Source organism: Symphalangus syndactylus, chromosome 17 (assembly GCF_028878055.3).
Source record: "Symphalangus syndactylus isolate Jambi chromosome 17, NHGRI_mSymSyn1-v2.1_pri, whole genome shotgun sequence".
Lineage (NCBI taxonomy): Eukaryota > Metazoa > Chordata > Mammalia > Primates > Hylobatidae > Symphalangus > Symphalangus syndactylus.
The window spans coordinates 12,930,837-13,054,603 of NC_072439.2; the positions used below are offsets into that span (position 1 = coordinate 12,930,837).

General features: G+C 52.9%; 1 protein-coding gene across 26 annotated transcripts; it reads left to right on the top strand.

The window, feature by feature from the left end:
* The first annotated feature begins 13,787 nt into the window (after nt 1-13,787).
* CELF5 (CUGBP Elav-like family member 5) lies at nt 13,788-87,484 on the top strand. Of its 26 annotated transcripts, none has more exons than XM_055248344.2 (14): nt 13,788-14,136; nt 39,977-40,059; nt 63,108-63,162; nt 63,299-63,308; nt 65,051-65,193; nt 67,641-67,720; nt 70,821-70,967; nt 71,768-71,909; nt 71,994-72,140; nt 74,723-74,801; nt 75,029-75,037; nt 75,777-75,847; nt 80,334-80,417; nt 83,719-87,484. In XM_055248344.2, the coding sequence occupies exons 1-14, from the start codon at nt 13,878-13,880 to the stop codon at nt 83,844-83,846; spliced, it is 1,437 nt and encodes a 478-aa protein (XP_055104319.2). In that variant the 5' UTR covers nt 13,788-13,877; the 3' UTR covers nt 83,847-87,484. The 26 variants fall into 26 exon arrangements, with proteins under 26 accessions (XP_055104319.2, XP_055104320.2, XP_055104317.2 ...); XM_055248345.2 differs by lacking the exon at nt 75,029-75,037 and adding an exon at nt 75,707-75,709 and having other exon boundaries at nt 74,723-74,785; nt 75,764-75,847; XM_055248342.2 differs by lacking the exon at nt 63,299-63,308 and having other exon boundaries at nt 63,108-63,156; nt 65,065-65,193.
* Nucleotides 87,485-123,767: the final 36,283 nt, after the last annotated feature.

A 123,767-nucleotide genomic window follows, 5' to 3' on the forward strand; every position in this document is an offset into this window, starting at 1 on the left:
GCTTCCAACCCCAACCCCAGGTTCAGAGAGGTCCCAGCAGGGCACCGTACTCGGCTAGCTTTGGTTTACTGAGAGCCTACACAGCAGGTGCAGAACTAGGGTTGGTCCCTCCTGGTCAGAAGCCCTGGGGACCCTCCCAGGTTCTGCCCGTTGCCCAGGCCCCTTCCTGGCCTGCCCAGTTGTCGGACTCAGTAAACGTTGGTGGAGCTGCCGTGTGTCCCTGGCCTGAGATCCCTGCTCTCGGGGAAGGAGGAGAGGCAGAGATGTGCCGGTGAGAAGATGAAGCAGGGAGCGGTGGGGGGGTGGGGAGGCCGGGGCAGCTGAGGAAGTGGCCCCGAGGGAGGCAGTATCCTGCAGACTGTGGCTGGAAGGGACGGTGCCTGAGCTGCGACCCGAATGATGAGGCAGCCGGGGTGAAACCTGGAGGAGGAGATTCCAAGCGGAGGCACAGCCCACCTGCGCAAAGGCCCTGGTGCAGGACGCCTGGCGTGTTGGAGGAACAGCAGGAAGGCCTGTGTGGCTCGAGCAGAGGGAGTGAGGGTGGGGAGGGGACACGGCAGGTTGTGCAGGGCCTGGTGGGCCATGGGGAGGACTTGGGCTTTGACTCCGAGGCAGGTGGGAGCCATGGAGGGCTGCGGGCAGAGGAGTGACAGGCCCTGACTCAGGTGCTCCCGGGCGCCCTCTGACGGCTGCTGCAGGGAGGACAGACGGGTGGCGAGGGTTTAGCCTAGGACCGGGTAGAGGTGACTGGGCTGGCGCAGGTGGACGATGCTGGGGCTGGGCCAGGTGGAGGCAGAGAAGGGTGGGCTCATCCTGTTCCCCCTCCACCGCTGTGTTCCTGGAGTGCAGAGGAGGGACTACAGAGATGCTTCCAGAACCAGTGTGTGGCCTGGACGGAGACCTGGACTGCTGGGGGCTTCCTGAGCAAGACCCACATCCCCGCAGTCAAAGCTGCCTCTTCTCAGACCAGGGAACTTCAGAAACCGGCAGGGGCCCCACCGCCCCCACCAGGGTCCTCTAGGAATCGGTGACAGAGCCTCAAACCCAGCACGGGGTCTCTGCCTCCCCAAAACACGTGGCAGCAGAAGCTTGTTCAGGAGGGAGGGGAGGGATGGGATGGACCCAGAGCCAAAGGCAGGCAGGGCACGGTTGCAGGAAAAGGAGGAGGCTCACCTGACCCCGGAGCAGGGGGCCGCCGGCCACTGGGGTTGGAATGGTGGGGGCAGTACTTACCTGACCCCGGAGCATGGGGCCGCTGGCCACTGGGGTTGGAATGGTGGGGGCAGTACTTACCTGACCCCAGAGCATGGGGCCGCTGGCCACTGGGGTTGGAATGGTGGGGGCAGTACTTACCTGACCCCAGAGCATGGGGCCGCTGGCCACTGGGGTTGGAATGGTGGGGGCAGTACTTACCTGACCCCGGAGCATGGGGCCGCTGGCCACTGGGGTTGGAATGGTGGGGGCAGTACTTACCTGACCCCAGAGCATGGGGGCCGCTGGCCACTGGGGTTGGAATGGTGGGGGCAGTACTTACCTGACCCCAGAGCATGGGGCCGCTGGCCACTGGGGTTGGAATGGTGGGGGCAGTACTTACCTGACCACAGAGCATGGGGCCGCTGGCCACTGGGGTTGGAATGGTGGGGGCAGTACTTACCTGACCCCAGAGCATGGGGGCCGCTGGCCACTGGGGTTGGAATGGTGGGGGCAGTACTTACCTGACCCCAGAGCATGGGGCCGCTGGCCACTGGGGTTGGAATGGTGGGGGCAGTACTTACCTGACCCCGGAGCATGGGGCCGCTGGCCACTGGGGTTGGAATGGTGGGGGCAGTACTTACCTGACCCCGGAGCATGGGGCCGCTGGCCACTGGGGTTGGAATGGTGGGGGCAGTACTTACCTGACCCCGGAGCATGGGGCCGCTGGCCACTGGGGTTGGAATGGTGGGGGCAGTACTTACCTGACCCCGGAGCATGGGGCCGCTGGCCACTGGGGTTGGAATGGTGGGGGCAGTACTTGGGCTTCCCTGGGCGGCGGGCGGAGGCCAGGCTTGGCCCCCACGTGCTGCATGGCCCTGGGGCATGGGGGCTGTGCCTTCCTGGACCAAATTTTACCAGTTCAGGGGGCCCTAGGGTCCAGGGCTTTGACCTTCTTGGGGTCCTGCGTGATTCTCCAGGGGCTCAACAGGGCTAAGAGTGGACAGTGGCTGCCCACCTCTGTGCAGGCGGAAGGTGGCTTTGGCCCCATTGTGGATCCAGGCAAACCCCATTTTAGAGGAAAAGCCAGCCCATCATCTTCCCTGTTAACATACACAGGTAATTCTTTTCCTTTTTTTTTTTTTAGAGACAGGGTCTCACGCCGGGCATGGTGGCTTCACGTCTGTAATCCCAGCACTCCGGGAGTCCAAGGCAGGAGGATCACTTGAGGTCAGAGTTTGAGACCAGCCTGGCCGACATGATGAAAACCCGTCTCTGCTAAAAATATAAAAATTAGCCAGGGGTGGTGGTACGCATCTGTAGTCCCAGCTACTCGGGAGGCCGAGGCAGGAGAATCACTTGAACCTGGGAGGCGGAGGTTGCAGTGAGCCGAGATCGCACCACTGCACTCCAGCCTGGGCGCCAGAGCGAGACTTTGACTCAAAAAACGTAAAACAGAGTCTTGCTGTGTCACCCAGGCTGGAGTGCAGTGGTGCAGTCATAGCTCACTGCAGCCTTGGCCTGGGCTCCAGTGATCCTCCTGCCACAGCCTCCCAAGTAGCTGGGACTGCAGGCAAATGCCACCATGCCCGGCTAAATTTTTAAAATATTTTTGTAGAGATCGGATCTTGCTATGTTGCCCAGGCTGGTCTTGAACTCCTGGCCTCAAGCAATCCTCTCACCTCAGCCTCTGAACGCACTAGGAGTACAGGCATGAACCACTGTGCCCGGCCGGATTCGTTTCATTCAACTATGGATTCAGTGAACACTTGAACTCTGCTCCGCCAGGTCCTGTGCTAGGCTCAGGGATACAGGCGTGTGCAAGAGATGCTGGCCTGGACGCCATGGGGCTCGCAGTCCACTGCGGGAGATGGATAATAGGTGGTCAAGCGGGTGGGCTGCCTTCAGATGGTGATCAGTGGATGGATGCTGTGTTAGAATTCAGTCCACACTGGAGGCTCCCTGAGGAGGGGCGTTTTGTTTTGTTTGTTTGTTTGTTTGAGACAGAGTCTTGCTCTGTCACCCAGGCTGGAGTGTAGAGGCCCTATCTTGACTCACTGCAACCTTCGTCTCCCAGGTCCAAGCGATTCTCCTGCTGCAGCCTCCCCGAGTAGCTGGGACTAGAGCGGTATGCCACCAAATTTTGTATTTTTAGTAGAAATCAGGTTTTGGCATATTGGCCGGGCTGATCTCGAACTCCTAACCTCAGGAAACCTGCCCGCCTCGGCCTCCCAAAGTGCTGGGATTACAGGTGTGACACTGCGCCTGGCCTGTTTGAGTCTCTTTCACCCAGGCTGGAGTGCAGTGACGTGTTCTTGGCTCACTGCAACTGCCTCCTCCTGGGTTCAAGCAATTCTCATGCCTCAGCCTCCCAAGTAGCCGGGACTACAGGCACCTGGCTAAATTTTAAAATAGACGGGCTTTCACCATGTTGGCCAGGCTTGCCTCGAACTCCTGACGTCCAGCGATTCCCCGTCTCAGCCTCCCAAAGTGTTGGAGTTATGGGCGTGAGCCACTGCGCCCGGCCTGGAGGGGGCTTTTGAGTGAAATTGGGATGACAAGGATTATTACGTCATGTGGAAGTATGGGGACAGTGATTAAGGCGGTGAGCACAGCCGGTGCAAAGGCCCTGGGGCAGGATCACGCCTGGCGTGTTGGAGGAACAGCAAGGAGGCCCGTGTGGCTGGAGCAGAGTGAGCTGAGGGAGAGAGTGAGGAGGGAGAGTGAGGGAGGAGGGGGAGAGAGGAAGGAAGGGGAGAGGGAGGAGAGAGAGGGAGGAAGTAGGGAGGTTTCAGACCATGCAGGGCCTCCTGGGGGAAGGGGAGGGTAAGGAGAGCAGAAATAGTGTCTGACCTTCACTGAATCTGGAAAGGTCACTGGCAGCCAGAGGACAGTTACGAAAATGAAATGAGGCCGGGCGCGGTGGCTCACGCCTGTAATCCCAGCACTTTGGGAGGCCGAGGCAGGCGGATTGGAAGGTCAAGAGATGAAGACCAGCCTGGCCAACATGGTGAAACCCCGTCTCTACCAAAAATACAAAAATTAGCTGGGCGTGGTAGCACGCCCCTGTAGTCCCAGCTACTCGGGAGGCTGAGGCAGGAGAATCCTGTGAACCCGGGAGGTGGAGGTTGCAATGAGCTTAGGTCATGCCGTTGCACCCCAGCCTGGGCGACAGAGCGTGACTCTGTCTCAAAAACAAACAAACAAAAAAAGGAAAATGGAATGACATCAAGCTGCCCGTGTTGAGCACATGTGAGGCCTCTTGTCTGGGGCTCCCTTGGTGCCCTCAGACCTCACCTTAGCCCCCATCAACCCTGGGCAGCAGTGAACGAGGAAGACAAAGACGTCCCCCCAACAAGGATATTGTACTCCCTCCCAACACCCCAAAGAGGCCAGGTCCAGGGCCCGTGATCTCTTCCTGGAGGTCTTTTAAGTGGATAAAATATCAGCTAATGTCCCTTGAAACCAGCACAGTTTCTCTCCAGAGGCGCTGTCCACTCTATGTATCTTTCTCATTTTTTATATTTTTTGTAGAGATGGGGTCTTGCTATTTGCACAGGCTGGCCTCGATCTCCTGGCCTCAAGTGATCCTCCCGCCTCAGCCTCTCAAAGTTGTGGGAATACAAGTGTGATCCACCACACCCAGGCCCCTGGGTAGATGCCTTTTTTTTTTTTTTCTTTTCTTACTTTTTGAGACGGAGTTTCGCTTTTGCTGCCCAGGCTGGAGTGCAATGGCGTGATCTCAACTCACTGCAACCTCCACCTCCCAGGTTCAAGCGATTCTCCTGCCTCAGCCTCCTGAGTAGCTGGGAGTACAGGCACCCACCACCATGCCCGGCTAATTTTTTTATTTTTATTTATTTATTGAGATGGAGTCTTGCTCTGTCACCCAGGCTGGAGTGCAGTGGTGCGATCTCGGCTCACTGCAACCTCTGCCTCCCGGGTTCAAGTGATTCTCCGGCCTCAGCCTCCTGAGTAGCTGGGATTACAGGTGCATGCCACCACACCCAGCTAATTTTTGTATTTTTAGTAGAGACAGGGTTTCACCATGTTGGTCAGCTGGTCTTGAACTCCTGACCCTGTGATCCACCTGCCTCGGCCTCCCAACGTGCTGGGATTACAGGCGTGAGCCACTGAGCCTGGCCAATTTTTTTATTTTTAGTAGACACGGGGTTTCACCATGTTGGCCAGGCTGGTCTCAAACCCCTGACCTCAGGTGATCCACCTGCTTCGGCCTCCCAAAGTGCCGGGATTACAGGTGTGAGCCACCGAGCCCAGACTTGGGTAATTGCTTTTAAGATGCTCATGTTACAGATGGTAACACGGAGGCCGAGCACAAGGGGTTCACACATGGATTGGACCAATCTGAGGGCCACGCCATTAGCCACGTACTGAGTGGAGTGGGCGAAAAGGGCTCAGGTTTAGGTCACTGGGATAACCAGGGTCCAGAGATGGACGGCACTTACCTGAGGCCACAGAGCAGGTCAGGATGGGCCCCAGCAGGAGCGAGTAACCAGGGAGCCGGCCTGCCTCCTGAGCTGGGGAGAAGACGGTGGAAGTGCCTGGGGACTTTGCCCAGCCTCACTGAGTTCCACGCTAGAATTTTAATTCCTTCTTTGTTTTTCTTTTGAGACAGAGTCTCGCCCTGTCACGCAGGCTGGAATGCAGTGGCGTGATCTTGGCTCTCTGCAGCTGCCGCCTCCTGGGTTCACGTGATTCTCCTGCCTCAACCTCCCGAGTAGCTGGAATTTGCAGGCACCCGCCACCACGCTTGGCTAATTTTTTTTTTTTTTTTTTTTTTAGCCAGTGGTTTAAATTTTCCTTTAAGAGATATAAAAGTGTTTCTGTCACCCAGGCTGGTGTATAGTGGCATAGTCATGGCTCACTGTAACCTAGACCTCCCAGGCTCAAGTGATCCTCTCACCTCAGCCTCCCAAGTAGCTGATACTGCTGGTATGTGCCACCATGCCCGGCTTATTTTTGTAATTTTGTAGAGATAGAGTTTCTCTTTGTTGCCCAGGCTGGTCTGGAACTCGTGGGCTCAAGCAATTCTCCTGCCTTGGCCTCCCAAAGTACTGGGATTACAGGCGTGAGCCACCACGCCAGCCACCTGGCCAAATTAAGCATTTTTTTTTTTTTTTTTTTTTTGAGATGGAGTCTGGCTTTATTGCCCAGGCTGGAGTGCAGTGGCACGATCTCGGCTCACTGCAAGCTCTGCCTCCCGGGTTCACGCCATTCTCCTGCTTCAGCCTCCCGAGTAGCTGGGACTACAGGCGCCCGCCACCACGCCTGGCTAATTTTTTGTACTTTTAGTAGAGACGGGGTTTCACCATGTTAGCCACGATGGTCTCGATCTCCTGACCTCGTGATCCACCTGCCTCAGCGTCCCAAAGTGCTGGGATTACAGACGTGAGCCACCACGCCCGGCCGCAAATTAAGCATTTTTAAAAGAGCTGATTAATATCAAGGAAAACATCAATTAGTACTGGTGCCCCTCACACCCATTAGGATGGCTAACATTAAAAAAAAATCGTGTATTCCCAGCACTTTGGGAGGCTGAGGCAGGTGAATCCCTTGAGGTCAGGAGTTCAAGACCAGTCTGACCAACATGGTGAAACCCCGTCTCTACTAAAAATACAAAAATTAGCCAGGTGTGGCGGCAGGTGCCTGTAATCCCAGCACTTTGAGAGGCCAAGGCTGGCGGATCACAAGGTCAGGAGATCAAGACCATCCTGGCCAACACGATGAAACCCTGTCTCTACTAAAAATACAAAAAATTAGCCGGGCGTGGAGGCAGGCACCTGTAGTCCCAGCTACTCGGAGAGGCTGAGGCAGGAGAATGACGTGAATCCGAGAGGCGGAGCTTGCAGTGAGCCAAGATCGCGCCATTGCACTCCAGCCTGGGTGACAGCGAGACTCTGTCTCAAAAAAAAAAAAAAAAAATTAGCCAGGTGTGGTGTTGCACCTCTAATTCCAGTTACTCGGGAGGCTGAGGCAGAAAAATCACTTGAACCTGGGAGGTGGAGGTTGCAGTGAGCCAAGATTGTGCCACTGCACTCCAGTCTGGGTGACAGAGCAAGACTCTGTCTCAAAAAAAAAATTACAAATAGAATTCCCATAGGAGCCAGCATTCCCACTCCTGGGTATATTCCCAACAAAACGGAAGGCATGAGCTGCATCCTGCAAAATTCCGGGTGCCTCGACTTGCCCCTCTGAGAAATGGGGATGGTAGTTCCTGCTGTGTACATGGAGGGCACCGTGCCTGTTACGTGGCAGATGAACACTCAGTGTCATCATGAGCTGGATGGGCGTGGGGGCCTGGGAGGGGGTCTGTGTGCTGGCCCGCAAGGCAGAGACGCCGTGATGCCGCATGGCGTGGGTTTGAGACCAGGCAGCCGGTGAGCCCAGTTGGCTTTGAGAAGCTCTGAATTCCTTTGAGCACCGAAGAGAAAAGAATAAGCTGTGTTGGCTTCGATACCCAAATCCTCCATCTGACAGCCGTGACTGCTAAATCGGCTCTGCTTCCCTTCCTGTTTTCAAGTTTTAGACTTTCTCGATTCCAAAGTGATTCACGGTCGTCGTGGGAAGACGAGAAAAATTCAAAAGAAGAAGAAAGAAAGGCCGGGCATGGTGGCTCACGCCTGTAATCCCAGCACTTTGGGAGGCCGAGGCGGGCGGATCACGAGGTCAGGAGATGGAGACGATCCTGGCTAACACGGTGAAACCGCGTCTCTACTAAAAATACAAAAAATTAGCCGGGCGTGGTGGCGGGCGCCTGTAGTCCCAGCTACTTGGGAGGCTGAGGCAGGAGAATGGCGTGAACCCGGGAGGCGGAGCTTGCAGTGAGCCGAGATCGCGCCACTGTACTCCAGCCTGGGCGACAGAGCGAGACTCTGTCTCAAAAAAAAAAAAGAAAAAAACCCAAGGAGAAGGAAGAAGAACAAAAGGCTTGCAGATTCCTTTTGTTTGTTTGTTTTTTGTTTTGAGACGGAGTCTCGCTCTGTCACCCAGGCTGGAGTGCGGTGGCTCCATCTGAGCTCATTGCAACCTCCGCTTCCCAGGTTCAAGCGATTCTCCTGCCTCAGCCTCCTGCGTAGCTGGGATTACAGGCACCCGCCACCACGCCCAACTAATTTTTGTATTTTTAGTGGAGACGGGGTTTCACCATGTTGGCCAGGCTCATCTCAAACTCCCGACCTCAGGTGATCCGCCTGCCTCAGCCTCCCAAAGTGCTGGGATTACAGGTGTGAGCTGCCATGCCCTGCCACTCCCATGCACTTTACTTCCTCAGTAACAGCCATGGCACAGGCATCCTGCAGTGACCAGTCCCCCCAGACTGCATCCACTAACAAGTCAGGGAGCCGGCCTGTGGTATCCAGATGTACCAAGGCTCACAGCTGTTCTCTGTGCTCACCCACCCCCTTAGCTGTGCAAGGGATGAAATTCAGGAGGCAGAGTGCTGGATTTAAGCGCCCAGAAGTCAGACCCGAATTCGACTGGGCTCTTGTTTTGGGTGGAAGAGGAGGAAGAGGCTGAAAAAAGTGCATCTTTGGCTCATAGGAGTTTGTGAGTTTCTCTTTTGATTTTCTTTTCTTTTTGAGACAGAGTTTTGCTCTTGTTGCCCAGGGTGGAGTGCGATGGTCCAGTCTTGGCTTACTGTAGCCTGGACCTCCCTGGGCTGAAGCGATCCTCCCACCTCAGCCTCCCAAGTAGCTGGAAGCACACGCGCCTGCCACCATACCCGGCTAATTTTTGTATTTTTTGTAGAGTTGGAGTCTTGCTATGTTACAGCTCAGGCTAGTCTGAAACTCCTGGGCTCAAGCAATCCTCCCAGCTTGGCCTCCCAAAGTGCTGGGATTACAGCCATTATTTTTCTTCTTTTTTTTTTTTTTGAGACGGTGTCTCGCTCTGTTGCCCAGGCTGGAGTGCAGTGGCACAATCTCGGCTCACTGCAATCTCTGCCTCCCAGGTTCAAGCATTTCTCCTGCCACAGCCTCCCGAGTAGCTGGGACTACTGGCACACACTACCACGCCCAACTTTTTGTATTTTCGGTAGGGATGGGGTTTTATCATGTTGGCCAAGATGGTCTCAATCTCTTGCCCTCGTGATCTGCCTGCCTCGGCCTCCCAAGGTGCTAGGATTACAGGTATGAGCCACTGCACCCGGCTAAATTTTTGTATTTTTAGTAGAGATGGGGTTTCACCATGTTGGCCAGGCTGGTCTTGAACTCCTGACCTCAAGTGATCCACCTGCCTTGGCTTCCCAAAGTGCTGGGATTACAGGTGTGAGCCACTGCGCCCGGCCAGGCGTGATTTTTAAAATTCTTATTAAGGACTCTCCCAGAACGCCAGAGGCTCATGGGGCTCTGAGCATCCTGCTTGAGTCTCCATGGAGACGAAGCCTGTGTCTCCTGGCCGACTCCACCAGCCCCAGTGCCACGCTGTGCCTGGCCAAGCCTCAGCTGAGTCTAAGCACCTGCGTCTGTGCTGGGCCGAGTGGCAGGATGTTGTGGGAGGACCCCTGACCCCTTGCCCAGTTCTGCTCCTCACCCAGTCCTGATGTTCTGTTCCATCTGGGGGCGGCCAGGAGGCTGCCAGTAACAGCAATGATAAATAGCCATTCACTGAGCAAAGCTCCCAGACACTCTGCTAAGCCCACGTTTTAGCTCATGAATCCACACCACACCAGGACCTTCACCATATCCTCTTTTTCTTTTTCTTTTTTTTTTTGAGATAGCGTCTCACTTGGTTGTCCAGGCTAGCGTGCAGTGGCGCGATCTCGGCTCACCGCAACCTCCGCCTCCCAGGTTCAAGCAATTCTCCTGCCTCAGCCTCCCAAGTAGCTGGGATTACAGGTGCGTGCCACCACGCCCGGCTAATTTTGTATTTTTAGTAGAGACGGGGTTTTGCCACGTTGGCCAGGATGGTCTCAAACTCCTGACCTCAGATCATCTGCCCGCCTCGGCCTCCCCAAGTGCTGGGATGACAGGCATGAGCCGCCGTGCCCGGCCCCTCTCCTCTCTCTTTAGTCCTGCTTGACAAATAAGGAAACTGAGGCTCAGCTGCCTGATGCGTGGGGAGATGGTATGGGATGGGGGAAAGTGTGTGTGCTCCAGAGTCTGGCCTCCTGGGTTCACATCCCAGCTCTCTTACTGTGTGGTCTCGCACCAGCCACTGGAGCTCTCTGGGCCTCAGTTCCCCCTCTAACGCGGGTGGACATTTCATACAAATGGCGTCACACACAGAAGAAGTGTAGTCTTCTGTGTTTGACATCTTTCACCAAGAATAATGTCCTCAAGGTATGGCCTGGATCAGAGCCCCATTGTTTTTTTTCATGGCTGAGTCGTGTTCCATTGGCTGGATGGAGCACAAGATGTCCTCTAAAGCCAGGCGTGGTGGCTCACACTTGTCATACCAGCACTTTGAGAGGCTGAGGCGGGAGGATCGCTTGAGCCCAGAAGTTTGAGGCCAGCCTGGACAACATAGCAAGACTCCATTTCTACAAAAAATTTAAAAATTAGCCAGGCATGGCGGCATGCACGTCTGTGGTCCCAGCTACTCCAGAGGCTGTATTTTTAGCAGGAGGATCGCTTGAGCCCAAGAGGTCAAGGCTGCAGCAAGCTATGATCATGCCACTGCACTCCAGCCTGGGTGACAGAGCAATACCCTGCCAGATAAGTAAATAAATAAATAGGTAAAATTGTAAATTAGCCAGGTGTGGTGATGAGTGCCTGTAATCCCAGCTACTAGGGAGGCTGAGGCATGAGAATCAGTTGAACCCAGGAGGCAGAGGTTGCAGTGAGCCGAGACTGCACCACTGCACTTCAGCCTGGGCAACAGAGCAAGAGTCTGTCTCAAAAAATAAATAAGAATTAAAAATTAAATTTTAGGCTGGGCGCAGTAGCTCATGCCCGTAATCCCAGCACTTTGGGAGGCTGAGGTGGGCAGATCACCTAAGGTCAGGAGTTCGAGACCAGCCTGGCCAACATGGTGAAACACATCTCTACTAAAAATACAAAAATTAGCCAGATGTGGTGGCACATGCCTGTAATTCCAGCTACACTGGAGACTGAGACAGGAGAATTGCTTGAACCCGGGAGGCAGAGGTTGCAGTGAGCCGAGATAATGCCACTGCACTCCAGCCTGGGTGACACAGCGAGACTCTGACTCAATAATAAATAAATAAATAAATAAGTACATTAATGAAATTTTACACTAGTTGGGTGTGGTGGGGTGCACCTGTAATCCCAGCTACTCAGGTGGCTGAGGCAGGAGAATCACTTGAACCTGGTAGGTGGAGGTTGCAGTGAGCCAAGATCACACCATTGCACTTCAGCCTGGGTGACAGAGAGAGAATCCATCTCGAAAAAAATAAAAATGAAAATAAAATTTTAAATGGGTGTAACTCTATGGAGGGAAAAAGAAGGCTGAGAAAGGAGGTAATGGTCACTGAGCGGTTTTAGGTAAGGTAGATGCAGAAGTTGATGGGAAATTAAGGAATGAGCCACACATCATCTGGGGAGAGGGCATCCCAGACAAAGGGTACAGCCCGTGCAAAGGCCCTGAGGCAGGACCGCACCTGACAAGTGAGAGGAACAGTGAGGAGGCCTGTGTAGCTGCAGCAGTGAGGAGGGGGAGAGAGGGAGCAGGGGAAGGTGGGGACGAGGCAGAACAGGATACGCAGAGCCTTGTGGGCCTCAAGGAGGACTTGGGCTTTAATTTTGGGACATCTTTGGGAAGTTTTTTTTTTTTTTTTGAGACAAAATTTCACTCTGTCACCTAGACCAGAGGCAGTGATGCGATCCTCGTTCACTGCAGCTTTAATATCCCAGGGCTCAACCGATGCTCCCACTGCAGCCTCTGAGTAGCTGGGACCAAAGGTGCACACCAACCACACCTGGCTAATTTTTTTTTTTTTTTTCTTCTCAGAGTTTCACTCTTGTTGCCCAGGCTGGAGTGCAATGGCGCAATCTCGGCTCACTGCAACCTCCGCCTCCCGGGTTCAAGCGATTCTCCTGCCTCAGCCTCCTGAGTAGCTGGGATTACAGGCATGCACAACCACGCCGGGCTAATTTTGTGTTTTTAGTAGAGACAGGATTTTCTCCATGTTGATCAGGCTGGTCTCGAACTCCTGACCTCAGGTGATCCACCCGCCTCAGCCTCCCAAAGTGCTGGGATTACAGGTGTGAGCTATCGTGCCCAGCCTGTTTTCTTATTTTTTACAGCAATGGCGTCTCACTATGTTGCCCAGGCTGGTCTCCAACTCCTGGGCTCAAGTGGTCCTCCTGACTCTGCTTCTCAAAGTGCTGGGATTACAGGTGTGAGCCACCACAGCCAGCACGTATTATTATTATTAATATTATTGATGAGTTTCATACATAAAGGATCACGGGCACTTTAGAGCTGGGAGATATTTTCAGTATGTCTCCTGTCATTATCAGTGAGAGCCAGCATCCCTTCTTGTTGATGACATTATTGATGAGTTACATACTTAAAAGGCCAAGGACACTTTCTATGTGTAAGCACCCTGTAGAACTGGAAGACACTGGCCGGGCGCGGTGGCTCACGCTTGTAATCCCAGCACTTTGGGAGGCCGAGGCGGGCAGATCACGAGGTCAGGAGATCGAGACCACAGTGAAACCCCGTCTCTACTAAAAATACAAAAAATTAGCCGGGCGTGGTGGCGGGCGCCTGTAGTCCCAGCTACTCGGAGAGGCTGAGGCAGGAGAATGGCGTGAACCCGGGAGGCGGAGCTTGCAGTGAGCCGAGACTGCGCCACTGCACTCCAGCCTGGGCGACAGAGCGAGACTCCGTCTCAAAAAAAAAAAAAAAAAAAAAAAAAGAACTGGAAGATACTTTTACCATTTCTCCTGTGCTGTCGTGATTAGTGGGAGCACTTTCTGTCTTGCTCTAGATTAATTATTATTAGTATTGTTATTATTAGTTTTTTTTTCTTCAAGACAGAGTTTCGCTCTTGTTGCCCAGCCTGGAGTACAATGGCACAATCTTGGCTCACTGCAACCTCCGCCTCCTGGGTTCAAGTGATTATCCTGCCTCAGCCCCCGAAGTAGCTGGGATTACAGGCGCCCGCCACCGAGCCCAGCTAATTTTTGTATTCTTTAGTAGAGACGGAGTTTCACCATGTTAGCCAGGCTGGCCTCGAACTCCTGACCTCAAGTGATCCACCCACCTCGGCCTCCCAAAGTGCTGAGATGACAGGCGTGAGCCACCGCGCCCAGCCATATTATTAGTGTTATTAATATTATTGAGAGTTACCTGCTTTAAGGATCACGGGCGCTTTCAACGACGAGCCCCCTACATTACCCCAGCAACTTTTGACATTCTTCCGGCCGTTGCCCTCCGCGGGAGCCGGCGGGGCCCCCTGGGAAGCCGGCTAAGGCCCGTCCCTCCCGCAGCTCCGCCCTCGCCCACCCGTAGGCGGGGCCCGGGGCCCGCCGGCCTCAGTTTCCCCCCACGGCCCGGGGATGCGGGGAGGCGCCGGCTGCCCCGCGCGGCGCGGCCGCCAGGGGCCGCTGCGGAGCTGCCTTTGTGGTCCCGATGCCGGGGCGGGCGCGGGCGGGAGGAGGGCGCGGGGGCCCGGGAGGGAGGCGGGAGGCGCGGCCGCCGCTCCAGCTGCGAGTCCGCCCGCCGCCCGCCGCCGCCGCCGGCTCGGTCCCGCGCCCGCCATGGCCCGCCTGACGGAGAGCGAGGCGCGCCGGCAGCAGCAGCAGCTCCTGCAGCCGCGGCCCTCGCCCGTGGGCAGCAGCGGGCCCGAGCCCCCCGGGGGGCAGCCCGACGGCATGAAGGACCTGGACGCCATCAAACTCTTCGTGGGCCAGATCCCGCGGCACCTGGACGAGAAGGACCTTAAGCCGCTCTTCGAACAGTTCGGCCGCATCTACGAGCTCACGGTGCTCAAAGACCCCTACACGGGGATGCACAAAGGTGGGCGCCCGGCCCCCTCCCCCCTCCCCCCTCCCTCCGCCTCCCACCCCACCTTCCGGCATCTTCTCTCCCCCCATCCCCATCCCTCCTCTGCTCACCTCCCTCCTCTGCTTGCCTCTGCCGGAGCATCGGTTCTTACCCCCTCCCTCCCACCCACCCCTCCTCCCCTCTCTGGGGGTGCAGCTGACAGATCCGAGCGGGCCCCCTCCCCTCCTCCGCCCCCTCTCCCTCCCTCTCCACCTTCCGGCATCTCCTCTCTCTCTCTCTCTCTCCCTCTCTCTCTCCTTTTCTCTTCTCTTCCATCTCCCTCGACCTCTCATCCTTCCCCCCACTGCACCCTCTCTCTCCCTCCCTCCCTCCCTCACCCTTCCATCCCCCAGACCCCCACCCCTTCCTCCCTCCCTCACCCCACTCTTTCCTGCCCGTTTGCCAGGGGAGCCTCGGGAACGCCGGCACCCCTCCCTGCCCCCCCACCCCCATTCATTCAGCCTCCCCAGGCCCCGTCGGGGAAGTTTGCACCTGCGGACTCCATTGCTTTGGTTATTTTCACAAAGCCAGGCCGGCGGGGCAGGTCCGGCCGCGGGGGACACGGATGCCCAGGACCCCAGGCTAATCGGTAACTACAAAGGAAGACGGGTTGGGGGCGCCCGGCTCGGGGGGACGCGCCCGCCTCGCCTGCCTCGGGTGGCGGAGGGGCTCCCGTCGCTGCCCACCCCCTGGCCCCACCACCTCCGCGTGGATCAGCATTCTCTCCTCCATTTCTCTGCCCTCCCCCTCCCCCGCCTCCACCTTGGGCTCAAGTTGAAACTGGCGGAGCCTCTTAGCAATGTGTTGGGGTCTCAGGCCCAAGACAATGAGCTTGGATGTGTCCATCTGGGCAGAGCCCAAATTCTGGGGTGGACAGGGAGGAGGAGGGAGGCGTGGGCGGCCTCAGGCCTGTCTGCCTCCCTCCCACCGGATTCTCCCTCCCATGGCATCCCGGGTGGGGGTGTCCAGCAATTGTATCCCCAGCCCTTCTTTCCCATCATGGGCCCAGCGTCTGAATTGGGGTGGCTTTGACAGCCTTCCTGTCAGGTGTTGGGGACTGGGGGTGCCACTTCAAAGGCTTTGTGCTGGACACCCCCAGCCCTCCCCCTCCCATCCTCCAGGAAGACCCTGGAGAGGCCTTGGGGAAGGACCGGGGCCCATGACCTATTTTAGACCCACTTTTTCCCCAGCGCTGCGTGCCCGGTAAGCATGAATGCATGTTTATTGAATGAATGAATGAATGAATGAATGAATGAATGAATGAATGAATGATGGGTTCAAGAAGGACCTAGGGAGGGTTTGGTGAGATGGGGCCCAGGCCTGTCACTTCAGCTAGACCCTCCAGCTGGTTATCTTGAGGGAGAGGAAAGAAACCCCTCCCCATTCCCCATCTCTTTTCAAAACCAACCATCACACACACACACACACACAAAATTGGGCCTGAAAAATCTAACTCCTCCGTGTGGCCTAGGAGGGCAGAGGGGCTCCCATGCGGCCCCCGTAAGTCAATCTCTGTAGTCCAGAGGTGATAGATGGGCTTTTCCCACACGCCCCCACCCCTGGGTACACCCAGAGCACCCATTTCTAGAAAGATTCCCCTGGGAATGGGAAAGTCCACGTGGCCCCCCAAACGGTTGCATTGAAAGGCCGCTGGTTGAGCTCTAGGTCGGAGAGACAGGTAGGGGTGCAGGGACTGGAGCATCCTGGTGACTCTTCTTCATGTTTTTTTTTTTCTTCTTCTTATTTTTAAATCTCTGGGAAACCTGGGCACAGGAGAAGTGAGGGGTGAAGGAGGGGCTGGGGCTGGGTTTTCACTTGGCCCTGAGCCTCAGTTTCCCTGCTGTCAACAGAGCAGGACCATGACGCATCCCCAGTTCTTTTTTTCCAGGTTGGAGAATGTTGGGGTCCCTGGGGTACCTCGGGGGTATTTCCCATCTGCGGGCTTTCCTTGGAGGGTGAGAATTGAGAAGCCGTGTGCACGACAGCCGGCAATCACCCTCCACTTTTTAGGGGTCCCACGTCCGTCTGTGTGTGAGATACAGGGGCTTCACCTCGTGTTGAAAATGGGTCCAGTACTCTCAGGGCAGTCAATCCCCACCTGTGTGGGGCCTGGCTGGACTTCACCTGGTCTTTGCCTGCAGGTGCTTGGCACGAAGGGGTGGGGGGGTGTCTTCAGAATCAGCATCTGTGATCCGGGTTTGCTTTTGGGGCTCAGCTGTGTGACTTCTGGCTAGTGACTGCCCCTCTCTGGACCTTGGCCGAAGGGAGGTGGAATGGTGAATGGGAAGCCAGGATTTTTGGGGAGAGGAGTGAGTTCAGACACCTGCCACCAACACGACTTTATTAGGGCTGTTTCTGGGAGCCCTGGCATGGTATAATGAACAGGCAGGGCCTTGGGGGTGTGGACCCCAGGCCTGGAGAGAAATCCCTTTCCCTGGACGCCCGGCGGGGCCCATGAGACTGGGCACAGGAGATCTGTAAGGAGTAGAGTGGGGTGGGATGAGAACGCCCTGGAGGTGCAGCCGGCTCCTGGCACAAGCCCGGAGGGGGTCAGCTGGTACCACCTCTAGCCCTTCCTTGGCGTCTAGGCGGCAGGGACTTGTTTGATTTCCCCATGGAAGCCATCGCCATGGAGGTGGGCTCTAGGTGACAGCGCATTTCTGGGAAACTGAGGGCTGGAGAGACATATCCTGGGTCCCACATTTACCAGAGCTAGGGCCCCATTACCCCCCCGCCTTCCTTCCAGGCCAGGAGAAGCAGCTGTGCCTATATCTATGTGACATAGGGGTGACAGGTTCCCCGAAGCCAAGAGTGAGGCCCCCAGAGATGGTGCTGGGGACGGAGGGGCCCGTGACAGCTGACAGCCACAGCTCGCCTGGCCGAAGGTGGCATGGGGGCAGCCAGATTCCTAGAGGCCGTGCTGAGACTCAGAGAAAGGCAGGAGGACTCATCCAGGAGTGGGGGCAGGGGTAGGGGGAGAGGGATGCGTTGAGGTGGTCCTCCGAAAGAGGGCAGGCCCTGGGGCGCTGGGTTTGTTTTCAAGAGAGGGAGAGAGATGAGGACACACACAGAGAGAGAGAGACATGCAGGGAAAGAGAGATGGAGAGACCCACAGAGAGACAGAGACAGAGAGGCATAGACAGGGAGGGGGCTGCAGAGAGATGGAGACCCACAGGAAGACCACAAGCCTGCTCCTGGCAGAACTCCTCAACCAGAGAGAGGGGACCTCCCCCAGGAAGGACCCCCACCTCAGGCCAGGGGCTCAGGCCATGAACTGGAGTCCGGGATTGGGGCTCCCACTGGCCCCCCTGCAGTTCCCTGCCCCGGGGACCCTCCCTCCAAGGCAGGCACCTCTGGAGCTGTGGCTGCCCCTGTCTACGGATGGTGGCTGCCTGGGTGCCCACCCTGCCAGGGGAAGGTGCCCACGGTGGTACTGGTCCACCGCTGCCACTGGGCCCCCGTTTATGGTAATCGCATATACATTTGCATGTTAATGACAATATTTGTCTTAAAGCGGAGGTTGCGCTGGGGGACGGTGCAGGTGGGGGGGGGCCGGCGGGGGCCCGGGTGGGGGCCCGCGGTTTCCATGGGAGCACCAGCTGCCGGCTCGACTCGGGAGGGGGGGGAGGAGGAGGCTGTAGCAGGCTGAGCTCTGAGGCGTGAGATTCCGCGTGTGACGCACCAGCCCCAGGGAGAAGGCGGGCTGGGCGGCCTGGCGGGGGGACCGCCGGAGCAGTTGGCACTCCTGGTGGTGGCGGGGACAGCGGCAGGGGGCTGGGGGCGGCTGGCAGGGTTGGCCGGCGTGTGTGTGTGTGTGTGTGTGTGTGTGTGTGCGCGCGCGCGCTCCTGGGAAGGACCCCTGCCGGGGTGCTGTGTGGCTTCAAGCTGGGCGCGCCCCTCTCTGTGCCTCGTTTTCCCCTGCTGCATATTTTCTCATTTATTTAACAGACTTTAATAAGGCCCCGGAGTCTCACACCTGTGACTGTGACATCGTTTCTGCACCTCCCTCCCCCCGCCCCCCGATTCAGGCAAAGAACATTTATTGAACGCCTACTGTTTTCCAGCATTTATGCAGAGCTGGGCATTTGGTGTGAACAGAATTCCTTATAGGATTCATGATGGAGTGGGCTAGATGTTAATCCGTCCACCTGTATGACCAACATTTATTGAGCACTTGCTGTGTACCAGGCCCTGTTCTAGACCCTGGCCTACTGGGTTGGGCAAAACAGATAAAATCTGCCATCCCTACCCCCTATCCAGACCTCCCCTCCCACGAGATTCCAGTTTAGGGGACAGAGACAGCTGAGGAACTGGGCTTACAAGGCACCAAGCTCAGGAATCTGATGGCAAAACACACACCAGCAGTGACAGCCCAGAGGGGGGCCCTGCCCCCACAGGAGTGGAGGCCAGGAGGGCTGCCTGGAGGAGGCAGTTAGTGTAGGAGAGTCGTTGAGAGCTTGGAGTTGAGATGAGTCTGGTTTCTCTGCATCTTGTGGCCTTGGGCAGATGTCTTCATCCCTCCAAGCTGCAGTGGGTCTTCCCGTTTCAGAGGAAATGAGGGAGGGGAGAGCAGAAGTGGCAGGAAGAGCAGAGAACAGAAGAGGCTCCTGGCATGGGGCCGGGCACAGAGTATGTGCTTGGTCAGTGGGAGCGGGCTTATTACATGACTACGCTGAGGCCCGAGGTGTGAGGAGGATGCACTGATGGGGAAAGGTGTTCCTGACAGTGTGCAAGGGCCCAGAGGGGCACTAACTCCAGGGAAGCTCGGGTGCAGGGAGGAGGGAGTTTTTGCCCTGGTAGGAAAGGAGCAGAGGGGCTTGGGAGCTCAGGGTCCCCTTCTTCTATGGAGTCACCTGTTGAGGCTCTTCCGAGGGGTCTTAGCTTGGGGCTGGACCCAGGAGGTTATCTCTGAAGTGGGCTTGTGTCTCTCTTTCACCTCTCAAATTGGCAAGTGAGGCCTTGGCCATTGGAAACACCTTTTAGGACCACGCTCATTCATTCATTCATTCATTTATTCATTCACACAACACTTCTTGAAAATCGTTTGTGGCCTTACCTTGTACTGAGCAAGAGGGGTCTGAGGCCTGAGCTAGGCATTGGCACCTATAGTCCAGTGGTCTGGGTTGGGTCAGAGGGAGGGATGCAGGGTTGAGGGAACTGGATAATGAAGTGGGAGCTCTGCCTGGAGGAGGGGCATTAGAATTGGGGCTTTGAAGGATCGATAGGAGCTTTCCAGGTGGAGAAAGTATTTTATTTATGCATTCACAGAAACACTTACTGTGTTTCAGGCCCTTTGATGGGCATGAAACACAGCAGTGAACAAGATAGGTACATGTCTTGACTTCCTGGATATAGGGAGAGGGAACTGGATCTATGAAGGCCTGGAGGCATGAAGAATTTGCACAGCTAGGGTAGAGGACGGATTAGGTGAGGCATGGGAGATGAGGCTGGAGAGTCAGCATGGGCTGGACCAGGAAGGCCTCTGATGCTGGACTGAGCTTGGACTCTTTCTTGAGGGCACTGGGGGGACATGGAAGAGTTTAGAGCAGGGAGGAACTCAGGCAGACCTGCATGGGAAGCAGGCTTCACATCCTGTTAACTCCCATTGCCACCACCAGCCTCTTCCCAACCTCCCAGCCTTGCTCAAAATATGCTCATTTCCTTCACACCTGGATGGACAAAATAGAAGCTTCCAGTTGGGGTGAGGCCCACAGTGTGGGAAGAGAGAAATACAAAGAAGCAGATGTGTGTTCCGATTACATTGGCTCTTAGAGAACCAAGTTCCCCTCCTCCATGTGAACCACAGGAGGAGATCGGAGCCGAGAGGGGCAACGCTCAGCCCAAGTCATACAGCAGTACAGCTGGGCTTCACGCCTCCCAGCCTGAGCTTTGACCCTCTCTGGAAGGAAAGAAAGAAACATGATTTTGGAAACATAGACCAGCCACCCAGGGAGGCTGGCTGTCCTTGAACTTAAGATGATCAGGGCCAAAGGGAGGGGCTGTTAGGTTTGGAAGACACTGGCCTAGCAGGAGTCCAGTTGGTCTGGGGTCATAGTCAACATCAGTGATATGTAAGCTCTAGGAGGGCAGAAACTGTGTCTTGTTTGCCATTTGGAAGTGAGCTTGCGGATGAACAAGGGCATGAGGAAATGAGAGGATCTGGGGATTGGAGAATGGATGGACTGGCTAACGGATGGAGAGATGGATATGTGAATCAATGGATACAGACATGGATGGATGGATGAATGGGTGACAGTGACTCTAGATATGAGTGGATTTGATGGATAGAAAAGTGGGTAGATCAGTGGAAGGTTTGAATGTATTGATGGATGGGTGAACGGATGGATGGGTGGATGGATGGATGGATGGATGGATGGGAGGGTGGATGGATGGATTTATGGATGGATGGATGAGTAGTGGATGGATGGGTTTGTAGATGGGTGGATGGATGGATGGATGGATGGGTGGGTGGGTGAATGGATGAGCAGGTGGGTGGATGGATGGATTGATTGGTGGGTGAATGGATGAGCAGGTGGGTGGATGGATGGATTGATTGGTGGGTGAATGGATGAGCAGGTGGGTGAATGGATGGATGGATTGGTGGGTGAATGGATGAGCAGATGGGTGGATGGATGGATGGATGGGCGGATGAATAGATTGGTGGATGATGGGGGGGTGATGGATGGGCAGATGGATGGATGGGTGGGTGGGCTGGTGGGTCAATGAGTGCATGGATGGATGGATGGGTAGGTGGGTGGATAGATGAGTGGATGGATGGATGGATGGGTGGATGGATGGATGCATGAATGAATTAGTGGATGAGTGAATGAATGGATGGATGATGGGTAGATGGAGAAATTAATGGTTGGATGGATGGATGAAAAGATGGAAGGGTAATTGGTGGATGGAATACTAGATAGATGGGTGGGTGCATGGATGAATGGATGGATGGATGATGGATAGAAGATGGGATAGACTGAAGGATGGAAGGATACTTCCTCAACCTTTACTACCTTCCTCCTCACCTGGTGAATACGAATGTTCATAACCTTTGCTCTCAGACAGACTTGGTTCCAATCCTGGCTCCATTTTTTAATTTCTGTGTAATCCTGAAAAAGTCACCTCATCTTTTCTGAACCTTAGTTACTTTGTAAAAGAGAAATAATACAGATAGCTAGTTCACAGAGCAGTTGTCAAAATTGGAACTAATTTATATGATGTGGCCAGGCGTGGTAGCTCACACCTGTAATCCCATTGTTTTGGGAGGTTGAGGTGGGAGGATCCCTTGAGCCCAGGAGTTCAAGACCAGCCTGAGCAACACAGCAAGACACTATCACTACAAAAAATAAAAACCGTATCCAGGTGTGGTGGTGTGCACCTGTAGCCCCGGCCACTCAGGAGGCTGAGGAGGGAGGATTGCTTGATCACAGGAGTTAGAGATTACAGTGAACTATGATCGCACCACTGCATTCCAGCCTGCGTGATAGAGTGAGACCCTTTACAGAGTGAGTCTGTAAAGAAAAAAAAAAAATGTGGTGTGATTCATGTAATTAACCTGAATAATGACCTGCATATTGTAGGTGTTCTCCATAAATGGTCAGGCAGTCAAAATAGTCAACAGGCTGGCTGCGGTATGTCACGCTTGTAATCCCAGCACTTTGGGAGGCTGAGGTGGAAGGATTGCTTGAGCCCAGGAGTTCCAGACCAGCCTGGGCAACATAGCAAGACCCCTTCTCTACAAAAAATAAATTTAGGCTGGGCGTGGTGGCTCACGCCTATAATCCCAGCACTTTGGGAGGCCGAGGTGGATGGATCACCGGAGGTCAGGAGTTCCAGACCAGCCTGACCAACTGGCCATGGAGAAACCCCATCTCTGCTAAAAATACAAAATTAGCCGGGTGTGATGGTGCTTGCCTGTAATCCCAGCTACTCGGGAGGCTGAGGCAGGAGAATCGCTTGAACCCAGGAGGCAGAGGTTGTGGTGAGCTGAGATCACGCCGTTGCACTCCAGCCTGGGCAACAAGAGCGAAACTCCGTCTCAAAAAAAAAATAAAAATTAAAAATAAATAAATAAATAAATAAATAAATAAATAAATAATTTTTTTAAAAAGCTGCACGTGGTGGCATGTGCCTATAGCCCTAGCTATACTTGGGAGGCTGAGGTGCGAGGATGGCTTGAGCCTGGGGAGGTGGAGGCTGCAATGAGCCATGATTATGCCACCGCACTCCAATCTGGAAGACAGATCTAAACCCTGTCTCAAAATTAAAAAGGCAACAACTTTATTAAGTCTGTATTGTGTGCTAGCCATTGAGTGAGGCTTGAGGACATAAGGCAATTCAGGGGGGCCGGGCGCGGTGGCTCGAGCCTGTAATCCCAGCACTTTGGGAGGCCGAGGTGGGCGGATCACGAGGTCAGGAGTTCGAGACCATCCTGGCCAACATAGTGAAACCCCGTCTCTACTAAAAATACAGAAAAAAATTAGCAGGGCTTGGTGGCGGGCACCTGTAGTCCCAGCTACTCGGGAGCCTGAGGCAGGAGAATGGCGCGAACCCGGGAGGCGGAGCTTGCAGTGAGCCGAGATGGTGCCACTGCACTCCAGCCTGGGCGACAGAGCCAGACTCTGTCTTAAAAAAAAAAAAAAAAAAAAAAAAAACAATTCAGGGGGTAGGAGAGAATGATGATAAACTAGGAAACGAAGTTGAGATAGGTGTGAGTTGCTGTGAACAAACTGAAGATGTGTGTTGGGAGATGACAGCTTTCCTTGGGGGCCAGAGATGGCCTTTCTAGGAGGTGACGTTTGAGATGAGACCTGAATGACAGATGGGAAGGCTGTTACTCTACAACCAAGGGAAAGGCGTTCCAGGCAGAGTGCAGAGGCCCTGAGGCAGGACCACCACATCTGGTGTGTTGGAGGAACAGCAAGGAGGCCCTTGTGTCTGGAGCAGAGTGAGGAGGGGGAGAGAGGGAGGAGGAGGGGGAGAGAGGGAGCGGGCCAGGGTGTTGAGCGGGTTCTGTATGTCTTGGACGGACTTTGGTTTTTTACCCCAGGAGAGGTGGAGCCCTGGAGACCTGTGGCAGGGGAGGGATAGGGTCTCTTAGGGGAATCTGGACAGTGTGGATTCTGGGTTCTCCATTTTTTAGATGGGGAAACTAAGGCACAGAAGGCCCTAGAATGTGTCAGAAAGCTTCCGCCACTAGCCTTATGCCTGGCTCTTCTGAGGAGCTCCTGAAAATGGCAGTGCCTGGAGGTAGCTGGAAGACAGTGGAGCAGGCCCCTCGATGCCCTCCCATTCTCCAGCAGCCTTTGAGGGTGAGGTCTTTATATCCAAGAGGATTTGCGTTCTTGTCCCTGACCCTCTGCTAGGGGGAAGGACCAGAGGGCGTGCCCCTAGCAGAGCTAGGAGCCACCAGAAGAACCTTGTACACATAGGGAAATGGAGGCCCAGGTAGAGGAGGGGAGGGGAGGTCAATTCACCAGCTCTTGGCAAGGGAGGTGAGGAAGAGGAAGGGATCTAGTGATGTGGTTCGTTCTCTCTCTCTCTCTCTCTCTCTCCCTCGCTCCCTCCCTCCCTCCCTCCCTCCCTCTTTCAAGAGATTGGCGTCTCACTATGTTGCTAAGGCTGGTCGCAAACTCCTGGGCTCAAGCAGTCTTCCCGCCTTGGCCTCCCGAAGCATTGAGATCGTAGGTGTGAGCCACCGCGCCCAGCCATGGTGTGGTTCTCAATGGGAGTTATTCTAGGACACTTGGCAATGTCTGGAGACATTTGTGGTTGTCATGATTTGGGGGTGCTTCTGGCTGCGAGTGGTGTCGAGTGGGCGGAGGCCAGGAATGCTGCTCAATACCCCACAGCACCCAGGGTGACAGATGATCCGGCCCCAAGCATCCACAGTGTGGAAGCTGAGAAACCCTGGTCCAGGGTACACCAGTGACCTGGCTTGGGCAGTTGGCGCTCAGTGCAGTGTCCTGGGGATGAGGCCTGAAGGTACCTAGGACAAAACCTGGGAATGCCCTTCACTTCCCTCTCTCACAACAACAATCCCACCTCCATCCCTTCATCAGCAGATTCTGATGGCTCTGCCTTCAAAACCTCTCCAGAATCTGCCCACTTCTCTCTCCTCTGCCTTCGCCTGGTCCAGCCCCCACATCCCTCACCTGGACCAGTGCAGTCCCTGTGCCCTTGTCCCTGGCTCCCAAATTCATGCCCCACAGTCTGTCCTCACCGCAGCGGCCACCAGAGAGCGCCTGTGAGCACGTGAGTCAGGACCCGTCCCTCCTCTGCCTGCAGACCTCCGTGAGGCCCACAACGTCCTGCGTGACCTGCCCCATCCTCTTCATACCATCCCCTGCCCCCTCTCTCCTCCTCATTCACTCTGCTCCAGCCACACTGGCCTCCTCGCTGTTTCTGCAACAGGCAAGTCACGGTCCTGCTCCAGAACCTTTGCGTGGGCTGTGCCCTCTGCATAAATTCTTCCCCCAGATACTCACATAGCTCCTTCCTTTCTCTTCTGTAAGCTTCACCTTTTTTTGTGAAACCGCTGTGATGGCAGGATTTGTAATCTAGTCACTCCCAGAACTTTAAGTTCCTTTTTCCTGCTTTCCTTTTTTTTTTTTTTCCTGTGCAAACGAAGACTTCTAACATACCATATATATCACTTTTAATTTTATTCACTTTTTCTCCTTCCTAATAGACTGTAAGCCTCATTAGCACAGAGATTTTCACCTTTGTGTGTACTGCTGTGTCACCAGTGCCTAAAAGAGTGCTTTGAACATCACGCGAGGATGGATGGGTGGGTGGGTGGATGGATGCATGGACTGGTGGATGGATGAACGTTTGGACAGATGCATGGGTGGATGGATGGAAGGGTTTGTGGATGAATGGGTGGATGGATGGATGGATGGGTGTGTGGATGGATGGACGGCTGGATGGATAGATAGAAGTGGGGGTAGGTGGATGAGTGGGTGGATGGATGGGTGTGTGGATGGATGGATAGATAGAAGTGGGGGTAGGTGGATGAGTGGATGGGTGGATGGGTGGATGGATGTGTGGACAGATGGATGGGTGGATGGGTGGATGTATGGGTGGGTGGATTGGTGAATGAATTGTGGGTGGATAGGTGGGTGGGTGGATGGGTGGATGCTGGGTGGTGGGTGAATGGGTGTATATTTGGGTGAGTGAGTGGGTGGATGGATGGATGGGTGGATGAATAGGTGGGTGGGTGGATGGGTGGATGAGCGGATGGATGGATGGATAAGTGGATGGGTGGGTGGATGGATGAATGAATGGATGGATGAATAGGTGGGAGGATGGTTGACTGGATGATGGACAAATGGATGGGTGGACAGTTGGGTGGGTGTATGGATGGGGAAATTCCTGGTGTAGTGATGGGGACTGAAGCCATAGGAGTCAAGATGCCTGGGCGAGAGATCGGAGTCCAGAATGAGCCCCAAGGAACCCACATATGTCAGGCTGTGCAGAGGAGCAGGCAGCATGGAGGCTGAGGAGCCACAGCCAGCAGGGCTGGACCTCATTTGGAAGCAGCATGGTTGACGTAGGGTCCAGGAGGAGGACACCAGGGCCTCAGAACAGGAATCAAGGCATTTATGCTTGCATTGAGGGACAGTAAAAAGGGAACAGAGCCTGTCTGGCTCGGTTTTCCTAGTGAATTTGGGGAGAACTTTGGGCTGGGAAGGTGGAGGAAGAAGTGGAGAGGATGAGCAGCAAAGCTGAGTAGGTGGAGAAGGGAGAGTCCTGTGTCTTTTTCAGTGCGGCCTCATGGTTCCCATTTGGTGGATGAGACTGTGAAGGCTCAGACAGGTTAAGTGGCTGGCCCAAGAGCACACAGCAGAAAGGTACTGAGCTGGCTTTGATTCTTATCTCTAATCACTAGATTACAGAACTGAGTTAAAGACTAAGAACTTGGGGACCCCTGCCATGCAGGAGGTTCAGGATCAAAGAGGTTGAGATGGGAGGGGGGATCCTGGCTGGGGAGAGAAGGAGAGGATGAACAGCAATGTATGCCTTGTGTCTGTTTCCCCAGCACCATCGGTGCATAGTAGGTGCTCAGAAATATTGAATGACTCTGAGCTAGACATGGCGGGGAGGGGAAGGACAAAAATGAATCTAGGCCAGGTGCGATGGCTCACGCCTACAATCCCAGCACTTTGGGAGGCCGAGGTGGGAGATCACCTGAGGCCAGGAGTTTGAGACCAGCCTGGTGAAACCCCATCTCTACTAAAAATACAAAAAACTAGCTGGGCATGGTGGCGGGCCTGCACCTGTAATCCCAGCTACTCGGGAGGCTGAAGTGGGAGAATCGCTTGAACCCGGGAGGCGGAGGTTGCAGTGAGCTGAGATCGCGCCACTGCACTCCAGCCTGGACGACAGAGCAAGACTCCATCTCAAAAAAAAAAAAAAAGTAAAGTAATAAAGAATGGCTACTCCGGCCAGGCGCGGTGGCTTACGCCTGTAATCCCAGCACTTTGGGAGGCCGAGACGGGTGGATCACAAAGTCAGGAGATGGAGACCATCCTGGCTAACACTGTGAAACCCCGTCTCTACTAAAAATACAAAAAATTAGCTAGGTTTGGTGGCAGGCGCCTGTAGTCCCAGCTACTCGGAAGGCTGAGGCAGGAGAATGGCGTGAACCTGGAAGGCGGAGCTTGCAGTGAGCCGAGATCACACCACTGCACTCCAGCCTGGGTGACAGAGCGAGACTCCATCTCAAAAAAAAAAAAAAAAAGGGAAAGTAATAAAGAATAGCTACTGCATAGAGCAGCCGCCTGGGCTGCTTGTTGGCAATTTTTATGGTTACTCCTTGATCATATGCTAAACAAGAGGTGGATTATTCATGAGTTTCCGGGGAAAGGGGTGGGCAGCTCCTGGAGCTGAAGGGTCCTCCACTTTTAGGATAATTTCCTGACGTTGCCATGGCGTTTGTAAACTGTCATGGTGCGGGTGGGAGTGTCTCTTAGCATGCTAATGCATTATAATTAGCGTGTAATGAGCAGTGAGGATGACCAGAGGTCACTTTTCACCCTCATCTTGGTTTGAGTGGGTTTTGGCAGCTTATTAACCACATCCTGTTTTATAAGCAGGGTCTTTATAACCTGTATCTTTTGATACCATTCTGCCAACCTCCTATCTCATCTCGTGATTAAGAATATCTAACTTGGCCGGGCACCGTGGCTCACGCCTGTAATCCCAGCACTTTGGGAGGCCGAGGCGGGTGGATCACGAGGTCAAGAGATCGAGACCATCCTGGCTAACACGGTGAAACCCCGTCTCTACTAAAAAAATACAAAAATTAGCCAGGCGCGGTGGCGGGCACCTGTAGTCCCAGCTACTCAGGAGGCTGAGGCAGGAGAATGGCGTGAACCCGGGAGGCGCAGCTTGCAGTGAGCTGAGATCCTGCCACTGCACTCCAGCCTGGGTGAAAGAGCGAGACGCTGTCTCAAAAATAAATAAATAAATAAATAAATAAATAAAAATAAAAAGAATATCTAACTTGGCCAGGCGCCGTGGGTCACGCCTCTAATCCCGGCACTTTGGGAGACCGAGGCAGATGGATCATTTGAGGTCAGGAGATCGAGACCCAGCCTGGCCAACATGGTGAAGCCCCCTCTCTACTAAAAATAAAAAAATTTGCCGGGCAGTAGCGGCACGAGTTGTAATCCCAGTTACTAAGCTCCTATTCAAGATAGAGTTGCTCTGGTTGAAACGCTTCTGACAGTACTTCCCTCTGATATCCCCCAAACCCTGAGATCCCACAGGGCCCAAACTAGGGTTCATGTCTTTCTTCCAAAGTGCACCTCCTCCTGGGTTCCTACCCGGGTTTGTTGTCCCAGGGCTTTCTTAACAAATGACCACAAACTGGGGGGCTTGGAACAGCTTCTCCCAGTCCTGGAGGCCAGAAATCAGCTATCAAGTTGTGGGTAGGGCCTCACTTTCTCCAAGGGGAGGGTCCTTCCTGCCTCTTTCAGCTTCTGGGGACTCGGGATGTCCTTGGCTGGTGGACGCATCACTGTGGTCTCTGCTCCATCATCTCTGCGTCTGCATCTCCTCTCCTCTGTGTTATAAGGACACTTGAGGCCGGGTGTGGTGGCTCATGCCTGTAATCCCAGCACTTTGGGAGGCCACGGCAGGTGGTTCACTTGAGGTCAGGAGTTCGAGACCAGCCTGGCCAACATGACGAAATCCTGTCTCTACTAAAAACACAAAATTAGCAGGGTGTGGCGGTGGGTGCCTGTAATCCCAGTACTCAGGAGGTTGAGGCAGAATTGCTTGAATCCAGGAGGCGGAGGTTGCAGTGAGCCAAGATCACACCATTGCACTCTAGCCTGGGCAACAGAGCGAGACTCCATCTCAAAAAAAAATAAAAAATAAAAATTAAGGACGCTTGTCCTTGTGTTTGGGGCCCACCTTCATCTAGCATGACTTCATCCCAAGTTCCTTATTGAAATCTGCAAAGCCTCTTTTTCCAAATCAGGTCACATTTCAGGTTCCAGACTGGCTATATCTTTTTAAAAATTTTATAAAATTAATTTTAAATTTTTTGAGGCAGGGTCTCACTCTGTCACCCAGGCTGGAGTGCAGTGGTGTGATCATAGTTTGCTGCAGCCTCAACCTCCCAGGCTCAAGGGATCCTCCCGCCTCAGCCTCTTTGGTAGCTGGAACTACAGGTGTGAACCACCACACCCAGCTAATTTTTTTTTTTTTTTTATTAGAGACAAGGTCTCACTACATCGCCCAGGCTGGTGCAAACTCCTGAGCTCAACCAATCTTCCCGCCTCAGCCTCCCGAGTAGCTGGGACTGCAAGTGTGCGCCACCATGCCCGGCTAATTGTTTTTAATTTTTACTAGAGATGGGGTCTCACTATGTTGCCCAGGCTCGTCTCAAACTCCTGGGCTCAAGCCATCCTCCCATCTCAGCCTCCCGAGTACCTGGGACTACAGATGTGAGCCACCATGCCCGACTAACTTTTTTTTTTTTCAGTAGAGTTGGGGTCTCACTCTGTTGCTCAGGTTCAGGATGGATGTAGCTCTTTTTCGGGGAGCCACCATTCAACCCATTACATCCTCACACCCCACCATCCAAGTGCATCCCAGACATCCTTGCCTCCTCCCTCCCCTCCCCTCGTCCCCTACCAAAGCCCTGCCTTAGATTTTCCTGTCTTTGTCCCCATGGCCCCCTGGTTCAGTCTTCACCTTCTCCCATCCTGACCTTGACTCTGCCCCCTCGCTGGCCTCCAGCCTTCTGTCCTGCACTCCAGTCCCTTCTTCGTGCTGGCCCCAGGAGGCTCTTTCCTGCACCTCTGACTGTGCCCAACCCCTGCTCAAACACCTTCCACGGCTCCCCACTGCCCTTGACATCAGTCCAACAGTTCTTTGCCTGTTTCACCCTCATCTGTCCCCTCCAATGGCATCCCCCATCTCCTGCAACACACTTTTTTTTTTTTTTTTTTTTTTTTGAGGCAAGAGTTTTGCTCTGTTGCTCAGGCTGGAGCGCAGTGGCGAGATCTTGGCTCACTGCAACCTCTGCCTCCCAAGCTCAAGTGATTCTCCTGCCTCAGCCTCCTGAGTAGCTGGAATTATAGGTGCACACCACCATGCCCAGTCAATTTTTGTATTTTTAGTAGAGACGGGGTTTCATCATGTTGGCCAGACTGGTCTTGAACTCCTTACCTCAAATGATCCACCCGCCTCTGCCTCCCAAAGTGCTGGGATTACAGGCATGAGCCACTGCACCTGGCCTTTCTTTTTCTTTCTTTCTTTTTTTTGAGATGGAGTCTCACTCTTTCACCCAGGCTGGAATGCAGTGGCATAATCTCGACTCACTGCAACCTCTGCCTCCCGGGTTCAAGAGTCATTCTCGTGCCTCTGCCTCCTGCGTAGCTGGGACTACAAGCATGCGCCACCACACCCAGCTAATTTTTGTATTTTTAGTAGAGAGGGGGTTTCACCATGTTGGCCAGGCTGCTCTTGAACTCCTGACCTTAGGTGATCCACCTGCCTTGGCCTCCCAAAGTTCTAGGATTACAGACGTGAGCCACTGCACCCGGCCCTACCACACACTTCTGAAAACCTATGTCCCACACACCAGGCAGGCTCTTCTTCTATGGCGCCAGCTCCAAGAAGCATCCTTCAGGAAGCCCTCTCCAAGCAGAACCAGCCTGCCTTCAGAGCGTCCCCAGCCTTGCCTTTCTCTTGGCCCGGGCTGACCACATAGGGTGTGGAGGGAAGAGGAGTGTCAGGCTCTGCCTCCTGCTAGCAGGAGGACCACAGAGAATCACTTCCCGAAAAAGAGCATTTTCCTGGGCTGGAGACTGGAGTGTCCTTTCGGGCTGAGGTCCCCAGCTGCCTGGGCTGGAGAAACTTTTCCATTGAGCATAACTCATGTTCCCCAAGGATCCCCCACCTTGGTCCCCGATATACCCTTGGGTCTTGAGAGATTTGGGTGCAGTGCATTGTCTACGAACTTGAAGATTAGTTTTTTTTTGTTTTTTTTTTTTTTTTTTTGAGACGGAGCCTTGCTCTGTCGCCAGGCTGGAGCGCAGTGGCACAATCTTGGCTCGCTGCAACCTCCAACTCCCTGGTTGAAGCAGTTCTTCTGCCTCAGGCTCCCGAGTAGCTGGGATTACAGGCACGAACCACCACGCATGAGCCACCATGCCCAGCTAATTTTTTTTTTTTTGTATTTTTACTAGAGATGGGGTTTCACTGTGTTGGCCAGGATAGTCTCGATCTCCTGACCTTGTGATCCATCTGCCTCAGCCTCCCAAAGTGCTGGGATTACAGGCGTGAGCCACCATGCCCGGCCTAAAGATCAGTTTTTGTCCAGGCTTTGAAAATAGGGTGGGTGCAGATTGCCAATCACTGAGCATTCTGAACCGTTGATCCCAGGTGGGCATTCCCTGTCTACCCGCTCCAGAACCCCAAGGCTCTCCAGGTGTGCAGGGAGGCTGCACACTTGGCTCTGGTGCCCTTGCCGTCTGGGGCAGGTGTGTGGGGTGGAAGTGGCTGGGGCTGGGACATGGTGAGAGGCTCACCTGGCGTGGGTGGGGGATAAGCTGTGGCTCAGGCTGAGGCTTCCTTCAGGGGGTCCCTCTGGGTCTAGGATGCAACCCACCAGAGCTCTCACAATTGAAATGGGATCCACAGGGCCCTCAGCATTTGCTCCAGCCCCATGTTTCTGAGAAAGATGGCACTAGTTTGTTGTTGTTGTGTGTTTGTTTGAGACAGAGTCTCCCTCTGTTGCCCAGGCTGGAGTGCAATGGCGCTACCTCGGTCCACTGCAACCTCATCTCCCGGGTTCAAGCAATTCTCCTGCCTCAACCTCCCGTGTAGCTGGGACCGGCTAATTTTTGTATTTTTAGTAGAGATGGGGTTTCACCATGTTAGGCAGGCTGGTCTCAAACTCCTGACCTCAGGTGATCCACCTGCCTTGGCCTCACAAAGTGCTGGGATTACAGGCATGAACCACCATGCCCGGCCCAAGGTGGCACTATTTGAAGATTATTTCTAGGGAAGCAGGTATGCCAAGAGGCTGTGTTCTTCCTCATATTCCTCGGGGGAGAATTTTGGAAAAGATGCAAACACCAGGCAGTGGATCTCAGTGGTTAGTGCATGGTCTGCGGAGCTAGACTACCTAGATTTAAGCCCTCGACATTTGGCCGGGCACAATGGCTCACACCTGTAATCCCAGTGCTTTGGGAGGCTGAGGCGGGTGGATTACTTGAGGTCAGGTGTTCAAGACCAGCCTGGCCAACATGGTGAGACCCCGTCTCTACTAAAAAATAAAAAAAAAAAATTGGCTGGGCGGAGTGGCTCATGCCTGTAATCCCAGTACTTTGGGAGGCCAAGGCGGGATCACCTGAGGTCAGCAGTTCGAGACCAGCCTGGCCAACATGGTGAAACTCCATCTCTACTAAAAATACAAAAAAATGGCTGGTGCAGTGACTCACACCTGTAATCCCAGCACTTTGGGAGGCTGAGGTGGGTGGATCATGAGGTCGGGAGTTCAAGATCAGCCTGGCTGAGATGGTGAAAATCCTGTCTCTACTAAAAATACAAAAATTAGACAGGCACAGTGGCAGGCGCCTATAATCCCAGCTACTTGGGAGGCTGAGGCAGGAGAATCGCTTGAACTCGGGAGGCGGAGGTTACAGTGAGCCGAGATTGTGCCATTGCACTCCAGCCTGGGCAACAGAGAAAGACTCCATCTAAAAAAAAAAATTAGCTGGGCTTGGTGGCAGGTACCTGTAATCCCAGCTACTCAGGAGGCTGATGCAAGAGAGTCATTTGAACTTGGGAGGTGGAGGTTGCAGTGAGTTGAGATGGTGCTGCTGCACTTCAGCCTGAGTGACAGAGCGAGACTCCATCTCTAATAATATAATAATAAAGCCTGGACATTCTACTTACCACCTGTGTGACCTTCGGCAAGCCACTTCCCCTCTCTGTGTCCCCGTCTCTCATCTGTAAAATGAGAACAACGCCAGCAGCTACTTCATAGGGGCTACTATGAGTATTAAATGAGTTACTATAGAGTATTAGCTTATTCTTTTCTTTTTCAGTTTTTTCTTTTTTTCTTTGGTTTTTAATTTTGTTTTGGGGTATTTGTGTATGTGTGTGTTTGTTTTTAAATTTTTTCTGAGTATAAGCTTATTAACATTAAATATCAATGGAGTTTTTTTGAGACAAGGTTTTGCTATGTTGCAAAACCTTGGCTGGAGCCAGGCTGGAGCACAGTGGTGCAATCATGCCTCACTGCATCATCGACTGTCCAGGCTCAAGTGATTCTCCTGTCTTGGCCTCCTGAGTAGCTGGGACCACAGGCACATGCCACAACACCCAGCTAATTTTTAAAATTATTTGTAGAGATGGAATTTCACTACGTTGCCCAGGCTGGTCTTGAACTCCTGGGCTCAAGCGATCCTTCTGCCTCGGCCTCCGAAGGTGCCAGGATTCCAGGTGTAAGCCACTACACCTGGCGCAATGGACTTCATTAACATCACTGCACGTCTGTGCTGATGGGGTACTGTACGAGTTTGTAGGCGCTGCCGTAACCACACACCAGAGACAGGGTGGCTTAAACAACAGAAATTTATTTTTGCTCAGTTCTAGAGGCCAGAAGTTCGAGATCAAGGTGTTGGCAGGGCTGGTTCCTTCTGAGGCTATGAGGGGGTGTTTATTCCAGGCCGTTCCCCTGTAGAGTTCCTTGTCTTGTAAAGGCATCGTCCCATCTCCGCCTCCATCTTCACGTCCCCCTGCCTGTGCGTGTCTCTGTGTCTATTTTTCCATTTTTTATAAGGCACCAGTCTTATTGGATCAGGGCCCACCCTGATGATCTCATGTTGACTAATTCCATCTGCAATGACCCCGTTTCCAAATAAAGTCACATTCGAAGGTCCTGGGGATTAGGACTGCAAATTATGAATTTGGAGAGGGGGAGAAGCACATTCATAACAGGAACTGTGAATCAAAGCTCTATTTATCCAGGGGTGGGTAAACATTACGCATTTTCACCAGCTAGAAACGACAAGCAAAGAGGCCAAGAAGAGCTTGGGCTAAGAGATCACGGAAGCCATAAGGAAGATTTTCAGCACCAGGGACAGCGACAAGGCGGGCTTTTGTGAGCATGCGTCTGTGTGTGGCGTGTGCATGGGCCTGTGCGTGCGAGTGTGTGTGTGTGTGTGTGTGTGTGGTATGCATGCAGTATGTGTGTGTGCGTGGTGTATGTGGTGTGCATGAATTATTGCACTGTATGTGTGTAGTGTGTGTGGTGTGCATGCATCTGTGTGTATGGTGTGCATGCGTCTTGTCTGCGTGTGTGTGTATGCATCTGTGTATGAGTGTGTATGTAGTGTGTTGTGCATGCATTGTGTGTGATGTGTGTGGTGTGTGCATGCATCTATGTGTGGTGCACATGTGTCTTGTCTCCGTGTGTGTGCGTGTGTGGTGTGTGTATGCATCTGTGTGCATAGTGTGAGTTGTGCATGCATTGTGTGTGTAGTGTGTGGTGTGTATGCATCTGTGCATGTGTGTGTGGTGTGTTATGCGTGATTTGTGTGTAGTGTGTGGTGTGTGCATGCATCTATGCTTGTGTGTGTGGTATTTGCATGCGTTTTGTCTGCATATATGTGTGCATATGTGGTGTGTGTATGCATCTGTGCGTGTGTGTGTGTAGTGTGTGGTGTGTGCATGTGTCTTGTCTGCATATATGTATGTGTGGTGTCTGCATACATCTGTACGTGTGTGTGTAGTGTGTGGTGTGTGCATGCGTCTTGTCTGCATGTTTGTGTTCGTGTGTGGTGTGTGTATGCATCTGTGCGTGTGTGTGTGTAGTGTGTGGTGTGTGCATACATCTGTGTGTGTTGTGCATGTGTCTTGTCTGCATGTGTGTGTGGTGTGTGCATCTGTGCATGTGTGTGTGTGATGTGTGTATGCATCTGTGCGTGTGTGTGGTATGTGTATGCATCTGTGTGCGTGTGTGCGTGTGTGCGTGTTTGTGTGTATGCATCTGTGCGTGTGTGTGTGTGCGTGTGTTTGCCTGTGTATGCATCTGTGCGTGTGTGCGTGTGTGGTGTGTGTGTGTGTGTGTGGTGTTTCTTTCCCTTTCACTGCAGAGCTCCCAGACCCTGGGGCTGACGGCCTTAAATGTTGCTCAGGGCACCTACCCACTCCCTACCCTCCTAGGGCCACCACCCTCCAAACCCTGCAGACAAGGAGTCCACAAGCAAAAAAAAAAAAAAAAAAGGAACCTAGGAAGAAGGTTTTTTACTCTTATTTTACATCTGCCTGCAGCCCAATTTCTTGTCGATCAAACCTGATTTCTCTCAGGTCTTAGGGCTCATTGTCTTAGTGCAGTTCTTTTGAAGAGCTTGGGGAATAAAATTCGGAAAACAAACATCAAGAATAGACCATCACATACAAGAACGACAACAGGAAAGATGAGCACATAGACTCTGTGAAGAGCTCCCCCAAAGTGACAAGGTGCCCAGCTTCGTTAATAGTTCTTGGAAGGTGCATTAAAATCTCAGTGAAATACAACTGCACGCCCACCTTAATGACTAACATTTAAAAGGTTGGCAAAAACCAAGCATTAGTGAAGATGAAGCACTGATAGAGCCCAACATAGGCACAACCCACTTCAGAAAACGATTTGAAGGAATCGATGAAAGTTAAACACACGCCTGTCTTATGCCCAGCACTTCTCTCCTGGGTATGCTTTTTGCATTAAAATATATAGACAAGGCCGGGCGCGGTGGCTCACGCCTATAATCCCAGCAATTTGGGAGGCCACGGCGGGTGGATCACTTGAGATCGGGAGATAGAGACCAGCCTGGCCAACATGGTGAAACCCTGTCTCTATTAAAAATACAAAAATTAGCCGGGCGTGGTGGCGGACACCTGTAATCCCAGCTACTTGGGAGGCTGAGACAGGAGAATCGCTTGAACCCAGGAGGGGAAGGTTGCAGTGAGCTGAGTTTGCACCACTGCACTCCATCCTGGGTGATAGATTGAGACTCAGTCTCTCTCTCTCTATGTATATATATATCTATATATATATAGATACAGATATAGATATATAGATATAGATATACATATCTATCTATCTATCTATCTATCTATCTATCTATCTATCTATCTATGGACAAGGCTGGGTGCAGTGGCTTATGCCTATAATCCCAGCACTTTGGGAAGCCAAGGCAGGAGGATCACTTGAGCCCAAGAGTTCAGGACCAGCCTGAGCAACATAGCAAGACCCCATCTCTAATAATAATAGTAATAATAATAGCTGGGTGTGGTGACATGCAACTGTGGTCCCAGCTACTTGGGAGGCTGAGGCCAGAGGATCACTTGAGCCCGAGAGGTGGAAGCTGCAGTGAGCTGTGATCACACCACTGCACTCCAGCCTGGGCAGCACATCAAGACCCTGTCTCAAAAAAAAAAAAAAAATTGGACAAGACTGTTGCAGAGCAACTTTATTCATAATTGCCCCAAATAGCAAACATCCCAAATGCCCACCCATGGGAGAATGGATAAGCAATTTGTAGTATATTCATAGGACACAATACTACCCAGAAACAAAAAGGAACTCACCCCTGATACACACAACCACATGCTGTTGACTGTATATTGAATGAAAGAAGCCGGACGCAAGGGTGGACCTGTGCTATGATTTCGTTTAAATAATTCCCAAAACAGGAAGCACTCAATCACATTGATATGTGATGTGCACATGGTGGGAACACCATTATGAAGGCAAACACAGAGCTGGGGTGGTTACCCCTGCAGGATGGAGGGGGTTGTGGTGGGGTGGGGGACACTAGTACTTCTGGTGGCTTCATGGTGGCTGCCACTTTCTACTTTTGTTGTTGAGACAGTCTGACTCTGTCACCCAGGCTGGAGTGCAGTGGCACAATCACAGCTCACTGCAACCTCCACACCCTGGGCTCAAGCGATCCTCCCACCTCAGCCTCCCAAAGTGCTGGGATTACAGGCATGAGCCACTGCGCCTGGTCTCACTTTCTATACATAGAGATGGTTGTAGGGCTTTATAATCATTTGTTACATTGCACGCTTACATGTTCTGCACTTTTCAGAGGGGTATGTTGGTAATATATCCCAATTACAATGTTTATTGCGGTGATATATACATAATGTGAAATGTACCCTCTTAACCATTGAAAACAATTTTTTTTTTAATTGAGATAGCACCTCGCTCTGTCACCCAGGCTGGAGTGCAGTGGCGTGATCTCGGCTCATTGCAACCTCTGCCGCCCGGGTTCAAACGATTCTCATGACTCAGCCTCCTGAGTAGCTAGAATAATAGGTGTCCACCACCACACCTGGCTATTTTTTTTGCGTTTTTAGTAGAGGTGGAGTTTCGCCTTGTTGGCCAGACTGGTCTCTAACTCCTGACCTCAGGTGATCCACTGGCCTCTGCCTCCCAAAGTGCTGGGATTACAGGTGTGAGCCACCGCACCCGGCCCATCTTAACCATTTTTAAGCATACAATTCAGTGGCATTAAGTACATTCGTACTGTTCTGCAATCATCACCACTATCTGGTCTTCAGAATTTTTATTTTATTTTAGAGACAGTGTCTCACTCTGTTGCCTAGGCTGGAGTGCAGTGGTGCAATCATAGCTCACTGCAGCCTCCAACTCCTGGGCTCAAGTGATCCTCCTGCCTTGGCCTCCTAAAGTGCTGGGATGACAGGCGAGAGTCACCTTGCCCGGCCTCTAGAATGTTCTCATCTTCCCAAACTGAAACTGTATCCCTGTGAAACACTCACTCCCCGTCCCCCTCCCCAGCCCCTGGCACCCCCCATCCTCCTTTCTGTCTCTGTGAATCTGACGGCTCTGTGGTCCTCCTCTGAAACCTCTGTCTGTCGTTTTGTGTCTGGTTTATTCCACTGAGCGTGGTGTTCTCAAGGTTCACCCGCGTTGTATCAGGTATCAGAATTTCCTTCCTTTTTGTGGCTGGATAATATTCCACTGTGTGGGTCGACCATATTGTATTGATCCATTCATCTGTGAATGGACGCCTAGGTTGCTTCCGCCTTTCGGCGACTGTGAATCTTACTGCTGTCAGCATTGTTATACAAATATCTCTGTTCGAGTACCTGCTTTCAATTCTTCTGAATATACACCCAGAATTGGAATTGCTGGGTTCCATGGTAATTTTGTGTTTCGTTTTTGGAGGAACTGTCAAATTGTTTTCTGCAGCAGCCGTACCATTTTACATTCCTACCACAAACTTTTTTTCTTTTCTTTTCTTTTTTAATGCTGGAAACCTTTGTCACCTCTGCCTGGTACCCCCAGGGTTCCAGGGGACTTTTCGGACATGGGGTGGGATTCCTTCGGATTCCCTACCCCCTCCCCACCACACACCGCAGGTGGTGGGAGCGACCAGCAGGTGGCCACTTTAATTAGCTCCTGCCTGGAGCAGAAGTGGACAACACGGAGCTCCGTACAATGTCCCTGGGAGACCAGGGACCATAGGGGGCGGGGTTTGAGGGGGAACCGAGGGTTTGACAACATCAGAGCAGCCAACGATGGTCTCATTTCACAGGTCCCCAAACAGGTCCACTCAGTCCCCTGTGTCCATCCCAGGACCCCTGACCTCCTGTGTGCAATCCCTACCCCACCTCGGGGAAACGTCTTTCAAAATACTTTTGATCTAATTAGGCTTTCAGGGCGAGGGCAGGTTCCCTTGACTTGCTTGTCTCCTGTCTCTGTCTCTGTCAACGTCTTTGGTCTCCCACCCCTAATGTCGCCCAATCACAGCCTCACTCTGGGCCACTGGAGGGCTAGCCCCGCCCCTCGCTTCCCACGCTCCGATCCCTAATGTTGCCCAATCACAGCCTCACTCTGGGCCACGCTATGGGCTGGCCACACCCCTTGCCTCCCATCCCTAATGTCATCCAATCACAGCCTCACGCTGGGCCACTCCAGGGACCGGCCCTGCCCCTCACCTCTCCTGATTGGTCCTGATTTCTGCCACCATGCCACACCCTCTCAAGCTCCACCCCCATCCATTGGCTGGTCCAACTTGTGGTCCTCTCAGACCATCCCCTCTCCCTCTGATAGGGGAAAGTGAGGCCCAGAGAGGGGGCGTGCATGATCCAAGGCTACAGTGCTGGTCAGTGGCAGAGCCCACTGCTTCCTATCCCAGGGCCAGGCCTTCTTCCATCTTTCTGGGACCACTAGTGCCCTCCCCATCCTCCCTGCTGGGCAGCCCCTCTGCTCACTGCCCTCACTCCACCTTGTCCAGGGCTCTCAGCCTCTCTTTTCTGAGCTCAGCCACTGACTTTGTTAATGGCTGGACCTCCTCTGCCTCTTCCTGGTCTCACCCTTTGCGGGGGTGCATGTGTGTGCAGGGGTGGAAGGGATGGAAAACACTGAGCTGCTTCGACTGTCCCCTCCCAAAACACGGTGGCTTCAGCATCCTCTTCTCTTTTTATCTTTTGAAATTGTAGTAAGATATACACAACTTAAAATGTACCATCTTAACCATTTTTAAATGCATAGCTCAGGCCGGGTGCGGTGGCTCACGCCTGTAATCCCAGCACTTTGGGAGGCCGAGGCGGGCAGATCACGAGGCCAGGAGATCGGGACCATCCTGGCTAACACGGTGAAACCCCGCCTCTACTAAAAGTACAAAAAATTAGCCAGGCATAGTGGCGGGCGCCTGTAGTCCCAGCTACTCGGGAGGCTGAGGCAGGAGAATGGCGTGAACCCGGGCGGCGGAGCTTGCAGTGAGCCGAGATCGCGCCACTGCACTCCAGCCTGGGTGACAGAGTGAGACTCCGTCTCAAAATAAATAAGTAAAAATAAAAATTGCACAGCTCAGTGGTATTAAGCACATTCACACGGTTGTGCAACCATCACCACCGTCATCTCCAGAACTTTCTCATCTTCCCAAACTGAAACTCTGTCCCCATGAAACAGTCCTCATTCCCCTCCCCAGCCCCCGGCACCTCCCCATTTTACTGTCTGTCTCTGTGAATCTGATGACTCTAGGGACCTCCTAGGAGTGGAATCACACAGAATTTGTCCTTCTGTGTCTGCCTTATTTCACTGAGAGTGACATTCTCAAGGTGCATCCATGTTGCAGCCTGTGTCAGAATTTCCTTCCTTTTCTTGGCTGAATAATATTCCGTTGCGTGGATGCACCAGGTTGTGTAAATCTATGCATCTGTGGATGGAAGCTTGGGTTGCTTCCACCTAGTGGCCACTGTGGGTGGTGCTGCTGTGACCATGGGTGTGCTTGTGTTCTCTTAACACCTCCGTTTCTCTCCCTTCCAGGCTGTGCCTTCCTCACCTACTGTGCCAGGGATTCCGCCATCAAAGCTCAGACTGCCCTGCACGAGCAGAAGACCTTGCCCGGAGTGAGTCCTGTGTGGTGTCTGGGGAGGAGGGGACAGGGGATGGCTCTCAGCCTGGGGTGGGAGCCAAGGCTCTTCCTGAGATTGGCTGTGAATTCTGTGTGTCTCTGGACTCAGAAAGAGGTATGAGGAGCAGAGGGATAGAAATGATCATAACAGTGTGCATTTATTGAGTGCCTACTGTGTGCCGTGCTCTATATTTTACACCAGAGTGGTTGTGTGTGGTTGTGCAGGTTGTATACTGCACAAGGGCACCTGGCCCAGTGTGTCCGTGTCTTTGGGTTGAGACCTGAAGGATAAGGAAGCATTAGCAGGCAGAGGGCACAGCACGTGCCAAGGTCCTGGGGCAGGACCATGCCTGGCATGTTGGAGGAACAGGGAGGAGGGCCGTGTGGCTGGAACAGAGTGAGGAGGTGGAGAAAGAAAGGTGGGAAGGGCAGGGGAGGTGACAGGGCTGGTCGCTGAGGGCTGTGTGGACCATGGGGAGAAGGTAGACCATGCTTGCTTCTCACTATAAAAAGGAAAAAGATTTTCCTCGCTTGTCTTTATGGTGCAAATGGAGCCACAGTTCCTTAACACAAGGGCTTCTTTTGTTGTTGTTGTTGAGATGGAGTCTCGCTCTGTTGCCCAGGCTGGAGTGCAGTGTTGTGATTTCGGCTCACTGCAACCTCCGCCTCCCAGGTTCAAGCGATTCTCCTGCCTCAACCTCCCAAGTAGCTGGGATTACAGGCACGCGCCACCATGCTTGGCTAATTTTTGTATTTTTAGTAGAGACGGGGTTTTGCCATATTGGCCAGGCTGGTCTCAAACTCTTGACCTCAAGTGATCTGCCCACCTCGGCCTCCCAAAGTGCTGGGATCACAGATGTGAGCCACTGGGCTCGGCCAACACAGGGGCTTCTTGATCATTATTTCTGTCTGCAGAGGAGGCTGGCCTGGGTGCTGTCTCTGATGAGTCTCTCCTTATTTTTATTTTTTGAGACAGAGTCTTGCTCTGTTGCCCAGGCTGGAGTACAATGGCTCACTACTGCAGCCTCCACCTCCTGGGGTCAAGTGATCCTCCTACCTCGGCCTCCTGAGTAGCTGGGACTATAGGTGCATGCCATCACACCTGGCTAATTTTTTAATTTTTGTAGAGACGGGGTCTCATTATATTGCCCGGGCTGATCTTGAACTCCTGGCTCAAGCGCTCCTCCTGCTTCGGACTCCCAAAGTGCTGGGATTACAGGTGTGAGCCAGCATGCCTAGCCTGACGAGTCTCTCCTTGTCAGCTTTGTCCTCTTTGAGTGGGCAGGAGGCCCCTGCCCCCAGTGAAGGATGAGTGGTCCCCCTGAGCCAGCCAATCCGGGTCCCTAGGCCATGCCTCTTGATGGAGACTGAAGGAAGCACAGTGAGCCATGGCACCCCATCTTGTGAGCTCTGGGGCAGGGAGCTCACCCTTCCCTCTGGAATTCTCAAGGACCTTTCAGCATCCAGGGACATCAGGGCATTCGTAGCCTTCGTGCTTGGCTGACTGTAGGAAATCTGACGTGCGCCTTTCAGGGACCCGAGGTCATGGCATGAGTTTGACTTGATTCTCCACGAGCATTGGAAGGCTCTGGGCCTGGGGGTGGCCTCTGCTTGGTCTTGAAGAATAGATAGCTCCTCTTTTGGGTGTTATGTGGTGCAAGTTAGAGCGTGGGGTCTGGTGGCCACATCTGTGGGCTCATTGCTCAGCTCCATCCTTGCTGTGTGACAGTGAGCCAGTGACGTAACCTTTCTGATCTTCAGCATTGGAAGAGAATAACAGGGCAGGGTGGGGCAGCAATCTACAGAGAAAGTGCTCAATGGAGGGCTTCACTGAGGATGTGACATTTGAGAAGAAACCTGAAAGGTGGCATGGAAGGGCACTCCAGGCAGAGTGAACAGCATGGGCAAAAGTGATCTAGAGTCTGTGGTAAATTCTCTGAATTCACTCTTCATCTTGGATCTTCTGCTGGTGCCTCCCCAAACCAACCAGAAGCAAAAAAAAAAAAAAAAAAAAAAAGAAAGAAAGAAAGAAAGAAAGAAAGAAAGAAAGAAAGAAAGAAACCCCACAACCAAACAAAAAATCAAACCAACCAGAAGCTGGAGGGCAGGTCAGTCCATACAAATTAGTGCCCAGGGGCACAGCAGAGTTCTAGGGACCATATTAGTTATTTATTGCTGCATAACAAATTATCCCCAAAATAAAGACTTCAAACAATAAGCACTTGTTATTTCACAGCTACCAGGGGTCAGGAATTTGGGACTGAGTTTGCTGCATGATCCTGGCTCAGGGAAGTTACAGTCAAGATATCAGCAGGAGTTTGTGGTTGAGGAATCTGCTTCCAAGCTGGCTCCCTCTAGTGACTGTTGCAGGAGGCCTCGGTTTCTCACCACGTGGGCTTCTCCACAGCACTGCTTGAGCTTCCTCATAACATGGCATCTTCCCCCAGAGCACATAACCAAAGAGTGATCAAGGAAGAAGCCACAGTCCCCTTTAAGCCCTAGCCTTACACACCATCATTTCCACCACATTCTAGCACCAGGAGCCCAGGGGTGCAGAGCAGGGTGGGAAAAGGTGGAGGGAGGAACTCAAGGAATAAACCAGCTCAATACTGGACTTGTCCAAGGTTAGGCAGCCTGCAAGCTGCAGAGTGGGGATTTGGACCTTATGGTCTGACTCCAGACCCTGTGCTGTTTCCTAATTCATCTAAGTTTAGTGAACCATGTTTTTGCATGGCATCAGGTGCTGGGTGGAAGCTCTGGTCCTTCTGTCTAGGGAAATCTGTACATACATGGAGACTTACAACACTTCTAAGGAGTCCCCCCAGCTAAGCACTTCTCCCCCATTCCTTTGTCCTCATTGCCCTGATGAAGGTAACTGAGACACAAACCCAGTCTCTATTCCACTGTCTGAGGCCTTAGGGACGTTGGAACTGGTTCTTTTCCTGTTGTGGGCCAAAATTGAGCTCTGCACTCTGTTGACAGCCAGGAGGGAAGGTGGAAGAGGGTGGAAGGACCAAGAGCCACGAAACCACATGCCCTTCTTGCCAGGCTGGTGTCCCGGATCTGAGTCCACTTTGAGATGAGGAGATGCTGCAATCACCAGCAGCTCCTTCTCTACATCTATCTTGAGGGGACTCTGTCCTTCTCTCTATGCCTACTCTCCCTGGGTCAGCCCATAAATTCATAGCTTCCATCCATCCATGCACACTTCCATCCACCCATCACCCATCTGCCCATGTGTCCACATGCCTGCCTACCTGTCACCCATCTACCTGCCTATCCATCCATTCATTCATCCATCTACTCATCCACCTATCCACCCACACATCCATCATCCACCCATCCTCTCCTCCAGCCACACATCCATCCATCTACCCATCCATCCATCCGTCCATCTATCCATCCACCCACCCATCTATCCATCCATCCACTGATCTACCCTTTCATCCATCCACTCACACACTCATCCATTCTTCTATCCATTCATCCACCCATCCATCCACCCATCCACCCATCAGTTCATCCATCCATCCATCCATCCATCCACGCATTCATTCACCCATCTACTCATTACCTACCCACCCACCCACACATCTATTATGCATCCCTCCATTCTCCCATCCAGCCACACACTCCTATCCCATCCATTCACCCACACATCCATCCATCGAGTCACTCACTCATCTATCCACCCACCCATCTATCTATCCATATGTTCACCCATTTGCCCTTTTATCCATCCACCCATTCACCCACCCATCCATCCATTCATCCATCCATCTATCCATTACTCATCCACCCACTTGTCTATCCATTCATCTGTCCATCTATCTACCCTTCCATCCATCCATGCATTCATCACTCACTCTTCCACCCATCCTTCTATTAATTCATGTATACATCCATCCACCTATCTATCCTCCCATCCACCCACACATCCATTCACCCATCTACACTTCTTTCCATCCATCCACCAAATTTTTATCAAGCACCTACGATTTACCCCACGCTATGCTAAACTCCCATCACCAGTTCTGCGACTGGTCACTTCCTGAGTGGCCATCCCCCAGTCCCCATCCCCCTAGACCCAATGGGGCTCAAACTGGCTATGGCACACTCCCCAATTTTTTTTGAGACAGTCTCACTCTGTCACCCAGGCTGGAGTGCAGTGGCTTGATCTCAGCTCACTGCAACTTCTGCCTCGCGGGTTCAAGTGATTCTCCTGCCTCAGCCTCCTGAGTAGCTGGGATTACAGGTATGAGCCACCACGCCTGGCTAATTTTTATATTTTTAGTAGAGTCGGGGTTTCACCACATTGACTAGGCTGGTTTTGAACTTCTGACCTCAAGTGATCCACCTGCCTCAGCCTCCCAAAGTGCTAGGATTACAGGCGTGAGCCATTGAGGCTGCTGCCCCCGACTGTTTTTTTTGAACCAGTTTCTCTCCCTCAGTCCCTGGGCATCTTCTCCTCCCTCCTCCTGCCCCCAGAGCGCATGGACCCCACATCCTGCCCTCTCATTTGTTGCCGCCTCTCTGCTTCCACCTCTGTGTTCTCCTGAGTTCAAATCTTAGCTTCCCCTCTCCCAAGCTGTGTAATCTTCAACAAGCGTCTTTCCCCTCAAACCTCAGTTTTCCTTATCTCCAATGTGGGTAGCACTTTCTCCACCTAACCAGGCTGCAGAGAAGATTTAAAGATGTGAAGGTGGGTCAGGCGCAGTGGCTCATGCATGTAATCCCAGCACTCTGGGAAGCCAAGGCGAACAGATCATCTGAGGTCAGGAGTTCGAGACCAGCCTGGCCAACATGGTGAAACCCCATCTCTGCTAAAAGTACAAAAATTAGCTGGGCATGGTGGCAGGGGTCTGCAATCCCAGCTACTCAGGAGGCTGAGGCAGGAGAATCACTTGAACCCAGGAGGCAGAGGTTGCAGTGAGCCAAGATCGCACCTCTGCACTCCAGCCTGGATGACAGAACAAGACCATCCTGTCTCAAAAAAAAAAAAAAAAAAAAAAAAAAGAAAGGCGCAAAGTGGATACTATTTTTGGAGTTGTTAAGCCCTTATATTCTGGTCCTTGGCCATCCTTAGTTTCTAAAAATTTCTCACTGCCCAAACACTGAAGACCCAGCCGGGGTACCCACCCCTAAAGTACTCGTGGGCAACTGCCTCTCCTGCCTGGAGAATTTCTACCCTACTTTCAAGGTAACACCCAACCGTCTCCTCCTTCTGCTCATCCCTGATCTCTCAGGGCTGGGGGTGTCTGTGTCTGGCTCTGACTTCCCCAGATTGGGAGCCCCTCGAGGGCAGTCCCTGGGCTGAGTCCTCCAAACCCCTTCGTTCATTCAGCATTTACTGAGCATCTGACTTATGGCAGAATGAGGATAGAGTACAAACAGAAAATAAGGAAGCCAGTGAGAACAACACTGAGATAAGAAATGGGGGGACTTTCAGAGCAATCATTCAGGGTGGAGGTTTCATTTATTATTATTATTATTATTATTAATTTTTTTTTGAGACGGAGCCTAACTCTGTCGCCTAGGCTGGAGTGCAGTGGCGTGATCTCGGCTCACTGCTGCCTCCACCTCCTGGGTTCAAGCGATTCTCCTGCCTCAGCCTCCCGAGTAGCTGGGATTACAGGCATGTGCCACCATGCCATGCTAGTTTTTGTATTTTTAGTAGAGATGGGGGTTCACCATGTTGACCAGGCTAGTCTCAAACTCCTGACCTCAAGTGATCCACCCTCCTTGGCCTCCTAAAGTGCTGGGATTACAGGCGTGAGCCACTGCACCTGGCCTCATTATTTTTTTTTCTGAGACAAAGTTTTGCTGTGTCGCCCAGGTTGTAGTGCAGTGGCACAATCATAGCTCATGGCACGATCATAGCTCGTGGCACGCCCCACTAATTTTTAAACTTTTTGCAGAGATGGGGGTCTCACTACGTAGCCCAGCCTGGTCTCGAACTCCTGGGATCAAGCGAGCCTCCCGACTCAGCCTCCCAAAGTGCTGGGATTACAAGCATGAGCCACCAGATTGTGCCTGGCCGGGAGTTCCATTTAGATAGGGTAGTCAGGGAAGGCCTCTCTGAAGAGATGGCCTGGAGAGGAGGGAGCCGTGCACTCTCTGCAGGAAGGGCGTTCCTGGCAGAGGGAACAGCCAGTGCAAAGGCCCTGAGGCTGGACCATGCCCAAAGCATGTGAGGATCACTGAGGTCAGAGGAGTGAAGAAGAGTGAGTGATGGGGAGTGAGGGGGAGAGTGGTTGGAGGAGAGGGGGAAGAGGAAGCAGAGACAGGACTGCCACAGTGAGCAGCTTGAATTTTATTCCAAGGGAGACTGGGACCAGGGGGGAGTAGCAAGCAGAGGAACGATCTGGTTTGTTTCCATTTTTATTATTATGTATTATTATTATTATTATTATTTTTGAGACCGAGTTTTGCTCTTGTTGCCCAGGCTGGAGTGCAATGGTGCAATTTCGGCTCACTGCAACCTCTGCCTCCTGGATTCAAGCGATTCTCCTGCCTCTGCCTCCCAAGTAGCTGGGATTACAGGCATGTGCCACCACGCCCAGCTAATTTTTGTATTTTTAGTAGAGACGGGGTTTCCCCATGTTGATCAGGCTGGTCTCGAACTCCCGAGCTCAGATGATCTGCCTGCCTCGGACTCCCAAAGTGCTGGGATTACAGGCATGAGCCACTGGGCCCGGCCTCCATTTTTATTTATTTATTTGAGACAGAATCTCACTCTGTTGCCTAGGCTGGAATGCAGTGGTATGATCATTGCCCACTGCAGCTTGGGCCTCCCACCTCAGCCTCCCAAGTAGCTAGGACCACAGGTGCACACCACCATACCTGGCTGATTTTTTTTTTGAAACAGAGTTTTGCTCTTGTTTTCCAGGCTAGAGTGCAATGGCACGATCTGTGCTCACTGTGGCCTCCACCTCCCAGGTTCAAGCAATTCTCCTGCCTCGGCCTCCCAAGTAGCTGGAATTACAGGTGCCCGCCACCAAGCCAGGATAATTTTTGTATTTTTAGTAGAGATGGCGTTTCGCCATGTTGGCTAGGCTGGTCTCCAACTCCTGACCTCAGGTGATCCGCTCGCCTTGGCCTCCCAATGTGCTGGGATTATGGGCATGAGCCACCATGCCCAGCTCTGTGATTTTTTAATTTTAAATTTTTGATTTAAATTTTTTTTTTTTTTTTTTTTTTTAGAGACAGTGGTTTTCCTATGTTGGCCAGGCTGGTCTCGAACTCCTGACCTCAAGCGATCCTCCCGCCTTGGCCTCCCAAAGTGCTGGGATTACAGGCGTGAGCCACTGCGCCCGGCCTGTGTCTGTGTCCCTTTGCTTTTCTCTTAGAAGGACACTTCTCATTGGATTTAGGGCTCAGCCTACATCCAGGATAATTTTATCTCAAGATCCTTCATTTAATTACATCTGCAAAAGACCTCTTTTCTAAATAAGGGCATATCCACAGGTCCCCAGGGCTAGGATTTGGGATATATATATATATATATATATACAAAATATAAAATAAATTATATATATATTATATATGCATATTTAATTTTTTTATTTTTAGTATTTTTTTTAGAGACAGGGTCTTGCTCTGTCGCCCAGGCTGGAGTGCAGTGTAGCAATCATAGCCCTTTACAGCCTTGACCTCCTAGGCTGAAGCGATCCTCCTGCCTCAGCCTCCTGAGTAGCTGGGACTACAGGCACACACCACCACGCCTGGCTAATTTTTTATTTTGTGTAGAGATGGAGTCTTGCTATGTTGCCCAGACTGGTCTTGAACTCCTGGGCTCAAGCGATCCTCCCACCTCGGCCTCCCAAAGTGCTGGGATGACAGACGTGAGCCACTGTGCCCAGCCTGGATTTATCTTTTGGGGAGCCACCATCTAACGCACTCCAGGGGTGACCACAGAACCAATGGCCAAATGTCAGGGTGACCCAGGGAGAGCACCCTGAGGGAGAAGCAGGCAGCCTGTGTGGACGATTTAGCGAAGGGCGGACAGGGTGGCTTCTTGAAGGAGGGAGTGCTTGGGATGAGTTGGGAGATGGAAGGATTTTGACAGATGGAGGTGGAGATGGGGGTGAGTGGGGACAAAACTTGCCAAGATGTGGAGGCCAGAACATGTCCAGCGTGCTGTTGAGTAGCAACTCACGGGAGTCTCTGTCAGCTAACGAAGGGGGTTAGGTTAGGTTGAGGAGGGGTCTCTACCAGGTGATCCTGCCCCCGCCCCAGGACATTGGCTGCTGTCTGTGGACATTTCCGGTTGTCACGACTTGGGGAGGAGATGCACCCGGCATGGAGTAGGTGGAGGCCAGGGACGCTACTCAGCACCCTGCAGTGCCCAGGACGGCCCCACCCCAGAGAGCAATTCAACCCCAATGTCCACAGTGCCCAGGGGGAGAGATTCTGTGTTCATTACTTTGGGGAAAAAGTTGAATCCTCTCCCTGCTCACATCAGACACCAGAATAAGCTCCCGATGGGGTAGACGGTGGAAACCAGGAGGACCCCAGCTCCTGGGACTCACATCCTCTCCCCCTCCCCACTCAGGGTGCAGATTTTAATGTGTGCAGCCTCCTGGGACCTCAGCAGGGGAGAGGGTCATGGGATGTAGAGTCTCTTGGGAGTCTGTGGAATCCCCTAACCTGGGGAGGGGAGTCTCAATCAGGGGTGATCCAGCCCCCAGGGGACACTGAGCAATGTCTGGGGACATTTGTGGTTGTCACGACTTGGGGGTGCTCCTGGCGTGGAGTGGGTGGAGGCCAGGGACGCTGCTCAGCACCCTGCAGGGCCCAGGATGGCCCCACTCCAGAGAACGATCTGGCCCCAATGTCCACCGTGCCTGGGTGGGAGAGACCTTGCCTAGGAAGGAGCAGGCGATGTTCTGGAACAGTGTTATCTAATAGAAACAGAATGTGAGCCACATATATAATTTAACATGTTCCAGGAGCAATATTTAAAAAGTAAAAAAGAAACAGGTGACATTAATTTTAATAATATATTTCATTTGAACCCTATATATCCCAATTCTTATCATTTTAACGTGCAGTCTATTTATTTATTATTTCCATTTATTTATTTATTTATTTATTTATTTATTTATTTATTGAGACAGAGTCTGTCTCCATCACCCAGGCTGGAGTGCAGGGGCGTGATCTTGGCTCACTGCAACCTCCGCGTCCCAGGTTCAAGCAATTCTCTTGCCTCAGCCTCCCAAGGAGCTGGGATCACAGGCACCCACCACCACGCCCGGCTAATTTTTGTGTTTTTAGTAGAGATGGGGTTTCGCCATGTTGGCCAGGCTGGTCTCGAATTCCTGACCTCAAATGATCCTCCCTACCTCAAATGATCCTCCTGCCTCAGCCTCCCGAAGTGCTGGGATTACAGGCGTCAGCCACCGAAGACTTGCTAAATATATATGTATTTTATTTTATTTTTAGACATAGGGTCTTGCTCTGTTGCCCAGGCTGGAGTGCAGTGGCAAGATCATTGCTCACTGCAGCCTCAAACTCCTGGGCTCAAGCAGTTCTCCTGCCTCAGCTTCCAAAGTAGCTGGGACCACAGGTGTGTGCCACGATACCTGGCTAATTTTTTTTTTTTTTTTGAGACGGAGTCTCGCTCTCTCGCCCAGGCTGGAGTGCAGTGGCGCGATGTCAGCTCACTGCAAGCTCCGCCTCCCGGGTTCCCGCCATTCTCCTGCCTCAGCCTCCCGAGTAGCTGGGACTACAGGTGCCCACCACCACGCCCGGCTAATTTTTTGTATTTTTAGTAGAGATGGGGTTTCACCGTGTTAGCCAGGATGGTCTCAATCTCCTGACCTCGTGATCTGCCCGCGTTGGCCTCCCAAAGTGCTGGGATTACAGGCGTGAGCCACCACGCCCGGCCACCTGGCTAATTTTTAATTTTTTTGTAGAGATAAGGTCTTGCTGCATTGACCAGGCTGGTCTCAAATTCTGGGGCTCAAGCGATCCTCCTGCCTCAGCCTCCCAAGTGTTGGGACTACAGGTGTGAGTCACTGTGCCTGGCCATGACTCTACTTTTTCATCAGTTTTACAAAATGCACCTAAAGATCAAGGGTTGCTGATAGAAATTAAATGTCCAGGTCGGGTGCAGTGGCTCATGCCTGTAATCCTACCACTTTAGAAGGCCGAGGCAGGCAGATCACGAGGTCAGGAGTTCAAGACCAGTCTGGCCAACATAATGAAACCCCTTGTCTACTAAAAATATGAAAATTTTTAGTAGACGGGCATGGTGGTGGTGCGCCTGTAATCCCAGCTATTCAGGAGGCTGAGGCAGGAGAATTGCTTGAACCTGGGAGGGGGAGGTTGCAGTGAGCCGAGATCGCACCACTGCACTCCAGCATAGGCGACAGAGCAAGACTCCATCTCAGAAAAAAAAAGAAATTAAATGTCCAAATCTGTGAGAGAACAATATACACCAGATTTTGAACATTTAGTATGGAAAAATTGGATGTGAAATAGCTCCTTAATAATTTTCAAGACCAGGCCTGGTGGTTCTCACACCTGTAATCCCAGTGTTTTGGGAGGCTGAGGCAGGAGGATTGCTTGAGCCCAGGAGTTCGAGACCCACTTGGGCAACATAGAGAGACCCCATCTCTACAAAAAATTTAAAAAACTACCTGGGCATGGTGGCGTGTACCTGTAGTCCCAACTACTTGGGAGGCTGAGACAGGAGGATCACTTGAGCCCAGGAGGTTGAGGCTGTAGTGAGCTAGGATTGCACCACTGTACTCCAGCCTGGGCAATGGAGTGAGACCCTGTTTCAGACAAAAGTAAAAACAAAAACGGGAGGGGCCCAGGATGGACTGAAGTTTGCTGAAGCCTGTTCTAGGTCAGCTCTATCCATGGAACATTTGCAATGGTGGATACGTTCTCTGCCTGTGTTGTGCAGTGAGCTGGTCACTAGCTCCATGTGGCTGTGGAGACTTTGAATTGGGACAAGTGTACTCAGAAACTGATTCTTAAAATTCATTTATTTTATTTTTTTGAGACGGAGTCTTGCTCTGTACCCCAGGCTGGAGTGCAGTGGCACGATCTCGGCTCACTGCAACCTCCGCCTCCTTGATTCAAGCAATTCTCCTGCCTCAGTTTCCCGAGTAGCTGGGATTACAGGCACGTATGCCTGGCTAATTTTTGTATTTTTAATAGACATGGCGTTTCTCCATGTTGGCCGGGCTGGTCTCAAACTCCTGACCTCAGGTGATCTGCCCATCTTGGCCCCCCAAGATGCTGGGATTACAGGCATGAGCCACCGCGCCTGGCCAAGAAACTGATTTTTAATGTTACTTAGTTTTAGTAATTTGAAATTTAAACTTAAACCACCACATGTGGCTAATGGCTACAGTATTAGACAGTGCAATCCAGCATGTTCTAGACCGGGGGCAGCTGCTGGGTTACAGAGCACAGATCCAGAGTGCTCTAGACTGGAGCCCAGCTACCATATGGGATGTAGACTGTTCTAGACCAGAGAGGTCAACTACTGTATCATGGACAGCATAGGTCTAGAATATTCTAGACCCAGGGTCTGGATCATATCGGACAGCACAGATCTAGAGTCTAGAATCTAAAGCAAGAGAAAAGCAAGATTTAAATTTACACTTAAGGGCAGGACGCAGTGGCTCACACCTGTAATCCCAGCACTTTGGGAGGCCGAGGAGGGTGGATCACCTGAGGTCAGGAGCCTGGCCAACATGATGAAACCCATCTCTACTAAAAATACAAAAATTAGCCGGGCGCGGTGGCGCATGCCTGTAATCCCAGCTACTTGGGAGGCTGAGACAGGAGAGTCACTTGAACCCAGGAGGTGGAGGTTGCAGTGAGCCAAGATCACGCCATTGCACTCCAGAGCGAGACTCTGTTTCAAAAAATTTTTAAAAATTAAAAAAATAGATAAATTTGTGGCTCACGCCTGTGGTCCCAGCACTTTGGGAGGCCAAGGTGGGCAGATCACTTGAGATCAGGAGTTTGAGACCAGTCTGGCCAACATGGTGAAACTCCGTCTCTACTAAACATACAAAAAATTAGCTGGGCATGGTGGCAGACGCCTATAATCCTAGCTACTTGGGAGGCTGAGGCCCGAGATTGGCTTGGATCAGGGAGGCGAAGATTGCGGTGAGCCGAGATTGCGCCACTGCACTCCAGCCTGGGTGACAGAGCGAGACTCCGTCTTAAAAAAAAAAAAAAAAATGGGAGGGGAGACCAGGCTGGGCGCTGTGGCTCATGCCTGTAACCCTAGCACTTTGGAAGGCAGAGGCGGGATTACCTAAGGTCAGGAGATCGAGACCAGGCTGACCAACATGGTGAAACCCCGACTCTACTCAAAATACAAAAAATTAGCCAGGCATAGTGTCACGTGCCTGTAATCCCAGCTACTCGGGAGGCTGAGGCACAAGAATCACTCGAACCCTGGAGACGGAGGTTGCAGTGAGCAGAGATTGCGCCACTGCACTCCAGCCTGGGCAACAGAACAAGGCACTGTTTCTAAAAACAAACAAACAAACAGACAAACAAATATTTCTTAAACTATTTGAAAGTACTACACATGGCCGGGCATGGTGGCTCACGCCTGTAATCCCCGCACTTTGGGAGGCTGAGGCAGGCGGATCACCTGAGGTCAGGAGTTCAAAACCAGCCTGGCCAACATAGTGAAACCCCGTCTCTACTAAAAATACAAAAATGAGCCGGGCGTGGTGGTGGGCGCCTGTGATTCCAGCTACTCAGGAGGCTGAAGAAGGAGAATCGCTTGAACCTGGGAGGTGGAGGTTGCAGTGAGTCGAGATTGTGCCACTGCACTCCAGACTGGGCGATACAGTGAGACTCAGTCTCGAAAATAAATAAATAAATAAATAAATAAATAAATAAATAAAGCAGTACACACACTTACAGAAAAGTGCATGAAACACAAATACTTACAAAACAAACACCCTGATTACTACCCAGCCGGTCCTCTAGAATCCACCCCATGCCGTATTACTAAGTCCAACTCTTTTCTTTCTGCTGAAGGAGCCACTATCTGGTTGTTGGTAACACGCCTTTGCTTCTCTTCATGGTTTTACTGGGCACAGTGGTGTGCCCTTGGAATTACAGCTACGCAGCAGGCTGAGGCAGGAGGATCGCTTGAGCCCAGGAGCTTGCGACCAGCCTGGGCAACGTAGTGACACTCCATCAGAAAAAAAAAAAAAAAAAAATTCTCCATGGTTTTGCCATTTATAAATATGTCCCTAAAGCACTAGGTGTTTTTTTTTTTTCTGCCTGTTTTCCTTTTAACCTAACATAAATGGGATTATAGTCTGTCATCTTTTATGTGTGCCTTCATGTTTCACTTTTTTTTCTTTTTTCTTCTTTTTTTTTTTTTAAGAGATGGAGTCTCACTCTGTCGCCCAGGCTGGAGTGCAGTGGCACGATCTCAGATCGCTGCAAGCTCCGCCTTCCGGGTTCACGCCATTCTCCTGCCTCAGCCTCCAGAGTAGCTGGGACTACAGGCGTCCGCCACCACGCCCGGCTAATTTTTTTGTATTTCTAGTAGAGACGGGGTTCCACCATGTTAGCCAGGATGGTCTCGAGCTCCTGACCTCATGATCCGCCCGTCTCGGCCTCCCAAAGTGCTGGGATTACAGGCGTGAGCCACCGTGCCTGGCCTCTTTTTTTTTTTTTTGAGACAGACTCTCACTCTGTCACCCAGGCTGGATGGCAGTAGCGTGATCTGGGCTCACTGCAACCTCTGCCTCCCTGATTCAAAATCTCGTGCCTCAGCCTCCCAAGTAGCTGGGATTATAGGTGTCTGCCACCACACCCAGCTAATTCTTTGTATTTTTAATAGAGATAGGGTTTCACCATGTTAGCCAGGTTGGTCTCGAACTCCTGACCTCAAGTGATCTGCCTGCCTCGGCCTCCCAAAGTGCTGGGATTACAGGCACAAGCCACCGGGCCTGGCCTGTTTTACTTAATTTAATGATGATGAGATTTATCTAAGGAAGGCTGGGTGCAGTGGCTCACACCTGTAATCCCGGCACTTTGGGAGGCTGAGACCAGAGGATTGCTTGAGCCCAGGACTTTGAGACCAGCCTGGGCAACATAGCAAGACCCCATCTCTACGAAAAAATAAGAAAACTAGCCAGGTGTGGTGGCTTGTGCCTGGAGTCCCAGCTACTGAAGAGGCTGAGGTGGGAGGAGCATCTGAGCCCAGGAGGTTGAGGCTGCAGTGAGCTATTGATGCAGAGCAGAAAAGGGCTTAGCCTGGGAGGGTTCTTGGCTTCACCCAGGAAAGAATTCAAGGGCAAGCTGGTGATGTTAGCAGCTTTTATTGCAGAGGCAGTGGAAACGGCAGTGGAGGTCCTGCTGTCTGCAGAGCAGGGTCACCCCACAGGCAGTGAGCCCCGGGCAGCAGTTCAGAGGCGGTTCTGCAGGTATATTTGTACCCACTTGGTTTTGTTTTTTGTTTATTTTTTGAGACAGAGTCTCACTGTTTTTTGAGACAGTAGCTTGAGACACTCCCACCCACGCCATGACAGTTTACAAACGCCATGGCAATGTCAGGAAATTATCCTAAAAGTGGAGGACCCTTCAGCTCCAGGAACTGCCCACCGCTTTCCCGGAAAGCTCGTGAATCATCCATCCCTTGTTTAGCATATGATCAAGGAGTAACCATAAAAATAGCCAACAAGCAGCCCAGGCAGCTGCTCTATGCAGTAGCCATTCTTGATTACTTTCTTTTCTTTTTCTTTTTTCTTTCTTTCTTTTCTTTTCTTTTTTTTTTTTTTTTGAGATGGAGTCTCACTCTGTCATCCAGGCTGGAGTGTGATGGCGTGATCTCAGCTCACTGCAACCTCTGCCTCCCGGGTTCAAGCGATTCTCCTGCCTCAGCCTCCCGAGTAGCTGGGATTACAGGTGCCCACCACCATACCCAGCTAATTTTTGTATTTTTAGTAGAGATGAGGTTTCACTATGTTGGTAAGTCTGGTCTCAAACTCCTGACCTCAGGTGATCTGCCCTTCTTGGCCTCTGAAAAGCGCTGGAATTACAGGCATGAGCGCACCACGCCCAGCCCCCACTTTGAATTACATTTAAATTAAGGGACAGATTATGCAGAAATTTCTAAGAAAAGAGTGGGAAGTTTCGGGTCATTGGGTCGTTGCCATGGAAAGGGCGGTAACTTCTAGATGTTGCCGTGGCAACAGTAAACGGACATGGCACCCTGGTGGGCATGTCTCAGGGAGAGCTGCTTCGACTCCATCCCTGTTTTAGCTAGTCTTCAATTTGGTCCCGTATCTCAGCTCTGCCTCCTGAGTCGAGTCTCACCTCCTACCTCACTATGATCGCACCACTGCACTGCAGCCTGGGTGACACAGCAAGACCCAGTACAAAAAAAAAAAAAAAAGAGAAGAAGAAGAAAGAAAGAATCACACATGTCGCTGTGTGTATCAGCACCTTGGGCTTTTTCATTGCTGTCTAGTATTCCAGGATGCAAATACGTCATTTACTCATCCGTTCCCCTGTTGGGGGACACTTGGGTTGTTTCCAGTGTCTGCTGAGACAAATAGAGATCCTCAAGGGTGTTTTTTGGTGGACACACATCACACTTCTCTCAAGTGTATCCCCAGGATCATCAGCCTCTGTGGCTAACACCCACCTGCTTAGCAAAGGCGAGACCTGTGGGGTGTGTCACCTTTTCCCGGGAATGCCTGCAGAAATGGAGCCAGCCTTTTGGAGTGAGAATGGGAGGCTGGTGAGGGGCAGATGGGGGCTGCTGGGGAGGAAGATCCCCCTGGCCTGCCAGCCATGTCTGAGCACGCTCGCTCATCTGAGCTCTTGCTGACGGCTCCTCTGCAGGGAGCTGGAGCACGAGGTTCGCCCCGTGCTGGAAAAGCCCACCCAGGCGGCTCACGTGCCTGCACACGCCCTCACGAGCACAGCCTGGGAGTCGGGGAGGAGCTGGGTCACATGAGACACCAAGACAGCCACCATCTCTCCTGTGCCCTGCTTCCCCCACCCAAGAAAACACATCTGCGTGTGCATGTGCGTGTGTGTGTGTGCGCGTGTGCGTGTGTGTTGGGGGGACAGTATGAGTGGACCCTTCTGTCTCTTTATAAGCCAGGAGGGGAGCGACCCAGGTCATTTGCTTAACTTTCCGCTTCTACCCCCTCCTCCTGGCACAGGGGAGCCCCCCCACCAACCGCCCAGCCCGATGCTGCTGCTTTCTGAGGCGAGGGCGGCCCCCCTTTCCGGTTCCCGCATGAGTGTGACAGCAGTGTCCATGGGGGACGTAGTTTAATCAACTCTCAGCATTCTGGAATAGGATCCGAAATTGAATAACAGAATCCCAGAATAGATCCTGGAATGGACCGTGGGACCCTGGAATCGAGGCTCAGATTCCAGGGGAAGCTGCTGGCTGGGCCATCACAGCCCCGGACGCCACCTCCCATCCCCAAAGCCAGAGCCTGGGGTTCCTGGAGACAGAGAGCCCCCCTACACTGGGACAGTGAGGGGAGGGGCAGAGGGTCCAGCTTCCGTCCCTTGGCCAGTGAGGGAGGGGCCAGGACCTTTGGGACTTTGCTGTCTCTTTCTTCACAAGAGTCTTGGGGGCTGAGGGACATCCCAGCACCCTCGGCCACCCTACTGCTCATCTGATTGCCCTGGAAAAAGATGAATTTGTCCGTCTGCGTGTCCTTCACTGCTCAGATGTGGCAGCTGCCTTGAGTAATGTTGCCCTCCTGAAACCCCTCTCTGTGCACCCAGGGGTCACGGAGGTGGTCCCCTGGCAGGACCTCTACCTCCCCTGCTTACCTCCATGCTGCAGGACTTGGCCCAGAGTCAAACCAAACCTGAGAATGGGCAAGGGGCCTTAAGATGCCCAGTGTGACAGTTTCACCTCCCTGGACCTCAGTTTCGTCATCTATAAAATGGGGCCCTAGAAGTAGATTTTTGTTTTGTTTTGTTTGAGATGGAGTCTCGCTCTGTCCCCCAGGCTGGAGGGCAGTGGTTTGATCTCGGCTCACTGCAACCTCCGCCTCCTGGGTTCAAGCGATTCTTCTGCCTCAGCCTCCCGAGTAGCTGGGATTACAGGCACCCGCCACCACGCCCAGCTACTTTTTGTATTTTTAGTAGAGATGGGTTTTACCGTGTTGGCCAGGCTGGTCTCGAACTCCTGACCTCAGGTGATCCGCCCGGCTCAGCCTCCCAAAGTGCTGAAGTGCTGGGGTTACAGGTGTGAGCCACCACTCCCGGCCCCTAGAAGTGTTTGGAGGACTTTGTAAGGTGAGGCCTGTCAGGTGCTGAACACAGACCTTGAGCTCAGCACACAGGCACAGAATAAATGAATGAATAATGAATAAATGAATGAACGATCCTGAGCACGTCAAGCTGTGAGACTCAGGGTGTTGTGTCATCTTTCTGGGCCTGTGCAGACACCAAATTGTAAGACACTGCCTGGCACCAGCTCTTGGGTGACTTCCCGTGCCAGGCACTGTGCCTGGCATGCTCTTGGCTGATGGGGATGGAGCCTGGGTTTTGCTTTCCCAGGAGTCTACAAACCCGTGCATCATTTCCGCTGTCATTTGTGGACCCTGGGCTAAGGCTCTTGGTGGGGAAAGGAGGGTCACAAAGCCCAGTGCCCTTCTGCCCCTGCCTCCCACCAGAGCTCCCCCGAGTGAGGGGCAGTGTGTGTGTTTAGTGGGGAGGGGTCGTAATCGAGGTAACACCTGGGCAAGGCAATGGAAGCAGATGGAGAGAGCGCACAGAAGACTTCAGGGAGGAGGTGGCATTTAAGGGGTAAGGATGGGGTGCAGCAGGGGTGCGTTCTGTCACCAGCCATATTCTGGGGGCCATGGCAGGAGGAGTGGGGAGGAATGACTGGGGCTGAGCAGCAAAGGGCCCTCAAATGCCAGGATGAAGGGCTGAGCCTCCTCCCAGAGGGCAATAGGAAGCCACAGCAGCATTTAGAGCAGGGGAGGGGCTTGGCCTGGGTGTTTCAGAGAGGCTGGACTGGGGCCTAGGTGGGAGCGGAGGAAGGTGAATGGGTGTCTGGGGCAGCCCAGATAAGGGGTCCACCTTCCTTCCTTCTCTCCACACCACTTGGAAATAACCCGTCTGGGGCTTCCACTGAATCTGTTTTTTGAGACGGAGTTTCACTCTTGTTGCTCACTGCACCCTCTGATTCTCCTGTCTCAGCCTCCCAAGTAGCTGGGATTACAGGCGTGCACTACCACACCCAGCTAATTATTTTGCATTTTTAGTAGAGTCAGGGTTTCACCACGTTGGCCAGGCTGGTCTCGAACTCCTGACCTCAGGTGATCCACCTGCCTCGACCTCTCAGACTGCTGGGATCACAGGCGTGAGCCACCGCGCCCGGCCCCTCCTCTGAATCTACTCTTCTAAAGGCACAACTTTGCAGATCCCAGAGACTCCTTGGCTGCTCCAGCTTCACTGCGAGACACTCCTCCTGCAGTCGTTCCCATTCCCCGCCCCCCCAAGGGGCCTCAGTTTCCCCATCTGTAGCATACACAGGTCAGACAGAAAGGAGTGTTTCTCGGCCACCCAGTGCAAGCCCACCCATGCCCACAGTGCCAAAATGCTCCCCAGCCCACAGGACCCCTTGGTTGGAGGGATGTGGTCCTTAGGACACCGCTCCCTTCTCCCTCTCCCTTTTTTAGAGATAGGGTCTGGCTCTGTCGTCCACGCCGGAGCGCAATGGAAGCGATCATAGCTCACTGTGGCCTCAAACTCCTTGGGTTCAAACGATCCTCCCTCCTCAGCCTCCCGACCTCTCCCTTCTTTCTGGTCTTGGTTTGCCTATCTGTAAAATGGAAATGCATGTTTTCATCTCATCAAGTTGTCTTAAGACTAAACGGGTCTGGCCGGGCGCGGTGGCTCACGCTTGTAATCCCAGCACTTTAGGAGGCCGAGGCGGGCGGATCACAAGGTCAGGAGATCGAGACCACGGTGAAACCCCGTCTCTACTAAAAATACAAAAAAATTAGCCGGGCGTGGTGGCGGGCGCCTATAGTCCCAGCTACTCGGAGAGGCTGAGGCAGGAGAATGGCGTGAACCCGGGAGGCGGAGCTTTCAGTGAGCCGAGATTGCGCCACTGCACTCCAGCCTGGGCGACAGAGCGAGACTCCGTCTCAAAAAAAAAAAAAAAAAAAAAGACTAAACGGGTCAGCAGATGTGGGTACTGCTCCAACATGAGAAATTGTTTCCAACGCTCCAGACTCTGACTCCTCCAAAATTCACGGGGAATTTCCCATCTTCAATGCAGGCCCAGGACAGCCTTTGGCTCTTCACTCTCCTCTACCCTCAGCTCTCGCAGCTCCAACCCTGACCCCATGGGAGAGTTTGTGTCTCCCTCTCCGCCAGGCTGGTGAAGGGTCCTTCCTGGAGTTCCAAAATTGAACTCAGCCTTGGGGGCCCCAGAACCAGAGAGGCATGGGGCACAGCAGGAATGTCGCTGAAGACAGGGACAGGAAGGGAAGTGTCAGGGAAGGGACGCGGCCATGGGGAGCCAGAGAAGGTGGAGGAGGGAGGGAGTGCACTCGGCAGAGACCTCGGTGGGACAGATGGAGAGAGGGAGCCGGGAGGAGGTGGGCAGAGCCAGATGGACGGGCAGGGGCGACAGGAGGGGTGGGGTGTGGGGAGACCCAGATCCCCGCCTGGCACGCCTCCTCCCGGCTCGGGCGGGCAGCGCGGGCAGGGCCCGCCTGGGCGTCGGGCGCAGGGCGCGCGGCGCGGGGCCCGAGCGTGCAGTGCGGCGGGTGCGCGCCTGTGCGCCCGGGGCGGCCGGGCGGGCGGGCGGCGGCACGTGGATGCCAGCCTGGCGCGCGTCTCCAGGCCGGTGGGTAAGGCGGGCGCCGGGCCGCGGGGTGGGGACGGCCGGGCCGCGCAGCTCGGCTTTAGAGTGGAGGCCTGGAGAGGAGGGGGCTACCCAACTGGCTTCTCTGGACCAGACCAGGACCCCCTCTCCACGGCCGACCCTCTCCCCGAGCTGACCCAGCGGTGGGGGGAAGGGACCTCCCAGTAGGAGGCGGAAGGTCCCAGGCTCTGTGGCGGGTGGGGGAGATGGGGAGCAGGTACACCAGCCCCCCAACCCCAGAACACGGTGGGGGTGGAGGGTTCGGTGATGGGGGCAGCTTCTCTCCCCGCGGCCGCCCCTCCCTCCCTCCCTCGTCCATCTCCAGAAGATTATATTTAAATATCTCTTTTGTGCAAGGCAGGAGCTGGGCTCGCCCCTAAGAGGCGGTTTCCATGGCAACAACAATTGCCAGCTTCCGTGTGGTGAATCAGCGTTGCCATGGCAACCCCATCCTCATCTGCCCAAGGTGCTGGGAGGGGGGAGGAGGTGAGGGCCAACGGAGGTGGGGTGGGAGGGGTGGGGGGAGCAGGAGTCTGGAGCTCCTGCAGGTGCCCCCCATCTCTCCCCACCTCCCCTGGCACCCCCTCTTCCAGCCCAGAAGCTGGTCCCATCTGGTTGAAACCATCTCCCCTCCTGCCTCCAGCCTAGCAGGGTGTGGTACCCAGGTGGAAAGGGCCCCGGTGTGTATGCATGGGGGACGTGAGGTGGGAAGGGGGTCCAGCTGGCTGGGTGTGGGAAGAGCATGGAGGTTTTCCTCTCCCAAGTGGTCAGGGTCCCTCTGAGGGTGCGGCTGGGCGGCAGGAAGGTTGGGCTGGGAGGATTGGGGCACAAGCTCAGGGAGGCAGGGGCCTCTCAGGTTCTGGGGCCCCAAAGGCTGAGTTCAAATTGAGGAAAGCATATGTGCCCGGGACATACACTCAGGAAGGAGGGTGTCAGAATGGGAGAGGGTCTTAGAGAGGGGAGGGGACACAGAGATGAGGAAGGGCCTCTGAAGCAGGAGGGGCTCAGCGAGAAGAGGGAAGCTGAGGGGATGGGAGGTGGAAATCCAGAGGGGTCTCTGAGGAAGGGAGTGCAAAATGAGGGGTTGCTCAAGGTGGAAGAGTGAGCACAGAGCTGGGATGGGTCTTAGAGAAGGGGTCAGATCACGAGGGACAGAGCTCAGTGGGGAGACTTCGGGGGTCTGAAGATGGGGAGGAGGCCTTATTTATGGAAGTGAGTGGACAGATCACTGAATCTGGAGTCCAGAAACTCTTCACTCACCGTGACCTTACACAAATAACTTCTCTCTTAGATAAATAACAGAAATCTCAATGTTGACATCTGTAGAATGGGGTGAAAACTGCACCTCTCTCTGAAGCTTGTTGGGCAGCTATGCTGTGATTAGAAAACCTGGCATTTGGCCGGGCGCAGTGGCTCATGCCTGTAATCCCAGCAATTTGGGAGGCCGAGGCGGGCAGATCACGAACTCAGCAGATCAAGACCATCCTGGCCAACATGGTGAAATCCCATCTCTACTAAAAATACAAAAAAATTAGCTGGGCGTATTGGCACGTGCCTGTAGTCCCAGCTACTCGGGAGGCTGAGGCTGGAGAATTGCTTGAACCCAGGAGGCAGCGCCTGCAGTGAGCCGAGATCGCGTCACTGCACTCCAGCCTGGCAACAGAGTGAGACTCCGTCCCCCAAAAAAAGAAAGAAAAGAAAAAAATAGAAAACCTGGCACTTTTTCAAGTGCATTCTCTGCTGAAACTCAAAAGTCAGAAGACCAGAAAGAGCACTTTGGAACCCATAGGGCTCAGTGGATGTGAGAATCTATTTCAAGTTTGTCTGACTTGGAAAAAGGTCTGAGAGTAGCACTCATTCCCATTCCAGACGGCTTTCTGTGTTGGTGGAAGTTGGCCACTTCCTTCTGGCCTGTTCTGTTCAGCAGGTTTCTCCAGTTCCTCCATGTGGCCTTCCCCATGTGGGGAGATGCTGTGGTTCCCTGTCTGGAGAGAGACAGAGCAAGACATAGACACTTCCAGCCTGAGGGAGAGGGAGGAAGGAGACCAGAAGAGTGGGGAGAGTCCCTGCATGGGGGCTTTTAAATTGGGTTTTGAAGGTTGAGTAGGAGTTTGCCACAGACATCAAGTTGGGAGAAGGATTGTGTCCCAGGACTAGTGGAGATGCAAATGCCTCCCCAACTCTCACATCCCTGGAGCCTGTTCTCAAATATCCAAAATAGCTCATACCTAGGACTTGGTATGTTGTGAGAGTTGGTGCAAGGGAGAATTTTTTTTTTCATTAAATATCATTTTCAATGCCTGGGGTGGGGGACAAATGTGTCTAGAACAATCAATCCAGATGGCAGGCTGGTCCACTCAGGTATATCCCCACCCAAAGCTCCTGGCATGACCCCACCCAAAGCTCCTGGGAGATGTGGCTAAATGTAGCTACTTTGGTGTATCAGTCAGCACTGCTGAGTAACAAACTATTCCAGTCATTGTATTTGTTCTTGATTCTGCAAAGCTTGGTCTGGGCTCAGCTGGACGGTTCTTCTGTTGGGCTCTCTTGGGGTCACTCAAGCAGCTGCAGTCAGCAGAGACTTGACTGGGCTTAGCTGGGTCAGGATGGCCTCACTCCCGTGAGCTGGCTGTCAGAGAGGCCTCTGTCTCCATGAGGCCCCTCCTCCTCCCCTACTGAGGAGGAGGGGCCTCCTCCTGGGCTTATCCACCTGGCAGTCTCAGGGTTCCAAGAGTGGAAGCTACAAGGTCTCCTGAGGCCTAGGCTCAGAACTCTCACAACTTAACTTCCACCACATTCTATGGGTCACAGCAAGTCACTTGGCCAAGTTCAGGTGCCAGGAGTGGGAAAATAGACTCTAGTTCTTGATGGTAGGAACTGCAAAGTCACATCATATAAAGGGACTGGAGGAATTGGGCCTATCACATTTGGGGAAGCAAAGACGCTTCCTGGAGGAAGGGATATTGTTGTTGGGTTTTGAGGGCTAAGAGTTTGCCACACAGTCTCCGCTGTAGGTGGGACCGTTATTTCTTTGACTGGGGTGTTAGTGGGGTGGTGGGGTGCTGAGGGCTGGTGGTGGGAAGTGGGCAGGGCTGCCCCGCAGGGCTCAGGCAAAACCCCCGCCTACGACATCCCCACTGCTGAGCTTGACTTTTCCCTTCCCCCTCTCTCTGCAGATGGCGCGGCCAATCCAGGTGAAGCCTGCGGACAGCGAAAGCCGCGGAGGTAGTTGTCATCTCTCCGTGGCTGCCAGGCTGGGGGTTGGCGGAGGAATGGGAGAAGAAGGAAAATCTCTTCCTTCGTCTCTCCCCCAAAACGGGCAGTGGCAGAGGCCTGTGGATCTGGAACTGGCCTCCCTGCCCCAAAGCATGCAGTAGTCGCATGCCTGCTCACACACCTCTTGGTGGGGGGAGAGGCAGGTTCCAGAGAGCAGAAGGGGCTATGTCCATAGGCCCCAAGGGAGATGGGGAGGTCTAGCCAGGTCCAGCTGCCTTCCCCTGAGTTTGAAATACCCTACTCCCTTCAGGGTGCAATAATTGGGGGCTTCAGACACAGACAATGGGGCCCTGAAGGGCTGTGGATTGCTCTCTGGGGTCTCCGTGTGAAAATGTGTTTGTGTGTTCCTGTGTGCATGCTTAAATGTGTGTGTATATGAGTGTGCACACCTGGCATGCCTGTGTGCAGATGTGAGTACGTGCACATGTGGATTTGTGTTTCTGCAGCTGGTGCACATAAACACACACGTGTGGTATGCGGTGGGGATGCCTTCCTGCCTGTGTGCCCAGCCTGCGCATGGGTGTGTGTGTTTGCAACATGTGTGCTTGACTGTTGGAGGCTGGGCATGTAGGCAGACATGCAGGCTGGAGCCAGTGGTGTCTGTGTGGGGCTGGACCTTGGTGTCAGGGCGTGCCCATGGCGGGGGCATACTCGGCTGTTCCATGGGACCCAAATCTAGTCATTCTTGGAAATTTGTATATTTCCTCTCATCTCAAGCGGAGACCAAAGGAGGGCAGCCAGATTTGGTTGAGTGGAGGCGTGGGGCAGGAGTGTTAGGACGCCTAGGTATATGTAGGAGTCCGGTAAAGGCCCTCTGGGATGGGAGCCCCTTTCACACTCTCCACCCTGGCTGCCAGCGTGGGATGGAAGTAGCGAGGTGGGGTCTGTATGTCTCCATCTTTGTCTCTATTTCTCTGTCTCTCTCTCCATCTCCCTCTGTATCTCCTCCTTTTTCTCATCTCTGTCTCCTCATCCCTCTTATTCTCTCTCTGTCTCTCACAGTCTGTTTCACGTGCGCTCTCTCTGATCTGTCTCTGTCTCTCCCTGATTCTCAATCTCTCTGCTGGTTTTTCTCTCTCCCTCCCACCCCCATGAGTGACAACTGCCGAGAGCGGTTTCCATAGTAACCCAGCTCACCGTCCCTAGGAGATGAAGCCACCATGTTCCCCATTAACAGGAGGCATGCAGTTACCCAAGGGGGCAGAGCTCACACAGGAGAGGCTGGCCCAGCTCCGTCCTCAGACCAGGTTCCAGCCCAGCCCCACCCAGCAGGCGGTCCAGCCTGCCAAGGCCCCTGGTCCACTGAGCACGTGAACCCACACTCCATTCCACAGATGGTGACTGCCTGGCCCCTCTTGATCCCGACAAAGTTGGGCAGGGGCCTCTGCTGGGCACCATGAAAGTGCGGGGACCATCAGTGCCCACCTCTGCCTGGCAGGTCCGGGGAGCAGACAGAAAGACAGACAGACAGACAGGGACCCAGGCCCGGCGAGGCAGCTTCTAGCCCTAGTACTCGGTGCGGGCTGAGTGCACCAGAGGGAAAGGTCATCTCCGCCTGGAGGGGGAGCAGTGGAGCAGAGACCCTAAAAAACTGCAGGGAGGGCATTCCAGGCGGGGGCGCCGCCTGGGCAAAGGCTGGGAGATGGGAGCGTGCGGGGCCCGTGGGAGGGTGGAGAGATCCGGGGCAGGGAAAGGGCGCGGCTGGGTCCTCCCTCGCACGCGCAGAACCGGAGCTGGCAGGGCCCGGGCGCCGCGTCTTCCTGCCCTGCCTCCTCCACTCTGCTGGAGGGAGGGAGGAATCCCGGAGGCCCTCCCGGAGGCCGGGGACTCGGCTGAGGTGGGTGTCGCCGCCCACAGGGGACCGGAAGCTGTTCGTGGGGATGCTGAACAAGCAGCAGTCGGAGGAGGACGTGCTGCGGCTGTTCCAGCCCTTCGGGGTCATTGACGAGTGCACCGTGCTCCGGGGGCCTGACGGCAGCAGCAAAGGTGACTGGCGGGGGCCAGGGCGGGACTGCGAGAGGGGCGGGGCTAGCTCTGGGGGCGGGGCCTGTGGGGAGGGTGGGGCCTGCAGCATGGGGAGGAGCTGGCTCTGGGGTGGGACTCTGGGGAGGAGCGGGGCTTCTCCAGGGGTGGAGTCTGTGGGTGAGGCTGCAGGGGCGGGGCCTTGGAGAGGGGCGGAATTGCAGGGGCGGGGCCTGGGGAGGGGGTGGGGCTGCAGGGTGGGGAGGAGCTGGCTCTGAGGGCGGGGCCTGTGGGGCAGGGCCCTGGGGAGGGGAGGGGCTTCTCCAAGGGTGGGCCCTTGGGGAGAGGTGTGGCTGCAGGGTGGGGAGGAGCTGGCTCTGAGGATGTAGCCCTGGAGAGGCCCGAGGCTTCTCCAGAGGTGAAGTCTGTAGGTGAGGCTGCAAGGGTGGGGTCTTGGGTAGGGGAGGGGCTGCGGGGGTGGGTTAAAATACTTAGGGTTAGGAGGGACTGGCTCCAGGGGGAGGGGCCCTGGGAAGGGTCGGGCTGAGCATATAGGGGGTGGGGCTGGCCAGGTGGGGCGGGGCCAGGCCCATAGGAGGCTGGGGCTGGCTGGGAGGGGCTGGTTCACAGGGGTTGGGTGGAGCAGCGACTGGTCCCGCTTGATCCTACCTGCATGCTCTCTCTGCATGCTGGCTGTGGGGACGGGCCGTGAAGAGGGGCGGGGCTGCGGTGGGGTGGGCGGAGATGCAGGGGCGTGGCCTAGGGATGGGGCGGGGTCTTGGGGAAGGGCAAGGCTTCTCCAGGGGCTGCTTGTGGATGGGTATGCAGGGGCGTGGCCTTGGGATGAGGCGGTCTCTGGGGGAGGGGGAGTGGGGCTTCTCCAGGTGCTGCCTATGAGTAGGGATGCAGGGGCGTGGCCTTGTGATGGGGCGGGGTCTGGGGAGGGGCGGGGCTTCTCCACGGACAGAGTTACCTGTGCCCTGTGGTCTCAGATTCCTCCACCTGACTATTCGTAAAACTGTTTCCTCCTGGTTCTGTCTATGTGATTCGTCCATATGACTGACTGGTGGTCTCTGGTTGTGTCTGCCTGTCTGGCTATCTTCCTGCCTGAGAGTCCAAATGACGGTGTCTGGCGGTCTCTGTCCACAGATCTCATCATCTGGGACCGACTCCACTCTGGTCTTTCTTACCTTACTAGAACTGAATGTGTCCGATGGTTTCAGACCATTGCCTGGTTCTTCCTTTTTAAAATTGAGGGCTGGGCGCGGTGGCTCACACCTGTAATCCCAGCACTTTGGGAGGCTGAAGCGGGTGGATCACGAGGTCAGGAGTTCAAGACCAGCCTGGCCGAGATGGTGAAACGCGTCTCTACAAAAAATACAAAAATTAGCTGGGCGTGGTGGCAGGCGCCTGTAATCCCAGCTACTCGGGAGGCTGAGGCAGAGAATTGCTTGAACCCGGGAGGCAGAGGTTGCAGTGAGCTGAGATCACGCCACTACACTCTAGCCTGGGCGACGGAGCAAGACTCCGACTCAAAAAAAAAAAAAAAATTTGAGATGTCTTCCACATCCCACCAAATTCACCCTTTAAAAATGTACAGTGAAGTTTTTTTTTTTTCCTATTCATAAAGCCGTGCAACCATCACCACTATGTAATTCCAGAACATTCCACCCCCTCCCCCCACAATATGGCTGGCCCTTCCATAGTACTCTACCAGTCTGGTGCCAGGTCCAGTGGCTTCTGTCTGTTCTATGGACTTTGTCCGTGGGACTGTGTTCGCATTCACCTGTGTCTGGTGGTCTCTGTGTGTTGGCTGGCTGTCTGCATTAGCCTGTGTCTGGTGGTCTCTGGTGGTCTGTCTGCTTGTGTGGCTCTGTCTGGGTCCGCTCCGGTCTGGAGGTTGATAATTTCCGTCTGTCTGGCTCTGGTTGGAAGGGTCTGTCTGTCTGGACCTGCGCGTGTCCCTGCTGACTCTGCCCATACGACTGTGTGTCCGGCGGTCTGTCACTTTAACTCTGCATATCTGATCATAACTTTCTGGACCTTGGTCCCTGTCATTTGTTCTGATGGAGGGGACCTCCTCCCTGACGGTTCCCAGCCTTGCACCGTCCATCTGGTTGTGTGCTTCACAAACTCTGTGAGTGACCGTCTAACCAGCTGTCCAGATGGCTGACTGACTTTCTGCTGGACTGAAGAGATGGCGGGCTGGCTGGCTGTGTGGGTGACCGGCTTTTTGTCTAACTCTGTGGCTGTCTGTCTGTGTGATTCTCCTCCATTCTGACCCTTGATCTAGCTGATTGTCCAGCTGTCTGTCTGAGCAGACGGCTGGCTGTCTTTCTGTTATCAATTCTCTCTGGCTGCATGTGTCTGACACTGGCCATGTAGGTCTCTCTGTCCCCTCTCCTGTGGCCCCCGCTCAGCCAGTCCTGTGACCCCATCACCCTCTACCTCTTCTTCTTCTCTTGGAGCAGGCTGTGCTTTCGTGAAATTCTCCTCCCACACGGAGGCGCAGGCGGCCATCCACGCCTTGCACGGGAGCCAGACCATGCCGGTGAGTTGGAGCTGCCCTTGGCCGTGGGGGTGCGGGTGGGGGTGGAAAAGGGGTGAGGGGGACAGGGATGAAACAGGCCATATTCCTACCGTCGCTGTCATCCAGTAGCCCCTGGCTGTCCTTAAGAGGGGGCACAGGTGGAGAAAGAGGCACAGTCCCTGGCTGTGGTCCCTGGAGTGGGTATACACGTGTGAGTGTGTGCAGATATGGAGGTGAGTATGCAAGCGAAGTGTATGTGTGTGCATGGATGTATTACAAGTGTGTACGTGTGGGTGAGTGTGCATGTCTGGGTGTGAGTGTGCCTGAGACTGCATGCATGTGTGAGTGTGTGTTTGAGTGTGTCATTACTAGTAGGCGAGTGTTATGTGAGTGCTATGTGCACGAGGGGTTTGCGTAAATATGTATGGACAAGTGTGCCATTGTGTGCTAGTGTAGAGATACTAGTGCATGTGCGTGTATGTGAGTGTACATGTGTGTTTCTACTTGTGTGAGCGTGTGTGTCAGTATGCCTGGGCCATGGGGGAGAAGCGCATGTGTGTGCATCTGCAGGTGTGTTTGCGGGCAGGTGTGTGTGTGTGTGCATGACTGTGAGTGTGTCAGGATTGTGACTGATTGTGTACACGTTTGTGAGTATATGCAGGTCTGTGTGAGTATGGGTTGTGAATGTGTGTGTATGTGTGTACACGTAAGGGTGTCCTGGAGGGGATGACACCTGGGTTAGCTTTGCTGAGGCCAGGAGAGGCCCTGACAAGAAGAAAGGCTGGGAGGTGGCAACAGGCAGCCCGGAAGAGCCACAGAAGATGGGGCCGCAATGCGAGGCTGAGAAGCCTGGACTTTCTCCTAGGGCAGTGGGGAGCCACAGACAGTTTAGAGCAAGGGAGGAGACAGGCCAGGTTGGTTGCAAATATCCCTTTGGGGCTAATGTAGAGGATGGGCAGGGTGCAAGACTGGAGGCTGGGAGGCCAAGGAGGAGGCTAGGCCACGGTGCAGCTGAGGGAGGAGGAGGCCTGAGCTGGGGCCAGGTGGACAGGGAGGAGGGCTGATCAGAAAACAGACATTAGGGTGAGAATGGATGGGGGGCCTGTTGACTCACTGGTTGAGGGAGGGGTGGGGATTGGGGATAAGTCCCAGGGTCTGCAGCAGTGAGAGGCTGGGGGGGACCAAGGAGGCACTGGGGACGGCCCTTCCCCTGAGGAAGGAGGAGTCCCCAGGAGCCATCGTTCCTGCACACACATCTCCAAATCTGCTACAAGGAAGATGGGACCTGAGAGGAACAAGCCACCTCTCTCAGCTCTTAAAACCCAGGGGAGGGGCTTAGTTCTGCACAAGGGCAAGTGTTCCCAAGCTCAGAGATGTCCCAAGACAGGGCTGGTAGGTGTCTGGAGGAATGAGTTCTCTATCAAAGGGGACATGTCAGCGAAGACAGGGAGGCTACAGGGTGCATCCTGCTGGGAGCCAGCTCACCAGGGAGGAGCTGGTCAAAGGGGAAGATATTTTCCTTCTTGAGCCCCAAAGTCAGGGTGTGGGCTGGTTTGTGAGGGGTGGGAATGGCTTCCTAGGCCCCTGACCCCAAGGCTCTCTTTTTTTTTTTTTTTTTTGTTGAGACAGAGTCTCGCTCTGTCACCCAGGTTGGAGTACAATGGCACAATCTCGGCTCACTGCAACCTCTGCCTCCTGGGTTCAGGCGATTCTCCTGCCTCAGCCTCCCAAGTAGCTGGGATTACAGGCACGCGCCACAATACCTGGCTAAATTTTGTATTTGTAGTAGAGATGGGGTTTCACCATGTTGTTCGGGCTGGTCTCGAACTCCTGACCTCAGGTGATCTGCCCACCTTGGCCTCCCAAAGTGCTGGGATTACAGGCATGAGCCACTGTGCCCGGCCACCAGGCTTCTCTTGTTACCGATATCAGGACCTGTTGCAGCGTCCTGACTGCACAGACACTCCCTCGCTCACCACTGCTTCGACTGCCCAGGGCTGCCTGTTGGTGGATTTCAGCCTAGCCCTGTGGCACCTGGACAGCCATGGAGTGGGACGGCAGTCACATGGGTTTCTGTCTGTGCTCCAGCAAAGCAGGGCCCCAATCCCCACCAGTGACTACTGTCCGCTGTCCACTGGGTAGATGGGCCACAGGTTCATCTGACTGCAAAGGGCACAAAAATCTGGGGCTGGGGACGGGCACGGTGGCTCACGCCTGTAATCCCAGCACTTTGGGAGGCCGAGGCGGGTGGATCACTTGAGGTCAGGAGTTAGAGACCAGCCTGGCCAACATAGTGAAACCCCGTCTCTACTAAAAATAAAAAAAATTAGCTGGGCGTGGTGGTGGGCGCCTGTAATCCCAGCTACTCGAGAGGCTGAGGCAGGAGAATCACTTGAACCTGGGAGGAGGAGGTTGCAGTGAGCAGAGATCGCACCATTGCACTCCAGCCTGGGCAACAAGAGCGAAACTCCGTCTCCAAAAAAAAAAAAAAAAAAAAAAAAAAAAAAAAAAAATCTGGGTCTGAACTGCCTGCTAGCTCCAGGGCATGGGGGACAGAGTCAGGATTATCTACTTGTCCCGCCTTGTTCCTCTCCTGTGGCTGGAATCTCACCTGTTCTCAGGTGTGAGTGAGAGTTGGAGGGTCACCCGTCTGTGCCCCAGTTGTTCCTTTCTGGAGATTGGAGTTTCAGGTGTGGGGTGACAATGGCAGGTTCGTCCATCTGAGCCCACTGTTTTCCTTTGGAAGCTGGTTTCTCACCTGTTCTCAGGTGAGCAGAAGTCATAGTTGCCTCCACCTGTGCCTCCCTGTTCTTCTCCAGCGGCGGGATTCTCCATCTGTTTTGAGTGTGTGGCTGACAGTCAGGGCTACTACCTGTGCCCCATCACAGCCTCCTGGGCCTGGGCGCTGCACCTGTGCAGATGCTGCTGGGCCCAGGATGCTGATCTCCATGCGGTCCTCGCTGTGGCCCTGGCTCCTGGGGTGGGGGCCTGTGGACATGGCCGACAGCCACTGGCATTACACCCTTCACCCAGGAGGCCTGAGCTAACATGAATCCAGGGACCCCAGAGTCCTGGCTACCTCCCAGCCTGTTTCCCTCCCCGCTCGCCGCTGCCCCTGCAGGGAGCCTCCTCCAGCCTGGTGGTCAAGTTCGCCGACACAGACAAGGAGCGGACACTCCGGCGCATGCAGCAGATGGTGGGCCAGCTGGGCATCCTGACGCCGTCCCTCACACTGCCCTTCAGCCCCTACAGTGCCTACGCCCAGGCTGTGAGTGACCCAGTGACAGCTTCGGGGGTCTGGCTCCGTCTCTCTCAGTCTCCGTCTACTCTCTTTCGGGGGCTCCTGCCTCTTGGCCCATCTCCCGCCTCTCCCTCCATCTCCCTGACTCAGGGTCCTCTCCTGGCGTGGCTGAACCCCAATTCCAAATTAAGACCAAGCTCAGACCAAGCCCCTAAATCCAGAAGACTGAGCCCTAATCTCACATTAACACCCAATCTTGGACCAAGCCCCAGAACCTGGCTATGCCCCACATCTAAATTAGGCCCAATTCTGGCTGAACCCCAAAATCCAGACTGACCCCAAACTGAGACCTGACCTGATCAAGCTCCACCCTGGCTTAGACCTGGTCCCAAGTTGAGCCCCAGCTCCTGACTGAACCTTGATCCCAGGCTGAGCCTCAATTTCTAACTAAACCCTCATCCTAGATGGAGCCTTGATCTCAGTCTGAGCCTCACTTTGTAACTGAGCCTTGATCCTAGATTGAGCCTTAGGCCCAGGCTGAGCCCCAACTCCTGACTAGATTCAGCCCTGATCTCAGCCCAAGCCTCACTTCCTAACTGATCCCTGCTCCCAGGCTGAGCCTTAATCCCAGGCTGTGTTCCGATTCCTAACTGATACCTGCTCCCACGCTGAGCCTTGATCCCAGTCTGAGCTCCAATTCTGATCTCAGCCTGAGCCAAAATACCCAGCCTGACCTCCTCACTAGTAACTGGGGGACCAAGCCTCCCCTCATAAGCCATGATCTCAGGGCAGATGTCACCCCAACTGTGACATCTCTTCACCCCCAGCTCATGCAACAGCAGACAACAGTCCTGTCCACCTCGGGCAGCTACCTGAGTCCCGGCGTGGCCTTCTCACCCTGTCACATCCAGCAGATAGGCGCCGTCAGCCTCAATGGGCTGCCCACCACACCCATCGCTCCTGCCTCTGGTGAGCCTCCTCCAGGCGCCCAAGGATGGGTGGGCAGGGCCGGAGTCAGAACCGGCCTCCTCATGACCCTCTTCCACTCTGCAGGGCTGCACTCACCCCCGCTGCTGGGCACCACTGCCGTGCCTGGCCTCGTGGCTCCCATCACCAATGGCTTTGCAGGTGTTGTGCCCTTTCCAGGTGGGCACCCCGCCCTGGAAACCGTCTATGCCAATGGCCTTGTGCCCTACCCAGGTAAATCGGGGTGGTCCTCTGGGGCCTAGGAGAGTGGCGGGGAATAAAGGTGGTGTTTCCGGAACAAGTATGAGTCCCTACGTCACAGTGCCCAGGGAACAGAAAGGCAGGAAAAAGGGTGTCTCAGCTGAGCAGATAAGAGCTGTGGACACAGGAAGGGAGGCCGTGGCAGGGTAGTAACACATTAAAACGGTGCATCTGGATGTTTCTGGGCTTAAATTCCAGTTCAGTGATCCTGGATGGGCTCTTTACATCCCTGAGTCTCAGTTTGCTCATCTGGGAAATGGGGCGGATAACATCAATAGCCTCAGGGGGTTGCATTGACAATTTAATCCGTGTGCAAAAGGCTTCACACAGGGTCTCACTTTGTCGCCCAGGCTGCAGTGCAGTGGCACAATCTTGGCTGACTGTAACCTCCACTTCCCAGGTTCAAGTGATTCTCCTGCCTTAGCCTCCCAAGTAGCTGGGATTACAGGCACGTGCCACCACGCCCGGCTAATTTTTGTATTTTTAGTAGAGACGGGGTTTCACCATGTTGGCCAGGCTGGTCTCGAACTCCTGACCTCAGGTGATCCACCTACTGCGCCCAGCCCATAAATCTTAATTATTCATCTATATCATTTGGGGAGATATCAATGCCTGGATTCATTCATTTATTCATTCAATACAGAATGAATGGCCCACTGATCTAGGCAGCACCTGCTTTCATGAAGCAGAGGTCCTTCCTTTCTCTGTGCTACACCTACAATTTTAGGGCAAACATCTTCCAACATCTAATTTATGTGAAGTAAGTTATCTGTCTTTCCACCGTGTAGGATAATTTGTTTCTAACTTTTTATTTTTTTAATTATTTTTATTTATTTAGTTTTAGAGACAGTGTCTCACTGTGTCACTCAGGCTGGAGTGCAGTGGTGTCGTCACAGCTTGCTGCAGCCTCCATCTCTGGGGCTTAAGCAATCCTCCCACCTCGGCCTTCCTCGTAGCTGGGACTACAAGCATGCACCATCACGCCCGGCTAATTTTTAAATTTTTGTACAGACGGGATCTTGCTATGTTGCCCAGGCTGGCCTCAAATTCCTGGGCTCAAGCAATCCACCCACCTCGGCCTCCCAAAGTGCTGGGATCATAGGTGTGAGCCACTGCGACTGGCCTTAACATTTTATTTTGAAATGATTGGAGGTTCACAGGAAGTTACCAAAATACCACAGAGCAATCCCAGGTACCCTTCACACAGCTTCCCTGATGGCAACAGCTTATCTAATCACAGGTCACTGTCAAACCCAGGAAACTAACACTGGCACCATACAATTCATTCAACTCCAGACGGTATTCAAATTTCACCATTTATTTATTTAGCAACAGAGTCTCACTCTGTCGCCCAGGCTGGAGTGCAGTGGCGTGATCATAGCTCACTGCAGCCTTGAACTCTTGAACTCCTGGGCTGAAGCGATCCTCTCACCTCTCACCTCAGCCTCCCGAGTCACTGGGACTACAGGCACGTGCCATTGTGTTTGGCTAATTTTTGATTTTTTTTTTTTTTTTTTTTTTTTTTTAAGAAATGAGGGTCTTAGCTGGGCGTGGTGGCTCACGCCTGTAATCCCAGCACTTTGGGAGGCCGAGGTGGGCGGATCACGAGGTCAGGAGATCGAGACTATCCTGGCTAACACAGTGAAACCCCATCTCTACTAAAAAATACAAAAAAAAAAAAATTAAAGAAATGAGGGTCTTGCTATATTGCCCAGGCTGGTCTCAAACTCCTGTGCTCAAGCGATCCTTCTGCCTCGGCATCCCAAAGTGTTGGGATCACAAGTGTGAGCTACCGCACCCAGCTGATTTCACGACTTTTTGCATGCACTCTGTGCATGTGTATGTGTGTGTGTGCAGGGGCGGTTAATTGCCATTTTGTCACAGATGCAGACTTGTGTATCTCCCACAGTGAAGATACAGAACTGCTTCTTGCCCACAAAGTGAACTTCCTGTCACCCCTTTGGAGTCACAGTCACCACCACTATCCACTGCCCTCTAGCACACTCTCCATTCGAGCAGAATTGTTTGGTTGAATTTTTCCCCAGAATCATCAGCTTTGGTGGCCTGGACAACCTCTTCCCTCCCCCTACCCCTTTCCCTAGCGGTAGCAGGAAGGCTACAGCTGGATGGGGGAGCCACAGAGTGTCTGATGAGCAAACTCATGTGGAGAGGGAGACGGGGCAGGGGATGGGGGCAGGTGGTGATGTGAGGGGGAGGCTGAAGTCCTGGTGAATCCAGGGAGTAGAGAGGAGTGAAGGGTTCCCTTGGGAGGCAAAGGGGTCGGGATAGGGAGAGGGAGATGGGGACGATGGTGAACTCTCTCTGGAGTCCGAGAAACCCGGATTCCAGTTCAGCTTCTGCCATTTGCTATCTGAGTGGCCCTGTGCAAGTGGCTTCACCTTCCTCGGCCTCAGCTTCCTGGTCCTACAGAGGGTTTAGCACAGAGGAGAAGCTGGGCGGGGTGTTTGTTGCTGTCTTTCCGGCTCTTAAGGATCGGGGGTGGATGGAAGACTTCTGCTGCTCCCGCCCCACTCAGCCCCTCTGTCTGCCCGCAGCTCAGAGCCCGACTGTGGCCGAGACACTGCATCCTGCCTTCTCCGGAGTCCAGCAGTACACAGGTAGGAGGCAGCCTGCGTGCCCGCGCTGGGTCCTGGCCCCGCCCCCGCCTAGGGCCCCGCCCCCAGGGCCCGCCCCGGACTTGTCGTTCTTCTGTGCCTAGCCACGCCTCCTACCTCCGGCCCCGCCCCTCAGGGCCCGCCCTTAGCCCCTTGTCCTATATTCAACCCCTGGCCCTGTTAATCGCCCCACTCCACCACCACCTATACCCGCAGACAGGACCCTCCCTTGTTCTTTAAGGACAGCGCTTACCCATGGCCTCACCCTCTTATGTTCTGTGTTGGGAGAGGGAATTCCCCTTGACCACGTCTCTAGCTCTGACCCAACACCAGCTCTCGGCCCTGCCCCTTACCCTCTCTCCTGCAGCTCCTAGCCCCGCCCCTCACGTCCTGCCTTTACGCTAACCACGCCTCTCTGATAAAGCCCCGCCCCTACCTCTGGCTCTACTTCTTAAGGCCTGGCTGTGACCCCGCCCTCTGCTGCGGCCCCGCCCCTCAACTCATGGTCCTGCCCGCATAGCCCTCCATCAAGTCATGGCCCCGCCCCACTCATGCCCTTCATCCCGGTCTTGCCCCCGCCCTCCACTGTGACTCCACCCCTCAAGCAATGGTCCCACCCACTCTGGACTGTCCTGTAGCCTTGGCCCCGCCCTCTGCTGTGGCCCAACCCCTATACCCATCCCCTCACTCCATGGGGTCCGCCCCCACCCCCCGATCCCCGCCCCGTCTCGGTATTGGCCCTGCCCTCCACCATGGCTCCGCCCCTCAGGCAATAGCCCCGCCCCATTTCTTCTGTGATCTTGGCCCCGCCCTCTGACCTGGCCCCGCCCCCAAACCCTCCCCACAAAGGCCATGATCACAGCCACTCCTGCCTTGGCCCCACCCTCTCTTATGGCCCCGCCCCCTCCCCGCCCAGCCGCCCAGGCCGCCCACGTGGCCTCACGCCCCTCCTCGCCCTGTGTCTCGCTCCGGTCTCCGCAGCCATGTACCCCACCGCGGCCATCACGCCCATCGCGCACAGCGTCCCCCAGCCGCCGCCCCTCCTGCAGCAGCAGCAGCGAGAAGGTGAGGCGGCCGCGACCTCCCCTGGGCGCCAGCCCCACCCTCTGCCCGCCCTGTCCACCTGCAGGCTCCGTGCCTGGCCCGGGCCTCTGGGACCCGCGGGGCTGAGAGTGCGGCCTGGGGGCTGGACAGGCCAGAGTTGAGTCCCGGTGCAGCTGCTGACCCCTGGGAATCTCCCTCTCTGTTTCCTCCTCCCAAAAGAGAACCATGCTCGCCCCGACCCCGTAGGAATAGCAGTGACTTCCTACCAGCCCTCTCCAGAACCAAGAGTGATTCTCTGGATTTTTTGGAAAGGAAACCCTTTTTGAGGCTGGGGCATGGCACGATGAGGTATCAGGTAATGAGGCCTCCCCAGTAAAGCCAAGGCTGTCGAAGGAGGGAGGGATTCGATTCTGGAGTCTGACAGTCAGGGTTCAAATCCACACAGTTCTTGCCATGTGCGGTAGCTCCCGCCTGTAATTACATAGCGTTTTGGGGGCCAAGATGGGAGGATCACTTGAGCCCAGGAGTCCAAGACCAGCCTGGCTTAGCAAGACCTCATATCTACAAAAAAATAAAAATTGGCCAGGTACAGTGGTGTGCACCTGTAGTCCCAGCTACTCAGGAGGCTGGGGCAGGAGGATCACTGAGCCCAGGAGGTCAAGGCTTCAGTGAGCTACTGTCTCCCCACTGGACTCCAGCCTGGGTGAGAGAGCAAGACTACATCTCAAAAAAAAAAAAAAAAAAAAAAAAAAAAATGCCGGGCGCGGTGGCTCACTCCTGTAATCCTAGCACTTTGGGAGGCCGAGGTGGGCGGATCACGAGGTCAGGAGATCGAGACCATCCTGGCTAGCACAGGGAAACCCTGTCTCTACTAAAAAATGGAAAAAATTAGCCGGGCGTGGTGGCGGGCGCCTGTATTCCCAGCTACTCGGGAGGCTGAGGCAGGAGAATGGCGTGAACCCGGGAGGCGGAGCTTGCAGTGAGCTGAGATTGGGCCACTGCACTGCAGCCTGGGCGACAGAGCAAGACTCCGTCTCAAAAAAAAAAAGAAAAAGATCCCAAGCTGGTAATAACCCAAGTGTTCATTAGCAGGAGGTAAATGGATAAATAAATTAGGATGGAGCTGCACGATGGAACACTATACAGCAGTGAAAAAGGATAAGTAGCCAATACTCACAACAACATGGAGTGACTTCACAGGCAGAATATTGAGTGAAAGAAGCCAGATACAAAAGAATTCACTTAAATGAAGTTTTAAAACAGTAGGCCAATCAAGGTGGCTCACGCCTGTAATCCAAGCATTTTGGGAGGCTGAGGCAGGTGAATTGCCTGAGCTCAGGAGTTCGAGACCAGCCTGGCAAACGTGACGAAACCCTGTTTCTACTAAAAATTCAAAAAATTAGCCAAACATGGTGGTGTGCGCCTGTAACCCCAATTATTGGGGAAGCTAAGGCACAAGAATTGGTTGAACCTGGGAGGCAGAGTTTGCAGTGAGTCAAGATTGTGCCACTTCATTCCAGTGTGGGTGACAGAGCAAGACTCTGTCTCGAAAAAAATAATAAAAATAAAAATTAAAAAAATATGGTCAAGTGCAGTGGCTCACACCTGTAACCCCAGCACTTTGGGAGACTGAGGTGGGTGGATCACCTGAGGTCAAGAGTTCAAGACCAGCCTGGCCAACATGGTGAAACCCTGTCTCTACTAAAAATACAAAAATTAGCCAATCATGGTGGCGTGTGTCTGTAATCCCAGCTATTGGGGAGGCTGAGGCAGGAGAATCTCTTGAACCAGGAGGCGGAGGTTGCAGCGAGCCAAGATTGTGCCACTGCACTCCAGCCTGGGCATCAGAGCGAGACTCCATCTCAAACATAAATAAATAAAATTTAAAAAATAAAAACAGGGGAAAGCTGGCTGGGTGCGGCGGCTCGCTCCTGTAATCCAACACTTTGGGAGGCCAAGGCAGGAGGGTCACTTGAGCCCAGGAGGTCAAGGCTGCAGTGAGCCAAGATCATGCCACTGCACTGCAGCCTGGGCAACAGAGGGAGACCCTGTCTCAAAACAACAACAACAAAATCAAAAACCTTTATCAGTGACATGTTAAGAGAAAAGAAAGATGGGAACCTAGTAGAAATGGTAGCACTGTTTTCTACATGTTATGTGGTTTAGAAATGCATGAGAGTACAATAAATACCATGCTTGGCCTTGGAGAAGACCTAGAATGTGCACGTGGAAACGGCATCGAAAGGGTTGTTGCATGTGACTGTGAAACGGTGGAGGGAGGGTTGTCTGAAATCAGACAGATAGCATGACCCCGGATGGGGAAGGCGCAGCTCACAGCACACTGGGGGAGCTGTCGGAGGGTGTGTGGCATGCAGCGTGTATTTTCTTCTGAAGGTCAGTGCAGCTGGATGCGGTTTCCAGCGGTCGCCGACAGTTTTTGGTGGGGATGAAGCAGTGCACGAACAAATGCAAAATGCGGGTTATGCTCAAAATTGTTCAGTCACATTGGAACAAACTTGCATTTCAAGAACAAGCATTGGCTGGATGCAGTGGCTGACACCTGTAATCCCAGCACTTTGGGAGGCTGAGGCAGGCAGATCGCCTGAGGTTGGGAGTTCAAGACCAGCCTGGACAACATGGCGAAACCCTGTCTCTACCAAAAATACAAAAATTAGCTGGGCGTGGTGACGCATGCTTGTAATCCCAACTACTCAGGAGGCTGAGGCAGGAGAATCTCTTGAACCTGGGAAGCGGAGGTTGCGATGAGCCAAGATCACACCATTGCACTCCAGCCTGGGCAACAAGAGCAAAACGCCATCTCAAAACAAACAAACAAAACAAAAGAAAACAAGCATTGGCCAGGTTCAGTGGCTGACACCTGTAATCCCAGCACTTTGGCAGGGCAAGGCAGAAGGATCGCTTGAGGCCAGGAGTTCAAGACCAGCCTGGGCAACATAGTGAGACCCCATCTCTACAAAAAAATTAAAAGTTAGCCAGGCATGGTGGTGCGTGCCTGTGGTCCCAGCTACTTGGGAGGCCAAAGTGGGGGGATTGCTTGAATCTAGGAGTTAGAGGCTGCACCGAGCTATGATTGTGCCACTGCAATCCAGCCTGGGTAACAAAGAGACCCTGTCTCTTAAAAAAAATATCCATTGCTGGCGAGGGCAGGGATTCCTCTTGTTGCGGGGTGGGAATGGAAGAAGGTCATTTAGCTTTGGGATTAGTAGCAGATTTGAGGGACCGTTTAAGGCTTCAGATGAACAAGGTTTTAAATGCTATTGTTATTTATAGTTTTTATATTAGCCATCCATCAGGGATTTGGAGAGGGGACAATTTAGAGGATTATTTGTAACTTAAAAATAATTATTTATGGTTGGTATATTATGTTGTAGTTTAATTATCTGTAGTTTTAGGGTATCTGGGACTGGGGACCAGAGAATTATCTTTTTATTTCACCTGATTTTCTTTCTGCATCATCTGAGTTTTGAAAATTATCCAAGGTCTGAGGAGTTATCCCTAGCTGGGGTTTGAGAAAGGGAAATCTAAAAAAAAATTTTTTTTTGCCTAGACGCAGTGGCTCACCCCTGTAATCCCAGCACCTTGGGAGTCTGAGGAAGGAGGATTGCTTGAGCCCAGGAGTTCCGGACTAGCCTGGGCAACATAGCAAAACCTCTACAAAAATTAGCCAGGCTGGGTGCAGTGGCTCACGCCTGTAATCCCAGCACTTTGGGAGGCCAAGGGGGACAGATCACTTGAGGTCAGGAGTTCGAGACCAGCCTGGCCAACATGGTCAAACCCTGTCTCTACTAAAAATACAAAAATTATCCGGGCATGGTGGCGGGCACCTGTAGTCCCAGCTACTTGGGAGTCTCAGGCAGGAAAATTGCTTGAACCCAGGAGGCGGAGGTTGCAGTGAGCCAAGATCACACCACTGCACTCCAGCCTGGGCAAGAGAGTGAGACTCCATCTCAAAAATAAAAAAAAAAAAAAATTAGCAAGGCATGGTGGCTGAACACCAGAGTTTTAGAAATGAGTTTTATTTTAGAGACTTTATTATTATTATTATTGCAAAGATATTACCAAGTTTCCTTATTCTCCACACCCAGCTCATCTGACTTTTGTAAATGATCCGGAGTTTGAAGTTTAGGGAGGGATTTTCTGAAGGGTGGCCTTCCTTGGGGTTTTCAGGTATCTGGGGTCAGAGATCGAGGGTTGATCTGGGCTTTGGGGAGCAGGGGATCCCCAGGTCTCCAGGTCTTGTCAGTTGCCTGGAGTCTGAGGACCATTTTGGTGCGGGGTAGCCCAGTGTGAGATCGTACTGTGCAGGGTGGGTGTGTCCTGTCTCCCTCCCCAGCCCGTGCCCAGGCCCCTTCTTTCTGGGTGTCTGAGGCACCCCTCTCCCGACAGCTGGAGAAGCCAGATGCGGGCTCCAGACCTGTGCCCCTCCCCTGGGGGGGTTCGCCTCCTCTCCTTGGGGGCTTTATGTCTTTCTCTCCCCCACCTGCAGGTCCCGAGGGCTGTAACCTGTTTATCTACCACCTCCCCCAGGAGTTTGGAGACACGGAGCTGACGCAGATGTTCCTACCCTTCGGCAATATCATTTCCTCCAAGGTGTTTATGGATCGAGCTACCAACCAGAGCAAGTGTTTCGGTGAGTGGCCGCCGACGCCACCCCTCCCTATCCACCTCCCTCGCCTGCCCCCTGACAGGGAATGGGAGGGTTTTGGTCAGCCTCGGGACAGGGCTGTGCTGAAATAATCACATTCAACATCAGAACCAGCATGTGGCTGGGCACAGTGGATCACGCCTGTGATCCCAGCACTTTCTTTGTTTTGGTTTTTTTTTGACAGAGTCTTGCTCTGTCGCCCAGGCTGGAGTGCAGTGGTGCAATCTCGGCTCACTGTAAGCTCTGCCTCCCGTGTTCACGCCATTCTCCTGCGTCAGCCTCCCGAGTAGCTGGGACTACAGGCGCCCACCACCACGCCCAGCTAATTTTTTTTATTTTTATTTTTATTTTTGTATTTTTAGTAGAGACGGGGTTTCACAGTGTTAGCCAGGAAGGTCTCCATCTCCTGACCTCGTGATCTGCCCGCCTCGGCCTCCCAAAGTGCTGGGATTACAGGCGTGAGCCACTGCTCCCGGCCAATCCCAGCACTTTGAGAGGCTGAGGTGGGCAGATAGCTTGAGTCCAGGAGTTCAAGACCAGCCTGGGCAACATAATGAGACCCTGTGTTTACAAAAGACAATGTTTTTTGTTTTTTTTTTGAGGCGGAGTCTCGCTCTGCCGCCCAGGCTGGAGTGCAGTGGCGCGATCTCGGCTCACTGCAAGCTCCGCCTCCCGGGTTCACGCCATTCTCCTGCCTCAGCCTCTCCGAGTAGCTGGGACTACAGGCGCCTGCCACCACGCCCGGCTAATTTTTTGTATTTTTTAGTAGAGATGGGGTTTCACCGTGGTCTCGATCTCCTGACCTCGTGATCCGCCCGCCTCGGCCTCCCAAAGTGCTGGGATTACAAGCGTGAGCCACCGCGCCCGGCCAAGACAATGTTTTTAATTAGCTGAGCTTAGTGGCGTGTGCCTGTAGTCCCAGCTACTCAGGAGGCTGAGGTGTGAGGATCGCTTGAACCCAGGAGTTCAAGACCAGCCTGGGCAACATAGCAAGACCCCACTTCTACAAAAAATACAAAAAAAAAAATTAGCCAGGCTTGGTGGTGCACACTTGTAGTCTCAGCTACTCAGGAGATGGAGGTGGGACCATCCCTTGAGTCCGTGAGGTCGAAGCTGCAGTGAGCCATGATCACAGCACTGCATTCCAGCCCAGACAACACAGCAAGACCCTGTCTCATACAAAAAACAAAAACGGCCAGGCGCGGTGGCTCACGCCTGTAGTCCCAGCACTTTGGGAGGCTGAGGTGGGTGGATCACGAGGTCAGAAGATCGAGACCATCCTGGCTAACACAGTGAAACCCCATCTCTACTAAAAATACAAAAAAATTAGCCAGGCGTGGTGGTGGGCGCCTGTAATCCCAGCTACTTAGGAGATTGCAGCAGGAGAATCACTAGAACCCAGGAGGTGGAGGTGGAGGTTGCAGTGAGCCGAGATCGCGCCATTGCACTCCAGCCTGGGCGATAAAGCAAGACTCCGACTAAAAAAAAAAAAAGGACTGAGGCCTGAATGAGGAGCGCCAGGCGTGAGAAATCTGGGGGAAGAGTGTCCCAGGCAGAGGGAACAGCCCATGCAAAGGCCCCAAGGCAGGGCCACGCCTGACGTGTTGGAGGAGCAGTGAGGAGGCCCATGTGGCTGGAGCAGAGTGAGGAGGGGGAGAGAGGGAGGAGGGGGAACATGGAGACGGGACAGAGGAGGGTGTCCAGGGCCTTGTGGGCCTCAGGGAGGACTTCCTTGTACCCAAAGACAGATAAGGCTCTGAAAAGGGCTGTAATTTGTCCAAAGTCACACAGCAGGAAAGAGGTAGAAGAACCTAGAGTAGAACCAGACTGTTTTTTGTTTTGTTTTGTTTTTTTTTTTTTTTTTTTTTTTTGAGACAGAGCTTCGCTCTTGTTGCCCAGGCTGGAGTGTAATTGCCCAATCTCAGCCCACCGCAATCTCTGCCTCTCGGGTTCAAGTGATTCTCCTGCCTCAGCATCCTGAGTAGCTGGGGTTACAGGCACCCGCCACCATGTCTGGCTAATTTTTGTATTTTTAGTAGAAATGGGGTTTCACTATGTTGGCCAGGCTGGTCCCAAACTCCCGACCTCAGGTGATCCACCCGCCTCGGCCTCCCAAAGTTCTGGAATTACAAACATGAGCCTAGCCAAAGGCCAGACTCTTAACTTCACACTGTCCTGTTTAAAGGGTCAGCCCTTGACTTTTTTTTTTTTTTTTGAAATGGAGTCTTGTGCCGTCAGTGCGATCTCGGCTCACGCAAGCTCCATCTCCCAGGCTCAAGCGATTCTCCTGCCTCAGCCTCATGAGTAGATGGGATTACAGGTGGACACTACCATGCCCAGCTAATTTTTGTATTTTTAGTAGAGACGGAGTTTGACCATGTTGGCCAGGCTGGTCTCAAACTCCTGACCTCAGGTGATCTGCCCGTCTTGGCCTCCCAAGGTGCTGGGATTACAGGCGTGAGCCACCGCACCTGGCCATGAGGTGGAGTATTTCTGGTGGCCTCTGGACAGAGACTGGAGCAGAGGCACTGACAGAGATGGAAAGAAAGAGACAGACAGAGATGAGACAGAAGGAGAGGGAGAGGAAGAAAAGACTGAAGACAGATAGAGAATGAGAGGGAGAGAGAGAGACAGGGAGAGAAACAGAGACAGTTGGCTGGGCATGGTGGTATGGGCCTGTGGTCCCAGCTACTCAGGAGGCTGAGGCAGGAGGATCTCTTGAGCCAAGGAGGTCAAGGCTGCAGTGAGCTGAGATTGCGCCACTGCACTGCAGCCTGGGTGACAGAGTGAGACCCTGTCCCCTCTCCCTTCTGCAAAAAAAAGAGAGAGACAAGGATGCAGACACACAGAGTCAGCTGGAGACACAGATCCTGGCTGGACAGAGGGCTTGGAAGGAGGAAGGCATCCTCCTGAGGGAAGGTGGGGAGAAGGTGGCCCTCCAGGACCCTTGGAAGCCCCACCTGGCCCCTATACCAGCTGGGAAGTCTCAGCACAGCCGACCCCAAGATAAGGAGTGAGTGCCCCGTCCACAGAGGTATACAAGTCCAGAGGTGTCAGAACAAAGCCAGGGCTGCTGTGTGTCCTCTGCCACACACACCCTGGCCTGTGCAGGTGTGCACGCAGGCCTGCTCAGGACCCCGTGAGCCGGCAAGCCAGGGCCACAGCATAGGAACAAGCCGAGGACACCCGCAGCGCCAACCATGGAGGTCCACCCTGGTTTCTGCAGGCTTCGTGAGCTTTGATAACCCGGCCAGCGCCCAGGCAGCCATCCAGGCCATGAACGGCTTCCAGATCGGCATGAAGAGGCTCAAAGTCCAGCTGAAGCGGCCCAAAGACCCAGGACACCCCTACTGACCGCGCCCACAGCCGCCCTGAGGCTGTAGGCATGGCCCAGGTGAGCCGCCAGGCGGCCCCACCCCCGCCCAAGCCCCCGTCTTGTCTGAAACCCCCTCCCGCGGCCCACTTCATGCTCCAAACCCTCCCCAGGTGGGGTGATGCTTCGAGAGGCTACAAGAAACCTCCGGGTTGGGTTGGCGGGGACAGAGCTGGATGTAGACACCCCCAATCCCCCTGTGGTTGGGGCTGGAGCAGAGGGTGGGAGTGGGGTAGGGACTGAGGTGAGCCAGGGCCCAGTGAGGTCGGTCAGGGAATCCTTCCCGAAGAAGGCTTTGAGGGATGAATAGAAGTTCACCTGAGAGGCCAGGTTTGCTCTGGGGGTGGGGGTGCGGTGGGGAGGGGGTTCTGTCCTGTCCTATGAATCTGTTTTCCCTGCTGAAAAACCCAACACCAGACGGAAATGCCAAGTGCCCACCCCAGATCCCAAACCCTAAGGTTGGGCCCCAGCTCGGAACCAGGACTGGAGCGTGGAAGGTGGGGACAGTACTCACAGCCCAGTCCTGTTGGCATTGACAGCTTCCAGTGTCCCTGCTCCATTTCCACCAGTTCCCCTGGGACAAGCGGCCCCTCACTGGGTGTCATTCCTACCCAATGAGTTGATGGAAAAGTGAGATTCCTGCCCCACCCCCATCACTCAAGAAAAACAAGCAAAACAAAACCCAAAGTGTATTTTGCCATCAGGGCAAACCACTTTCTCAACATTTTTTTGTGGGGGGATGAATAGTAAACCTCGTGGGGCTACTGTGGAAACTTAACCGTGGGTCTCAAACCTTGATGAGCCTCATCTGTAAAATGGGTTCAAGAAAGTCATCTCCCCAGAGACGGCGGAAACGGTCTACCTAGGGAACGGAGTGGGGCATCTTTTCACATCCGAGCCCAGAACCCACCACCTAAAGAGTTCTGGATGATTTGTTGTGATTTTTTCTTCTTTTTATTTTTATTTTTTTAAATCACTATCGCCGTCGTCATCAAAGAGCCTCGCCTAGGGCCTGGCACAGAGTAGGCGCTCAGTTAGAAGCTGTCTGGCCTTGTCACATTCTCCCGGGTCAGCACACACAGATTTGGGAGTATTTAACTGCACAGAACGCACCTTCAGGAACTGCCAGCCAGAAGCAAAATCCAAAGCTGCTCTCTGCGATCCCTTCACTTTTAACTCTCAGTCTGCACTTTTTTTTTTTTTTTAACTGAGCATCTACTATGTGCTAGGCACTGTCCCAGTGCTCGGGGACGCAGCTGTGAATGAACAGAAACGGGGGATGGGAGACAGGGGAGAAACCCCCTTCACGGGCCTTAGATGGCAGGGGGTGGGGAAGGAGAGACAGAAAATAAACAGAAATATCTGTCCCCAGCTGCCAGAGGAGGAGGAAACGGGCTTGGTGATGGTGACATTAAGTTCTTTGAAAGCTGGGTTTGTTGGCCTCTGAACTCTGGCCTTTGTGGAATCTGTTCTTTTGGAAAAGATGGGAGCCCCTGGGTTCCTAGATCCCAGCCTGGCCGGGTGGAGTAGGGTGGGGAGGTGGCGTCCACCTGTGTGGCCCCGTTATCACTCCCTAACGCCCGTCCCTTCTCCCCCAGGTGAGGGGCCTTCCCATCCCAGGAGGGTTTTCTGCTTCCAACCGATCCAGGACTTTCCCATAAATTCCAACCGTTCTTTGGACACCAGCCCTTTCCTCCTCTCTTCTCCCCTTGCCCCGCCCCTCTACTGGAGGCCACCCGGAGTAGTGAGGGGCCTTTGGGGTCTGTCCTGGGGCAGGGGCAGGGGTGGGGGGAGGCTCCTGAATCGGGGACAGAAGTGTTCACACGCCCCCTGCTTTGGGAAACGCTCTCGCTTCTTCCCCACAAAACTTGGTGACTTCCCCAAACTAAATCACACCTTTTCCTATATATATATATATGCATATATATATAGATCTATAGACAGTATATATATATTTTGAGTATGGATCATGGGACCAAACTTTTCCGACTTCCTTCCATCCGAGTAGAGTGACCCTGGGCCGGTCACTCAGTGGGGACACAGGAAGGGCTGAGGTTGGCAGGACCCCAGGCAACATGTACCAGGTGCCCCACCCCCACCCTCACCACCTCCCGGCTGGCACATCCCACCAGGAACCCGCCAACACAATATACCTCCAGGACTTTTGGCACCCCCCACCACCGGTTCTCCAGGGCCATTGGACTCTGCCAGCTTCAGTGTCCCTGGTCCCAGCCACAGCCTCCAGACCCCCCCTCGCCCCTTCGTCCCAGAGCCCTGCCCTCCCGGATGGATATAGGTACAACAGAGACGCTCTGGCCTGCCTCAGCCCTTCTCTGCTCCCTTGCCCGAGTCATAGCCTTACTCATGTGACCAATTGCCCTTAGCTTTCCGTCGGAGGGGGGGGGCGGACAGGGTTGGGGGGAGCCCCTCTGCCCCTCACCACCCCCTCCCAAGGCCAGGCAGCCATCGTCCCTGCCTTCGAATCACCAGCCTCGAATTTAAGGTCTTGTAACCAGGATTGCCAAGCATAGCGGAAGACCCTACCCGCACCGGCCAAGCACCCCTTTAACTGGAGACGAACTTGATAATGACCTTCATACCTCTACAGAGATTTTTTTTCTTTTTTTCTGGTCTTTCTGAGCAGGTACAAGGAAGAAAAGAGAAGAAAAAGATGGGGGGAAAAATCAAACCACACTGGATTTTTGTTTCCTAGTTGGGAGTGGGGTGGGGTGGGGGGTCTTCGTGGGGATGCCTCTGTACAGCTGCCCAATCCGCGACACCCACGTCAAAGCACAGAATCAAGTTCGTTTGGGTATCCGGCAAGGCCTCTTACCAAATGAGGTGCCAGATAACTTAATAAGCTCAAAAGAAAAAAACATTTAAAAAGAAAAAAAAAAAAAAAAACAAGCATTTCCTTTTCTTTCTACCAAAATGTGTTGACTGACCCGGAGGGGGGGTGGTGGGGTGGGGGAAACCACACAGAAAAAAAAAAAAAAGAAAAAAGAAAAAAAATAGAAAAGAAAAAAAAAATCTTCTGAACCAACTTGTTTCGATATTCCAGAGTTCGCTAATTGTTTCGAGCCTCCCCTCTAGCGTGCCTGTGTTCCGTGTGTCCCCGTGTGCAAGTGTGTGCCAATCTGCCTCGAGGGGGCCCCACCCGTGTCCGCGGCACCCGCCGAGGCCCCCGAGGGCCTGCTTGGGAGTGCGTGCTGGTGTGCAGTTGTACGTGTCTTTCTGGTCCATGTTTACTGGCTGTAAATACCATTTTTATACTCCACATCGCAGACCTGCGTGATTTGTACAATGTTCTTTATTTCTGCTACGAGTAATTTCATGAAGTTTCAACTTGCAAACTGACTTTTGGGACAAACCAACACACACACAGAAAAGAAAGCAAAGAACTTGGAACTTTGGGTTGACTTGGTTTGAGTTTTGTGTCAAAGAAGATTTCCCGTGGCTGGAGAGGTTGGTGTTCCTGTTACGTGTTTCAGGTGAGAAGCAGCAAAGCGTCTTAATGTCCAAAACGCCTCTCTTTGGTCTGGAAAAAAAAAAAAAAAAAAACAAAAAAAAAAAACAAAAACAACTAAAAATTTATTTAATAAAAGTTTTACTTGCTAAAGGGCTGACTCTCTTCTTTCTTTCCTCTCTGTCATCCACACAGACCAAGCGTATCTGGCCCCATCCAGCGCCTGGGCTGGAGAGAAATTCAGGTTTAGGGTGAGGGGTTGAAGGAGGGGATATTCAGAGAAACCAAATATAGATATAGATACCAGGGTCCGGGCGTGGTGGCTCAAACCTGTAATTCTAGCACTTTGGGAGGCCGAGGCAGGTGGATCACCAGAGGTTGAGAGTTCAAGACCAGCCTGACCAACATGGTGAAACCCCACCTCTACTAAAAATACAAAAAAAAAAAAAAAAAATAACAAAAAAATTAGCCAGGCTTGGTGGCACATACCTGTAATCCCAGCTACTCGGGAGGCTGAGGTATGAGAATCACTTGAACCCGGGAGTCAGAGGTTGCAGTGAGCTAATATTGCGCCCCCTGCACTCCAGCCTGGGTGACAGAGTGAGACTGTCTCAAAAAAAAAAAAAAAAAAAAAAAGATACCAGCTCTAATGATTGGGTATCTGGGATCTGTCTGCTGAAGCCAGATGCATTTATTGATCATATTACAGCCATTTTGTTTGTTTGTTTGTTTGTTTTTTTGAGATGGAGTGTTGCTCTGTCGCCCAGGCTGGAGTGCAGTGGCATGATCTCGGCTCACTGCAGCCTCAACCTCCCGGGATCAAGCAGTTCTCCTGTCTCAGCCTCCCGAGTAGCTGGGACTACAGGCACACACCACCACAGCCGACTAATTTTTATATTTTTTGTAGAAATGGAGTCTCACTATGGTGCCCAAGCTGGTCTCTAACTTCTGGGCTCAAGTAATCTTCTGGCCTCTGCCTCCCAAAGCACTGGAATTACAGATGTGAGCCACCGCCCACAGCCAGCAGTTGTTTAACTGAGATCACTCTGGTCTCTGTCCTCATGGAGACAGTCCAGTGGGGCAGAGAGATACTATAGAATAAACTATGCAATTTTGAAAAAATGCAGGTGAAGTTCACATAACAGAATTTACCATTTTATTTATTGTTTTGTTTTGTTTTGTTTTGTTTAAACAGGGTCTCACTCTGTTGCCCGGGCTGGAGTGCAGTGGTGCCATCTTGGCTCACTGCAATCTCCGCCTCCTGGATTCAAGCGATTCTCTTACATCAGCCTCCCAAGAAGCTGGGATTAAAGGTGAGTGCCACCACACTTGACTAATTTTTGTATTTTTAGTAGACGTGGGGTTTCACCATGTTGGCCAGGCTGGTCTTGAACTCCTGGCCTCAAGTGATCCACCCACCTTGGCCTTCCAAAGTGCTGAGGTTACAGGCTTGACCCACTGTGCCCAGCCAGCATTTACCATTTTACCCATTTAAAAGTGTACACTTCAGTGGTTTTTAGTGCATTCACAATGTGGTGCCACTACCACCTCTAATTCCAGAACAGCCTATCACCCCAAAAGACATCCTGTCCCCATCAGCCGTCACTCCCTACCCCCTTCCCCACCCCCTTCCCCACCCCCCCCGGGCACCTACGCATCCCCTTCCTATCTCTATGGGTCCACCTGTCCTGGACATTTCATAGAAATGGGATCACACGACAGGCGTTACCTCATGCCTGTAACCCCAGCACTTTGGGAGGCCGAGGCGGGTGGATCACCTGAGGTCGGGAGTTCAAGACCAGCCTGACCAACATGGGGAAACCCCATCTCTACTAAAAATATAAAATTAGCCGGATGTGGTGGTGCATGCCTGTAATCTCAGCTACTCGGGAGACTGAGGCAGGAGAATCGCTTGAACCTGGGAGGCGGAGGTTGCGGTGAGCCGAGATCACGCCATTGCACTCCAGCCCGGGCAAGAAGAGTGAAACTGTGTAACTCCATCTCAAAAAGAGAGAGAAAGAAAGAAATAGAGAAGGAAGGAAGGAAGGAAAGAAAGGAAAGGAAAGGAAAGGAAGAAAGGAAAGAAAAAAATAGAGAAGGAAGGAAGGAAGGAAAGGAAGAAAAGGAAAGGAAAGGAAGAAAGGAAAGAGAGAAAGAAGAAAGAAAAAGAAAGAAGAAAGAAAGGAAAAGAAAGAGAAAAAAGAAAGAAGAAAGAAAGAAAGATGGGATCACACACTGCATGGCCTTTCGTGTCTGGCTTCTCTCACTGAGCATGAGGTCCTCAGGGTTCATCCACACTGTGGCCTGGGTCAGAGGCTCCTTCCTTTTCATGGCTAAGTAATATTCCAGTGTGTGGATGGGCCACACTGTCCTGATCTATCCTTCGGTAGATACGTGGGTTGCCTCTATGTCTTGGCTATTATGAGCCTGCTGCTCTGAGCTTCATGGACAGGTCCCTGCATGGACGTGTGTTTTTAGTTTTCCTGGGTAGACACTTAGGCGTGGAATTCCTGGGTCAAATGGTGGCTCCATGTTTGACCTTTGTGAGGAATTGCCAAATTGTTTTTCTTCTTCTTCTTCTTCTCCTTCTTCTTCTTCTTCTTCTTCTTCTTCTTCTTCTTCTTCTTCTTCTTCTTCTTCTTCTTCTTCTTCTTCTTCTTTCTTCTTCTTCTTCTCCTTCTCCTTCTCCTCCTCCTCCTTCTCCTCCTTCTTCTCCTTCTCCTTCTCCTCTTTCTCCTTCTTTCTTCTTCTTCTTTTTTTTTTTTTTTTGAGATGGAGTCTTGCTCTGTCGCCCAGGCTTGAGTCCAGGGGCACGATCTCAGCTCACTGCAACCTCCGCCTCCCGGGTTCAAGTGATTCTCCTGCCTCAGCCTCCTGAGTAGCTGGGATTACAGGCACATGCCACCACACCCAGCTAATTTTTGTATTTAGTAGAGACTGGGTTTCGCCATGTTGGCCAGGCTGGTCTTGAACTCCTGACCTCAGGTGATCTGCCTGCCTTGGCCTCCCGAAGTGCTGGGATTACAGGCGTGAGCCTCTGAGCCCAGCCACTGACTGTTTTTCGCAGCGGCATTTTCACCATTTTACATTCCCACCCACTGTTCATGAGGGTTCCAATTGGTCCACACCTTCACCCACAGTTGCTACACAATAGATTGATTGATTGATTGATTGATTGATTAGAGAAGGGGTCTTGCTCTACTGCCCAGGCTGGAGTGCAGTGGCACAATCATAGGTCTCTGCAGCCTCGAACTCCTGGGGCTTAAGTGATCTCCCTGCTTCAGTCTCCCAAGTAGCTGGGACTACAGGCATGCGCCACCATACTCCGCAACATTTTCTGGATTTTTTTGTAAAGACGGGGTCTTGCTGTGTTGCATGTTGAACCAGGCTGGGCGCCGAGGCTCATGCCTGTAATCCCAGCCCTTTGGGAGGCTGAGGCGGGAGGATTGCCTGAACCCAGGAGTTCAAGACCATATGGGCAACAAAGAGAGACCCTGTCTCTACAAAAAAAAAAAAAAATCAGACTGGGCGCGGTGGCTCATGCCTGTAATCTCGCAGTTTGGGAGGCTGAGGCGGGCAGATCGTGAGGTCAGGAGTTTGAGACCAGCCTGGCCAACATGGTGAAACCCTGTCTCTGCTAAAAAAAATACAAAAATTAGCTGGGCATGGTGTCAGGCACCTGTAATCCCAGCTACCTGGGAGGCTGAGGAAGGAGAATTGTTTGAACCCGGGAGGCGGAGGTTGCAGTGAGCCGAGATTGCATCATTGCACTCCAGCCTGGGCAACAGGGCAAGGCTCCATCTCACAAAAAAAAAAAAAAAAAAAAAAAATCAAACAATTAACCAGGTGTGATGGTGCATGCCTGTGGTCCCAGCTTTTCAGAAGGCTGAGGCAGGAGGATCGCTTGAGCCCAGGAGGTCAAGGCTGCAGTGAGCTATGATCGCGCTACTGTACTCCAGCCTGGGCAACACAGCAAGACCCTGTCAAAAAAAAAAAAAGGAATGTTCAATCATATAACACCGGTGTAAGCATTTTGTTTTTTATTTTTTGGGTTTTTAAAAATTTATTTATTTATTTATTTTTTTGAGATGGAGTCTCACTCTGTCACCCAGGCTGGAGTGCAGTGGCGTGTGATCTTGGCTCACTGCAAGCTCCGCCTCCTAGGTTCATGCCATTCTCTTGCCTCAGCCTCTCGAGTAGCTGGGACTACAGTTGCCCGCCACCATGCCCGGCTAATTTTTTTTGTATTTTTAGTACAGATGGGGTTTCACTTTATTAGCCAGGATGGTCTCGATCTCCTGACCTCGTGATCCACTCGCCTTGGCCTCCCAAAGTGCTGGGATTACAGGCGTGAGCCACTGCGCCTGGCCGGGTTTTTTTGTTTGTTTGTTTGTTTTTAAGACAGAGTCTCGCTCTGTCGCCCAGGCTAGAGTGCAGTGATACAATCTTGACTCTCTGCAACCTCCGCCTCCCGGGTTCAAGCAACCCTCCTGCCTCAGCTTCCTGAGTAGCTGGGATTACAGGCGCCTGCCCCCACACCTGGCTAATTTTTGTATTTTTAGTAGAGACGGGGTTTCATCATGTTGGCGAGGCTGGTCTCAAACTCCTGACCTCAGGTGATCCGTTGGCCTTGGTCACTGAGTGCTGGGATTACAGGCATGAGCCACCATACTCAGCTTGTTTTAAGCATTTTATATGACTCAACTCACTTAACCCGCCCCAACTCCCTGAGGTATGTCCCGTTAATAATAACCCCACTTTACAAGTTAATGAAAGCCCAGAAGGGTTAAGGGACCCGCCTGAGGCTGCACAGCAGTACTTGAACCCTGGCTGTCTGGCATTCTCTTAGCTGCTGTGTAGTGGCCCAGAATCAAATGTATTAGATTAGAATTCAGGTTATTGTTTGAAATAGGCCAATTTAAGCTTTTAAAATTTAACCCAATGTTGTTAAACATTTAGAATGTGCACCCTTAAAATACACCAATTCTGGGCACAGTGGCTCACGCCTGTAATCCCAGCACTTTGGGAGGCCAAGGCAGGCAGATCACTTGAGGTCAGGAGGTTCGAGACCAGTCTGGCCAACACGGTGAAACCCCATCTCTATTAAAAATATAAAAATTAGTTGGGCATGGTGGCTCACATCTGTAATCCCAGCACTTTGGGAGGCTGATGCGGGTGGATCACGAGGTCAGGAGATCGTGACCATCCTGGCTAACACGGTGAAACCCCATCTCTACCAAAAATACAAAAATTGGCCGGGCGTGGTGGCGGGTGCCTGTAGTCCCAGCTACTTGGGAGGCTGAGGCGGGAGAATGGCGTGAACCTGGGAGGCGGAGCTTGCAGTGAGCTGAGATCGTGCCACTGCACTTCAGCCTGGGCGACACAGCAAGACTCCATCTCAAAAAATAAATAAATAAATAAGCCAGGCGTGGTGGTGGGCACCTGTAATCCCAGCTACTTGGGAGGCTGAGGCAGGAGAATCGCTTGAACCTGTGAGGTAGAAGTTGCATTGAGCCGAGATCGTGCCATTGCACTCCAGCCTGGACAACAGAACAAGACTCTGTCTCAAATAAATAAATATATATTAAAAAATTAAAATAAAATAAAATACACCAATTCTACCACTGAGTGTCTCCTTAAGAAAGAGCAAGGATGTGCTTAGGATAGAGGAACACTAGCTATGCTATAAGTGCTCATCTGAGGCATAGGCTGAGTGACATACAGGGTGCATTAGTTAGCTGTTGCTGCACAACAATTTACCCACCCCCCCAGTCCGTCAGCTTAAAACATACGTTATTATCTGACCTACACCATTTCTGTCGATCAGGAGTCCAGGACTGATTTAGCTGGGTGGTTCTGGCTCAGGGTCTCTCATGAGATTGCAAACTGTCAGCAGCCGAGGCTGTCACATCTGAAGGTTCGACTGGGGCTGGAGGAGCCACTCCCACTCTGGTTCCCTCACCTGGCTGTTGGTGGGAGGCCTCAGCTCTTTGCCATGTGTGAACCCCCATAGTGCTACTTGAGCATCCTCACAACATGGTGGCTGGTTTTTCCTGGAGTGTGATCCAAAAGAGAGAGAGAGAGAGAAAGAGAGACTGCATTGACTTTTTGTTTGTTTGTTTGTTTGTTTTGAGACAGGGTCTCGCTCTGTCACCCAGGCTGGAGTGCAGTGGCACCATCCTAGCTCAGTCCAGTCTTGAAATCCTGGGCTCAAGAGATCCCTCTGAGTAGCTGGGACTACAAATGTGTGCGTCACCACACCCAGTTTATTATTTTATTTTTTTGTAGTGACGAGGTCTCACTCTATTGCCCAGGCTGGTCTCGAACTCCTGGGCCCAAGCAAGCCTCCCGCCTGGGCTTCCCAAAGTGCTGGGATTACAGATGTGAGCCACTGTGCCCGCTGCAAACATTTACTCTTTACAACTCTGGTGGCTTCCTTTCCCCCAAAGCATGCTACAGCCACACAGTAAAGCCTTACATCTATTGAGCACCTGCTATGTGCAGCTTGTGATCAACTCTTTTTCTCCTCACCGCAACCAACCAACAACATAGGTTTCGATTATATTTCTCACTTTACCCATGAGAAAACGGAGGGGCAGTTTTGTGGAGAGGAAAACCCAAGGCCACACAGTTGGTAAGTGGTGGAGCCAGGATTTGAACCTGTGACCCGTTCACCCCTGCCTCGGTTCCCCTCCCTTCTCATTCACTGCAGGGATCACAGTTATAACCCCTTGCTTATGTAAGCTCTGGCTTGATGTCTGTCTACCCAACACAACCTGGCGGGTTTCATGACGGGGTGGTATGAGTGCACAGTAAGTGTGTTTGGCTTTGTTTTAATGTTGTGGGTTTTTTTTTTTTTTCAAAATTATTTATTTATTTTGAAAGAGAGTCTCACTCTGTCTCCCAGGCTGGAGTGCAGTGGTGCGGTATCAGTTCACTGCCACCTCCACCTGTTGGGTTCAAGCAATTCTCCTGCCTAAGCCTCCTGAGTAGCTGAAAATACAGGCATGGGTCACCATGCCCAGCTAATTTTTGTGTGTGTCTGTGTGTGTGTGTGTGTGTGTATTTTTTTAGTAGAGATGGCGTTTCACCATGTTGGCCAGATTGGTCTCCCACCCCTGACCTCAGCTGATCCACCCGCCTCAGCCTCCCAAATCCTGGAATTATAGGCTTGAGCCACCGTGCCCAGCCTGTTTTTATGTTGAGACAGGGTCTCCCTCTGTTACCCAGGCTGGAATGCAGTGGCACAATCATAGCTCACTGAAGCCTCCAACTCCGAGGCTCAAGCAATCTTCCTGCTTCAGCCTCCCAAGTATCTGGGACTACAGATGCATGCCATCACACCTGGCTAAATTTTTTCAGTATTTTTTGTAGAGACAGGGTCTCGTTATGTTGCCCAGGCTGGTCTCGAACTCCTGGGCTCAAGCAATCCTCCTGCCTTGGCCTCCCAAAGTGTTAGGATTACAGGCATGAGCCCTTACACCTGGCTGAGTTTTGTTTTTCTGTTCCCTGTTGCCTAGCACATGATACCTGCTCACTATTAATACATGCACTAAAAGCATAATGGTTGAGTTTAGAACCAGACTGTCCCAGGTTTGAAACCGGATTATAACATTTAATGGCTGTGTGTCCTTGAGCCAGCAACTGAATCCTCTGGGGATCAGTTTTTCTCTCTCTCTGGAAAACGAGGCCAATCCAGTCCACAAAGAGTTAATATGTATAAAGTCCTTCCTGGCCCGGAGAAAGCACTGCAGAAGTTTTAAAATAAATCAACCCTTAAAAATTCACTTTCCGGCCAGGTGCGGTGGCTCACGCCTGTAATCCCAGCACTTTGGGAGGCCGAGGCGGGCGGATCACTTGAGATTATGAGTTCGAGACCAGCCTGGACAATATGGCAAACCCCCATCTCTACTAAAAATGCAAAAATTAGCCAGGTGTGGTGGTGCGCACCTGTAATCCCAGCTACTCGAGAGGCTGAGGCAGGAGAATCGCTTGAACCCGGGAGGCGGCGGTTGCAGTGAGCCGAGTTCCTGCCACTGCACTCCAGCCTGGGCGACAGAACGAGACTCTTCTTAAAAAAAAAAAACAAAAAAAACCAAAAACACTTTCTAGATGCTTTCGCCCCAGCGACCAGCAGGGGGCAGCAGAAACCCATGCCTTCGTTTAGGCTCTGTGCCTTGGCTTGAAACGTGCAAGATGTATTGAGCTTGGAGGCAGACGGTGAGGGGACTCCCTGGCTTCTCTCCTGGGACGCAAAAGTTGCCCCGTGCAAACTTTCTAGCCTGTAAGGTCGGCCCCGCGCCTCCTCCCCTTTTCTCTCCAGTAACTGAATGTGGTTCGGCTGCCAGGCCTTTGCACGTGCGGTTTCCCCAGCCTGGAACACTCCATTCCCATCCTGGAGGTGGGAGATGCTGGGTTGGGATGGAGACACCCGTGACCTGCTAGGCACAGGGCATGGCGTTAGCAAAGGTGAGTGTAGAAGTAGGAATTACTGGCCAGGCGCGGTGGCTCACGCCTGTAATCCCAGCACTTTGGGAGGCCGAGGTGAGCTGATCACCTGAGGTCGGGAGTTCGAGACTAGCCAGACCAACATGGAGAAACCCCATCTCTACTGAAAATACAAAATTAGCCGGGCGTGGTGGCGCATGCCTGTAATCCCAGCTACTAGGGAGGCTGGGGCAGGAGAATTGCTTGAACCTGGGAGGCAGAGGTTGTGGTGAGCCGAGATTGCACCACTGCACTCCAGCCTGGGCGACAAGAGCGAAACGCCGTCTAAAACAGAAAAAAAGGAAGTAGGAATTACCTAGGTCCGAGTAAGAAAACGGAGAGCCCCTCAACTGTGGCCTCGAAACCACACAGAGGACTGAAGCAGGGTGTGTGGGGGTAAAACTGAAGGCCAAATAGGAGCTGAGTCCCACGACCAAGGGAGCTGGAGTTGCTCACCTCTGGGTCCTCAATATTTGCTGATTGACCTAGGACGTGCATGCCCTTAAGCTTTGCATTCTCTCTCCAAGCTTCAGTTTCCTTATCTGTAAGACGGGGCTCATGATATCTATATACACACACACACATATATACACACATATGTATATATGTGTGTGTGTGTATATAATGTATATGTGTGTATATATGTATATATACGTGTGTGTGTGTATATATATAAATATACACATAATTTTTGGTTGGTTGGTTGTTTGAGACGGAGTCTCACTCTGTCACCCAGGCTGGAGTGCAGTGGTGCGATCTCGGTTCACTGCAACATCCGCCTCCCAGGTTCAAGAGATTCTCCTGCCTCAGCCTCCCGAGTAGCTGGGATTACAGGCGCCCGCCACCACACCCGGCTAATTTTTGTATTTTTAGTAGAGACAGGGTTTCACCATATTGGTCAGGCTGGTCTCGAATCCCTGACCTCGTGATCCGCCCGCCTCAGCCTTCCTGATCCGCCCGCCTCGGCCTCCCAAAGTGCTGGGATTACAGGCGTGAGCCACCGCGCCCAGCCTGGGCTCAGGTTATTAGGCAAACATCTAGAAGTGGGCAGATCAAGATGAATGATACCAATGATACTATCACATTATAGGCAAAATATGACCTCCTCCCTGGTCAGAAGAGTGAACTCTCAGTCATCACTCCTACTGGATTCCAGAGTCGATAAACATTTATGAAGCACCTACTGGGTACTAGGAGCTGTTGTAGAAAGGTACTGGGGAGAAGGCAGGGAACAAATGTACAAAAATTCTGACCACGTCCACAGTGCGTCTCCCTGCCCCACTACTTGCCCCAACCCTCACAGGAACAGTTTCCAGCCCCGCCCCAGCCCCGCCCCCTCTCCGCCCCCTCACTTTTCTGAACCTACCAGAGCGAAGTGAAGTTGAGGGTAATCTACATATTCATGAGGGATCAGCCAATCCACAGCCTGAACTCGGATTTGTCTTCAGAGCCTGGTTGATTGTGACGTCAAGAGTGATGCATTACGTAGCCGGCCGCGGTGGCTCCCGCCTGTAATCCCAGCACTTTGGGAAGCTGAGGCGGGTGGATCACCTGAGGTCAGGAGTTCAAGATCAGCCTGGCCAACATGGTGAAACCCTGTCTCTACTAAAAACACAAAAATTAGCTGGGTGTGGTGGCGGGCGCTGTGGTGGCGGGCGCCTGTAATCCCAACTATTCAGGAGGCTGAGGCAGGAGGATCACTTGAATCCAGGAGGCAGAGCCGAGATCGTGCCATTGCACTCCAGCCTGGGCCACAGAGCCAGACTCTGTCTCAAAAAAAAAAAAAATAATAATAATAATAATAATAAAGTGATGCATTGCGTGATTTTTAAAGGTGCAGCAACCTCTCATGGTCTCAGCTTGCATATCCGTAAAATGCAGGTTGGGGCGTGTGGGACATAGAAACAAGCAAAGAACAATGACGCTAAAATCGCTTTGCCACCCTGGGTGAAATTTAGGGATACGTTTTGAGCATTCACTCCATGCCAGACACTTTATTCCAGCGGGGGCTCCGGAGTTCCTGTTTAGAATGGGAGCTTCAGCACCGGGGGTCGCGGACAGCTCCGGGCTCTGGTCGCAGGGGCTCCCATGCAGGATCACTGGGGACAAGGGTCTGAGCTTTCTCTGCCTGTCTGTCCTCCATCAAAGCCTCAAATGAACCCAGCCCTAATCTCTGACAGCTAAGGAGTTGCTAGTCAGGACAAAACTCTGTCCTTGGTCGCCAATCCTGCTCCTCCCTCGTTGTCTGCATCTCAGCTGATGGCAGTTCCGTTCTTTTTTTTTTTAGACGGAGTCTCACTCTGTCACCCAGGCCAGAGTCCAGTGGCGCAATCTCAGCTCACTGCAAGCTCCGCCTCCTGGGTTCACGCCATTCTCCTGCCTCAGCCTCTCGAGTAGCTGGGACTAGAGGTGCCCACCACCACACCTCGCTAATTTTTTGTATTTTTAGTAGAGACGGGGTTTCACCGTGTCAGCCAGGATGGTCTCGATCTCCTGACCTTGTGATCCGCCTGTCTTGGCCTCCCAAAGTGCTGGGATTACAGGCGTGAGCCACCGCACTCAGCCAATTTTCTGCATTTTGAATATATGTCTGGGTATGTCTCTTAGAGGATATTTATTCTGTTTGGTGTTTTCTGAGCCTCCTGGATCTGTGAAAATTATTGGCTATTCTCTGTGAAAACATTCAGCTGCCCTATTCTTCCTTCTCATCTGGGATTCCAATTACACCTATGTTAGATCACTTGCTCTTCACCTGCAGCTCTTGGATGTTCCTAACCTGCCTTTAACACCTCTCTAATTCTTGCTTATCTTTTTTACAAACAGAGCAGGCTTTGGGCTTGGTGTTTGGTTAGAGTATGATAAGGCTGAGGAGGTTTTTATTGCATTTATCTTTGGACCTGCCCTCAACTCACGGCAGACTATAGTGCAGGGGAGGCGTTATTCTTTTCTCTTTAAACATATCTAAGTCTTTTAAAACAAACAGTTTGATCCAAAGAAAAATCTTCACTAATACTTGGACACAGATGAAATGAGAAGGGTGGTCTGTGAGTGACAGCACTGAGAGGCTGCCCTAATCTGGCTCGTTGGTTTTTCAGCTAGGGAAACTGAGGCATGGAGTGAGTAAAGACTTGTAGACCAGGCCAGGTGTGGTGGCTCATGCCTGTAATCCCAGCACTCTGAGAGGCTGAGGCAGGCGGATCACCTGAGGTCAGGAGTTTGAGACCAGCCTGGCCAACATGGAGAAACCCAGTCTCTACTAAAAATACAAAATTAGCCAGGCGTGGCAGCAGGTGCCTGTAATCCCAGCTACTCGGGAGGCTGAGGCAGGAGAATCGTTTGAACCTGGGAGGTGGAGGTTGCAGTGAGCCGAGATCGTGCCATTGCACTCCAGCCTGGGCAACAAGAGTGAAACTCCACCTTAAAAAACAAAAAAAGATGTGTAGACCAGGGCCCTCTGTCCTCGGTGCTGGGGGACAGGAACCGGGGTTCGGGGTGTGGTGCAGATGGAGGGTCCTCACGAAGATCCAGGTGCTGGCCCAGCTCAGCAGCTGCTGCAGTTTTGATCACTGGGCTGACCCTCTTGGGCCTCAGTTCTCAGAGTGGAAAATGTGGCTGGTCAAGCGGGTGTCTCTGGTGGAGGCATAGGCTGTGCTACACAGTTGACGGTCCACAGCCCCCCCCACTGACTGGGCATGGCTGGGTGGCTTGTCTTTCCCATCCGTCTTTCTCACTGTCTCTGTCTCTCCCTAACTCTCTCCCTCTCTGTCTCATTATCTCTATATCTCTGTCTTTCTCTAGCACTGTTTATCTCCCTCTAAATCTTGCTGTCTCTCCTTGTCTCTATATCTTTGTCTCTGTCTGTCTCCCCTCTATCTCTCTCTTCCACTCTTTCTGCTTGTCTCTGTGTGTCTCTGTCTTTCCCTGCGTCTCTGTGCTTGTCTCTGTTTCTCTGCCTCTCATCTCTGTCTTTTTCCGTGATGTCTGTTTCTTTCTCTTCCTCCCTCTCTCTCTCTTTCTCTCTCTTCTCTCTCTCCCTTTCTCCCTCTCCCTCTTTCCTTCTTCCTCCTCCCTCCATCCCTCTCTCCCACCCTCCATCTCTCTCTCCTCCCTTCTCTCTCTCCCTCCCTCCATCTCTCTCCCTTCCTCCCTCCCTGTCTCCATCTCTCTCTTCCTCTCTCTCCATCTCTCTCTCATTCTCTCTCCCCTTCTCCTTCCCTCCTTTCATCTCTCTCTCCCCTTCCCTCCCTCCCTCTCTCTCCCCCTCCCTCTCTTTATCTCTCTCTCCCTCTCTCCATCTCCCTCTCTCTCATTCTCTCTCTCCCTCTCTCCATCTCTCTCTCCCTCCCTCTCTCCATCTTTCTCTCCCTCTTTCCATCTCTCTCTCTCCATCTCTCCATCTCTCTATCTCCATCTCTCTCTCATTCTCTCTCCCCCTTCTCCCGCCCTCCTTTCATCTCTCTCTCTCTCCTTCCCTCCCTCCCTCTCTCTTCCCCTCCCTCCCTTTATCTCTCTCTCCCTCTCTCCATCTCCCTGTCTCTCATTCTCTCTCCCTCCCTCCCTCCATCTCTCTCTCCCTCTTTCCATCTCTGTCTCCATCTCTCCATCTCTCTCTCATTCTCTCTCCCCCTTCTCCCTCCCTCCTTTCATCTCTCTCTCCCCTTCCCTTCCTTCCTATCTCCCCATCCCTCCCTTTATCTCTCTCTCTCCCTCTCTCTATCTCCCTCTCTCTCATTCTCTCTCCCTCCCTCTCTCCATCTCTCTCTCCATCTCTTTCTCTCTCCATCTCTCCATCTCTCTCTCCATCTCTTTCTCTCTCCATCTCTCCATCTCTTTCTTTCTCTCTCTCTCTCTCTCTCCATCTCTCTCTCTCTCTCTCTCTCGCTTCCCGTTTGAAGGTTGCCTCCCACATCTGCCTTCCGCCAAGGCCCGGGCTCTGACCCGCCGTCTGAATGCCTGACTCCAACCGCACATCTGTGGGGTAATTGTCTCCTACGACCACAAGGTACTGAGGCAAATTATAGTTACGGGGCGGGGGCCTCCATGTGGGCGAACTGCGTCCGCTGGGCCGGGCTCTGCCGGCCTCAGCTGGGCAGGATGGCCAAGGCATGGCCCCACTAGGGCCAGGAAAGCTCACGCCCAGCCCTTCCCCTCGCCCCTCCCCACACTCCAGCCAGTCCTTTGCCAGGCCTCCATCTTTAGTGCCAGGATGAAAATGCCTTTTGCAAAAATCAGCAGGAAACTCCAATATTTGCAAAACCCTGACTTTCTATTCATGCATACATTCCTGCATTCAACAGATCTGTTACTGAGCGCCTACTCTGAGCCAGGCACTGTTCCAGGCACTGAGGCCAAAGCAGTGAATGAGACCAACACAATTCTCGGCCCTCCTGAAATCAACACCCCACTGGGGCAGACAGGCAAGAAGATATAGGGAATGGTCATCAGTGCTTTGAAGAAAAAGCAGGAAAGCGACCTTGGAGGCCCAGGGGAGTTATGTTATTTTATTTTATTTTATTTTATTTTATTTTATTTTATTTATTTGAGACAGAGTCTCACTCTGTCACCAGGCTGGAGTGCAATGGCACAATCTCGGGTCCCTTCAACCTCTGCCTCCTGGGTTCAAGTGATTCTCCTGCTTCAGCCTCCTGAGTAGCTGGGATTACAGGTGTGTGCCACTACACCCAGCTAATTTTTGTATTATTAGTAGAGACGGGGTTTCACCATGTTGGCCAGGTTGTTCTCTGTCTCTTGACCTCGTGATCCGCCTGCCTCAGCCTCCCAAAGTGCTGGGATTACAGGCTTGAGCCACCACCCCCAGCTATTTTATTTTATTTTTATTTTGAGACAGAGTCTTGCTCTGTCACCCAGGCTGGAGTGCAGTGGCACGATCTTGGCTCACTGCAACCTCTGCCTCCTAGATTCAAACAATTCTCCTGCCTCAGCCTCCCGAGTAGCTGGGATTACAGGTGTGTACCACCACACCCGGCTAATTTTTGTATTTTTATGAGAGATGAGGTTTCACCATGTTGGTCAGGCTGGTCTCGAACTCCTGGCCTCAAGTGACCCACCCACCTTGGCCTCCCAAAGTGCTGGGATTACAGGTGTGAGCCACTGCACCCGGCCAAGCCAGTGCTATTAATATCAATGATTCAAATGATAGGGTCTCCCCCATACACCTGCCCTGTCAAGCATCGTAGGTGCTTACTGCGTGCACAGCTGAGTCCCAGGGGACGCTGGGGTCCCGGTGAGGGTTCAGACCCGGGTCCTGCCTCCAGGAGCCCCCCAGGCTGGGGGAGGCTGTACTGGATGCAGATGATCTCAGTTCCTTGGGGTTAGGGCTGGGTCTTGTGGGAACCTTCCTTTCGAGTAGAATGTGGCTGCTAATCCAGGCTTTTCAGGGTGGGAACTCAGAGCCTGTGGTCCAGACAGTGGGCATGGCATGGCTGGGTGTCTCGACTTCCTCTCTCTGTCTCTCTCCAACTTTCTCCCCATCTCTGTCCTTCCATTGTCTCTGCATCTCTGTTTCCATTTGTCTCTGTCCTCAAGGGTTGGGGCAATGTCGGGGCTGGGTTTTGACGGATGCATAGGAGTCGCTAAGTGGTGCAAAGAGGAAAGGCGTACCACGCAGAAGCAAAGGCCTGGAGCTGTAGAAGAACGTGCTGTCATCTGGAAGTGGGAAGGTGAGATGCATTAGTGAGAGAGGGGGTTGAGTGGGAAGCCAGGTCCAGTCTCCATCGGGTTCTTATGTTGGAGACCACGAAGGGAGGCCAAGAGAGGAGGTAACCAGCCACAGCTGCACTTTAGGAAGATTCCCCCACGGTGCCGGGGACTGAGCAGAGGAGACGAGACTGGGGCGGCCATGTTCCCCAGCACGCCACCCTGTCCTCAGCCCCAATGCCACAGCGAGGCGCCTGGTCCCCATTCACGTCCTGCACCAGCTGCTCAGCCTCCACCTCCCTCTGAGCACTCGGAGTGGACACAGAAAAGCAGAGGCCAGAGGAGTTCCGGGCAGGCCCTGTCATTGCCATTTCAGAGCTAAGGGGCAGTCCCTCCCCAGGGATGTTCTTCCTGTGGTCTATCTGCAGTCCCTCCTGCTACCTGCGGGCCAGGACATCCAGCCCCCTCCCCCCCACACACACCAGTGACCAGCCCCTTCTCGCCTCACCTGGGCATGCACTTCATGCTCCATAAATGCACAGCGACTGTTACATTGTGAAACAAAAGGAACCCCCTCGCCCCCCACCACCCAAACCCCCCAATTTGTCTTTGCTTGGAGGCCAGGAGAAGGAAGGAGAAGATAAAATAGTGACAGTCACGCCGGGAGCAATGGCTTGCACCTGTAATCCCAGCACTTTGGGAGGCTGAGGCGGGGGGAATCACGAGGTCAGGAGTTCAAGATCAGCCTGGCCAAGATGGCGAAATCCCGTCTCTACTAAAAATACAAAAATTGGCCAGGCGTGGTGGCGGGCTCCTGTAGTCCCAGCTACTCAGGAGGCTGAGGCAGGAGAATCACCTGAACCAGGGAGGCGGAGGTTGCAGTGAGCGGAGATCCTGCCACTGCACTCCAGCCTGGGTGACAGAGCACAAGACTCCACCTCAGGAAAAAAAAAAAATTAGTGACAGTCATATCTCCTTCGGTGAGGTTTACATCTTGTCCCACCCTTGTTCTCAGCGATTATTTGCTGTTTTCTTTTTTAAATTATTTATACATTTATTTATCTATTTTTATTTTATTTTATTTTATTTTTGAGACAGAGTCTCACTCTTGTTGCCCAGACTGCAGTGCAATGGCGCAATCTTGGCTCACTGCAACCTCCACCTCCCGGGTTCAAAATTCTTGTGCCTCAGCCTCCAAAGTAACTGGGATTACAGGCAAGTGCCATCATGCCTGACTAACTATTTTGTATTTTTAGTAGAGATGGGTTGGCCAGGCTGGTCTCGAACTCCTGACCTCAAATGATCTGCCCACCTCAGCTGCCCCAAAGTGTTGAGATTACAGGCGTGAGCCACTGTGCCCAGCTATACATTTATTTTTTGTAGAGACGGGGTCTTGCTATGTTGCCCAGGCTGGTCTCAAACTGCTGAGCTCAAGTGGTCCTCCCGCTTTGGCCTCCCAAAATGCTGGGACTACAGGCGTGAGCCACCGTAACCAGCTATACATATATTTTTTGTAGCAACAGGGGTCTTGCCATGTTGCCCAGACTGGTCTCAAACTGAGCTCAAGTGATCCTCCCGCCTCGGCCTCCCAAAGTGCTGGGATTACAGGCATGAACCACTGCACCTGGCCTTCTTACCATTTCAAGAGAGAGACTGAAGCCCAGAGAGATCTAGCGATTTGTCCGAGATCACGCAGCCAGAACACCAACACCAGGCCTCCTCTTTCCAAACCCAGGAGCTTCATACCCCGCCCCTTTCCTGCATGCGGAGAGACCCTTTCCTATCTCATCTCTCAAGACTTACCCTTTGTACCTTGATTTGACCAGGCGCGGTGGCTCACACCTGTAATCCCAGCACTTTGGGAGGCCGAGGCGGCCAGATCACCTGAGGTCAGGAGTTTGAGACCAGCCTGGCCAACATGGCAAAACCCCATCTCTACTAAAAATACAAAAATTAGCCAGGTGTGGTGTCCAGGTGCCTGCAATCCCAGCCACTCGGGAGGCTGAGGCAGGAGAATTGCTTGAACCTGGGAGGCGGAGGTTGCAATGAGCCGAGATTGCGCCATTGCACTCCAGCCTGGGAGACAAGAGTGAAACTCTGTCTCAAAAAAAAAAAAAAGACTTACCCCTCCAGGGTCCCATGAAGACAGCCGAGCCCTGCCCGGAGCTAACAGAGGCCTTGGAGCATGCTCACAGGGGCACCCTCCCGGCTGGCATCTGGGAAGCGGAGGTGGGTCGGGGGGGGTCAGTGGGGGGGGTCCCCCTCCCGCCCCAGGCTGCCGGGTCTGTCCCTGATGGAGATGGTGGGCAGGCGGGAGAAGCCATGCTCCTTCCGGGGGGCGGGAGGGGGGATTTTCCAATCAGAGCTTGAGCTTCATTCACAAATCCATGGCCCCGTCTGATTGCACCAACGGCTGCTGCACACACACACACACACGGCCTGTGACAGCCTCGCCGGGCTGTGGGTGGTCACTTAGTTGAGAGTGGCCTGGTGTGTCTCAGATTAACGCATCCCAAGCCCTCCTGCCTTTCTCTCTCTCTCTCTTCTCTCTTCTCTCTCTGTCTCTCTTTCTCTCTCTCGCTCTCTCTCTCACTCCCTCGTCTATGCTCTCCAGCTCCCAGTGTCCCCGGCACCCTCCTCCGACTCCCCAGAGAAAAGCTCCTTGTGTGACGGCATCATGGAAGCCGGGTGCCCGGACCTGCATCCCAGGCAGCCGGCCCAGCCCGCACTCCGGTCCCCATAAGGCGATTCGGGGCCGCCCTCGCAGTCCGCCCCAGCATGGAGGTGCCCGGGCCCCCGGTGTCCAGCAAGCCCGGAGAGACCTCGGTCAAATGGCAACTGTGCTACGACACGACGGCTAAAATGTGGTGGATGGTGAGTGGAGCGGGACCCGCCGTGGCCCGGGGCCGGGGGCAGGAGGGGGCGGCCGGCCGAGGAGGCTTCTCCAGCCAGGCGTGGTTGGGGGCGGTGGTGACCCCCTCACTGGGGAGCTGTGAAGTCGGGGAAGGTGGTCAGAGGTGGTGAAACCGAGCCCAGACCATGGAGAGCAGAGTAATTCCTGCATCCTCCACCTGGGGACGAGTCCGGGGCTGCTCAGGCAGGGCTAAGGGCCCAAAAGTGCCTGTTTCTGTGGCCCACGAGGGCACCAGGGTGGCCGTTCCCATGGACGGTTTTGCAGAGGATCGGTGGTCCTGGAGATGCTTGTGCTGGGCCCAGGGCCTATGATGGGATGTTTTGAGGTTGGGGAGGTCTCAGCGGGCTGGGGAGTGTGAGGGTGAGGGTCTGGGCTGCTGTGTGACCCAGCCAAGCCCCCGCCTGCCTCTGTTCCCTGTGGTCCCAGAAAACGAGGTGGACACCCTCCTCGCTCTGGCTGGATGATGGCCAAGGGCCGAGGGAAGGTGGGGTGGGGCTGTCGCCTGCTTTGGCCCAGAGGAGGACTATGGCATCACCCCTAAGATTGAGCACCCTTCCGGAAGCTTCCAGTGCTGGTGGTGGGGGGCGGTTAAGGCCACGTCCCTTGAAACTGGGACCCAGCCGGATGGGGTAAGAAGCAATTCCGGGGCAGCTCTGGGTGTAAGACAGGGCACAGTTATGGAGTCTGGCTGGGAGCCAGTGTCCACGGCCCTTGGGGTCCGCATGAGACCGTCACAGTGTCTGCCTCTCAGTCTGGGAGCTGTCTGGGAGCTGGCCGGTCATCCATGGGGAACTTGAAAACTCGTCAACACAGTTCTGCATCACACAGATGTGTGTTTCAACCTGGGCTTACTGTGTGACCTTGGGACAGTGGCTTACCCTCTCTGGCCCACAGGTTCTCCCATCAGGGAAATGGTGTTCGGCCTAGACTTCTCGGGTTTCATGGCAGGTGCTCTGTGGGTCGCCAAAGAAAGTTGGGCCTCTAGGTGGGACATGGCACCTCATGACCAGCTGTGACCTCTCATAGCTGCTGTCTCTGGGGTGTGTCTGCTTCAGGTGGGGTCAGAGCATCTGGGGTCGTTTCCTTAGTCTCTGAGCACCAAAGTCTTGGGGTTTACAAGGACAGAGAGACCTTTCCCACAGCCCTGGGGAGTGTCCTGCATTGGTTTCACTTTTCATTCTTCATACAACCAACGTTTGATCACTCGCTGTACCCCAGGCCCCATTTCTCCATACGGGGGACACAGCAGTGACCCAGACAGGAAAAAAAAGTCCCTGCCTTCTTGGGGCAAATGTCCCAGAGCGGGAGACAGAGGATGAAAATATCTGTGCACAAAGTAGGAGTGAACTACGATTGTAGGAGGAAGCAGTGAGACGGCGCTGGGGGCCTGAGTGAACCCAGGCAATCTGGGAGGGCTTTCCTGAGGAGGTGACATCTGAACTGAGACCTGGTGGATGACAGAATTCATTCAGATAAGAGAAATGGGAATAGAGTTCCAGGCACGGGGCGTGGCATGTGGAAAGGCCCTGGGGCAGGACCGCACCTGGCCTGTTGGTGGAACAGCGAGGAGGCCTGTGTGGCTGGACCAGAGTGAGGAGGGGGAGAAAGGGTGGAAGAGAGGGCAGGGAAGGGACGGGGCAGGTCATGCAGACCTGATGGCCTCTGGGAGGACTCGGGCTGTGACACCGAGGAAGGTGGGAGCCATGGAGGGCTGCAGGCAGAGGAGGGATGGGACCTATTTTATATTTTTAAAGCTTCCTTGGGCTTCTGTGGGGAGAAAGGGTGGCTGGGGCTGATGTGGCAGCCAGAGACCAGGGGAGGCTGAGGCGGCTTCTAGGTGAGGGATGATGGGGACTTGGAGGTGCGGGGAAGGGAGTGGGTTTCAGATGAAAAAAGGCTGTGACTTGGCAATTAAACTGAAGGCCCAGAGAAGTTGAGTGATTTGCTCAAAGTCACCCAGCAAGTGAAGAACAGAGCTGGGAGTGGGAGAAGGGCCTGAGGCCAGAGGTCAGAGGCGGAGGAGGTGAGGAGCCCTTCCTCATCTCCATCTCCTGGGTCCTTAGCAAGCCAAGCAGAACTGGCAGTTTGAGAAAAGGAGAACATTTCTGTGCAAACTTTAGGTCTTATCAACAGAGGTAGAAGCCCCAGTATAGGGGAGGTTATGGACCCACTCATTAGTCAAGGGGAGGTACCAAACCGGAGTATGTCCAGACAGGGAAAGTGGATAGGGCAGCCTTCAGGGAAAGACTAAGAGACTCAGGGCATTAGCCCAAGAAAAGAAGATGCCTAGGGGTGGAATTCAGTTCAGCTCTCCAAGCTCTCCCTGACACTTCTCTGGCATTGGCCCAGAGCTGGGTCACCTGCGCCCTCCCACAGGATCAAGCACACATGCTGGGGGTTCTCAAACACAAGAGCTGAAGCAGCAGGACCCAAGATTCAGGTCTCAAAATCTCCCTAGGCAGGACTGCCCTAGGGCAGAAGAAGCTAAAGAGGGCAGAGGGCAGAGCCCGGCCTCTGCAGGGATCAGCTTGACCTCTGTAAGTACTTTCTCCTGAGTGTGTGAAAGGTAATGAGGCATCTGTCACAGGAAGCATGCAAGCCTCTGTTGGTGGAAATTCCATTCTTTTTTTTCTTTTTGAGATAAAGTATCGCTCTATTGCCCAGGCTGGAGTGCAGTGGCGTGATCTCAGCTCACCGCAACCTCCTCCTCCTGGGTTCAAGCGATTCTCTTGCCTCAGCCTCCCGAGTAGCTGGGATTACAGGCATGCACCACCATGCCTGGTGAATTTTTGTATTTTTAGTAGAGACAAGGTTTCACCATGTTGACCAGGCTGGTCTTGAACTCCTGGCTTCGGGTGATCTGCCCCCTTGGCCTCCCAAAGTGCTGGTATTGCAGGCGTGAGTCACTGCAACCAGCCTCCATTCTTTTTTTTTTTTTTTTTTTTTTTTTTTGAGATGGAGTTTTGCTCTTTTCGTCCAAGCTGGAGTACGATGGCACAATCTCGGCTCATCACAACCTCCGCCTCCCGGGTTCAAGCAATTCTCCTGCCTCAGCCTCCCGAGTAGCTGGGATTACAGGTGCCTGCCACCATGCCCTGCTAATTTTTTGTATTTTTAGTAGAAACAGGGTATCACCATATTAGCCAGCACACCACAGGCTGGTGTCGAACTCCTGACCTCAGGTGATCGCCCACCTCAGCCTCCCAAAGTACCGGGATTACAGGCGTGAGTCACTGCACCCAGCCCCAGCCTCCTTGAGCGGTGGCTCAAGCTTGTAATCCCAGCACTTTGGGAGGCTGAGGCGAGTGGATCACGAGGTCAGGAGATCGAGACCACGGTGAAACCCCGTCTCCCAGAGGCACAGGAGGCATGGCACAAGCCTCCTGGGACCTTTAGGGCTCATGAAAATATTTCTATTTTAATGTATTGTATAACTATTATAATGATGAATACACGGTTATGCATCCAGCCTGGATTCTATTCATCCGTGTGCCCATGCAGCCATAAAAGATAAATTTGTTTTTTTTCTGAGACAATCTCGCTCTGTCGCCCAGGCTGGAGTGCAGTGGCACGATCTTGGCTCACTGCAACCTCTGTCTCCCGAGTTGAAGCGATTCTTCTGCCTTATCCTCCCGAGTAGCTGGGATTACAGGCGTGCACCACCACGCCCGGGTATATTTTGTATGTTTAGTAGAGATGGGTTCTCACCGTGTTGGCCAGGCTGGTCTCGAACTCCTGACCTCAGGTGATCCACCCGCCTCGGTCTCCCAAAGTGCTGGGATTACAGACATGAGCCACTGCACCCAGCCCATAAAAGATCATTTTAAACAATTCTATTTTTTATGAAGGAAAGAGCCCACAAAAGCAAAAGTTCCCTGAGCCTGGGAAAATCATAATGTAGTGAAGTTCATTCATTTATCTGTTCATTCATTCCAAGAACAAGTCGTGGCAGGGCAGTCACTCACAACTGTGATCCTAACAATTTGGGAGGCTGAGATGGGAGGATCCTTTGAGCCCAGGAGTTCGAGACCAGCTGGGGCAACGTGACAAAACCCCATCTCTACAAAAAAATACGAAAATTAGTCAGGCGGGACGGTGCATGCATGTAAACCCAGCTACTCAGGAGGCTGAGGTGGGAGGATCGCCTAAACCCAGGAGTTTGAGGCCACAGTGAGCCATGATCGTGCCACTGCACTCCAGCCTGGGCAACAGAGTGAGACCCTGTCTCTAGAAACAAACAGACACACACACACACGCGTGCACACACACATACACATACACACACACATACACACAGACACACACACACACACATACATACACACACACACACACACAGAGACCAGGCACGGTGGCTCATGCCTGTAATCCTAGCACTTTCAGAGGCCGAGGCAGGTGAATCATGAGGTCAGGAGTTCGAGACCAGCCTGGTCAACATGGCGAAACCCCGTCTCTACTAAAAATACAAAAATTAGCCGGGGGTGGTGGTGGGTGCCTGTAGTCCCAGCTACTCAGGAGGCTGAGGCAGGAGAATGGCGTGAACCCAGGAGGCGGAGGTTGCAGTGAGCCGAGATCCCACCACTGCACTCCAGCCTGGGCAACAGAGCAAGGCTCCATCTCAAAAAAGAAGAAAAAAAAAGAAAAAGAACAAGTCACGTCAGCTCTCCGTGCCTCAGTTTCCTCATCTGTAAAGCAGGCAGAGGTATGCACAGCAAAGCCCCCCTTCCCCCCAGTAGGGTCTTTGTGGGAAATCTGATATGCTGATGACCACGGAGGTATCTTGCAAACTGTTGAGGGCCCTGCCCAGGTCAGGAACTGAGTAATAGTCACAAAGATAAAGCAGGAGAGATTGTGGTTAGATTCCAGAAGGACTTCCGTGGTGGCTCCACATATGCCATGAGTGCCTATTACGAGTCCGCGGTGAACCAGAGAGACCCAGCCCTGCCCTTCCTGGGCTCCTGGCCCGGCATGGAGAACAGTAAAGAGAAAATGAATAATGCATGAGATAATTTTAAATTGAGAGAAGGACGGTGGAGAAATTAGAAGAGGCAGCCAGTGGGCCGGGAAGATGACATTGCAGCCTGAGCCATCTCAGTGGACCCGAGGTCTTGGGGGGGCAGAGGGCACGGCCTGTGCAAAGGCCCTGAGGCAGGACTCTGCTGGTGCATTAGAGGAATGGCCAGGAGGCCCATGTGGCTGGAGCAGAGTGAGGAGTGAGAGAGAGGGAGAAGGGGAGGGCAGGGAGGGGATAGGCAGGTTGTGCAGGGCACTGTGGGCTCCGGGGTGGATGTGGTGTTTGGGACCAGAAACCCTAGGGAGCCACGGAGGGTTGTGGGCAGAGAGGGCCTCCCCCATCCCTGTGCCCATCCGTGAGTGCCACCCTCCACCTCCCCCTCTGTGTGCCCGGCGCTGGTGGGGGGCCGCGAGATGCTTCGTCTCCCCAGCCCCCTGGCCCGCGCCCGCCCGGCCGCCGCCCACTCTGCCCACATCTGAGGCGCCTAGGAGCCGGACAGTCTGCCGCAAACCACGGAATGTTTCCCGGAGCGCCGGGCCGGGAATGTCGGCGGTGAGGAGGGGAAGGGTGGGGAGACCCAGAGAGATGGGCCGGGGCGGTGGGCACCGCCACGCGAGGGACGCAAAATCATTGTCACCCTCAACCCCAGAGAGGGGCCGCCACGATGCCGCCGCTTTACAGATGGGGAAACTGAGGTACGGAGTGGCGAAGCGACTTTCTATGTCCACAGGGCTTGGGAGAGGCAGCACTGGGATTCGAACCCAGACTTCCTGGCCACAGACCTCAGGGGCTTGCCCACTATCCCACAGCAAAGAGGTCAGCGGGAACTCTCAGTGAATGAATAAACGAATGAATGAATGAATGAATGAATGGGTTTTGTAAGTGAGTGAATGAAAGCTCATTCACTCTGCCCAGCCAGGCCTCTCACCCCAGCCACAGACCAAGCAGAACATGCCGAAGCCCACCAGCCCCCATCCTCCAGTTCCCACCACTCCTGCTACCATCTGGAAGTCCCTCCTCGTATCCCACCTAGGTCTTTCCTCACTCTTTTCTTCCCCAGGGCAGATAAATGGCAAGGCGTTCACACCCTCCCCTGCAAGCCGCTGAGTCTGTCCCTCCAGGAGAAGGGCAGAGCCCAGCCACTGCTCACCCCAGAAGTCATTGGAGAAGGGACAGTTGAGGCTCAGAGAGGGGCAGTACTTTCCCCAAGGTCACACAGCAAATTCTTGTAACGTCAGAGCCCTGAACAATTGCTGAGATAACGCTCAATTAGAGTCACAGCTGGCTGAGCCTCCCGTGTTGTATCTCCTTCAATCCTCCCAACAAGTTGATAGGGAAGGAACCATCGTTATCACCATTTTATAGTTGGGGAAACTGAGGCTTGGCAAGGGGCAGCCGCTGCAGGAGGTGGCCGGGAAGCGACCAGGGTAACATGGCCAATCTCTGGATCGGCTGAGCAGAGGGACCAACTTGTTACTCTGCCACTTGTGATGAGGGGTGATATGAAGCCATGGCTGCCGGGGGTCACATCACCCAGGTGTTGTGTGTCCACCCCAGCCACAGGCTAAGTCCTCATAGCTGCCTGGCCACGTGGTTTTGCCCACCTTTGCAACTGGTAGCTTTGCAAGGTTCCATGAACCCCCTAGCAGGGCGGAGGCACCTTGTCCTTTGACAGAAACCCACTGGGCAGGGAGAAGCCACTGGCTAGGGGCTCCCTGGAGATGGTGGCATTTGAGCCAGGCAGGCCCAGAGGGATGCTAAAGCTTTCAACACAAGAAGGTAGCAGGGAGGGCATTCCTGGTAGAAGGAACTGCTCAGACAAAGGTGTGGTGGTGCGAATGTGCCCGGGTGTGACAGAGCTAAAATGGGGGCTGTGGGGGTGGGGGGGCAGGTAAGAGAGATATGTAAATCCAGGCTGTGATGAGTGGGTCTCAAATGCCAGGCTGCGGAGGTGGGGCTTTCTCTCCAGGGTAATAGGGAGCCATGGGAGATGTCTGAGTGAACAGGATCAGGGGGACAGATGGGAGAGAGGATCTAAGGGAAGAGTGAGCAGATGTTGGGATGGACAGACCATGGGGAGCCAGGAGGAGGGAGAAGATGGGGCTGATGCCAGAGATCCCTACCTCAGGGATGGGGAGTGATGGTGGAATTGTCCTTGAGATGGGGACATGGAAGGAGGAGGGGGTTTGAGGAGGAGGCTGAGTCTGGAGACCCTGAGGAATGTCCTGGAAGAAGCTGAATAAGGGAGAGAGATCGCTGGAGTCTAAGACAATGACTAGAACATCTGCGATCAGTAACTGCTTGTGAATTGGATGGAGGGAGGGAGGGAGGAGTCGATAGGTGGGTGAGTTGATGGGTGGACAGATGGATGAGTGGATGACTAGATGGGATGGATGGGTGGGTGGGTGGGTGGGAGGATGGATGGATGGATGGATGGATGGATGGATGGATGGATGGATGGATGAGTGGAGTGATGGATGGATGGATGGATGGATGGGTGAATGGAGAGGTGAATCAATGGCTGGATGGATGGACGAATGGATGGATGAATGGGCAAACGGATGGGTAGGTGGATGGTTGCATGGATGAATGAATGGATGAATGCATGGATGGATGGGTGGGTGGATGGATGGATGGATGGATGGATGGATGGATGGATGGATGGATGGATAAGTGGATGAATGGAAGGAAGATGAGTGGCTGAGTGAGTGAATGGATGAGTGGAGAGATGAATGGATGGGCTGATGGATGGATGCATGGATGGATTGATGGACAGACGAATGGGCAAATGGATGGGTAGGTGGATGGGTGCATGGATGCATGGATGAACGAATGCATGGATGGATGGGTGGATGGATGGATGAGTAGAGGGATGGATGGGTGGATGGGTGAATGGATGGGAAGGTGGATGGATAGATGCATAAAGGGATGAAGGGAGTTGTGGATAGATGGATGGATGGATGGATGGATGGATGGATGGATGGATGAATGGGTGGATGGGTGAATGGATGGGAAGGTGGATGGATAGATGGATAAAGGGATGAAGAGAGAGTTGGATGGATGGATGGATGGATGGGTAGAGGGATGGATGGGTGTATGGGTGAATGGATGGATGGGTAGACGGATGGATGGGTGGATGGGTGAATGGATGGGAAAGTGGATGGATAGATGGACAAAGGGATGAAGGGAGTGGTGGATGGATGGATGGATGAGAAGAAGGATGGATGGGTGGATGGGTGAATGGATGGGAAGGTGGATGGATAGATGGACAAAGGGATGAAGGGAGTGGTGGATAAATGGATGGATGGATGGATGGATGGATGGATGGATGGATGGATGGATGAATGGGTGGATGGGTGAATGGATGGGAAGGTGGATGGATAGATGGATAAAGGGATGAAGGGAGTGGTGGATAGATGGATGGATGGTTGGTTGGCTGCATGTGTGTGTGGATCAATGGGTAGGTGGAGCCTGAAGACAGAAGTGGCTGCCCTGAGTGTGAAGGCAAAGGCACAGCCCTGGGAAGCCCCCATATCAGGGCCAGGAGGAGGAGATTTGGGGAGGGAGCAGGAACTGTGCCAGTTGCCTCCATAACTGCCTCTCTGTGAGGCCTCCCCACCCAAGTCCTTTCCTCTACCCCTTTTCCCTATAAATGGCTTTGGGACTTGAAATCCCTGCCCCCCCCCCGCACCCCACCACACACACACACATGGCTCAGCTCTGGGGGGCCTACCGCAGACAAATCAGTGGAAAATTAAAATAGTGCCTGTGCACTGGTGATCGGCGGCTTCAGCCGGGCACTTAATGACCCCTTTCTGGGGATTGTTACCAGCTGGAGGTAGCGGGGTGGGGGAGGTCTTCACCAGCCACCCAATCTGAGCAGGATGGGGTGGTCCCTGGGAGAGGGGGTGCAGCCCACAAAGCCAGAGGGTGACAGTGATGGCAAGGCTGGGAAGGGGAAAGGGATGACCTTGAGCTCCAGGGATGAACCCACTTGGACCCCTGCACCCCTGTGGCCCCTGCTGGGACGTCCTTTCTCCCTCAGTTTGGCTAGATGGCTACAGCTCATCTTGTAGGTCTCAGGTCCAATGTCACCACCTCCAGGAAGCCCTCCTGGACTAGGTCAAATCCCCTCAGAAGTATCCAACCACCCTTATCTATAATCCTACTTGCCTAGAGGCCTTGAGAGCAAAACCTCACTTTGCCACATTAGCTGTGTGTCCTTGGGGAAGTCACTTTCCCTCTTTGTGCCTTGTTTTCCTCATTTGTAAAATAAGGCTGTTAGGAGAATTTTTTTCTTTTTTAGAGACAGGATGTGACTCTGTCATCCAGGCTGGAGTGCAGTGGCACGATCACAGTTCACTGCAGCCTCAAATTCCCTGGGTTCAAGCGATCCTCCCACCTCAGCCTCCCAAGTAGCTGAGACTACAAGTGCATGCCGCCATGCTTGGCTAATTTTTTAGTAGAGATGGGAGGTCTCACTATGTTGCCCAGGCTGGTCTCGAACTCCTGACCTCAAGGGATCCTCCCACCTCAGCCTCCCAAAGGGCGGAATTACAGGCGTCAACCATCTCGCTGGGCCCCTGTTGGGAGGATTAAATGAACAATTGTGGGTAAACTGGTATTTACTGAGCCTTTATTATGTACTGGGCACAGGGTTGAATCTGATCCTCAAATTCTCAAAATAAGCCAATCAATGACAGCAAGATGTTCATCCCTATTTTAGGGAGGGGGTCACTGAGGCCCCTAGGAATGAGATAAATTCACTTAATACCGTCATTGTGTGCCTGGACCAGTCCAGCTCCCTCTGCTCTCACCCCCCACAGTCTGTCCTCCCCACAGCAGCCACCAGAGGGCGCCTGTGAGCACCTGGATCAGGTCGTGTCCCTTCTCTACCTACAACCCTCCATGGCTCCTACCTCCCTCAGGGTCAAAGCCGTAGTCCTCCCCATGGTCCACATGACCTGCCCCGTCCTCTCCCTGCCCTCCCTTCTTCCTTCTCTCCCCGCTAACTCTCTCTGCCCCAGCCACACGGGCCTCCTTGCTGTTCCTCCAACATGCCAGGCATGGTCCTGCCCCAGGGCCTTTGCACAGGCTGTGCCTTCTTCCCAAGATGCCCTTCCACCTCCCCTTAGACAAACTGGCTGTGCCTCCTCCATCTGGCCTCAACTCAAATGGCATCCAGAACACCCCTCCCCCAACTAAAGGAGGTCCTCCTGCTATAGTGTCTGACCTGGCCCCATTCTTGTGAACGTAACAGACACACACACACACATACACACACACATTGCAATCATTCTGTATGTGACTTGGCAGGCGTCTCTGTTCCTCACTCAACTTTAGGGAGGGAGATACTTCTGTCCTAGCCTTCTCAGCGCCTCTAGCACCCCGCATCAGAGGGCATGGCTCATAATTGGCACTGAAGGCCGAGCGCAGTAGCTCACACCTGTGGTCCCAGTACTTTGGGAGGCCGAGGCAGGTGGATCACCTGAGGTCAGGAGTTCGAGACCAGCCTGGTCAACATGGTGAAACCCCGTCTCTACTAAAGATACAAAAATTAGCTGGGCATAGTGGTGGGCACCTGTAATCCCAAATAGGAGGCTGAGGCAGGAGAATCACTTGAACCTGGGAGGCAGAGGTTGCAGTGAGCCATGATTATGCCATTGAACTCCAGCCTGGGTGACAAGAGCGACACTCTGTCTCAAAAAAAAAAAAAAAAAAAAAAAAAAAAAAAATATATATATATATATATATATATATATATGTATGTATGTATGTATATATATTAAGGCTGAGTGCTGTGGCTCACACCTGTAATCCCAGCACTTTGGGAGGCCGAGGTGGGCGGATTACCTGAGGCCAGGAATTCGTGACCAGCCTGGCCGACATGGCAAAATCCCGTCTCTACTAAAAACACAAAAATTATCTGGGTGTGGTGGCAGGCACCTGTAATCCCAGCTACTCGGGAGGCTGAGGCAGGAGAATCGCTCGAACCTGGGAGGCAGAGGTTGCAGTGAGCCGAGATCGCACCACTGCACTCCATCCAGCCTGGGCAGAGCCAGGCTCCATCAAAAAAAAAAAAAAGAAAAAAGAATATTCAGTGCCACCTAGTTTGTGGTGGCAAAAGACTGGAAATAAACAGAATAAGCATTGAGAGGCACTTTTCTTTTTTTTTTGTAAGTGATGCATCCGTGCAACATTTAAACGCGCTTGAGTGTTTGCCATTCTGACGGTCAGCCCTCTGAAACTTAAGTGATGAACGGCCGCAATGCTTGTGGTTGTCACTAGAGGGAAGCACTTGACCGTGAAAGCTTCTTCGCTGACCGTCTCCAATTATTGAAGGGTTTATTCTCTGATTTTCATTCTTCGGTTCCTTTCTTTTCTCTTTTATTTACCCCATGCATTTCTATCCGTTTTCTTTCTTTCTTTCTTTCTTTCTTTCTTTCTTTCTTTCTTTCTTTCTTTCTTTCTTTCTTTCTTTCTTTCTTTATTTCTTTCCTTCCTTCCTTCCTTCCTTCCTTCCTTCCTTCTTTCTTTCTTTCTTTCTTTCCTCTCTCTCTCTTTTTTTATTTTTTGAGATGGAGTCTCACTCTGTCTCCCAGGCTGGAGTGCAATGGTGCAATCTTGGCTCATTGCAACCCCCACCTCCTGGGTTCAAACGATTCTCCTGCCTCAGCCTCCCGAGTAGCTGGGATTACAGGTGCCTGCCACCACACCCAGCTAATTTTTTTTTTTTTTTTTTGAGATAGAGTCTCTCTCTGTCACCCAGGCTGGAGTGCAGTGGCGCGATCTCGGCTCACTGCAAGCTCCGCCTCCCGGGTTCACGCCAGTCTCCTGCCTCAGCCTCCTGAATAGCTGGGACTACAGGTGCCCGCCACCATGCCCGGCTAATTTTTTTTTTTTTTTTTGTATTCTTAGTAGAGACAGGGTTTCACTGTGTTAGCCAGGATGGTCTCGATCTCCTGACATTGTGATCTGCCCGCCTCGTCCTCCCAAAGTGCTGCGATTACAGGCGTCAGCCACCACGCCTGGCCCACGCCCGGCTAATTTTTGTATTTTTACTAGAGACAGGCTTTTGTCATGTTGTCCAGGCTGGTCACAAACTCCTGACCTCAGGTCATCCGCCTGCCTCGGCCTCCCAAAATGCTGGGATTACAGGCGTCAGCCACCGCGCCCAGCCTATTTATTTATATATTTAGTTTGGATGAGGTATTGCTCTGTAGCCCGGCCTGGAGGGCGGTGACGTGATCATTGCTCACTGAAGCCTCGACCTCCTGGGCTCAAGTGATCCTCCCACCTCAGCCTCCTGAGTAGCTGGGACTACAGGCTCGTGCCACCTTGCCCGGTTAATTTTTGTTTTGGGTTTTTGTTTATGTTTTTTTTTAGATACAGGGTTTTGCCATGTTGTCCAGGCTGGTCTCAAACTCCTGACCTCAGTGATCCCCCAGCCTCAGCCTCCCAAAGTGCTGGCATTACAGGTGCGAGCCACTGTGCCCGTATTAACTGTTTTTTTTTGTTGTTGTTTGTTTGGTTTTTGTTGTTTGTTTTTTAAGATGGAGTCTGGCTCTGTCGCCCAGACTGGAGTGCAGTGGCACAATCTTGGCTCACTGAAACTTCCATCTCCCAGGTTCAAGCAATTCTTGTGCCTCAGCCTCCCGAGTAGCTGGGACTACATGCACGCACCACCATGCCTGGCTAATTTTTATATTTTTTAGTACAGATGGGGTTTCACCACGTTGCCCAGGCTGGTCTCGAACTCCTGACCTCAAGTGATCCACCCGCCTTGGCTTCCCAAAGTGCTGGGATTACAGGTGTGAGCCACTGCACCCGGCCATGTATTAACTTTTGATAGACATTCAACCTACAAATAGGAAAGTGTATCTAGTATAAATGTACAGCTCAAAAATTGTCCCAAACCAAACACATTTATGATTTGTGTAATCAGGTCCCTGAACGCATCAAGAAAAATAATATTTCTGCTTCCCCCACCACCCGCAAAGTCACCCTGATCTTCCCCCTTGGTCTCTAACTTTCCCATGGTTAAGCACTGGCCCGATTTCTCTCTTCATAAATTAGTACAGGGCATAGTGGCTCACATCTGTAATCCCAGCACTTTGGGAGGCTGAAGCAGGAGGATCGCTTGAGGCCAGGAGTTAAAGATCAGCCTGGGCAACACAGTGAGACGCCAAAACATAAAGATATATTTATCTCAGACGTAAATAACAAAGTAAATTAATCAATCAGTACTGCCCACTGTGAACTACATCTACACTAAATCCATAATGACAGGCCTTTTTGTCCTCAACATAAAGCTTGTAAGATTCATCTGTGTTGTTAAATGTTTTTGTAGGTTGAGTGTCAGCATACTTTTTCTTGTAAAAGGCCACATCGTAAATATTTTAGGCTTTGTGGACCAGGCAGTCCCTGTTGCAGCTACTCACCTCTGTCCCTGCAGTCAATAGGCAGCCACAGACTATATGTGAGTGAGTGGATGTGGCTGCGTGTACCAATAAAACTATTTATAAAAATAAGTGATGGGCTGTTGTATTAGTCAGTTCTCAAACAGAACCAATGGGGAGTGCTTGTGTGTGTGAGAGAGAGAGAGACAGAGAGAGAGAGTGATGTTAAGGAATTGTTGGGTACAGTGGCTCATGCCTATAATCCCAGCACTTTGGGAGGCTGAGGCAGGAGTATCTCTTGAGCCCAAGAGTTTGAGATCAGCCTGGGCAACATGGTATCCCATCTCTGCAAAACAACAACGACAACAAAAAACATAAAATACATTTGCCAGGTGTGGTGGTACACACCTGTAGTCCCAGCTAGTTGGGAAGCTGAGGCAAAGTTGAACCCAGGAGCTGTGATCACACCACTGTACTCCAGCCTGGGTGACAGCACAAGATCCCGTCTCAAAAAGGAAAAGAAAAAGAAAAAGAAAAAGACAAAAAATGGGTTCACTTGATATGGGGGCTAGCCAGTCTAAAATTTATAGAACAGGGCAGCAGGCTAGACATTCAGGTAAGCGTCAATGTTGGAGACTGGGCACGGAGGCTCACGCCTGTAATCCCAGCACTCTGGGAGGCCAAGGCGGGCGGATCACCTGAGGTCAGGAGTTCAAGACCAGCCTGGCCAACATGGCAAAACCCTGTCTCTACTAAAAATACAAAAATTAACCGGGTGGCAGAGGCACAAGAATCGTTTGAAACCCGGGAGGCGGAGGTTGCAGTGAGCCGAGATTGCACCACTGAACTCCACCCTGGGCAACAGAATGAGTCTCTGTCTCCAAAAAAAAGAAAAGAAAAAAACAGAAAGAGACTCAGTGTTGCAGTCTTGGGTCCAAAAACTGTAGGGCAGTCCCCGCAGTCTGGAAACGAGGACTTTTTTTTTGGAGTCTCGCTGTGTCACACAGGCTGGAGTGCAGTGGCGTGATCTCGGCTCACTGCAAGCTCCACCTCCCAGGTTCAAGCGATTCTCCAGCTCAGCCTCCCGAGTAGCTGGGACTACAGGCACACGCCGCCACGCCCAGCTAATTTTTTTGTATTTTAGTAGAGACGGGGTTTCACTGTGTTGCCCAGGCTGGTCTCGAACTCCCGAGCTCAGGCAATCGTCCGCTTCGGCCTCCCAAAGTTCTGGGATTACAGGCGTGAGTCACCACGCCTGGCGAAATGAGGATTTTTATTTCCCAGTCTTGAGGCAGAATTCCTTCTCTAGGAAACCCTGAATTTCGCTCTTACATTCTTCAACTGATTGGACGAGGCCCACCCACATTACAAAGGGTCGTTCCCTTCACTTAAAGGCAATTGACTCTAGACATTCACCACATCTACAGAATACCTTCAGAGCAAAACATGCAGATGCCTGTTGGAGCAAACAACCGGGCACCATGGTCTTGCCCCATGGCCCCATGCAATCAACCATCACAGTCTGGATTTGATCCGGGGCCATGGTTTGACAGCTCCAGTGTTCACATGCTCCTCAGCTTATGATGGGACCATGTCCTGATAAACTCTTCATAAGTTAAAAATATCATAAGTCGGCTGGGTGCGGTGGCTCATGCCTGTAATATCAGCATTTTGGGAGGCTGAGATGGGTGGATCACCTGAGCTCAGGAGTTCGAGACCACCCTAGTCAACATCGTGAAATCCTGCCTCTACTAAAATACAAAAAATTAGCCGGGCGTGGTGGTGTGTGCCTATAGTCCCAGCTACTCAGGAGGCTGAAGCGGGAGAATCACTTGAACCTGGGAGGCAGAGGTTACAGTGAGCTGAGATTGTGCCACTGCACTCCAGCCCAGGTGACAGAATGAGACTCTGTCTCAAAAAAATAAAATCATAACTCAAAAATGCATTTAAGCTGGGTTCAGTGGCTCATACCTATAATCCCAGCATTTTGGGAGGCTGAGGTGGGAGGATCACTTGAGGCCAGGAGTTCAAGAGCAGCCTGAATAACATCATAAAACCCCATCTTGGCCAGGCACAGTGGCTCATGTCTGTAATTGCAGCACTTTGGGAGGCCAAGGCAGGTGGATCACCTGAGGTCAGGAGTTTGAGACCAGCCTGGCCAACATGATGAAACCCCGTCTTTGCTAAAAATACAAAAATTAGCCAGGCATGGTGTTGCACACCTGTAATCCCAGCTACTCAGGAGGCTGAAGCAGGAGAATCGCTTGAACCCGGGAGGCAGAGGCTGCAGTGAACCAGGATCGCCCTGCTGCACTCCAGCCTGGGCAACTGAGTGAGACTCTATGTTTAAAAAAAAGAAAAAGAAAAAACGTATGTTGGAATCATCTGTCTTTGTTTCCTGGGCGTTCCTTAACAAAGTAGCACAGCTTGAGTGGCTCAAACAACAGAAATGTATTTCCTGATGGTTCTGGGGACTGGAAGTTCAAATTCAAGGTGTCGGTGGGGTTGATTCCTTCTCAGGGCTGCCAAGGAGAGTCTGTCCCACCCTTCGCTATCTTTGACCTGTAAAATGACACCTTCATGTACACATGACGGTGTGCCTAAGGGCATGTCTGTGTCCAAATTTTCCCCCTTTTTATAAGGACACCAGTCAGTTTGGATTAGGATCTGGACTAATGGCCTCATTTTTTTTTTTTTAGACGTGGTCTCGCTCTGTCACCCAGGCTGGAGTGCAGTGGCGCGATCTCGGCTCACTACAAGCTCCGCCTCCCGGGTTCACACCATTCTCCTGCCTCAGCCTCCTGAGTAGCTGAGACTACGGGCACCCGCCACCACGCCCGGCTAATTTTTTGTATTTTTCATAGAGATGGGGTTTCACTGTGTTAGCCAGGATGGTCTCGATCTCCTGACCTCGTGATCCACCCGCCTCGGCCTCCCAAAGTGCTGGGATTACAGGTGTAATCCATCACGCCTGGCCTCTAATGGCCTCATTTTATTTTGATTACCTCTGTAAAGACCCTGCATCCTAATAAAGTCAACTTCTGAGGTCCTGGGGGTTAGGACTTCAACATATGGCTTTGGGGGGCAGCACAATTCAACGCATAATCACCCTGTTGTCCATGTAGTTGTTTTTTTTTTTAATTCCTGTTTCCACCCATTCTAGTGTGGATGTTCATTTCAATTAGTTCCACTTCTGGGCTCTTACAAATAAAACTGATATGAACATTTCCATGCATATCTTTCAGTATATAGATGTGCCCTTCCTTCCTTCCTTCCTTCCTTCCTTCCTTCCTTCCTTCCCTTCCTTCCCTCCTTCTTTCCTTCCTTCCTTCCTTCCTTCCCTTCCTTCCTTCCCTTCCTTCCTTTCCTTCCTTCCCTTCCTTCCTTCCTTCCCTTCCTTCCTTCCTTCCTTTCCTTCCTTCTCTTCCTTCTTTCCTTCCTTCTTTCTTTCCTTCCTTCCCTCCCTCCCTCCTTCCTTTCCTTCCTTCCTTCCTTCCTTTCCTTCCTTCTTTCTTTCCTTCCTTCCTTCCCTTCCTCCCTTCCTTCCTTCCTTCCTTCCTTCCTTCCTTCCCTTCCTTCCTTCCCTTCCTTCCTTCCCTCCTTCTTTCTTTCCTTCCTTCCTTCCCTTCCTTCCTTCCTTCCCTTCCTTCCTTCCCTTCCTTCCTTCCTTTCCTTCCTTCCCTTCCTTCCTTCCCTTCCTTCCTTCCCTCCTTCATTCTTTCCTTCCTTCTTTCCTTCCTTCCTTCCCTTCCTTCTTTCCTTCCTTCCTTCCCTTCCTTCTTTCCTTCCTTCCTTCCTTCTCTTCCTTCTTTCTTTCCTTCCTTCCCTCCCTCCCTCCTTCCTTCCTTTCCTTCCTTCTTTCTTTCCTTCCTTCCTTCCCTTCCTTCTTTCCTTCCTTCCTTCTTTCCTTCCTTCTTTCTTTCCTTCCTTCCTTCCTTTGCTTCCTTCTTTCTTTCCTTCCTTCCCTCCCTCCTTCCTTCCTTTCCTTCCTTCCTCCTTTCCTTCCTTCCTTCCTTCCTTCCTTCCTTCCTTCCTTCCTTCCTTCCATCCTTTCCTTCCTTCCTTCCTTCCTTCCTTCCTTCCTCCTTTCCTTCCTTCCTTCCTTTTTTTTTTTTTTTTTTTCTCAGATGGAGTCTTGCTCTGTCTCCCACCCTGGAGTGCAATGGCACAATCTCAGCTCACTGCAACCTCTGCCTCCCGGATTTAAGCCATTCTCCTGCCTCAACCTCCCGAGTAGCTGGGACTACAGTCACATGCCCAGCTAATTTTTGTATTTTTCATAGAGATGGTGTTTCACCTTGTTGGCCAGGCTGGGCTGGAACTCTGGACCTCAAGTGATCCTCCCACTTTGGCCTGCCAAAGTGCTGGGATTACAGGTGTGAACCACCCTGCCAGCTGGCTTGCTTTCTTTTCTTTCTCCCTCTCTCTTTCTTTCTTTCTTTCTTCCCTTGCTTTCTTTCCTTCCTTTCCTTTCCTTTCCTTCCTTCCTTCCTTCCTTCCTTCCTTCCTTCCTTCCTTCCTTCCTTTCTTTCTTTTTCTTTCTTTCTCTCCTTCTCTCTTTCTTCCTTCCCTCTCTCTTTCCTTCCTTCCTCCCTTCCTTCCTTTTCTCTCTCTCTGTCTCTTTCTTCTTTTTTGAAATAGGGTCTTGCTCTGTTGTCCAGGCTGGGGTACAGTGGCATGACCATGGTTCATTGTAGCCTCAAACCCTGGAGTTCAAGTGATCCTCGCTCCTCAGCCTCCCCTCTAGCTGAGACCACAGGCATGTGCCACCATGCCCAGCTAATTTTTTTTATTTTTTTGTAGAGTCGGGGTCTCACTCGTTATGTTGCCCAGGCTGGTCTGGAACCCCTGGGCTCAAGCAATCCCCCACACTGGGCTCAGCCTCCCAAAGTGCTGGGATTATAGGCGTGAGCCACTGTACCCAGCCAAATGTCCCCTTTTCATTAGGACACTGGTTTTTGGACC

Excerpts from the sequence above, each read along its gene's own strand:
- CELF5 (XM_063620669.1), top strand. The coding sequence starts at position 59,524 with ATGTCGCTGAAGACAGGGACAGGAAGGGAAGTGTCAGGGAAGGGACGC. Across the intron at positions 59,914-63,107 it reads TGGCGCGCGTCTCCAGGCCG|ATGGCGCGGCCAATCCAGGT; the intron begins GTGGGTAAGGCG and ends CTCTCTCTGCAG. Across the intron at positions 74,786-75,763 it reads CGGAGTCCAGCAGTACACAG|CCATGTACCCCACCGCGGCC; the intron begins GTAGGAGGCAGC and ends CGGTCTCCGCAG.